Source organism: Podarcis cretensis (genome assembly GCF_951804945.1).
Source record: "Podarcis cretensis genome assembly, chromosome: 3".
NCBI lineage: Eukaryota > Metazoa > Chordata > Lepidosauria > Squamata > Lacertidae > Podarcis > Podarcis cretensis.
Genome location: NC_137172.1, coordinates 124,144,221 through 124,266,116, shown reverse-complemented (window position 1 = coordinate 124,266,116; position 121,896 = coordinate 124,144,221). Strand labels below are relative to the sequence as shown.

Below are 121,896 nucleotides of genomic sequence, written 5' to 3'. Positions count from 1 at the left end.
TGATGTCAGACTGACTGGGCGGTAATTATTTGGGTCCTCTCTTTTCCCCTTTTTGAAAATAGGGACAACATTTGCCCTCCTCCAGTCTGCCGGGACTTCGCCTGTTCTCCAGGAATTCTCAAAGATGACTGCCAGTGGTTCTGAGATCACATCTGCCAGTTCTTTTAATACTCTTGGATGTAGTTATCTGGCCCTGGAGACTTGAATACATCTAAAGTAGCCAAGTATTCTTGTGCTGTCTCCTTAGTTATTCTGGGCTGTGTTTCCTCTGCTGAATCATTTGCTCCAAATTCTTCAGGTCGGGCGTTGTTTTCTTTATCGGAGAAGACTGAGGCAAAGAAGGCATTGAGGCGTTCAGCCCTTTCTGTGTCCCCTGTTTGCATTTCACCATCTTCTCCTCTGAGTGACCCCACGGTTTCTTTGTTCTTCCTTTTGCTACGAACATACCCATAAAAGCCTTTTCTGTTGCTTTTAACCTCTCTAGCAAGCCTGAGTTCATTCTGTGCTTTAGCTTTTCTGACTTTGTGTCTACACGTGCTGGCTATTTGTTTGAATTCCTCTTTGGTGGTTTCCCCCCTTTTCCATTTTTTGTACACATCCTTTTTTAATCTTAACTCAGTTAAAAGTTCTTTAGATAGCCACCCTGGCTTCTTTAGGCACCTTCCATGTTTCTGTCTCACTGGTATTGCCTGAAGTTGTGCTTTTACTATCTCCCTCTTAACCAACTCCCAGCCATCATGAACTCCCTTTCCTTTTAGTATTACTGTCCATGGGATCTCACCCAGCACTTCCCTAAGTTTTATGAAGTCGGCTTTCTTAAAGTCAAGAAATTGAGTCCTAGTATTCTTGGCTGCTCCTTTCCGCTGTATGGTAAACTTCAGAAGAGCATGATCACTCGTGCCTAATGATCCTTCCACTTCTACCCCACTAACCAGGTCATCAACATTGGTTAGGACCAGATCTAAAATGGCTGTTCCTCTTGTTGCTTCTCCCACTTTCTGGACAATGAAGTTGTCTGCAAGGCCAGTGAGGAATCTGTTTGACCTTGTGCTCTTGGCTGAGTTTGACATCCAGCAAATATCCGGGTAATTGAAGTCCCACATTACTACTATCTCCCTTCCTTTTGCATGCTTGGCCATCTGTTCCAGGAAGGCATCATCTATGTCCTCCGTTTGGCTTGGGGATCTATAGTAAACTCCCACAATGAGGTCCCTGTTATTCATCTCTCCCTTAATTTTGACCCAAATGCTCTCACTTTGGCTTTGAGGTTCTAAATCTTGGATCTCTTCACAGGTATACACATCCCTGACATACAACGCCACTCCTCCTCCTTTCTTGTCTGCTCTGTTTCTCTGAAATAGATTGTATCCCTCCATTTTTACATTCCAGTCGTGGGACTTATCCCACCAGGTTTCAGTGATGCCTATTATGTCATATTTAGTTTGCTGTACCAAGAGCTCAAGCTCATCTTGTTTATTACCCATGCTTTGCGCATTAGTGTACAGACATTGAAGTCCATTAATCATTCCCCCGTGTCTCTTCTTTAAGGATTTTTTCCTCCCACCACTAGGTCTGCGTGCTGTTTGCTCCATTTGGTCTATGACATTTGGATGATCATGTTCATCAATTGATAGACTCCTACCTTCAGGAGCACTGTCTTCCTCCCCCACATTAGTCAGTTTAAAGCCCTCCTGATGAGGTTTCTGAGATTTTTGGCAAAAACATTCCTCCCAACCGTTGTGAGGTGCAGCCCATCGCTTGTTCAATGGTCCTCCATACCAAAATGTGCTTGCAGGGGCAGCCCATCCCATTTCCCCACCTGAGGTGAAATGGGAATGTGCCACTCCACACAAACACACCCCACACTTCTGCCACCACTGGAATGCCCCTGAGCCACACCTCTTGTATTCCCCAGGGCTGCAGAGGCAACAGGGGGGCAGGTGGAGCACTGCCTCTTGTGCTTCTGCCACCTGAAGCAGGTGCTCCACCCCACCTCATTGGTGGGCTGGCTCTGTGTGCTTGCCCGGGAGAAGTCTGGGCTATAACCCTTCTCCTTGGCATTTAATTTTCTATGTGGATGGGGTTTTTTTAATGCAAAGGAATATTCAGGCATGTTGCTGCTTCTTTGTAGTTGTAGTTGTTTTTCTTTTTTCTTTTTAAATAAATTTTTATTAGGATTTTAAAGGTTACAGAAAAAAAAGAATAAAAAGAGAACAATCGAAGAAAAAACAGAAAAAAACAGTACATATACAAAAAAGACATCATCAAAAAACTGAAAAAGAGAAGAAAAAAGAAATAAAAAAATAAAAAAACAAGTCAAACCTTTAACTCACTTACTTACATTCACTTATTTCCTTGACTTCCTCACGCCTCCCATTTTTGTATTCTAACTCAATTAGATATTCCAGCAAATCCTTCCAACTTTGTTTTAATCTCAATAATTTATCTTAGCATACTATAATTCCCCTCTTTATATTCTAATTCATATAAATATTTCAGCAAATCCTTCATCTTATTTTTATCCTTATATCTTATCTTAAAGGTAAAGGTAAAGGTACCCCTGCCCGTACGGGCCAGTCTTGACAGACTCTGGGGTTGTGCGCCCATCTCACTTAAGAGGCCGGGGGCCAGCGCAGTCCGGAGACACTTCCGGGTCACGTGGCCAGCATGACATCGCTGCTCTGGCGAGCCAGAGCCGCACACGGAAACGCCGTTTACCTTCCCGCTGGTAAGCGGTCCCTATTTATCTACTTGCACCCGGAGGTGCTCTCGAACTGCTAGGTTGGCAGGCGCTGGGACCGAGCAGCGGGAGCACACCCCGCCGCAGGGATTCGAACCGCCGACCTTTCGATCGGCAAGCCCTAGGCGCTGAGGCTTTAACCCACAGCGCCACCTGCGTCCCGGTTATATCTTATCTTATTATACTATAATTTTCCATTCTTTCTTTCACCAAATAACCATCCATTTTTACTTATCCAAAGAAACAAGAAACAAATTATATTATATACACTTTAAATTCCCAATTTTCTTCCACCAGATCCCCTCCCCGGTTTCGGCCCCTAGCAAAAGTCCATCAATCTCGGAAAACCATCAACCTGGAGATCTTAAATCTGAGGCTCTTAAGTCTCTTTCATGTCCCCTCTGCCGGTCTTTTTGATAGTCTTTGTTGTTGAAAACCAGATCTCGGGGAAGCTCCAACCCAACGGTAATCATATTCCTTCCTACCAAACTTCCATAGTTAAAAATAGGGCCTATAGGATATTCCAAATCTTGTTTCACACTCCTTTCAAATCCAAAGGCCCCCAAAACTCCAACCTCCACCTGGCTCAGATTTGTAATCCAAAGGTCATCTGATCTCCACATAAGGTGATCTCTCCATCTTTCATTTTCCAGACCAAGCCAGGCTTCCATCTCCAAAAATTTGCTTCTCCTTGTTGCCATCATGTAAGGCCTCAAATTGTAGTCCACCATTTGCCTCTGTAGGGTTGCGGCTCCCCCTTTCATCACTTTAATCACCACATAATTCTCCTTCTCAAATTTTTCAATTTGTTCAGTTGGAAGAGGTTCCTGTGCCGAGTTCTTATCGACTTCTTTACTAATACCCACTTTTGTTCCCAAAATTACAACATTAGTAGCCATAACATTTATCTGGTCTTGCAGCTTTCCCAAGAGATAAAATGTCCTGTTCAGTTCACACTCGAGTTCCTTCCCGACCGCCATCCTTAAACAGTCCAAGGTCAAAAAATGATTTCTCAAAGCTTTTATCTTTAAGAACAATTTCCCAGCTGCTCCTTACGACAATATCCCAAAGCTCCCTCTAGAGGGATTCAAGTTCCTTTTCACTCCTTCCAGCACAGACCCAAAGGTCCCATACGTTAAATTGTAACAGTTCCTTCCTTCTTTTTAAACGTAACTTGTAACAAAAACGGACAGTAGAAACAAAGTCCTTCTTTTGTATCTTGACAGCTAACTTGACAGCTGTCAAATTTATCTATTCACCGTCAGCGGGCTCTCACAGACCACTCCCGGGTTTAGGGAAGTGGTGCTTCAATTCCCGAATTTTAACCTTCTCCTGCAGGCTCCCCTGCTTCCAAAAAAAAATTATTGATGGTAATATCAATCAGTGGGATTTAAATCCTTTACATAAAACTCTCCACGACCTTAGTTAACAGGTTCTTTGCTTCAGTTTATTTACAGAAAGGGGAGGCGGACTTCCTGTTTTGACCTTCCCCGATCGGTGCGAATTTAAAAATACTTTAAAAATCCAATTTCCGTTCTACTCACGGGTTGTTGTTTGAAAACCAATTGTCCACAAGAAAAAGTCAGCGCTCTCCGGCAATGGCTACGTGGCTTCACTCCGTAAAAATAGCGGTCGATTCAAAACACCACGCCGCTCCCTCCACGTCACTTCGGAACCGCCGAAAAGGGGTTTCCCTGTGGGTAGGGGGGCGCTCCTGGTGTCAGCCGAATCCCAGGCTTCATCCGCCTGGGATTTCTAAAGGGTCTCCGCCTTCGCCGCGGCGGCACAACCCAAATTCCACGGAGCGGGTTCCTCTCAGTCAGAGGAACGCCGCCATTGCCGATGGCGCTAACCCGGAAGTTGTGTAGTTGTTTTTCATTCCAGCAATAGTGTCATCATTTTGTGATCTGACTTCCCTGAGAGTATCCTCTCATGTTGAAAAAGGATGATATTCTCCTTTTCACTCCTGCATAGTTGCACGCCCCCTGTGGCCTTAGTGACATATTATTTGGTTGGGCAAGTCAGTGGGCACGCAAACGCCACTTTTCAGCTACCCAAGTTGGGTCTGCAACAGCTACTTGCTCTTTTGAAGCCAAGCCTTGCATTCCGGCAAGGACTAAGTACTGGAGCTGAGGCCCACCAAGGAGGTAGCTGGGAAGAGGGCAGAGATGACTGGTGGTGGCTGCAGAAACATTTTAAACTGTACTTCATAGGAAAATTGTCTCACTTAGCTATCAAGTCCATGTTTTACCATATTCAGAATTCCCATGGGTCTTGAGAGGACTAGACAGTGAATGTGGGCACCCTGCTGGATTGATGGCACATATTGTCCTCCATGCAGTTGCATACCCTCCAACATTTCTCTGATGAAAACAGGGACATCCCATTTCATAATGATAATTTTCCTGTTAATTAATTAAAAAATTAATTTGAGGTTATCTCATAGGTATCTACACATTTTTAAAAATTGAAGAAAATCTGAGTCGTGAGAGAACAGTCGAGTATTAAAATCAGGTGATATGGCGTGGAATGACCCTGCTTTTACCCCACACATCTTACTGGGTTGCCCCTGCCACTCTTGAGCACCTTCCAACATATATATATAAATAATAAAACATTAATCATCTTAAAACTTCCCTATACGTCCCTATACAGGATTGCCTTCAGACGGCTCAGGGGTCGGATAACTCCATACCCTCCAACATTCCTCCAATGAAAATAGGGACATCCTATGGAAAAGCAGGACATTCTGGGATCAAATCAGAAACTGTGACGACTTCTGTAAATCAGGGGTGTCTCTGGAAACTAGGGACAGTTGGAGGGTCTGCAGTTGTGGGAAGGAGGTTTTCAGGCCTATGGAATGTTTTGCAAGTCAGAGTCATCCTAGGGAAACTCGTTCTCCTCAAAATTGCAGCCTTGTGAGAAATCCTTTCAGCACTCCAGGTTGGGTTGTGTCTCTCATATAGAGCTAACAATCATAGTCATTATCCAAAATCTACCAGGTGGTTGCAGTCCTGATCAAGGATGAGTCCACAGTGGAGTCTGGACAATGGCAGGGGCTTGGCGCGTGTGTTCTAAAAATACTTCAAAATAATGACGTAGTTCCCTTGCACATAAAAACACAGACATAAATGTGTAAATCAGTTTTAAAACACTGAAGATAAACTCAAACCAGTATTGTAAGTATTGGTTTGCATAATAAATTGAGGCTGAAATTTCAGTTTTGGGTCCCAAGGAACTATTCCTTGGCCTACATGATTTCATTGTGAGCCATCATCTTGCCTTACAAGAACTACAGTGCCAGGGGGTTGGAGACTCAGGGATGTGCCATTACCCAACCACAGTTTAATAAATAGTTCTGCCAGTGGCAAAGAATGTGTTTCATTCTTGAGTGAAATTGGCCTTTGAAGAGTGATGACACGCAATAAATATGGGCGTCATCCGCTCAACAGGTGCATTGCCTCAACTGGCTGGCTGTGTTTCACAAGGACCATTATCGAGGGTGGAGCTCAGCTTCTTGTTTCCAAGAGCTCCCTGAGCACATGTTTTGTGTATAAGTATGCATCCACACACCAGACCTTTCTTTGGCAAATTCTTTTTGTTCTATTATATTGCCTCATAAAAGAAGTTGTCAGCATACGGCCACCTACTAACTGACCAAGCAGACAAAGCAGAGGACAAGGGTGCCAATGTTATATTTGAATGTCATTGCAATCGTTGTTTGAGGAAGGGCAACTATTTTTTTAAAGGGGTGACTTCCATTATATTTCAGATGGAAGGAAGCAAGTGTTTGTTAAACTCAGTCTGGATTGAAACGAAAAAACAAAGCAAAAATGGCAGGGTCTTTCCGCTTCCACTGTAACACTATAGGAGTTTGTACTCTCTCTTGAGTAGTCTGGTTATTCTCCATGGGGATCTCCATCTATCTGGCTGGCAGGTCGCATTACTGGCCCTTTGCTTGTGTAACTGATCTGCTCACGGGCTTCTACAGTAGAAGGGCTGTTGATAAATTACTGCACATGGCAGTGAGCGTTAAGTTGCAGTGTCATTGCTTTTCATCTTGGGAGTTTTCTCAGGAACTTTCCATGATGAGATGGACAGCTAAAGAGCTTTGGGCAAGATGCAAGAGACATAACTCATTCCAACCAATAAAGCCAGAGAGAAAAAAATGGATAAAAACAAGTTCAAGATCAAATACACTGGTCGGATAAATGTGTCTGCAATTATGCTCTTTGTGAAATTCATCTTACTATAAAGATGCCGGAAAGCAGAACAGCTGACTGATATCAAAGTTTCAAGCAGTGACATGAGGCCCCAATGGCTCTTGTGTCCTTGTGGTCAGAGCCTGACATTATCCCATAGCACCTTGGCGGCAGAAGACCAGGTGTTATCTCTTTGTTTGAGCGGTGCTGTATAGAGGAGAGGTACTCTAAACCTCACCCATGTCTGAAAGAATCAGTCGCATTGCAAATCACAGTCCGATCTCTCCAAACTCACTCATACAATATAAGAAGCAGGACCTGCAGTTCTATACAACGTCAGAGAAGCTTGTCTCCCTCTCTCGTAATGCTGGAGCCCAGGGTCATCCAATGAGGCTGAACACTGGAAGACACAGGACAAACCAAAGGAAGGACTTTGTCACACAGGGCAACAATCAGACCAAGGCAGGCAGGGTCAAGCATAGGTCAGTTTCCAGTGATGCAAGATCAAATACTGCAGAAGGTAAATAGGGATGAAGCAAACAAAGGACAAACTAGGCAGCACCTAGTAGAGCTCCATGTAGAACCTAGGCTAGACTGCAAGACTAACTACGGCTTCCAACCACCTGCTCACTCCGACTGAGCCTTAACTAGGCCGGCGGCTTCTTTGAATCGCTAGCCTGTGCTGCTGAAAGAGCCTAGCCTGTTTTAGGAGCCATGAACTCCAGCGGTGCAGAGAAGGATCTATTGTAGCCATTGAGCTGGAGTCCTCTGAATCTGAGGAGGAGCATGTGTCTTCTTTGTGCCAGAGAAGTACTGACATTGTAAGCTTCTCTAGTGCATAGATGACACAGGCTGTATTGGAGGGCACCCCCCCCCAGCTGTCCCCATGGCCTCTTTCCCTGAGGATGAGGAGTCTGCGTCATGCCACAAGGACATACACTGCCTTCTAGATTCCAACACATAATCTACTCAGACAACCAAAGCTGGCTCAGTCCCAAAGTCACACCAGAAGCCACAATGAAATGGATGTAAATGATGATGATGATTTTATTTGTACACCGTCCATCTGACTGGGTTGCCCCAGCCACTCTGGACGGCTTCCAACAAATATAAAAAACATAATAAAACATTTAAAAACTTCCCTATACAGGGCTGCCTTCAGATATCTTCTAAAAATTGTATAGTTATTAGATATTTCAGTAGGTTCCACTACTGAAAAGGCCCTCTGGCTTGTACCCTGTAGCTTCACTTCTCACAGTTGAGGAAACCACCAGAAGGTGGACCTCAGAGCTGGACCTCCTTTAGGTATACAGGGCCAAGGCCATTTAGGGCTTTAAAAGTCAGCAGCAACACTTGGAATTGTGCTGGAAGCCAATGTAGATCCTTTAGGATCAGTGTTATATGGTCCTAGTGGCCTCTCCCTGTCACCAATCTAGCTGTCATATTCTGGATTAGTTGTAGTTTCCGAGTCACTTTCAAAGGTAACCCCACACAGAGCGCATTGCGGTAGTCCAAGTGGGAGATAACCAGAGCATGGACCACTCTGGCAAGACAGGGAGCAGGCAGGGAGGGTCTCAAATGGAGCTGGTAGACAGCCGCCCTGGGCAAAGAATTGACCTGCACCTCCATGGACAGCAGGGAGTCCAAAATGACCCCCAGGCTGCACACCTGGTGCTTTAGGGACACAGAGATAATGTTTCACCAACCTTTCCACACACTTCCAGGTCTTTGACTGTTTCAATACAAACATTTTTAGAGTCTAGTCCTGCACAGATAGCTGTGTGTGCTGGTGACAGGGGGTGACGTTTGAAGCTGATATGACTGACAGGAATTTGTGGTGAACCAAAAGGTGGATATCTGCGGTGAGTTAACCCCTAGTAGGGAAAGTGTATGTATGAATGCAACCTCACACTGTCATTTGCTGCTAATGACACAGTGTAGTTTCTCATGTGGGGCAAAGCCTGGATGGGAATGTAGTTTTATCTCCCCTTTGAGCCACGCCTGCCTCTTCATTCCTAGCCAAGAAGACAGGCCTTTTCAATCAAGGCTTCTTCTGTGTTTGATTTCTTTGGCTGCGTCTCTAATGAGTGTCTAGTTTTTGAGTTCTGCCTTCTCATCCGCTGCTGCTATTTTGACAGAAGTGTTGTTCAGTCTAGGTCCCTGCTCTCCCATGTGCTTCAAAGCAATCGTAGTACAATTATACACCCACTTCCAAGACTATGGAAAATCTGCTCCCCAAGCCATGACCATATTGTTAAAAGAAGGATGTCTGGCAGCAAGTTACTCACTGCTTTGTAAAACAAAACAAAACAAAACAAAACAGCACCAAGTATTGGTGGCCTTGTTAGGCCCACAGAGCAAACGATTCACAGAAGAATCCTATGCATGCTGACTGGGAAATACCTCCTAATGTGTTCATTGAGGCTTATTTCCAGCTAGGTTGGTATAGGAGTGTAGCTTGACTACTGTAAATGTCTTCTGTGGGATACTTCCTGAGCATTCCTGGGTTGGAGCCTAGCTAAGAGTAGAGAATTGTGTAAACTGATGATTTAGAACAGGGATAGGCAACCTAAGGCCCGGGGGGGCAGATGCGGCCCAATTGTCTTCTTAATCCGGCCCATGGACGGTACGGGAATCAGCGTGTTTTTACATGAGAAGAAAGTGTCCTTTTATTTAAAATGCATCTCTGAGTTATTTGTGGGGCCTGCCTGGTGTTTTAACATGAGTAGAATGTGTGTTTTTATTTAAAATCCATCTCTGGGTTATTTGTGGGGCATAGGAATTTGTTCATTTTTATTTTTTTCAAAATATAGTCTGGCCCACCACATGGTCTGAGGGACGGTGGACCAGCCCCCTGCTGAAAAGGGTTGCTGACCCCTGATCTAGGAACATACTCTGAAAAGGTCACCTGCAAGTTATGATAGGAAATATCAAGAGGAATCAATTACAATTACAGGGTCACATGTGTGAACTGGTTCTTCTTAGATATCCTTAATCAAATCAACCAGTATTTCCCGCTTCAGTGGCACTCTTGGTCAAACGAAATTGAGTATTCAAAGCTTAAAACAGCGGCATGGATCTATTTTGTGTTAGAGGGGGATTTTTCACTGGTGGCAGATGTCAGAGACTGTGACTCCATGAGACAGGTGTAAAACCAAATTAATTAAGGACTTTATTTCAAAACAACAAACAGCAAAGCTTGTGGGTGTTTTTCTTGCAGGCAGGGTTCAAACTGCAGCTTTTCTCCTTTTGTAGCCATGGCCAGCTGCAACCAATTAGCCCAGAGCTCACAAAAATTGGTGGGTTTTGCTGGCAAAAGCCACTTGGCAAAAGGTAGGTTTCAAAATGGAGAAGTTTCTTAGAAGTGCAAATGATGGAGATTTTGAAAAGAAAAATCCCTGTTGTTAAATGTAATTATGCTTGATTTTAAAAACAAACAAATGAGAAGCCACCACTATCTGCATGCCTCTTGACATTTGCCACATATGAGTGTCATAAAGAGCTGTCATAAGGCATTTTAGCTGTTATAAAGCTAAAATGGAACTCTAAAGCCTAGATACTTAATCCACTACCATCAGCCTCTGCTGGCCTTTATTGAAATTATAATTACATTTTGACTTAAGGAGTAGACAAAGAAGAGAATCTCAGGGGACTCCAAAAGGAAACAGCAAGCCAACTTGAAATATTTATCAGTATAATGGCTGTGTGCGTTTCTTTTCAAACTGTCCCTTTGGACTAGTAGAACAATGTGATTACGCTAATTCCTCAAGTGTTTTAATACAAACAGTGAGTGCATATTACCCATTCCTAAATTGTGGCCCATGGAGAAAGTAAAGTTTTGCTGTAAATAAGATTGCAACTGTTAAATTGAGAAATATGCAGTAGGCTGTTTCTTTCAGACAGCAGCTGAAGTTGCAAGCACAAATGATGGCTGTGAGTTATGATGCGACTTCCTCACGGGCAGCAATAAAATAGTCTCACAGATCGCACACAACATTCTGTATTCTCACCTGCTGTTTCCTCGCTCTGTTTTCCTTCCACTGCTGAAATATATTCAACTGGCCACATCAACAGGACAAACGGCATCAATCAATTTAATTCACCTCTTCTGCTGTGTGACATGATATCATGCTGTGGAAGGCCTCTGAGGTGGGAACAATCATTATTCCTACTCCACTAGTTTCAGAGACACGTGGCATTTTTATCACGCTGAATACACATCAAGCTCCTGATTGCCTCAAATCAGAATAATTGCCAGTGTTTGTTTAGGTCTCAGTCAGTGAAAAGGTACATGGAAAAGAACTGCCCTACTGAGTAAACGAACAGAGTGGCAGAAGCTAAGCTGGCCTAGTTTCAGTGTGCACAGTTAAAACTAGTTAAAAATTGTTCATTTACACAAGCTCTGTGCGCTATTTGGCTACATCACCACTCCCTGTGTTAGCAAACTCAGGTGCTGAGTGCCAACAAGCCTGGAGCTAAAACTAAAAAGCAAGAGGGAGGTTTCAGCCAGCCCAGGGAACACCCCCCCCCCCCCCGCACTGGTTTACAAAAGTACAAAAAGCTTTAAAAAACAAACCAAAACCTGAAGGGACACCCACTCCAAACCTAGGACTCAGCAAATAATACGTTTTAAGTGCATTCAAAGTGCAATATACAATGTGACACTAGATGGCGATGGTGAGCTTTTTGGAAAATTCAGTATTTTTAAAAACACTTTTTTAAAAAAGCATTTTCAGAACAGTTTTATATGTGTGTAGATTCCACCCTACTCCTATGGAGACTGAGCATGCTTCGTAACTATGGCATGTTGGCTCTCAGTTGGAAAAGAAAGACAGAAAATGGACTGGCCTTGAGTCTCCATGGCTGTCTGGAACTTAAAGGTGGGAAGGAGACAGCGGTTGCATTTGTTGCCCTGAGCCCAAGGCAAAGCTGAGACAGATGAAGCAGCTTGAGTTTAAAATGGGCATACATTTTTATTAATTGTAATTAAAGATCTGCGGAGAGTAGATGCTTATTTGTTTATGATCAGTGCAGTCTCCTATACATCTGAGCCCCATGGATATTACAACAACTCAGATTGCTGACTGAGCTGCCTCAAGGCCCCCACAGTAATAAACCACCAGCTCCCAGCCCTTCCTTGCCAGCACATTAACTTATTGGTTTGGGAGGCGGCCATATGCTTTTCCGTATATGGTTAGTATTTGGCTACTGTACTACATGACGAAAAAGGAACCTAGATGGGAGGTAGGATAGAACTGAGAGTCTAGAAAAGGAGACTAGAAAAAGAGAGGCATCTATAAATAGGGTGAATTGGTAGTTTCCTAGTTCACACAGAAACAATTTTTAATGCCTCCGGAGACAGTTGAAAGCTACCCATAGAAGTCAGTGAAGAAATCCAATATTTAATTACAGTGAGGACTAGACACAGATGTGTCCCCATCAGCCCCCACCCCGCAAAACCCCTACTGAATGCTATTTTGAGCCCCCATTGGGGAGCTTGTATGGAAGGTCCTTGAAAATCTGGCACATGACATATAATCCAAATCTGACTTCTAGCCTGACAATATTTGGAATGCAGGAATCTCAATCTCTGCTTAAAAACCTCCAAGGAAGGAGAGTCCACCACCTCTCATGGGCGCCTGTTCCACTGTCAAACAGCTTTCGCTGTTGGAAAGTTATTCCTGATGTTTAGTCAGAATCTCGTTTCTTGTAACTTGAAGCTATTGGTTCAAGTCCTACCCTCTGGGTAGGAGAAAACAAGCTTGCTCCATCTTTCATGGGACAGTCCTTAAAAGATGACCATCACATCTCCTCTCAAGCTCTTCCTTTCCAAGCTAAACATACCCAAATACCTCAACTGTTCCTCATAAGGCTTGGTTTCCAGACCAAGACGTCACCCTCCTCTGCATACATTCCAGCTTGTCAGTATCCTTCTGAAATTATGGCATCCAGGACTGGGCACAGTATTCCAGGTGTGGTCCGACCCGACCAAGGCAGAAAAGAGAAGTATAAAACGTTGGCAGCATTGAGATAAATTCAACAGTGTAAACAAGTTTTGATGGATGTAATAATGGAATACTGAATAGTATAGTTTTTGTAAAATATGCAGGGATTCATGATATGTAAAATGAACCATGGAGAGAGAAGAAGTGAAGCCATTCATATCTTAAGGATGTAAAATGAGTATTTTAAATTGCAAAACAGAAAACTTAATAAAAAATATATACAAAAAAAGATAAAAGAGCAGTACTCTTACTTCCCTTGATCAAAACACTACTTCTAGGTTTGTACACTCAATACATTTATTTTCTTCAGTTGTTTTGCCAGGAGTACAGCATCAGTCCTGTGTTTACCTCTAAGTAGCTGCAGGAATACTTCTCACAAGTGGCATGAAAAAAATTACAAGAGGTGAATAGCCAGTGTTCCTTTTTAGGTCTAGAGAGGTCGTGATGAGAAGCATGAAGAAGGGAATCCAGCAAGGAGCAGCAGAGCTAGCCCCCTTAGGTATGAAAGCCAGTGCTCACAAGCCAGGCAAAAACCATTGAGGCTGACTGTTGCCCAGGCAAAATCTAAACCCCTTTACACAGAAGCTTTTGTAGCCCTACTACAGATGTGAGAGATTAAGGAGTCTCTCTGTCAGTAGTTAGGGACGCGGGTGGCGCTGTGGGTAAAACCTCAGTCCCTAGGACTTGCTGATCGTAAGGTCGGCGGTTCGAATCCCCGCGGCGGGGTGAGCTCCCGTCGTTCGGTCCCAGCTCCTGCCCACCTAGCAGTTCGAAAGCACCCCTAAGTGCAAGTAGATAAATAGGTACCGCTTTATAGTGGGAAGGTAAACGGTGTTTCCATGTGCGGCACTGGTGCTGGCTCACCAGTGCAGCTTCGTCACACTGGCCACGTGACCCGGAAGTGTCTTCGGACGGCGCTGGCTCCCGGCCTCTTAAGTGAGATGAGCGCACAACCCTAGAGTCGGTCACGACTGGCCCGTACGGGCAGGGGTACCTTTACCTTTACCTTTACTGTCAGTAGTTTAAAGAGTATTTGCTGCAAAGATAGACAAGCACAAATCCAGAGGTTCCTGGTTCTAGCCTCAGCAATTCCTGACAGTAGTTCATGTGAAATAAATTAGGAGTCTTGGTGCAGTTCCTGGCATGCTAGCTAGTATTCTTGCCAAAGACACTCAGGAATGACTGGGCCGGGAGAATGAACTAATTGCAAGGTCCAAGAAGAGAGAAAGAGCCACAACTTTGCTTGATTGGAATAAAAGAGTTGTAATGGCATCATTTCTTCATTCTGATTTTTGCAGAATTCTTGGCTAGCAAAAGAGGTGTTTCAGGAACATTGAATGGAGCTCTTAACACATTTTTCTACCATTACTTGAATGAAGCTCGAAGCTCATCATTTATTTATTTTTTATCCAGCTTAGCCAAGACAGCTTCAGAGTACTTGACTAAGAAAATGCAAAGCTGAACTGTCTTTTTTCCTCCCTCTGGGACAACCACAATTTGACATTGTGGCTTCCAAAATGACCAGTAAGTGATTTCATGTGCTGGAAATGAAGAGAGAGAAAAGTGGGAGGGTTGTGTGTGGATTTTTGTTTTTTCCCTTCCTCCTCTTTAAATGGATTTCTTATAAATGTGTAAGTATGTTTCTGTTCCAAGCCACATCAAATCATTTCTAAAATCTGAACTTTAAAAAAAAACCAAAAAACCTGGAATGTGTGTGATATGTGCAGCAAAGGAAACAAAAGGCCAAAAGGATGTTTTTGCTGGATGGTCAGTTGATGGAGACAAAGTGGGCGCCTATAACACAACCTAATCCCCCTGCCCAACCCCAGGGCATGAACCAAGTCAGCTCATCATTTTGAGGAGCAAAGCTTTCTAAAAGAATCACTGCAGTGAGAAGTAAATTGAACCTCTTCACTATATAACACGAGCTCATGATTCCATAACTATGCAGTTCTGTATTATCTCCTGCTCTATAAATTTTAATGAGGTCCCTTGGAGCCTAGTGGCCATATTCTTGTGGTGTGATTATCCTGAGAGTGAAATGGATTCATGGCTGGTTTGCTTAAAAGCAGTGAGTAATTTAGGATAACATCATGCCATCATTACACATGGCAAAGAGAAATCTAGCCTTCTGCAAGGTAGGAAGAAAAAAATGGCTTAACATTATGTTAATTGTTGGGTAGACTTTTCTGTAATGTTTTATCATGGTTCAGCCAATTTGCCTTCAGCATTGGTGTATGCAAGTGTACAAAGTTTGAAACCATATTATTTGCAGATTTCAATATAGTGTCTTTGGGGATTTTCTTGCTAAGATGTTTGAAATGTTGTGCATTGTACAGATGTACAGTGGGCGGTCTCCTATCCCTATTCCACTGCTGTCATGCAGAGAAACTAGTTCTTTTTCTGCTTGTGCTGAATATTAGGGGGGGGGGTGATGTTCTTTTAAATTGTTACCAACTCTTGTAAACAAAAAGTTCTGATACCTGAGTGGCTCCTGGGTTGGAGCCCAGCTGTTTTCTCACACATCTGCAGGGAGAACGCAGAGCCAGAGCAGCAGATTCTCTTAAGTGGGTGTAAAAAAAACAGCCTTGCGCCTCTCTTTTCTTGTAAAAAACAAAAAACACCTCTGCCAAGTTGGTTGGTGGTCCTGTTAACAGGGTACACCAAACAAAGCAGAGTCATTTGGTCCTCACATTTTCTTGTTTATTTCCAACTATGGTTTTCTAAGAATAGTTGGAGTTGCAGCATTATCTGAGTCTAGGGCTGATATAAATATTCCACCAACAGCATGCTCAGTAGTTTTGGGCTGGGGGTTGGGGGGGGGAGAAGGGGGTAAGGTGGATTTTCAGGCAAGAGGGAAAACTTTAGGGTGTAGGAATACATCATAATCAATGTGGCTTTTATTCTTCCTTTTAAAATCTTAAAGAAGGGAAGCTGCTGAACCCAGCTGCCACTCATGTTAAAAACCTCTTTGGAAATGCTGCCAGGTGTATCATGACACAGTTGTGTTGTGCCTGCAGTGGTCTGTGATCACCAGAGCCCAGACTAGGATCCTGAGCCCTGTGTTTTGGTTTGATGCAAGATATCAAATCACATAGTATTGCAAGGGTTTGGGCTACTGGCCTTGGCTCTTAAGCTCTGGGTTACGATTCGCAGCTTGGGGGTTTAGATAGCAATCACGTTGAGAGTGAGAATGGTCCAGGTCTTAAGAAATACCGTATTTTTCCATGTATAAGGCAACCTCTACTGTTTTGAACCCCAAATTAAGAAATCAATATTTTAACCATCACACAGAACAACTCTGATATTTTATTAAATATTCAATGCACCATCCCTGGCGTAGCACACACACCCCCGACAGCGCCTGGGGCAGTGGGGTTGTGTGTGCCCATGTGCCTCTTTCCCTGTCTTGGGCTGGCAGCAGCTCAGGCTGTCCACTCTTCTGCTCTTCGAGATGTGTCTTCAAGCCCATGACTGAGGGGCAGATTTAACTAAATAGTCAATGCAAGGACTTTGGCTAGTGCAATGCAGCCCCCCCCGCCATCTTCTCCCTCCTAGCTCGGGGGGGCGGGTGGTCAGGAGAACCTGGGTGGCAGAGAGGGGAGATTGTTCCATTTGGCAAGCTATGGTAACATCTGGGGACACGGGTGGCACAGTGGGTTAAACCACAGAGCCTAGGACTTGCTGATCAGAAGGTCGGCGGTTCGAATCCCCGCCACGGGGTGAGCTCCCGTTGCTCGGTCCCTGCTCCTGCCCACCTAGCAGTTCAAGAGCACGTCAAAGTGCAAGTAGATAAATAGGTACCGCTCCAGCGGGAAGGTAAAAGGCGTTTCCGTGCGCTGCTCTGCTTCACCAGAAGTGGCTTAGTCATGCTGGCCACATGACTTGGAAGCTGTACGTGGGTTCCCTCGGCCAATAAAGCAAGATGAGCACTGCAACCCCAGAGTCAGTCACAACTGGACCTGATGGTCAGGGGTCCCTTTACCTTTACCTTATGGTAACATCTACAGTAGAGTACATGCTTCATGCAGGGTTGCCTTTGAAAAGTGCTTAGAAATAATAATAGTAATAACAATAATTTATTAAATTTATATAGTACCCTTCATCTGTAGATCTCAGGGCAGTTCACAACATAAAAATACAAGGTAAAACAACACAAAATGCACAATAAAAACAAGACCAAAAGAAAGCCAATAACCCTCCTCCTCCCTCCCCAAAACTGGCTCAAAATGCTGCAGGTGCACTTGTATAAAGGATGCATCTCAAATTCTTATTAAGCGTCTTTGGTAACCAGTTTGTTTCCTGGAGAAATTCAAGATGCTGGTGCTAACTTTTAAATGCACTGTATAGTTTGGGGCCCAACTATCCTTCTAGGGCTGTGCAACCCTCCACCCACCTTTGCTAGACTTGGGGTGGGGGGATTCCATGGGACCGGCCATCTTATTTTCTGCACCGTGTCCTGGTAACACTGCTACATCATCACGCACTAATGTTCCAAGAGCTTTAGCCACCCCATTTGCCAAGCATGCAGCTGCTCTACTTCGGGGGGGGGGGGAATTAGGTGCCAGGCACATTCCCCAGCATCTCGGGGGGGGGGCTGGGAGACCCTGCCTGAAACCCTGGGGAGCTGCTCCCAGTCAATGTGGATGTTACTGCGCTAGATGGACCAGTGGGCTGACTCAGTAGAAACACACCCTTTCACACACACACCATCCTTCCATCCTTGTAGCCCGTGTGCCCTGGTCAATATTTGAGGCTGTCTTTCTTCGCCTGCAGAGGCATGAGAGACCAACCTCTCCTCTTCCCCAGGGGAGGTGTTGTGAGTGGGAATTTCTTCCTGCGCTCACAGGGGGCGGGTGGCCGGGTCCCTGCGGCACTGGAGTCCTGTGCCCGCATCACACACCCTGGCCACCAATTCGGCTGGCTTGGGCGGGGGCTGGTTTAGCTGTTTAAAAACAGCTGCGGGCACACGAGCACTGCCTTGTTGGTCCTGCTTCCTCTGATCACCCGCCCCCCTCCCTCTAGGTTTTGCTTCTGCACCTGACCTTGCTATGGACCCTGGTTGTGCAACCCTCCACCCACCTTTCCTAGACTTGGGGTGGGTGTCCAAGGGGCCTTGGGTTTCCAAGGGGCCTGGTAGGAATTTTTTCCACTTGGCAGATTGGCACCAGCCACTTGGTTTTTCACCTACATCGTAGCAAATTGTAACAACTTCGTAAGGTTTGGTGGTTAGGCACTGGAAATGCGTTGTGTGTTGGAGGGGAGGTTGTGGCCAGCAGCTACCCTTCCTCTTGAAGGGCATTCCATTAAAGGAATCCGGCGGTCGTGGTTCCTGTCCAATACCCAGGTGGTGGCTAGGGCCATGGCACGACCCTCCCATGACTCTAGAGGAAAGCTTCCAGTTAATTGCATCAACAAGCTCCTCCTACAGGTTGTTAACCCTTGTGTGACTCCCTGCAGAGCGGGCAGGAGTCAAGTATAGACTGTTGATGCCAATGCCTAAGCCAATACCACTCACATTCTGTAACCAATAAAGTTGTGGCCTTTTTTAGTCCATTAACCTAAAATGCTTGTGTCCATGTGTCTTATTTCATCACAAAGCGGGGAGCCTCACAACTCCTTTTCCGTTGTGATGCCGCAGTGTATAGAATATCCCCCTCAAGGGGGCCTGCCTGACCCACCCATTGCTTGCCTTCTGTTGAGCAGAAAACCTGGTATTAAACACACAAACACAACCATTAAGAGATACCAAGGCTTTCAGAAGTTGCTTGGTTTTGCTTTCTTAATGCTGCTAGCTGTGCTTTTATATATTTTATCTGAGTTTCATTTTCATACGTAACTTCAGATGTTTTTAGTATATTTTTAAGCTGCCTTTGGTGGCTTCTGCAAGTGGACTTTTGGGTTAGTAAATGCAGTAAAGAAATAGCATCTGTTGCAGCCTCTGATTTATCTGTCTATGGGCCAGGCCCACTGCATAGAATATGTTTCATAAGAAGTTGAGAAAAAGTGGAAGTGGGACTCACCCTTTACCCAGTCCAGACTGCCATAAAGAAAATGCTTTCTGTGCCTGGATGGAGGGAAAGCAACAATATTTCTCCTTTCTTCATTTGGATGAAGGTTGCAGAAATTTCTACAAAACCAGAATAAGGGAGCCCAAGCTCCTTCGCGCCTGCTATTTTTTAGTCAGTGCATTGGAATGATCAATAAATTGGCCCTTGGGGACCCCAAGTTATGAGGACCTTGGTAAGAGAAGCTCGTTTTAGGTAAGATGGAGCAAGTGAGTAAGTCCGGTAGCACTTGAGCCAAACCTTAAAGCAGATTCAAAAGCAAAGAGAGAGCCAAGATTTGGGATTTCGGTACAAGAGTGATGTCATGATTGACTGCAGTTCAAGTAAGTAATCCAGTCATCTGTTCACAATTTTGAATTACGGCTGATGTAAAGCCTGCCTGCAAGCCAGCAATAACCGAGAGCGGGAACTGCAGGCTCTGAATCATGGCACTGGTGGTGCTGATTAGCATCTTGGCATCTGCCTCAAGGGGCAGAGATCTCTTGAAATGGCAGCTCACAGGACTCAGATTTATCTATTTCAGCTTGGAGAAGCACAGATGACATTTTAAAAACACTTTTGGAGAGGCGCTTATCATTTGGGAGCCCCTCTCCCTCTCTTTAAAAACCAGTAACTTTGCCCTAGCCTGGCAGCCACAATTTTTCTGTACTCCGAATGCCCTTGAAGCAATGCTGCCTCATGATGTACAGGCCAGGGAAGAAGTGGGGAGTAAAGGTCTCCATCGGGATCTGCTGCCTGAGGTGCTTGCCTCATCTTGCCCCACGGGTGAGCCAGCCTTGATAACACAGCATCCTGCGGAGGAGGGTTCTGCAGCCTGCCACCCCCCCCCCACACACACCTTGAATGCAATGGGGATGGTGCCCGCCAGATCGCAGCCCCCACCTGAAGCTCTGCTGCCAGTAGCCAGAGATGGTGGCAAAATGTAAAGCAAAAGAAGAGAGCAAATGCTCCCCTTTCTCACTATCCCTGCCAAAATGAAATGGGAGGCATTTTGTCTCAGCTGTAGCTCAAAGTTTCCAGAACAAAACATCTCTTTTTTTGAGACAGAAAATCATCACAATACTTGGCCCTGAGTTCAGTGTGGACCCCAAAGAAAGTGAAAATCATGGATATATTGTATATTCCCAAACATTTCTTCACTTTGAGTATATTCAGTGGATTTTATTGTAGGCCAATGGCCATCACAATACAGTATGAGCACAAATCACACAACTACAAAACGAAAGACTTTACTTTGAGTATCATTCTGAAGCTATGCTTCATGATTGTGTTGTGTGTGTTTTTTTATCTTTCACACAAAGAGGAAAGCATGTTAAATGAGGCTAAGTACCGGATGATGAGCACACGCCACTTAGACAAATATACTGTTTGAATACCACTTAAAATATGCTTGACCTCCACAAACCCACAATGGTAACCCATAAACCACAAAGTTGGAATCAGCTACACAGGAGAAAGGCATCTATCAAGTGGATGATGTTTTATTTATTTTATTTATTGGATTATATATACCCCACTTTTTCACCTCAAAATACAGAAACAGCTTGCAATGAATAAACAATTATGTGACAATAATATTAAAGAAGTACAACTTTCATAAAAATATAAGAGCTGCAGTCCTCGCCCTTCTTATTGTACTGCTGGATGAGCATTTTAGGAATTTTGTCCTGCATTTTAAATTTGGCTTTTAATTGATTATATCTGTTTGTCTTTTATTTTGTTAAGTCACTTTGAGACATTTTGTTTTGTGTAAAATGACTAAAAATGTCAGAAATTTGTTCACTGTATCCTGACCTAGTGATGGGGCTGGACCTCAGCAGTGGGGCTGGACCCTATGGTAGCCGTGGAACCTTGTGGTTAATCCAGCACTGTGCATAGTTGAAATGCTCCCTGGATATGGAATACAATCGCCTTTGGTTTTAAAGTTGCCCTATGCTATATCCCTGCTCAGGATTATAACTAGTTTTTGATAGGTAGCTATATACCACGTAGGCTCAGCCCCTCCTGCTTCCTGTATCGCTGCTCTAACACTTATTTTTCCAATGCAGCAGACAATTCCATTGTGTTTCTTGCTGTACCAAGAGTGAGAGCTTCCTTTGCTGCTCTGAACTGGCTTTCTTCTTTTCCTTCCTTCCTTTTCCATCCTGCCATTCACCACCAGTTCTAAAGTGGGGGTTTCTCTAATCCTGTCCAGATGAGCAGTGGATTCCAACCGGAATCTATTTTTGTTCTTGGGCTTTCAACTCTATGCTACTGCTGGGCTTGAGTTCATCCAGAGAAATCTCTTTGGCTGCTGTGCGGATTCCTGTACCTCCGCAGAAGAGAGGCTGCTAAGGTTTTGCTAGATGCTGCTTCTGTGTGAGGCTTCCAGGGCTGAGCGTTTTCAAACAACTGCACTGCTTTCTCAAACAACAGCTGATTTCTTTTATTAATGTTCAGGCCTGTTTTTGAAATCAGAAGCAAACTTTCTATCAGCCTCTATGGAACTATGATTAGCAATGAATGCTGGCTGTGCAGCAGCAGCCTTGCAAATCCAGCCAAGACATGGGTGCTATTGTGCTGGGTGTAGTACATGCAAGGGGGGGGGGGTCCTTCCTCCTGCTCCTCACACTCCAATGGTTTAAATCAGCCAGTGGGTTTGCTTTGGATTATTTTCAAGGTTGGAACTATCATGCAATCTGATTTATTATGATAGATTTAATCATCTTGCAGATGAGAAAACTGAGAGTAGAAGGGCAGCTTTCAGATACAAAAAAAGAACTACCTTTTTGGTGGAGCTATTAAAAATAGCTCTGTAAGATTCACTTTCTGCTGCCTGTGAAAGACTCACTTTCTGCTGCTGATCTAGAAAACTATTTCAAAGTTTTCAGAATTTATATCTGCAGATTTTATGATGTGTCAGTTAAAAAGTAATTCCCATTTCCCTTTTATTTCACAGGATTTAAAAATTATATTTTACAGTCAAAGAGCTCTTTTAAAAGTCTGCCAATGTATTATGCATAGGACCATTCCACAGATTACAAAGGAGCAAACTTGGATTTCCCACTGAGTGCAAACGCGGCTTGTCTGATGTTGGGGTCAGGCTCAAGTCTTTAAACTTGAGCCTCCTCTATTCTTTTGCAAATTGGGGGTGCAACCCAAGTGTTATATACTAAGCTTGGATCCTAGAACAATAGGCAAGTAGGATCCTAGAATGCAACAACTGATTGGCCTGCAGGAAAAGACCAATCAGGCTTTATAGAATCAGCCAATCAGACGGGACTCATTGTGTAAATAATGTATATAAAAGCCTGAGGTTTGGGGGAAAATTCAGTCACTGTTTTACAAGCTGCAATAAAGAGCATGAAATCACTACAGGACTCCGAGTATATTTCACCAAGGCACCCAATGAGTATGTGGTTGGGAAATAACTCTCCGATAAAAAGAGCTGGGGTGTGTGAAGAGGCCTTTTAACAAGGCTGTATAATTATGGACACATACAATAGGAAGTAACTCCCACTGAACTCAGATGAAGTTACTTTTGAATAAGGCACACTGATTTCCACCCAACATTGTAGGTGGCCCATTGCACATGCATGTGTGATGTCATGTGCATCAGGAGGAGGCCACAAGGCTGGTGAAACCCAGTGCCAGTGTGAGGAGGACCAATGAGGCTGGGCCCCTCAAGATTGGGGGGGGGGGCTCAGCCCCATCCCAGCTTCATTGGGGGTTGGCACCATAGAGTTGGCACCTATGTTTTGAGTTGACATTCTGGAAGGCTTTGAATAAATTTTGGAACTCATCTTGTTGTTTTTTACTTTTTGTGTTTTAAAATCTGAATATTGAGTGTGAGAAGTACAGCCTAAATTCAGTGCTTTGATTGAATCCTTTGAAATGTTGGCTCTATACTGTTGAAGGATAGATGAAGGAAGAAACAGACTGCAGACTGCAAAGTTCCTTCTGATGGCTCCCTCTCCTTCACCTCTGAGGCTGAAATGGAATAAAGGAGGCTCTTTAACCACTATTGTGGGGTCTGACTCTAAGAACCATCTTAATGATGCAGAAGCTCATCAAGGGCGGTGCAGGGGAAAATTTCCTTTCTTTGTGAAATCCTCAGATTACCCAACAATTTCTACTGAGTGGGTAACTTACTCATTCTCTCTCTGGGAGCCATGGTGACCATTTCAGTTGGGTGTTTTCTCATTGCAGCTAAGTGCCTGGAAAATGCAGTGGTCACAGAAACACACGTACTAGTGGTATGTGATTAGTGGAAATAAACTGCCACATTGACCAAATGGGGGGACACTATGTCTCACCAGCAGCAGTTTCTGTTCCTCATGGTCTAATTAGAGAAGCAAGTCTTGGATTTCTCTTTTGGGAAGCAGATTTGTCCTGTCAGAAGCACATGTTCCAGAAGGCAAAATGAGGTCTGTTTGAAATATATTCTAGAACAATGCAGCTTGACTGTGAGCAGTCTGTGGACTCCTTTCTTAGTGCCATAAAGGGCCATGACAATTGGGGGGGGGGGGGCTGATAGATAGCGGAGCTGCCTTTTTATCCCTTCCTTCCTCACTACAGTAACTTGCAAGCGACATGCCATCAACCCCAAAATATTTATATACATGTTATGGGTTATGCTGCGTTCCTCTTTTTTATTTTTCTCCTCTGTCCTGTGGCAGGTATGCTGTGGGGTTCCACAGGGTTCTGTTTCACCTCCCATGCTAATCTCCACCTCCATTGAACTGCTGGGACAGGATATCCAGGGATGCAGCTTGAGATGTCATAAATATGCTGATGGGTCTCGACTAGAGCTACGTCTCTTTTTTGTTGAGCCCAAGTGAGACAGTAGCCATTTTAAATCTCTGCTTGAGCCAGGTAATTCTCAACAAACGGAAACTGAGTATAAGAAAGAGGCAACAGGACAGGAGAATGTTATTGATAAGGGGTTTGGACATATTGAGCAGAGGAGAGATTGATGTGTGTTCATGGGATTTGGAGGGAACAGGGTTTGGTTAGGGCATGGGAAGGAAAACTCAGGCCTGGTGGCCGAATGCAAGTCTCTCCATCTGGCCTTCAAAGAATCAAATAATTGTAGAGGCAGAAGAGACACCAAGAGTCTTCAGTTCCAACCCCTTGCAATGCAGGAATCTTTTGTCCAACGTGGGGCTTGAACGCACAGCCCTGAGATTAAGAGTCTTATGCTTCACTGACTGAGCTGTTCTTCAGAAGTCACCCAGCCTCCTGCCCCCCATAGATCAGATGGCCCTTAAGGTATGTTGGGCTTAAGTTCTTTAGGGCTTGTGAATTAACACAAGAATGTTGACCCTAACCCAGTAGCCAACTGGCAACCAGTGCAGCTCTCTCAGCAGAGGAGTCACAGGTTGCCGGTAGCTTCCTCCTGTGAGACGTCTGGCTGCTGCACTCTGTGCTGTCTGCAGCTTATAGACCAGTTACAAGGGGAACCGCATAAAAAGGGTGTTACAGTAATTGAGTCTTGAGATTACCAATGCACTGGCCACTGTGGTCAGGATGTTGTGCTCCAGGAACAGTCCTGTCTGGCGTACCAGCCAGAACTGGTAAAAAGCACTTAGCCACAGAGGTCACTTGGACCTCCAGTGACAGAGATGGGTCAATGAGTCTTTAAAAAAAAAAAAAAGGTACCACAATGCAGTGCTTTGGGGGGCCATTAATGTATTTAGCTCTGAGATTCTGTCATATTCTTTTGCGTGTGCATTTGACACTTTCTGGCTATAATTATTTCAAGCTACAACATGTCTCTGAAGGACTCTACTATAGCCAATGTCAAGGCACTCTGGAGCTTCACATTCATGCTGGACTTGGCTTGAACAGCTTTGTTGCAGCCATAGTGAATGGTTGGTTGGTTGGTTGATTAAATGCATATCCCCTCCTTCCTACCAAGCTGGTTACCTAGCAGTGCTGCTGTGTGAAGGTTTGAGACCTGCTTAGTAAAGACGGATATCAAGCAATATTTTTTTTTTTAATTTATTAAAATTTTCCAGAATAAAAAGGAAAGATAGAAAGAAAGGAAAAATATAGTTTACACTTAATTTCAATAACATCTTTCCCGGACTTCCCCCTCCCCCTCTTGTATTCCATTCCCTTAAATTGATTCCACAAATTCTTACCCCAAATTTTAAAACCTTATTATAATTTTAACTAACCCATTTATTCCAAATTAATTTATCTTATTTATCTTAATTAACCATTTCTCCTTATATTTTATATAATTCCCTAAGATCGACCCCATTCCCCTTCCACGAATTCCCCTATTTTCAAACAACAGACAAGAAAAAAAAGAAAAGAAAAGAGAGAAAAAATATGTAATTTTACAGCCTTTGGGTTCCAAATCTCTCCCCCCCCCCCCCATTCCCCGGTTCCGATCCCCAAGATTCATCCATTGTCTACTGCCAGCCTGGTGCATCCACGTCTATATCTCAGCTCCACTTTGCCGTCTTTTGATAGCTTTTAATTTCAAAAAGTCCAATCTCGGAGAAACTCTCAAAAAAGATCATTCTTCTTCCATCCAGACCTCTGTGTTTCAGAATCTAACTCAAATTCTGTTTCTTGATCCTTTTAAAGTCTGGATGTTCCAAATGCTCCAACTTCGAATTTAGTCTAGCTCTTTGCTTTTTCCTGTTCTGCCGCAGAAACCTTCTAATTCAGAAACTTCTTGTTCTCCACAGAGGCTTTTGTTATTCAGGAACATAAACTTGCGTCCAGTCCCTTCCTTTCTTCAATAGATAAATCCATTGTCTCCTTTAGTATAGAAACCTCTGTAGACAAAATAATGCTTCGTTTTTGCAGCTTTCCCAAGAGATAACAAGTCCTGCTCAAATCCATAGTATTTTTCCACTTGCTGTTACTGTTGCAATGTCCCAGTCTCCCTCTAGAGGGAATATGGTAACTTAATTTCTTTCCAGATCAGACCCAAAAGTCAAATAACTTGTTGCCTTTATTTCCAGTAATTTATGTCCAAATTGTAACAAATCTAACCGGCAAAGCCATCGTAACAAAGTTCTCTTTTATTTTCCTGCTTTGACAGCTACTTTGACAGCTGTCAAAGTTTCTGTGTCTCTTCGCCAGTCTCTCATAGCGGATCGTTCCCGGTTCCCGGGGGGGTTGCACTTTAGTTCCCGCAAACCAATCTTCTCCTCCAGCACAATTATTGTAATTTCCCTTCGTGAAATTAATTTTTTTTTTCAAATAAGCAAATTCATCTCTCAATCTTAGTTGTCAAATCCTTGCGTTAAACCATCTACAACAGGGGGGGCGGACTTCCTTTTTGCACCCCCCCCCCGCTCGCTCCAAATTCGTAGATCAAATTTCCCTTTTAGGTCCAATAAATTTACTCACAGGTTATTCTTTTTAGTCCAAATCCGAAATTTCCAAAGAAGAAGTCGTTGCTCTCCGCCGAATGGCATGCGGCTTCGCTAGGCAGGGGAAGCAGTGGACTCATAGCACCACACCCCTCCCCTGTCACCCGCTCCGCAGCCTTTAAAAAGGCTCCTTTGTGGGTTGGGGGGGCGCAAACGGTGCCCGCTGAGTCACCAAGTCCATGGGCATCTCCGCCCATGGTTTTTGAGGGTCCCTGCGTCGCCGGCGCGGCAGGACCCAACCCCTACCCAGCAGACTCCCTCCGGAGCTCGGAGGGAGTCCGCCATTCGGCGATGGCGCCGACCCGGAAGTCCGGATATCAAGCAATATTGTTCAGAAGAGGAGGTATTCAGTTACTCTAGGATGTTTCTCCTATAATACCTGCTAAACCACAAATGCATACACTTAGCAAGTCTTTTTTTATTTTTATTTTTAATAAATATTTTTTATTAACTGGCCAATCACATCAAATTAAATCACATCATATAAATTCCAAATTACAAAGCCAAATTTTTAAATTTTGTTGGGGGAATCATACTTCAAGATCCAAAGGGGGATTCAGATCATCTTCTTATTACTGCGTTAATGTCCAAATCAGTCCCAATCAGTCCAAACAAAGTTCATAATTCTATCCAGTCTTATCTTGGTGTTGCCACATCATATCTTGTTTGTATAATTTCTCTTTTTCCTTTACGATCTCTTCTGTTAGTCTCCTTAAGCCGATAGCAAGTGTTATGTTCCTGTGTGGATTTCCCGTTCCTCCACTAAGTCCGGATGGTTTCCATATATCTCCTTCGTAGATAACGTCACTCTTTCCATCGTAAATTTTGGCATTTGTCGCTCTTAAGTCCCACCGAGAAGTTGATTCACGATATGTAAACAACTCTATTTCTCTCTTACTCCTCCCAGACCCAAGAGCTTCCACAATGCCTCACAAAATGGCGACGGCATTTTTTCCTGATTGCGTCACTCCAAAACTCTTAGCTTTCCAGCTTCCTCTTGAAACATTGCTTTGGATCGAAAGTTTATCTCCACACAGCCTTAAATCCACAGCTTAAGTCCTTAATTTCTGACTCATTAGGGGAGGGGGATTCTTGTTAAATCACATAAAAAGGTAGAGGCAGGTTTTTCCCCCCCTCCCCCCTCAGTCATTACCGTATCTTGACGTTCTTCTCGTATTTTATTGTTGTCTTGTTATCAGAGATCTCTTCTGTCAGCAGTATTTACTCCCCTTTTTCCTTGATGTATGTGCAATTAATCTCGTCCAAATTGTTTCTTTTAAAGATCATTGCAACCAGCGGTGCGAATCAGGGACGGCGTCAAGGAGTGCCGAAAATCCCACAGGAGGGCTTTGTGCCTAGTGCCCCCACCGCCACAAATTTGGGGGTGGTATAGGGCACAGCAGGCAAGGGCCGTCCCCACCACAATCCTGGTGGGGTTAAGGAAGCTAATTACCCCCATCATAGCCTCCAAATTACCTCGTGTGGGTCGGAGAGATGTTATTGTCAGCCATCTTCCGATGCGCCACCTAGTGGCCCCCCCATACACTTAGCAAGTCTTGCCCTGCTGTCTTAGAATAGCTTTATCATTTCATGACTAAAACCATCAGCCAAGAGCACTGACACCCAGTCACTGCTGTGCCCGTGTAGCTGAAGAGAAAAACAAAGAGGAAGGAAAAAGTTGGAGGAGAAATTGCCACGTAAATTTTCTTCGTTTTTCTTCACAGAGGTTTTGTAAACTTGCCTCTCTCACTTTCTCTCCCCTTTTTTAATGTTAGAGTGAAAGGGTTAACAGAGAGGTCATGTTGGTTTAAAAAATTATGGTTTACCCTTACAAGCTGGGTTGCCTTAGGTCATGGTGATACAATTCCTTCCCCTTGTCCTGTGAACTGGTGGTTCACAAAAATTTTACTAACACAAGGAAGGAAGGGAGGGGCGACTGCCAAGTCCCTGAGCCATGCAGAACAGACTTACCTGTTTTTATACACTGTTTAACTAATTATTTTAAAAAGAAACAGCCAAGTTGGAACAACTGCCTTTTTCTTCAAGAAGGAACTTCCCCCCTCTTCCTCCCCTCCCCCTTTTTTAAAAAAACTCTCCTCCAGTGCTTGCTTTGGCATTTGGAAAGGGTTCTCGATACCTGACACCTCTTGAAAGTGTAGTTTGGAAACAGAAATTGAGATCAGCTCCAAAAGGGTCCAGCATTGGGACTGCTTTGAAAACACCTGGGTGTCTCTTGTGCCGACAAGAACCAGACCCCCTTCTGTACAAATAATAACCCTTTTCTGCTTCCCCATCCGATGACCACCAGTCTCCTGCACTGCAATCATACAAAGAAAAATATAATAAAATGCTAGCACTGTTCCTTTAAAAGCAGGTGCCTTGCAAGACTGAAGACCATTTCAGTGGGCAAGGAAAAAAGCCACCCCCCCACAAAAAAAGGATTTTAAAAATGTCTTCAAGAAAGGGCTTTGCTTTGCAGAATTTACATCTGCAACTAGTTTGCTCAAGCCAAAATGAATTAAGAAGCGTCTCACAATTAGAAAGCTTCCAAGAGCAATCACTAGTTCTCGATGGAATGGCCTAGCCCTGGGATAACACAGTTTGCATGCTATGAGTCCCTTTCTGCCTTCACGATGTGTTTTCCAAGGCCAAACTATGTGCTGGTTTTCAAGAGCATCATATAAAATAACAAACATGTAGTCTTAGGGAAACAGTTTTCAAATCGCAGTGGAACTCACTTTAATGCATGAAATGGTTTAATGCGTCATCCCCTCACTCCATTATAGCACACTTGAGAAATGTGCAAGAAGTGTGAATGGTTAAATCAACAAAATAGTTCACACATGCAGGGCAAGAAAGAGAATGAGGAATAACAAGGCAGGAAAGTTTCCTAGCTGTAATCTGCAGCCCACTGTAGTGTTCACACTTGGTCAGAATCTGTTTTTTCCAAAATATAGCAGAAAAAGGACCATTAATTTATACGTGCTCTTTTTAAGCTATAGCAGTCCAAAGAGTAACTCAGAGAGCTGCCTGTGAATCTACTGGAGGCTGAGGCAACAGGTTTCTCTCATGGTGTAGGTAGGAGCAGGGAGAGAGAATAATAAGGAACCTAAAATTTAAAGCGAGTCTTAATTTATTGCTGAACTGTGAAAAGTGAGGTCAGGGCCACTCACACCCACATCTTCCCTGTGCTTCTTGGTTTCGAACGGATATGGCAAAACCGAAAAGTTGGAAGCTTCCCCCTCCCCCTTCAGATTCCTCTGAAGGTCTGGAGGAAAAGCCTGTTTCTAGGAGATTTCCACATCAAACGCTGATGGATGAGATTCTAAACCTGTAGCTGCACTGGCATCTGTTACTTTGGGAAAGAAGTAAATAAACTAGGGGTGGTAAAAGAATCTGCTTCAGCCAAATTCCGCCCTGGATTTGGCAGCTCCAAACATTCAGAATGATTTACAGATCAGAACTTCATCATGCTCCTCCAGGGCTCACAGCATCGCAGGTGATCTTTAGTTTCCTTAGGCTTGCTTCCCCTTAGACCCCAGACCCCTTTGTGCTTTCTCCAAAGTCTCAGTCTGGTGTGAAGCTGCTGGCTCTTTGTCCAAAGATTGCATGAGGAGGGGCTACCTAGTTGTGGGGTGATCGCCAATGCAGTTGCCAGTTGGAAAAGAACTAAATTGTTTACGATAAAAAGGTGGGCTTTGTGTTCAGGGGCTTGGAAGGAATCCCCACAAAACTCCTCACAGTGCTCCTTCACCTGCTGAGCTTTAAAAAAATAAACATCAAAAACCTTGTCAAAACTTCAGAAAGAGTGACAGATATATCTGAATGGGCTGATACATTTTGGTCCATGGTAACTGTGATTGAGCTAATATATTTATAAAAGAATACATATAAACCAGCCTAACAAATTGGTATTTTTTGTAATGTTTTAGAGCAAGTTCAGTAATAATGTCCAATAAATAAATGTCTTTATCTTTGGTTTAATAAGTACTTTTTTAATAGTAAATGAAAGAGTGGTAGATAGAGGTGAAGCCTCAGACAGGAGGGAGGAGCAGGCAGGAGACACCCTCTTCTCTTCCTTTCCCATCAGGCCATGTGCTCCTTGGAAGTTTCTTCCATTCCCCCCTGGGCTCGAAAGGACTGGGGGCTCCTTTCCAGGAGGTCCTGGGTCCTCAGAGCTCCTCCTTTCATCCCTTGAGGCAGCCTCTCGGGTCCCTTTTGCGCATCTTTACTCAGAGAGTAGGGCAGGGGGAGTTCCATGGCCTTTAGGGATCAAAAGGATAAGTTTTCAAAAGATTTTAAAAACAAATAGTGCCTTGGGCAGTTGCCAGATCTCTCGTTTCCTGACTTTTCTTCTTTCCTGCTCATTTTGGGCTGTAATGGATTTGGATAGTTAATTATTTATTTGAATGGATTTGTTCTATCCTTTCTCTATTTTGGGCTATGGGAGCTTGATTGGAGCTTTGAGTTTCACAAGGGAGTCATTTTTAGTCGAGGCTGATTGTGATGTTTGTTTTGCAGGTGGGGGCATAGGGGACATTGGCACACTTATTCTGGGCCACAGCATCATTTTCTGGGCAAGACGGGGAAATCTGGGGAGTTTGCTGAGGACCAGCTCAGCGCCAGGACTGATCAGCATGGTTCATAGAATCATAGAATCATAGAGTTGGAAGAGACCACAAGGGCCATCGAGTCCAACCCCTGCCAAGCAGGAAACACCATCAGAGCACTCCTGACATATGGTTGTCAGAGCTAAGCTGTAGAACCACATCCTACATATTTCCTGGTTCAACCCGTTTCATTGGCTCAGGTATTTTTGATTCCCCTAGGTGACAATGACTTGTATCTTAAGATGAATGGTTACGGTAATTTCTTAGTGAACAAGCAAAGCAATATTCTAAATTACTTAAGACTACAATATGTATAGTGTTGTCTGAAATGCTTGAGACACATTTGGAAGGATTGTAAGTATCCCAGGTTTACAGATGGCTCCCCATAGATGGGTAAATAAGAATTTGGGGTTTGATGGGGGCGTGTCATTCCCCACTGAGGAATACCTCACCTGATCTCTCACCTGTTTCAAGGAGATGCTGCTCACCTTTTAGTGGTGTGGCATAACGCTTGCATCAGTATTCATAAATAGATTAGGAAATTATGCTACCCATTGGGAGAAACAAGAACACTTTACAACAGACTGGAAAGGCCAATAGATTTAGACATCAGAGAGAAATTTATTCAGTTGACTTCTAAATGCAAACCTACCAAATTTGCACTTCCTGAACCAATATGTGCAACTGAAATGCAGCTACCTCAAGTTTCTACCTTCCCTGAATTTTCCAGGCAGTTCTCCAGCCTAAAAATGCATACCAAAATGTGGGGAAGGTGTGCACCGAAAAATGTATTTATTAATGAAAATAATGTTTAAAGTGCATTATATTAGGAGAAATTGCCTGCAAAAATACGTATCTTAAGAGAAACCAGCTTTGCATGCTGGTTTTAAATATATATATATTAATAATGAAATTGTGTGAATTTAAGATTGGAAGAATGAGAAACTGAAAGAAACCAAAATTGATAGATTCCTCCATCCCTAAACAGAATATAGGCTTTTAAAAATGAATTGCAGGCAAGATATATCTTTCTCTCCTTCAAGCCTGTTCTAATTTTGTATGATATCATACTCCTGGAACTGAAAATCCTATAATTATTACAGTCCTATATCCAATCATGTATTCCATATCTTTGATCTCTGCTCGTATATCAGCTTGTTGAATTCAGGAAGTGGGAGTGACATTTTCTGCTTTATTCTCATCCTGGTAATTTTGGGGGCTTTAGAGGCATATTCTAAGATCTTAGATTTACATAAAGATGTCTGTATCTATTTACAGATTATTGGCACACAATTCATATTATAGCCTGTAATAGTGCTAAATGGAATTTTGGAAGCTACAATATACCTGTGAAAAGTCTGAGGAAATTATGCCTATGTGATAGTAACAAATGTACAGGGGTTTTTTGGACATTATACAACTGATATTTTTTGTTACTAATTTCTTTAAAAGGAAATGCAGCTTTTCCCCCGTCTCCCAAGAAAAGTTAAAATGTTATTTTACTTTTGCCTTTTACATTTCCCTTTTTAGAACTTTCTGGAATTATAGGAAGGACAAAACTAAAACTGACAAAGTAGAAAGTTATTGATTACAACAGCCATCTCACATTTTTTATCAAAATCTGATGGGAGAAATTTTACCCCAAACCCAGCTTGGAAACCAGGTTCAATGTGGGCAGTTATTGGGATCAGGTATTCTTGTTCCTCATCACTCCTCTGGAAGCAGCCCTTGAACTGAAAAGGGTACCTTCAGGCTTTAAAAGGGTGTTTAGAGCAGTTTGTTTTTTATTGTATTATGAAAAGTCTTTATGAAATCTAAATAAATAAATGGATTATTTAGATACTAGAATGGCATAATCAATTGGAAGTCCTCATTTTCACCTCTGAAAATGGTGTCCTGGATTATTTTTCGTAAATCGGGCAAATGGGCTAAAACAACAATCTTGGAATGTCCTGGTTTTTAGTTTTTGCAATATGGCAACCCTAAAAACATGTTAACACTATTGTTAGAATTGGTACTTTACATCTATCAAGCGGGGACATATCAACCCAGCCCTCTCTTCTGAATGTTGGAGGGGGGCCACTGCAGGGCACATATGGTATGGGCCCAAATATAAGCCACACCCTTAAAATTCAAGGGGGGAATGGAAAAAGACCATACCCAAATATAAGCCGCTCCCTTAAAATTTGGCAGGCACTCACACCCGTTCTGTTTCTGCTTCAGCACTGATATCGTAAAAGCCTATTTTGTAAGGTCGCAAATTTAACTTTTCACGATTGGAATGTGGAAAAAAAAGTGAGGCTTATGTTCAGGCCAATATGGTATGTGATGGTTGTGCCCTGTGGTGCGGGGTTTCTGGAGCCATGTATTTCAAGAGATTATCTCATGTTTTATCCCACCTTTCCCTCAACTGGTGTTATCATCCACCTTTCCAGAAAACATGCAAGGGTTAACATGTAAGCAGCTATTATTGTTCTTGTTGGTTGCGGCTAAGTTAGAAATATCACCCCACTGGACACATGACACTCATTTTACATTTGAGGGTTAGTGGAATCAAGTTTGGTATCTGATGCTTCTAGAAAAAATATGTAATCCAGCAGAATAAGTTCAGCAGAGTTTGGCTCAAATCAGACACATTTGCAGGCATGTGATGGCCTCCTTGGACTTTCCTGAATGTTGCAGAGCACCCAGCATCCTCAAGACTCTCGACTATCATTTTGCACTGATGTTATTAGACATTAATCTTCATTCCATCTATTTTATAACTTTTGTAAATTAGATATAACTCAGCCTTTCACATTTTCTCCAGATTTGTGCGCTTACTGCTGGCCAGTGTTAGATTTCAGAGGGAAGGTTTTTTTCTGTTTTCTGCTTGTTTGTATCTGCTGTAAATTTGCATTTGATCATTGCTCATTCTGTATAGAATGCTTTTGCTTGCTATGTCCTGATATGCGTGTGTTTGTTTAAAAAAGAATAAAGCATTTTAAAAACGTATCTGACTGGAATGTACAGTACTGCTGCAGAAGCAAGTAGCTGTGACTGCAAACTGAACTGTGTGGATGTGGAGGTCCCTGATCCCATCTCTTTAGAAAGCTTCTCCCCAACAGGGAGTGGGGCTGGGATTTCTCTAGCTGCTCTTCAAATAGCTCTTCAAAAGTCTGTCCAGCTCCAAGTAAGAAAGAGTTATGTCTGGAATATTTCACTTCAGCTTTCAGAGAGCAGCTTTGTGTATCGCTTGATGTGTGAGCCCTCGATGAATAGCAATAGCAGTTTAAACTGTTTATTCCTTTCTTAGCAATAATGTTTAGGTTGGGGAAAGCCTTCCAAGATATATAGAATTTCTCATGCTGAGTAAGGGCTCCTTCACTTTTTGCTACTGCTGCTGCTGCTGCTTTCCACACTGTGGACACTATTATTATATGTCCGTTTCCATTCATACCTCGATAGTAGAAGGACTCTCAATGTTTTTATAATAATATAAGCCTCTTATTTTTCAGGGTGTATAACTCAGCTGTTAAAAAAAAGCCCTAGGCTGAAAGTTGGCATCTGAATGTCAGCAGGGAAAATTAAGTCTATGTATGTGTTTTCAGAACTTTTTAAAAAATCCATTCAGCTTATGATGATATAAAAGGGAAGTATGGGGGAGTGAAGTTTGATGTTTTCATATTCTTTTCTTAGGCTTTTAAAAATAAAATAAGAATAATAGAAGAAAGCTTTCTTTTCTAAGCTGAAAGCATTTGATATATCTTTAAATAACTTGAATTGTCTTGTTTTTCAGTATTACATGTAAAAAGAAGTAAAATAAATAATTTTAGTTAATAAGCTTGCTCCATTTCCCCCACCCTTTACTGTTCCTTCGGACATTTCTTACAGAATCAAAATAAGCCCCAAGTAAACCTCCTGTTCCCTGGATCCCAGGGTCCTCCGTCCCTGACTGCCCTTGACAGCGCCTGCACCAAAACTTTCCAAAAGGACTCTGTAATAGTAATAGCAATGGCATTTATACGGCATTTTGAGGTGTTAGTAACTTTTACATCAGCTCTGAAAGGTAGGTCATTGTGTTACCATGTTCATAGTTTTATCCAAAGTTTCAAGAGATCCTAGTAACCTTGGAAATGAAGAGCCGCCTGACACAGTCCTGTGATGCACAGACAATCATTCCTGAATTCTGCTGAAATCGAAAATGGCGCACAGACACTCAGAGCAGCCTGGACAGACTCTAACCACACGCAAACCTAGAGGGAGCTCCTAAGCTTCTTGAGAAGATGTGCTATGAAGCCATATCCTTCAGACAAATAAAAACAGCTTGCATCTGGATCTTGTGTTTTTCAATCCAGGGGTGTGGGGTTGGGGGAGAGAAGGCTGTGCTCCCAACAGACCACATTTTGTTTTGATCTGAAGCACAAAAGGAAGGTTGTTGTTGTTGTTGTTGTTGTTGTTGTTGTTGTTGTTGTTGTTGTTGTTGTTGTTATAGTAATAAGTCATTCTTTTTACAAATGCAGTTCAGCTCTTCATCGGCAAATCAGCTGAGAAGAGAATTAGGGGAATTCCTACTGATGTTTCCAGTGCAAACGGCAGCCCAGTCTGCCTATTTATTTTTAAAACATTGCTGATCCAAATTCATAGTAGATTAATGGAGACATGTATTGATTCCTGCAGAAATGGAAGATGACAGTGTGCTTGTTAGGAACCTGAAGAGATTATGACCCAAGTCTTATTTTATTTCTATGTTTGTCATTAAATGTTTGACAACATTTTTGTGAGTTTTCAAACTTCATATCCATATAAGTGGGGTCAATGTTTAGTCCATGCAGCAATAGGCTATGTGTATACTAGTGGGCTTCTGAAAATAATTTCATTGCGTAAAATAGGAAGGGTTAGGTACGTGTCCATGTGTGTCCATGATGTGATACCATCAAATATATTATTGTTATGAGTTGGGGGTGTGGGAGGCTGAATGCCCGAGACTTCTAATTCCTGGATCCAGCAAGGACTAAACTCTAAGCAAGGATTCAGATTGTTGAAATAGTTTTGCCCTATGAAGTTCTGACCTCTAGGCCTTACATAGTTCAGGACCTCCATACCTGAAGCACTGCCTCTCCCCATACGAACCGCCCCATACCTGTGCTTGTCATCCCACACGCTTCTCTGTGCCCCCCCCCCCCAGGTTCAGAGGGTGACAATGCGAGAACTGGCCTTTTCCGCGATGGCTTCCCATTTGTGGAATGCTCTCCCCAGAGAGGCTTGCCTGGTGCCTAAGAATATGTAACAGTGATGCCAGCAAAAGCATTCCTCCTTCGGCCGTTAAACAATCTATGGCCTGTTAAATGTGGAGAGACTGTCTTGTGATTTTTTCTGTGATTGTTTTATTGCCTTTGCATTATTATGCTATGTAAATTATGTAAATTGTGGGATCTTCAGATCAAGGGCGGTATATAAACTGAACGCATAGTAATAATAAATAATAATTTAATTTTAAGACTCCTGTTACATTTTTTCACAATATTCTTACAATATTCTTATCTCATTTTCTCTTCAGAACAATCTTGATTAAGCTAACAGATCTTGAATTACTGAAAGCTGGTGCATGGATTAGTGAGAATTGATTTTCAGGAGTTTGAAACATTTGCTTCTCAAATCCAAACAATTTATGAACTCCAACAATTTCCTAGGCTACCATATCACCATATCCTATGGCATCATTCACATGCTTATTGCTCAGAAGTCTGAGTGACTGCAAAATTATCACACAAACCAATGCCATAACAGATGCCAAGTCTTTTTACTTATGAAGAAAATGTATTTTGCTGGTGTTGAGTGTGTCCTTTGGTACTGTTTGTGAGTAGCAAAAATGCACCTTTGCATAGGGATATCCTTGAAAATGGAATATCAAAGAGATTTTTTTTCATCTGTCTGTTTGTCCTCCCATCGCAACAAGGAATTTTGCTATGAATGCTTTTTACTTTCCTTCTTTACAACAAAAGGTTTTTTGTTTTGATTTTAACACATACATATGATATATAAATAGATACATAATTTGCTTTCCAGTTTACATATTTATCATAGCTTCATAGCTTTCCTTTTTTCCTGAAGTGTTGTTTCTTGACTTTGTTTTTAAGGTGCTACAAAAAGCTAACAAGGGTAATTCTCTGGTAATTAACTAACTCAATTTGTAATTCTCTGTTGATGGCTTGACAAATGCATGACTGTCATGCGCCACAATAAAAAATTACACATTAGTTGACAAAAATATAGAAAAGACTTGTGCAAAATAAGCCAATTGCAGCAAAATGGAAAATATGGGAAAAGGGGAATAAATGTCCTAATGGATTGAGGCACATTCATACTTTCCTACCAGTGTTAGTGGCCTTGGGCCATCATTAAGTACCAAACTTTTGAACTTAACAGTTCTTGGTTATTCTCTTGAAAACTTAAGATAGTAATGTTTCCTTCCTTTCAAGGGCTGTATGACTGTTCCAATTTGTTAATGTTAGTTAACTTGAAAAATGAGAACTGTTACTGTTGGAGACCATGAAAAAGGCTAATATATAATATGACAGAGCTGAGGGGTTTTTTTTTGGGGGGGGGACATAAATGCCAAATGCAGAATCTTAAATTTCATCATATTGTTAGACTTGTATTCCTGTTGGCAGCTAGGACAAGCTCATTATCATACTATGTGATAAATTTGCACAGAGTAAATTGCACAGAGTTGAATTTATCCCTGGAAACCACAGGTCGGAGAGCCAGGAACGTAGCACATCACTGCTATGACTCTGCCCGTTCCTTGAGAAAAGGTCTGTACTGGGAGAGACAGTCCTCAAAATTTTTACATTAGGATACTCCCCTGAATCATGATTAGCCACCTCTTCTAGTCAGTGAGCAAAATTTATTGCTACTGATTCTCGGATTTTTTCCCCTTCCCTTTACTTTTTTTTTAAAAAGGTGATTATGATTATTGTCTGTTTAAAGCGGTCTCTTTCCTGCAACTGGACATCTTTTCAAATTGGAAATATTAGGTATAAATATAAAATAATAACTATAAATAAATGCAAAGAATGAAGACAGAAGCCCTTTACAGGCTATGTGGAAATTAAGTACACATGGAAGTCCAGAATTGTAACCCTGCAATCTTCATCCTCCCAAAACAGGCAGAGTGGCTTTGGAAGAGCAGGACTGGCACCAAGGGCCTCTTGCCACCCAAGGCGCTTGGCCAGTCTCTCATACCCTGAGAGCAGAGATGATGGTGCAGGAGTCCCACAGAGAGACCCTCCCATAGGACAAAACAACTTCAAAAGCAAACTGTCCTAAAAGGCTCTGTAAATGAAGGATGCAAATTGACTTGGAGAACAGCTGGGCTTAGCCTTAGCAACAATCCAGAACCCATTTCAAGAGATTGAAGACTCAGCGTCACATGCTGCATTTTGGTCTGGGTCTAACTGTACTCATAATGCCTCTATTTTTGTCAACACAAGCAAGTAAAATAGCTGTTTAAAAACCCTCATACCTTAAAGTGCTTTTTACCCAGCAACACTGAAATATGCAGAGTACTGTGTATATATATATATATATATGAAAGCATAGCAAGGTGAAAAGGAGAATAGCTTTTATTGCGAAGACGGCATGCCACAGGGATATCAAGTTCTCCTCAAAGTACCCAGATTCTTTGCAGCATACTGCAAGTTCTAAAGCTCTGTTGCCACCTTGTGGACTAGGCTGATGAGGCTTTATTTATGCATGTACGTAGAATCATAGAATCATAGAATCATAGAGTTGGAAGAGACCACAAGGGCCATCGAGTCCAACCACCTCCAAGCAGGAAACACCATCAGAGCACTCCTGTCATATGGTTGTCAAGCCTCTGCTTAAAGACCTCCAAAGAAGGAGACTCCACCACACTCCTTGGCAGCAAATTCCACTGTCAAACAGCTCTTACTGTCAGGAAATTCTTCCTAATGTTTAGGTGGAATCTTCTTTCTTGTAGTTTGGATCCATTGCTCCGTGTCTGCTTCTCTGGAGCAGCAGAAAACAACCTTTCTCCCTCCTCTATGTGACATCCTTTTATATATTTGAACATGGCTATCATATCACCCCTTAACCTCCTCTTCTCCAGGCTAAACATGCCCAGCTCCCTTAGCCGTTCCTCATAAGGCATCGTTTCCAGGCCTTGGACCATTTTGGTTGCCCTCCTCTGGACACGTTCCAGTTTGTCAGTGTCCTTCTTGAACTGTGGTGCCCAGAACTGGACACAGTACTCCAGGTGAGGTCTGACCAGAGCAGAATACAGTGGCACTATTACTTCCCTTGATCTAGATGCTATACTCCTATTGATGCAGCCCAGAATTGCATTGGCTTTTTTAGCTGCCGCGTCACACTGTTGGCTCATGTCAAGTTTGTGGTCAACCAAGACTCCTAGATCCTTTGCACATGTACTGCTCTCAAGCCAGGTGTCACCCATCTTGTATTTGTGCCTCTCATTTTTTTTGCCCAAGTGCAATACTTTACATTTCTCCCTGTTAAAATTCATCTTGTTTGCTTTGGCCCAGTTCTCTAATCTGTCAAGGTCGTTTTGAAGTGTGATCCTGTCCTCTGGGGTGTTAGCCACCCCTCCCAGTTTGGTGTCATCTGCAAATTTGATCAGGATGCCCTTGAGTCCATCATCCAAGTCATTGATAAAGATGTTGAATAAGACTGGGCCCAAGACAGAACCCTGTGGCACCCCACTAGTCACTCTTCTCCAGGATGAAGAGGAACCATTGATGAGCACCCTTTGGGTTCGGTCAGTCAGCCAGTTACAAATCCACTGAGTGGTAGCATAGTCAAGACCACATTTTACCAGCTTCTTTACAAGAATATCATGGGGCACCTTGTCAAATGCCTTGCTGAAATCAAGCTAGGCTACATCCACTGTGTTCCCTTCATCTACCAGGCTTGTAATTCTGTCAGAAAACGAGATCAGGTTAGTCTGACATGACTTATTTTTCAGAAATCCATGCTGACTATTGGTGATCACAGTATTCCTTTCTAGGTGCTCACAAACTGTTTGCTTAATGATCTGCTCCAGAATCTTCCCTGGTATTGATGTCAGACTGACTGGGCGGTAATTATTTGGGTCCTCTCTTTCCCCCTTTTTGAAAATAGGGACAACATTTGTGTTTGTGCATACGTCTAGTTTCATCTGCCTCAATAGCACATTTCAGTGAACTGTGTTAATCTTTTGTAAGAATCTGAAGTAAGAAACAGCTATTCCATGTGGCAGCAGAGCCCCATAAGTTTCTGTGTGGGGTTCTATGTATCTCAAAAGCTTACGTACTCAAATGTTATTTACTTGATGAATGGTCATCTTAGCGGTGGGAGCCATCAATGTGACGAATAATTTTTGACTCCAGGAGATAAGTCCAGTGAGGCAGGGAGAGGGTAAGGCCTGGCAGCTCTAAGGTGGAAGGCAGCCCCGTGTCTTATTGGCCTCAGAGCATCCTACCTGGGCACAGAGGGCTGGTCTCCAGGAGCTGTGTGGAACACTCCTGATCAGTCTGCATGCAGGCGCTTCACTAGGCTTCCTCCCCTTCCTCCAGCAGCTACTAGTGCCCCCAAGTTATGCTCAGGTATCCCACCCCACCCCACCTTCCTGGCAATGTCTCCTGAAGACAGTTGCCTTGGCTGCCAATTTGGGGGGGAAACTAAACTTACACCTGTTCAGAGTCCCTGGGGTGCTTTCGGAAAGCCACACTTTTGTGTGGAACTCTCAGACATTATCTATTATTTCAAATTTATAACCCACACTTTCTCTCCAAAGGGGTGCCCAGGGTGACTCACAAAAATATATAAAAACATTTTAATATGATGTTATAGCAACTTGCTGGGACGCAGGTGGCGCTGTGGGTTAAAGCCTCAGCGCCTAGGGCTTGCCGATCGAAAGGTCGGCGGTTCGAATCCCTGCGGTGGGGTGCGCTCCCGCTGCTCGGTCCCAGCGCCTTCCAACCTAGCAGTTCGAAAGCACCTCCGGGTGCAAGTAGATAAATAGGGACCGCTTACCAGCGGGAAGGTAAACGGCGTTTCCGTGTGCGGCTCTGGCTCTGGCCAGAGCAGCGATGTCACGCTGGCCACGTGACCCGGAAGTGTCTCCGGACAGCACTGGCCCCTGGCCTCTTAAGTGAGATGGGCGCACAACCCCAGAGTCTGTCAAGACTGGCCCGTACGGGCAGGGGTACCTTTACCTTTACCTTTATAGCAACTTGCAAAGGCCAAGCAAAACTAGCAGTGTAAAATATTCATAAAATTGTCAGCTAAAGGCCTGCGTGAATGGATGGATAGCTAAAAAGTATTGATATCATTCCTGAATGCAGGTCAAGGTGAGGACTGTCTGGTTTTCCGTAGCCAGGGTGCTGCCACTGAGATTGTCCTGCTTTTCTACCCCCAACTGATTACAACCAGCCTTTCTAAAATATGCTATCTCTGTGCATCTCCAATTCCCAGAGCCACACTTCTGGGGTTTCTTCACTGGAGCAAGGTGGGATATTGCTCATTGGCGCTTGGTTTCTAAAAAGAGAATGGCCATGGCTCACACTTTGTTGGAAGTTTCTCGTGCTGCCTAGAAAGACGGTCTCCCTCATTTCTGGAATGTGAGGGCTTTTTGTGGTAATTCAGTTTGGGGTCATGAAACGCTGACAAGAAATCAAAACAGGGCAATGCTCGATTGTAAAGGAATGAATAGGGGACTACATAATTTACTTGGCATTTGAAACATGAATTTCAGTTCAGTACTACAACATGGATAGCTCTTGATTTTAAACATGTGTAAATGAGACTGGAATTAAAACTCATACTGCACTCTTAGCAGGGGAATATAATTATGTAGACTTTTTTTTAAAAAAATCATCACAGTTTCTAATCTCTTTGCCAGGTTACTCTGACCTATAGGCAGGAACAGATCAATTTTATGTGTTGCTATTGCAAAAGCAAAGAAAAGCAAAAAAAGGAAAAGAAAAGAAAAGAAAACACATCTCCTTGTTTTCACAGCCTCTACAATAGTTCATTAAACTTCTCCAAATTCTTAGCACCTTATCTTTTCTTTTCTTTAAATTTCTGAAATGAAATCCTGAAAACAAAAATTGCAAGGAAAATGCCAATCATCATAAGAAACTGAAACAAGGGAGAACTGTTCTGAATGGCAATGCTTTCTTATTGTGCAAGTGTATCTGTGTAATACATCTGCACAGTGACTTGGTGGGAGAGTTTTGTGTGCCCACTGTCCCCATGTGTACACAAAATGTCTGCCATCCACTGACAATTGGGGTAGAAAAATCTGCATTTAATTGCTGATGTTGTGAAAATAATCAGAAGCATAAACGGACATCCGAAAAGTACATTCCTAACTTGTCTGGCTGTTGAACATTGTTCTGTTAAAAAGTTTATCAAAAACATTAAACGATAAGTAAAAGAAAATCACTACAGTATCTTTTTTTACTTACAGTAGTTTTAAATTTGAGGGTGTTTCCTACCTTTGCCAAGAAAAAGGTTTGATGAGGACCGTTGGGCCTTTTTGACAAGAGAGCTTTGTTTTTAATTATTCCTACTGCAGAAAATCCTTTTGGTGTTTGGATTCCCCCCCCCCCCCCGAACTCCATGCAGATAAAATTCACTGCATCTCAGCATTTTCCTCTGCCCCCCCCCCAGCTCCCCCCCTCATCTGAAGTGTTATTTATTGTCCCTTTGCTACCTTTTATGCAGTTAAATGACTGGCCACATTTCATTTCAAACAGAACCCAACGGAATTCCATTTTATATTTTTTATTTCAAAAGCATGAAAGATCATCACAGGACTTTCAGCATCAGCAATGGGGAATTGTTTTTGCTCCCTTCCTCTTCCCTTCACTATTTTGTATGTTGCCCTGTAAACATCCCCTCAGTCCCAACAGGGGGAAAAGGTAGTTTGCTCGTTTGAAATGGGCTTGCTGTTGCCTTTTAAGTACCTTCAGAAACCAGGAGCCAGAGCCAAAAGGAGGTCTAGAGCAGAATGTTTCCTTTCTGTGGGACCAAACACAGGAGAGGGTGCCAGTAGGTGGTCACAGTTCAGAGGCTTCAAAATGCAGATTAAGCCCAGCTGAGCCTTGCCAAACCTTTTTCAACCCTGTCGAAGTCCAAAATAAATTCACACCTCCTCATTTCTGTCCTATTAATCAATCAATTCAAGAAACTACAGTCTGTGGTGGGTATCAGTCAGAGGCTAGTCTGTTCCTTTGGGCTGATGAACAGAATGAATGTTTTCATATATTTTAAAATTAATTTTATTTCCTGCATCTATACTTTTAATTCCACCCACCCACCCAAGAATGCAACTGGGACTACCTGTTGTCAGGGAGGACATAAATTCAAAAAGTTAAAATAACGGCATATTCCACTATTTATTTATTTTTAAATCAAAATAGCAATCTAAAAAAAAAAAGAGGGAACTGTGAAGCCTGCCTGGTAGAAATGTACAATAAGAAGATTTTTTTTTTTTTTTTTTTGTTTGGTTCTGTGAAGCTTCTAAATGGTTTAGGAACACAAATTTAATTGTTTATACCACCTATTTGTGATGGATCAATAAAGTCATAAGATGAAATGACCTTAAAAATTATGTCAGTTTGATAGTCCTGATTTTTGTTTTTTGAAATCTTCCTACTCACCTAGTCAGCAAGTTGAGCTTATGAGGTGACTGATCACATTTGGCCTATTGATGTAGTATATATCCATCATAACTAGTACCCACTGGTAGCATTATCTTCCAGAAATTTGTGCTGTTGGCATCCATCTGTCTTGGGAGACAATGGAGGGGTGCGCCTTTGGGGGGTGAAGTCAAACTGTTGGAAGAGCCTGCTGTGGAGAGACATGTTTTGTTGCAGCTGGGGCAAATGAAGGCGTCCAGTTGTATTGCTGCAGATGCACCAGGGCTTTTTCTTCTCTCTGTGCTCCTCCCAGTGGTCGTTCCTCCTCTGCTCACTGCTGTGGATGTGAGACCTGACTGTCTGTGTCCAGGCACTGCAGTCCTCTGCAAGGGGTTCCCACACTGCAGGGGTGACGTTGCCAGCCCTCATGCCACATTATCTCCTGCTCTTGTGATCATAGTCCCCCCTCTGTTCACTAGGCATGAGGCGAAGGTTTAAATAATAGAATCATAGAGTTGGAAGAGACCACGAGGGTCATCTAGTCCAGGGTTTCCCAACTTTGGGTCTCCAGCTGTTTTTGGACCACAATTCCCATCATCCCTGACCACTGGTCTTGCTAGCTAGAGATGATGCAGCTGGTGACCCAAGGTTGGGAAACACTAATCTAGTCCAACCCACTGCAGTGCAGGAATCTTTTGCCCAACCTGGGGCTCAGTCCCACAACCCTGAGAATAAGATTCTCATGGTCTACTGAGTGAGCCATTTTACTGATGGGAGAATTCAGAGGGAATTCAGAGGGAAGAATGAAACAAAATTGGCCTGAAAGTAGGGCATTTATATCACCTCCCTGGCCCTTACTGGACTTTCTAGGCATGGAGGAGCTTGGTGAAAATGTCAGTGTGATTCATTCCCCCAACATCCTCACTAGCTGTTTGATAAGCAGCACAGCTTTTTAAAAAGTGTTTAAAAATATTCCGGGTGGAATGTACGATCTTTATGCCCTGGATTGAAACTAAGAAAATATACAGCCATGGAAGCTGGATGCAATGAATACTGCACTGTCCATAAAGCCAACATCAGCATTCAGATACCAAGGAGATAGGTGTTTTATAAATACTTGAGGGAAAGAGACAGACAAGCTGTTTATACAAGCAACAGCCGTTTGTTCTGACTCAAAGTTTTAGGCTAAATAGCAATTATAGATGAGTCCCTAGAAGGTCCACACACACCCCAACTGAAATATGCTTGACCGACTAAGTGGTCAAAAGGTTTGGGGAATGTGTGCTCTTGACTACTAGTGGGCTCATCCCACCTCACCCTAAAAAGGACTTTCCCCTTGGACATTAGATTTGTTTAATTTATTATTATTCATATCTCACTTTTCTGTAGAAAATAAGTAACTTACTGGGCAAAATAAAAATGCAACGATAGAAAAGCAAAATAATTTGTAACACTTATTAAAACAATCAGCTATATGTGCCCTAAATGGCCTCGGCCCCATATACCTGAAGGAGCGTCTCAACCTCCATCATCCACCCCAGACACTGAGGTCCAGCTCTGAGGGCCTTTGGGCAATTCCCTCACTGCAAGTTACAGGGAGCCAGGCACAGGGCCTCCTTGGTGGTGGTGCCCACCCTGTGGAACGCCCTCCTGTCAGATGTCAAGGAGACAAAAAACTATACAACTTTCAGAAGACATTTGAAGGCAATTTGCACAAACAAGTCATCACTTGATATTGCAGGTGTGCAACCCCTCAGGTTGCATTTAAAAAAACTGAGGCATTTGTTTATTTATTTAATATGTATATTGCCCTTCATCATAAGATCTCTCAGAATAAAATACAGGATAAAAGCAAGTAAATAAATAAAACAAAACAGGGGGGAAAGCCCCTTCCCACAGAAACATTGAAAATGCTGTAGAGTATTAATCGGCCCAAGGCTCGGTTGAAGAGGAGTGTTTTCACCTGGCCCCTAAAAATATATAATGAAGGCGCTAGGCAAATCCATGAAGGATCGGCGTATCAGTAGGTTCTTGCCATCTCTCTACCTGGGGCCTCCACTTCCAGAGGCAGCAGCCATCTGATTATGAGATGCCCAGGCAAACAGCAGGGGATGGCAGCCTCCACCGTGCCTTGCTTGTGGTATTGTTGGAAACATAATACTAGACTAGGTGGATCCAACAAAGCAATTTTATGTTTTTACACTTTTGATAGCAACAAAGGGAATAGGAAACTTGTGGTCCTCCAAGTGCAGTCAGCCCAAGCCAGAGTGGCCAAAGGTGAAGGCTGCAGAGAGGGGCCGTCTCCCAATATCTGGAGGGCCACAGATCCCGGGCGTATGGCACCTTTCCCTTGAAACGTAGTTCATGTTTACACCGACTAAACATAGTGTAGCACTGAATGGCTGCACAAACTGAACTGGATGAACAATTAATCTTTGGAAGAATTCCATTTGATTTTGATATATTTCTGTAACGGAATGTGGCCGAGCAGCCCCAGAGTTTACGCTACCTTTCCCAGAAAGTGATTATGCCTCATTGCTCACCCTCACTCTTCATAATGAAATATGGTGTCTCAGGCAGTTCCCTCAAAATGGTTACACCATACTCTCAAGGTCAAAAAGGACTGGAAAGCTTTTTTAGCTGCCGCGTCACACTGTTGGCTCATGTCAAGTTTGTGGTCAACCAAGACTCCTAGATCCTTTTCACATGTACTGCTCGCAAGCAGCACACGGAATGCCGTTTACCCGCTGGTAAGGTAATGATGGTGTTTCCTGCTTGGCAGGGGGTTGGACTCGATGGCCCTTGTGGTCTCTTCCAACTCTATGATTCTATGATTCAAGACAGTGCACAGAAAGGAGCATATCAGATCTCAAATACAAAAGGAAGTGAAGAAGGGCAGAGATGAAAAGAACCTGAACTTGACAACTGAGTCAGAGGGACCGCCAGACGGGTTGGAGCCTGGGCAGCTGCTGGAGTGGTGACCTGTCCAAACCAAAGGTCAAGTCCCAAGGCTCAGGTAGGAGCACTGAGGATGGACAGCCCTGTCAGTTTCAGTTTCTCATTTTTCTAACCTTAGGTTCACTTCTCCGTATTTCCACAGTAGTTTGCAATGTTTTTAATTATGAAAATTGGCAGCATTTTAGTGCAAATTTCTCCCAAATTTTGTATGCAGTTTTTGAAAGCCATTTCTGCTGAGGTATTTTTGTATGTTGTTTTTCACAGATATATGCATGTTTATGCACACTTTCTCCTAGTATATGCATTTTTGTGCAGGTTAGTTGCATTGCATTATGACTTCAGAAAAGAGCAAATTTCAGATAAGAATTGTGTTTTGTCTTTATTGTGGTTCAAGAAGTGTGAATTGGGAAATGGCAAAGCAAACAGCATCAAGCACAGCCCTCAAGGATACTTGTGGCCTGGAGACCACCAGGCAAGTTCTTCAGATGCAGGTAGTGTGGGGGATCCCCTTTCCCTATTTGAGCTGACCCCAATTAATCTTTCTGTAGTTGTATATAATAAAGGTTGAAACAGTATGCCTTCCATGGTGTCTGCCTCTTTCTTGCTGCCACAGGAATTTCTTTCTCATATGTTTTTAGTCTGGTTTCTGGAGGCCTGATAGAGGCTAATAATTACTTGTCCTCATTTAACCTCTGCATAGCTTCTTTTGTGGTAAAACCAAAAATGTCTTGAAATGTTTGTGAAGAACTCAGCAAGAAGCAAAAATTATAACTATGAATGGCTATTTGCATTACTGCTTGTGAGCTGCTCACTGATGTTGCACAGGAACATCATAGCCCAGTGCCCTTTTAGAACATGCCATTACATCACCATTTTACGTGAGGTTTACCTTGTCCCAGATGAAGAGCGCCAATGTGTTTCTGGTCAAATGTGGAATACTAGGCTGATGACAATGAGAGCGGAAGTGTTTCTGTCTTTCCTTCTACTAAATGAATCTCTAGCAATAAGATTCTATAATAGTGTGATTCTGTGACATGAGGATTTGACACACATGGAGCCGTAACACTGTTAAAAGCATGTTTCTTCATGGCATTCTTTAGCATAGAAGCCATTTTTGCTTGTTAATTACATATTGCTTCCATACAGACAACAACTGTGGCCTAACATATAACAGACAAAGCCCTAAACAACTTTTGGGTGTCATTTCCTGAAAGAACACCTCCACATGTATAGATCCCTTTAGATCACTAGTCTTTAGAGGAGATCCGGTTGCCCATATCACAGCCTTCAGAACTTCATCTGGCAGTAACAGGAAGAGGGAGCTTCTCCACAGTGAGCCCACTTCTGGAATGAACTCCCCTGTGCAGTACGACAGGCGCCAGCAGCTGTGTGGTTTTGGTGCCCATTGGAAACACATCTCCTTGCCCTGAAGTCCCAACATATCATTAGAGGGAGCAAATCAAAAGGGCAATTTGTCATAATGAGAAAGGTGGAGTGAAATGAGGGTCAAGGCCTGCAGGTCATTTAACTTGTCAATATTATTGCCTTCACCAGCAAAAAGGCTGAAGGGGGGGGGAGTGTTCTTTCAAGTGTCATTGCTCTATTGGGGCTTGAGGTTTCACTAAAAATAAGTTGGTGTAACTCTCATGCTTGCCCTGAAGTACGATGGGAAATGTATTTCTGTGAGGGCAGAACTACATGTTATGCCTCTCACGTGGATGCAGTGAAAAAGCAACGTTCTGTGTCAAGGTCTGCGCTGTAACATTTAAGAATACTCACCCCTGGATTGTGACATCATCGTATTGTGTGTTTACTGTTCCTTCCACTGACAAGCAGTGTGGGCAGGAAAATGCACACGGTTTTGATATCCTAGCCCAGGTAGTGTTACGTGCTGTTCTGCCCTGATGTTGCTGGAGATTTCAGAAACCATTGCCACCACGGCCTACCATAGTCTTGAACTGTTTTTACAGAAAGTAGCAAACAAGCCTCCAAGTTTCCTTGAGAGTTTTATTATAAAGTCATTTTGTAGTACTGATGAGCCTATAGGAACCAGCCTGAGAAGAGGGATTCTTTAGAATGCAGTTTCTCGGAGCAAGTGAATTTTTAACACGCCAAACTCTCTGCCTTGCAGGAGGATCATTTCTCTCTTTTTTGCAGTGTCTTGCTTTATATAAGAACAATCAGCCTTATAATCTCCAGAAAGAAATCATCTTAAAGAAAGATTGAGAGCAAGCTTTTGAACTTGGCTAGTTACTCTCAAAGCTCCAGGTCTCACAAAGAGAAGATGGAATCTATATCAGTTCAGTAAAGAAGACTTAATGGTTTATTTGAAAGAAAAGAGGTGCCAGGGGACTGGACTGAAGTAAATGCGATCCATGCCACAAGACTAGGACTGAGATGATGTCAAGGACTAGCAGATTTGCAGTAAAATTTGCTTTTGACAGTAGGCAAGGTCTTGGAGTCATTAGTAAGGGATGAGATCACAAAACATCTGGAAAAATATGAGCTGATATAAAGTAGCAAGCAAGCTTTCTGGAAAGAAAACTCTTGTTTGACAAATCTGATGGAAATTTCTGAGGACATAAAAAAAAATCAACAAAAGAATGACATGTTGAGAGTAATCTCCTTGGGTTTCACAAATGTATTCAGCAATCTAGAAGACAGTTAACCGATACATGCTATTGCATGTGCGTGGCTGGAAAGCGCAGAGGAAAGACACCTCCTTTGAATGAATCAGGGGCATATACTGTGATTAATCGCAGGCTGAAGAGTAATGGGTCACATAGAAAGGAGATTATTTAGCCCCACTAGTGTTTGGCAATGCTTTTCAAATTGAATGCATTGACCCTTCCCATCACAGTCTAAAACGATTTTACAGAATAAATAATTTTGAAATGGAATACAATATTCAAGATTTTAAATATGAATTGGATTATTTATTTGGATATTCGCTAAACCCAAGTGAAAAGCCTTCACTTTTTGCACATACTCCCAGTTAGCACTTCAAGTACAATCCCCCCCCCCCAGCAATAAGGGGGAAAGAGAACATTCTGGAGCAAGAGGAAGCTGGGCTTCACATGCTGTATTAATCCCAATCAGAAAGCAGAAATATTCTATATTTCTAAGGAAGCTAGTAAGTGTTTAAAGTAAGCATTCCTGCTATTGAGACTGTAACGAGACTTCAGAGTAAGTCCCATTTAATGCAGTGGGACTTAAAAGGTAAAGGTAAAGGTACCCCTGCCCGTACGGGCCAGTCTTGACAGACTCTGGGGTTGTGTGCCCATCTCACTTAAGAGGCCAGGGGCCAGCGCTGTCCGGAGACACTTCCGGGTCACGTGGCCAGCGTGACATCACTGCTCTGGCCAGAGCCAGAGCCAGAGCCAGAGCCGCACACGGAAACGCCGTTTACCTTCCCGCTGGTAAGCGGTCCCTATTTATCTACTTGCACCCGGAGGTGCTTTCGAACTGCTAGGTTGGCAGGCGCTGGGACCGAGCAGCAGGAGCGCACCCCGCCGCAGGGATTCGAACCGCTGACCTTTCGATCGGCAAGCCCTAGGCGCTGAGGCTTTAACCCACAGCGCCACCTGCGTCCCACCGCAGTGGGACTTACTTCTGATTAAACACACAATTTTGGGCTTTTCATACACTTCTACGTTTGTTTTAGTAAGTAACTATCTCATGTAACCTATCAGAGGTGTATTGCTCTTTGTTACAACAACTCAAATGTAGAATTAAGACCATCAGCCATTTGCTATATGTGTGTCTATACTATTAGCAGTGTGTCTATACTATTAGTTACTGTTAATATGGAAAACCCTGAACAGCTTGGGAACAGTTTACTTACAAGATGGTCTTACCCCAAATGTGCCCACCTGACTGCTTCAATCAGCAGAACTGGCACGACTGCAAGTGCCCCATGATACGTGCACCACGTCTGTCGGAACTCGGTCATTTAGTGTGGCAGCACCTGCACTTTGGAACCCCCTGCCTACTGAGATCAAGCAGGGGCCTTCACTGGACTCTTCTGTGCACCTACTAAAACACTCTTGTTTAGGCAAGTCTACCCAGATGCTTGATGGGACGCGGGTGGCGCTGTGGGTAAAACCTCAGTGCCTAGGGCTTGCCGATCGGCATGGTCGGCGGTTCGAATCCCCGCAGCGGGGTGAGCTCCCGTCTTTTGGTCCCAGCTCCTGCCCACCTAGCAGTTTGAAAGCACCCTTAAGTGCAAGTAGATAAATAGGTACCGCCTTCTAGCGGGAAGGTAAACAGCGTTTCCGTGTGCTGCGCTGGTGCTGGCTCGCCAGAGCAGCTTCGTCACGCTGGCCACGTGACCCGGAAGTGTCTCCGGACAGCGCTGGCCCCCGGCCTCTTAAGCGAGATGGGCGCACAACCCTAGAGTCGGACACGACTGACCCATACGGGCAGGGGTATCTTTACCTTTACCCAGATGCTTAGAAAGTTTAGGCAATTTTAACCCGTTTTAGCATTTTAACTTTTGTATGTTTTAAAGTAGGATTGTAAATTTTTATTAATGTTACTGTTCTATCTTTTATAAACTGCTTTGGGTTTTTTTACAATCAAGTGGTATATAAATTTTATGAAATAAATAAATAAAAGAGTTGCTTATGATCTATCTTCACAGAACAATGCTTTATATTGGATCTTCCATTTAAAGCATCCCAAGATTGCCTTCAAATGTTATGTTTTCCTGTTTGCATTTTAAACATGCATATAGGGAAGCAGCCGAAAGATGCACATCTTATGTAATGATAAATATATCTGCCATGGCTATGAGACGTGCATCTTTTAATGTCAGCGGGATCTTCAAGAGCTTCTGTGGTCTGAGCCTTGAAAAGGGGTGAGGATACACATCTTTCCGTCACTTCCTGACTTCATTTTCAAATGTGGACACGGAAATGGGAAGCTGGCTCTGGTGTTGAGATTGTCAGAGCAAAACCAAGGCAGGACTGAATGCCTACATGTTGTTACAATACAGAGACACATTGATAATCTCCCAACATTTTTAGAGAGCAGAGCCATGAAACAGTCCTTCTTAATGCCTGATAGCAACTTCTTGGTTGCCACGTAGTGAACTTTGTAGGAGAGTTCAGTGGATCATATTTTCACTGGGCAGGAAGACTCAAGGATGCCTTGGAATTCAAAGCAGCTTACCTTTCATAGCTGTCAACCTTCCCTTTTTTGCGGGAAATTCCCTTATTCCAGCGCCGTTTCCCGCTGCTATCCCGGATTGTTAGATATCCCGTAGGCTGTCCCTGGGACAGGTGAGGCTGCTGATTCCTTATTTTCAAATCTGAAAGTTGACAGGTATGTTACCTTTAGAGTGTAGGTATTGCACTGGAGAGTCAGTCAGTTTTGAGGCAGGCCACTAAGGAACTTGGACAAACATAAAAGTGATAAAAACATATGCAAGAAAGTTAACTTCTCCACAGCAACCAGAGTACAGTTCAAAGCAAAGTTAAGCACTCCTAAGAACTGCTGGTTTCAATGGGAGTGTCAAATCTTACCTGGGAATATGTTACATTGAAGCCAATAGGATTTACTTCTGAGTAAATATTGCCCTGTAAAGCACATACTGAAATAAATGATGCTTAAAAGTACTTAGCTTTGGCTGAACTGTGCCCACTGTTTTTATTGTTATGTAACTTTTACAAGGGACGTGGGTGGCGCTGTGGTCTAAACCACAGAGCCTAGGACTTGCCAATCAGAAGGTCGGCAGTTCGAATCCCCACTACGGGGTGAGCTCCCGTTGCTTGGTCCCTGCTCCTGTCAACCTAGCAGTTTGAAAGCACGTCAAAGTGCAAGTAGATAAATAGGTACCGCTCTGGCGGGAAGGTAAACGGCGTTTCTGTGCGCTGCTCTGGTTCGCCAGAAGTGGCTTAGTCCTGCTGGCCACATGACCCGGAAGCTGTATGCTGGCTCCCTCGGCCAATAAAGCGAGATGAGCGTCGCAACCCCAGAGTTGGCCACGACTGGACCAGGGGTCCTTTTACCTTTACTTTAACTTTTACAATGGCTAGATTTGATTTTCTTCAGGGAAAATTTCTCCCTAGCTAGGAATTGGGGTGGAATCTACACACATGTTTAAAACATTGTGAAAACACTTTTTTAAAAATCATTTTTTAAAAATTCATTGAATTTGCGAATGTGAGCTATATCACAGTCGCCATCTAGTGTCACAATTGTATATTACAGTTTACAACACATTCAAAATGTTTTATTTGCAGCTGTATAGCTGAGTCCCAGTTTTCAGACCTTCAGACTATTGATTTTTTTTTCAGGAAAAGTTATAAAATGTTTCATACAGGACAGTTTATATAATGAAAGTGCTAGCTGCAGCATTTCCCGATATGCAGTCAGCAGGGGTGCCAATAAATTCTTGCAAAGGGCCCAGTGTGCCATCAGGGCCCAGACTGAGCATGCTCTAGATGCTGCAGAATAGAAGTTAGGAAGCAAAATGTGCAGGCACCATCACAAGCAATTGCTATGTGAGATGTGAGCCTGCTTCCATCTTTCACTGAAACTGGAGTTAGAGAGCAAATTTAGAGTTCTACAAGTCCAAGGTGAAGAGACTTCCTGATTCACTTTGAAGCCCTTTCTGGGACATCCTTGGTGCATGAGTCATTCTAAAGAATTCTCTCTATGGAGGACTGCTGAGTTCATTTTAAAGCTCCCTACCCCCACAATCTTCCCTGGTAGAAAAAGGATGGTTCCCCAGAAAAATCAACTGAGAAATCCTGAGTCAGGTGCCCGGGCAGTAGTATGTTCATCTAACACCAAAAAGTAACAGCAAAATTAATCCTCTTTCAAACTTTGGTTTAATTTCCTGCACTACCTGTTACCATTTTATGAGTATGTAATATTAAAACAAATTAATGCAAATACAGCCCATCACCTGCTGAGAGTCTGAGGGTCCTGCTCCTGCCTGACTCCACCAGGCCTAGGGCAGGGCCTGAAAGACTACAAAAGGACAGCTGCTGCCCAGCAGAGCGTTCTGTTTGCATTCTTTTAAACTGCTTTTAAATTGTGTTTTTTATATGTATTTTAATGTTGTAAACTGCCCTGGGACCTTATGGTGAAGGGTGGGTAAATAATAACAACAACAACAACAACAACAACCTATCTATTAGGAGCTATTCACACTAAAACACGGATGAATTTCAAACAAGATTGACTCTATACCCCATAGTGAGAAATTAAGCCATACCACATGGCATAAGTTTTTGAATTCATGTACTGATTACACCTACACATCAGTTGCCCCCCCAAAAAAAACCCCACCAAGGGTTCAATTGCACATTCATCTCCAAGAGGGCAGGAGGTAATCTTTCCTTTGTTTCCTTGGTTTTAAATGGAGCTAAGCTGAAACATCTTAGTTTTCTTTTGCATATTTAATATGTTTCCTGACAGCATTAGTTTTAAAAACATGCTGTCAGAGCTGCCTCTAGGTCCCAGCTCACAGAGGACCAACGCTAGGCTGTGGTAATGTGCAAAAGTCTTTATTGAAGTTCAGTTTCCATTTCAAAGCCACAGCACGCAGCTCTACGTCTTAAAGCCTAGATCGGCGAAGTCCCGTCTGAGTCTCCTCCCCTATGACACCAGTTTAAGATCCTAGCCCTGCTCCACCTTTTACGCTGCTCTCTCCTCCTCTGGGTCCTCCTGCCCGCTGGGGCATTGCCCTTTCTGGACTCTTCCGACGCTGAGTCGCTTAGCTCCTCCCCCTCCCTCCGGCGGGCTTTAGGACCCGGTTCCCAATCCTCATTCTCTGCTGTCCCGCGCTCCTGTACATTTGAACTTGCCTCTCGCGCCAACCCAGTGACCTTTCTCCTAACCGTTACACTACTTCGGTCACTGCTTCCCTCTTCCGGGACACTGGCCGGATCTGACCTCTCCTCCGTTGTCCAACTTTCTGATGGAGGCGTGGTCAGTCCTGCCTTATCTTCTCTCCCTGGTGGGGAATGCACTGGCCCCGATCCTTGGGACTCTTCCCCCCCCCACTCTGCTCTGGTGGGGAAGCTGGTCCTGATTTCCAACTACTGCTCTGGGAGTCCCTGCTGCCCCCTTGCTCCTGGGGCGTTCCCCTTGGGAACCCCCTACCCCTGGCCACTGGCGCCCCCTTCTGTGAATCTTCCGATTCGCTGGAGAGGCTCATGGAATCCCTCGGTCCACTGTCCTCTTCTCCTACGTTCCCCTCGGATTCTTCCCCTTCGCTCTCCATCTCCTCTCTTCCCTGTGCCTCTGCTCCTGAGCCCCTGACATCCATCCCCCCCTCAAAGCCCCCCCTTCCCCCCCTCCCCCTCTTCTGGCGTGGGTTTTGGGTGCTCCAGTGTTGTGGGGGTGAGTGCAGGATACAGTTCTTCCCCCGCGGTGTGCCTCCAGCCGGTTAGATCCGGCCAGTCCTCAACGGGCTTGTCGACGTCGATCTCCTCAGCTTCCATCTCTCTGCCGGTGTGTTCGAACCCCGGATCCTCCCCCAACACGTCCATGACTCGCTCTCCCCCTGTCGCCTGGGGTGACGCTGCGTGCGCGGGCCTGCTCGGCAGTTCTCTGCGCCACCCCACCTCAGGTTGATCTTCCCACCAATAAGAGCCGCCTGTGCCAGACCCTGAGAGGGACCCCTCTGGGGAGCTAGTCTCCGGCGCCGTGTCCTCATCTGAAGAGAAACCCCGGAACGTGCTGGCTGAAAGTGTGGGTGTGAAAAGATATTCGTCGAAATAATCCGCCGGCATGGGCCTGTGTGGGAAAAATGCGTGGAACTCGTCTTTGAGGTAGTGCTCCTCCACCGCATAGTACGGTACCCAGCTATTGGCGCTGGCCGGGGTACCTTCCCTTGCGAGGAGATATTCAACCCCCTCTTCCCCCCATCTTGAGTCCAAAATCTCCGTGACCTCGTTGAGCGGCTCCGCCCTCAGCGACCCCCCTGTTGTGGGTGCGTCTCTAAGCGGGCTAGGAGCTGTCCCTGGCGCCTGAAACCTGTGAGGTGCCTTGTAGGGCGTGAGCACCGATCTATGAAAGACCGGGTGCATTCTGGATCCCTCCGGTAGTGTCAACCGGAAGGCCACTGGGTTGATCTGTGCCTCGACTAGGTAAGGGCCTAGCTGCTTGTGTCCGAGCTTCTTCTTAGCTAAGGATCTGGCCGGCACTGCCTGGGCTGCTAACCAGACCCAGTCCCCTACCCGTATGTCCTCCCCAACTCTTCTGTGTCTGCCTGCATCTTGTACACGTGTTTTGCTAGCTCTAACTGCCTTCGGAGCTGTTTGTGGACCTCCTGTAACTCCGCTGCCAATGCCTCTGCTCCCTGCGTATCCCCCTCCCCCTCTTTCTCTAAGCCCGGGAAGGTCCTGGGATGTCGCCCATTGTTAGCGAAAAACGGTGTCACCCCCGTGGACACGTGTTTCGTGTTGTGGTAGGCAAACTCGGCCAGCGGTAGGTAGTCCACCCAGGTCGAGGCCTGCTGGTTCGCGTAGCATCTCAGGTACTGCTGCATGATGGCATTGACCCTCTCCGCTTGTCCGTTGGTCTGCGGGTGTCTTGCCGACGCTAGGTTGACCTTGACGTTCAGGATTCCCATCAGCTTCTGCCAGAAACTCGAGATGAACTGGCGCCCCCGGTCGGACAGGATAGACCGTGGCAGGCCGTGCACCTTGAACACGTGGTCTATGAACAGCTTGGCTGTCTGTTCCGCTGTGGCCACCTTCGCGCAAGGAATGAAGTGCGCCATCTTGGTGAACATGTCGACTACCACGAGTACTGCTGTTTTGCCCCTCAAGCTGGGCAGGTCAGTGACAAAGTCCAAGGCCACCCTCTCCCACAGTTCGGACGGGGTCTGTAGCGGTTCCAGCAGTCCCGCCGGCGGTCTGTGTACTGGCTTGGCCCTTTGGCATGTGTCGCACCTAGTGACGTAATCCGCGACTTCTCCCCGCATCTTGGGCCACCAAAAGTCTCTGGCTACTAATTCCACCGTCTTGTCCTTGCCGAAATGCCCGGCGCTGGGCGCGTCGTGTAGCTGTTGCAGTACTCTCGCGCGGAGGTCGTCTCCCGGCACGTAGATGGCCCCTTTGCGGAGGAGCAGTCCGTCGTGTATCTGGAACTCGTCGTCCTTCGCTGTGCCGCTGCGCACCTCCTCCATCTTGGATCGTGCGAAGGAATCCGTTCGCAGCTCGCGCCGTATTGCTTCCAGGTCCACGGTGGCCGAAGCACATGCCCACGCCTTAGGTGCGAAAATGTGTTTGGCCGCTACCGGTGCTGCTTCCTCCAGATACTGCGGCTTCCTGGATAGCACATCAGCCATGATGTTGTTGTCTCCGGGGATATATTCTATCCTGAAGTCGAAATCCGCAAAGAACTCCGCCCAGCGGATGTGTCTCTGGTTCAGGAACCGCGCCGTGCGCCAGTACTCCAGGTTCTTATGGTCCGTGCGAACTTGCACTGTATGTTTGGCTCCGATGAGGAAGTGCCGCCACGCCTTGAAGGCTGCATGAATGGCCAGCAACTCTCTGTCCCAGATGGTGTAGTTCTGCTCCGACTTGCTGAGTTTCCTGGAGTAGAAAGCACACGGCCTCCAATCCCCTTGCGGGTCTTGCTGCAACAGGACTGCCCCCACGGCTCTGTCGGAGGCATCCGTCTCAACCCTCATGGGTCTGCTGGGGTTCACATGTAGCAGTTGTTCTTCGGAAGCGAAGAGACGCTTGAGTTTCTGAAAGGACTGCTCCGCCTGCTCCATCCAGATGAACTTATTCTTCTTGGAGCTGAGGGTGTCCGTGATGGCCGCCGTCTGCATAGCGAAACCCTTGATAAACTTGCGATAAAAGTTGGCAAAGCCAACAAACTTCTGGACCTCCTTCCAATTGCGCGGGCTTTTCCAGTCCAGTACTGAGCGTACCTTGGCGCTGTCCATGGCGATTCCCTTGTCGGACAGCTTGTAGCCCAGGAAATCCACCTCCGTCATGTCGAACTGGCACTTCTCCAGTTTGGCGTAAAGTCTGTGCTCCCGTAGTCTTTGCAAGACTTCCTTGACATCTCTCTCGTGAGCCTCCTGCGAATCCGAGAAGATCAGAATGTCGTCCAGGAAGCAGACGCACTTCTTGTAGAGGAGCCCCGCTAACACGTGATGCATGACGGCTTGGAAGCAGTGGGAGCCATTTTGTAAACCGAACGGCATAACCCTATATTCATAGGTGCCCAAGGGCGTAAACATGGCCGTCTTCCACTCGTCGCCCTCCCGCATGCGTATAAGATTGTACGCCCCTCGTAGATCCAACTTGGTGAAGATGCGTCCCTTCCTCACCGTCGCGAGCAAGTCGTCGATTTTGGGCATCGGGAAAGCCGTAGGCTTGGTTTTCGAGTTCAAGATTCTGAAATCAACTACCAACCTCTTTTGGGGCGTGTCTTTTTTCTTCACAAAGAACACAGGACTGCCCCCCACTGCTTTAGATTCTTGGATGAATCCCCGCTTCAAGTTGTGATCTATGAACTCCCTGAGCTCTTGCAGTTCGTCTTCAGACATGGAATACAGTTTTCCAGTCAGCAGCGTCGCCCCAGGCAGGAGGTCAATCTTGCAGTCGTAGGGTCTGTGGGGAGGCAGCTTGTCCGCTTCCTTCTCGCAGAAGACCTCCAAAAACGCCTTGTACTTGTCGGGTACCGCTTGCAGCATGCCCAGTTGTAGCTGTGGGTCATCCTCTTGCCCCTCGTCTTCCTGGTTAGTCATGATGCAGTGTTCTGCGCAGTAGGAGGAGCAGAAGGTCAATTGACGTTGGTACCATGCCAATGCCGGGCTGTGCCTGTGCAGCCAACTCATGCCCAATACTATGGGCGTGTCTGACAGGTGGGTGACATTGAAGCTGATGACTTCCCGGTGATTTCCAATTCGCATCACCATTGGCGGCGTTTGTTGTACCACCTGTCCCCCCAGCAATTCTCTTCCGTTGACTGTCACTACTTTCAGGGGCATCGTGGCAGGCAGGAGCGCTATGAAATTGCTTGATGAAATCCACTCCTATAAAGTCTGCATTGCTACCAGAGTCAATGGTAACAGGGACTTCCATGGTGAGCCCATTGGGAAGCTGGAGTGCTGCGGTGAGCTGCACCACTGGTTTGGGCGGGAGGGGGTCTGTGGGCTGTAAGATTCCTGGGGACTGCTTCACTGACTCGTCTGGCTGGGCCCCAGTGGCTCTGCTTCCAGCCAGACTTCGTCGTTTCCCTGCTGTGGTTCTCTCTGATGAACTGCTTCTGTTACTGTTGCTGAGGCTGCAGTGTGCTTGTGGAGCCTCTGGGGGCACTCTTTTGCCATGTGCTGAGCACTGTCGCAGATGTAACACTTCCTGTTCCCTCTAGGAGGCTTCGCTTTGGCTGCTCCTGGTGCTAGGGCTCTGGTTGCTGACTGAGCCTTGGCACCACCTATCTCCATCGGCTCCTCTCCCCCTCCCAGTGGAGGCGTGGATTGAGCGCGCGCTGAGTCCCTGGGAAAGAAGGGAGGTGCTCTCGCTGGCGTGCGTCCCCAACGCCCTTCGTCTTTGCTCCAAGGACGTTCTTCCAGACGCACCCCAATCGTCAGCGCTCTCTGGACAACTTCTTGAGTGCTCTGGGGTCTCTCCCCCCTTGCAATTTCGTCTTTCACAGCCCCGTGCAACCCCTCCCAGAACAGGTCCCTGATGGCCGCTGAATCTTTTTCCCATCCCAGCGCGTTGACCAATGCAAAAAAGCGGGAGTGATATTGCCTTACAGTGGCTCTGCCTTGTTGCAATCCATGTATCTCTTTTCGGGCGACATCTACATCTATCGCTGATAAAAAACAAGCATCCATTGCCTTAATGAAGGCATTCGCGTTTTGGAGGGCTGGATCATTATCTCTCCACGGATTGCGCAACCACGCTTTAGCTTCTCCATGGAGATGAGTTAGTATGAAGCCTACTTTCTCCTGCTCATCTCTAAAGTCCTTCTCCAGTAACTTTAGCGCAAAAACCACGTCTGCTCTGAAGTTAGGATAGTGCTGCAGACTCCCATCGAAATGAGACACAAGGCTGCCTCCTCTCTTTCCCAGCCCAATCCCCTCTGGTCTGGCTCCCGGTAGCCCCTGTTTAGTCAATATTTTCAACCTGGCTTGCAGATCCTTGCAGACAGCAGCTGCTTCCTCTTCTCTCTTCCTGGACGCTAGTATTTCTGCGTTAAGTTGTGTCACTGCGTTTTGCAGGGCTGCCATTTGTTCTTCGGTAGTCATCTTGTGCTGCTTTCGTGAGCTCGCGAAGCACCAATCTTCGCCCCTCGCTGCGCCCACTCACGTTGCGAGGTTTTATTGAGACGGGACTTACTGTCAGAGCTGCCTCTAGGTCCCAGCTCACAGAGGACCAACGCTAGGCTGTGGTAATGTACAAAAGTCTTTATTGAAGTTCAGTTTCCATTTCAAAGCCACAGCGTGCAGCCCTACGTCTTAAACCCTAGATCGGCGAAGTCCCGTCTGAGTCTCCTCCCCTATGACACCAGTTTAAGATCCTAGCCCTGCTCCACCTTTTACGCTGCTCTCTCCTCCTCTGGGTCCTCCTGCCCGCTGGGGCATTGCCCTTTCTGGACTCTTCCGACGCTGAGTCGCTTAGCTCCTCCCCCTCCCTCCGGCGGGCTTTAGGACCCGGTTCCCAATCCTCATTCTCTGCTGTCCCGCGCTCCTGTACATTTGAACTTGCCTCTCGCGCCAACCCAGTGACCTTTCTCCTAACCGTTACACTACTTCGGTCACTGCTTCCCTCTTCCGGGACACTGGCCGGATCTGACCTCTCCTCCGTTGTCCGACTTTCTGATGGAGGCGTGGTCAGCCCTGCCTTATCTTATCTCCCTGGTGGGGAATGCACTGGCCCCGATCCTTGGGACTCTTCCCCCCCACTCTGCTCTGGTGGGGAAGCTGGTCCTGATTTCCAGCTACTGCTCTGGGAGTCCCTGCTGCCCCCTTGCTCCTGGGGCGTTCCCCTTGGGAACCCCCTACCCCTGGCCACTGGCGCCCCCTTCTGTGAATCTTCCGATTCGCTGGAGAGGCTCATGGAATCCCTCGGTCCACTGTCCTCTTCTCCTACGCTCCCCTCGGATTCTTCCCCTTCGCTCTCCATCTCCTCTCTTCCCTGTGCCTCTGCTCCTGAGCCCCTGACACATGCTTTGTAACAGAAATTGACTTGGTAGGTGCTTCCACATGTCAGCTTTCCTAGCAATCATACCAAAAGAAGTGCCTCATTGAAGTGGTACCTGTGATCACTGGGGCTTGGAGCTTCTGCCACAAGGCCTCTTTCTCGACTAGTACAGATCCAGTGAGCAAATCTGGGCTGGCAGCAGTCAGCCCATGGATTTCCACAGACGTCTTGGGCTGTCAGGCACCAGCATCCCTGTCACCTGCAGAAGCACCTCAATGGCTGAAGAAAGCAGTTTTGATTGCAGGAGGCCCAACAATAATTTGTATGAAACAAAAGAAAGCAAAATCTAAAGCTGGAAAAAAATGTATCTTCTAAATCCTGAGAACAGCCCATTCTTCCCAATTTCACACTTTCAGCTTAAGAACTCTAGATATTTAGTCAATGTGCCTGTTTTCACAGCTGTTTTTGTTTTCCCTAATGTACTAGAATTAAAATCTTGATTGGTGTTATAGTCTCTCTCCCTTTTAAGAATTCAGAAAAGACTTTCGCTCTTTAATTAGGACAATGCATTTCATCATTTTCTTCCACTCGCTCACTACCATTCGGATTTCCAGGAGCTGACAGCTCCTTAGTCTCCCAAAGCAGAAAATGGCTTTTTCAGAGCATCAGAGGTTAATCCCCCATTCATTCTTATCTCCGGAGTGAATTCAATAGCCAAGGCTGATGTCTTGGCTATCATCAATCAATCATCATGTAATGACCTCCATCAGCAACCTGCCAACAGAAGATGTTCGGTCCACCATGTTCCTCCTCCAGAAGCTCCAATAATCAAACTTTTTTTCCAAAACATATTTTCGTTCCTATATTTTTTCCCCACTGGGGCAAGTTATCTTATTATAGTGCATTCAAAACTGTGAGCTTCATCCACACATGAGTGCTTTCAATTTTATGCCTCCAAAATCTATCTCAAAAGTAGTGGGTGGTGTTTGATGGAATGTAATCACACCGTTTAATATTGTCCCCTCCCGTCTGTTAATACTTAGCCACCCACCATAAGTTCTGAAATATTGTGTTCCATTGTAGCCATGTATGCAGGTCTTTGTTTAGCTGTACTCAGCCTGGGCCAGCATGGCCAATAGTCAGATACAGGGGGAGTTGTAGTTCAGCAACACCTGTAAGGCACAAGGTTGGGAGCTGCGGATCTAGTCCAACACTGCTATGAGCATCATCTAGCCAACCAACTGGAAGCTGGGAAGGAGAGTATGATGTTGTTTTGCCTTCCTGCTCCCCACAATTTGTTATTCAAATGTACTCGCTCTTGAGCTGGTTTTACAATAGGCATTGAAGGAGAAATCATCATGCTTCATTCACTCACAGTTTCCTGGGACTGCAATTCATTTGAAATTCTCCCATATTTTCCCAGTGTTTCCATCCAACTTCTTAACAACAGTAAACCCTCTCTTTTTTAAATGTTTGATTGGTTGTATTGGGCAGTCATGCTTAAATAAGCACTTAGCATTAAACAAATGTATATAAGGATAATTTGGAAATCCACCCTCCCAAATGGCTGCTCAGGTGAATGAGAGCATATGCACTGTAATAATAATAATAATATAAATTTAATTATAACCCACCCTCCACAGCCAAGACTGGGCTCAGGACGGCTAACAACCAATAATAAAAACAAGTTGATGTAGCCATGCCATACCTAGTGGGTGTGGATGGAACACAGCAAGGCAAATATCCATTAAAAGTGCAATGTCCCCAACAGTATGTAAAGCCAGTGCCAATTCCACTTCTAGCTTACAGGAGAAGAGCAATGATTTATTAACAGTGGGAATTGCTTGTCTGGAAGCAGCTTTGGTCCACAGAGCTGCATTTGGGTGCCCTTCTCAAGACTGGGATTCAAAGGGTGGGGTGTTATACAACTGAACTGAACTAAATTTGGCTAGTAGCTGTTTATAGACCTATTCTTCATGAACTTGCCTAACCCTTCCAGCCCTGACCTTTTCTTCACTTTTTCCTCCAGTTATAATGGTGGGAAGAGAATCCTGGTGAGACGTAGATGCTCACTGCTGGGATTAGCACCCTGCACTCATGGAATGTGGTGGCTGTTGTCAACACCCATAATTTGTTTGGTTATTTGCAGACTGTGTGGATTAGAAAGCCAGGTGATACTTAGAATGAAGATGATATAAAAGGCAAAGTGAATGATTGAAACAAGATGGAAAGCATGGCATCACATTTAAGCACCATTGTAAGATTAGAAACAACAGCAAACAAAAACCTGTTTTGCCAGAATCATTTTTTCAACAAACATGTGGCATGGCATTTGGAACATGCTGTGTTGAGGAGATTGAAGATTGATTATGGTTTCATATCTAGCATTCCTGAGTAAACTGAGAACTACAGACATCACTGACTGCTTAGGGTGGGGGATGTCTGGCTATTTTTCATTCAACTCCTGGACAAAAGCATTGCCTTAGAGAGACATGAACAGCCCTATAGGAAGCTCCAGAGGGTCGTTTTCAAGGCTTGTGGGAGCTGTGGAAATCCTGAGCTGGTCTCACAGGGGAATTCCAAGCCTTGAGAGTCAGGAGCATGAGCAGTTTGTCAGCTGGTTCTCAAGAATCCCTCCCTGGGAGCCCAGTCAGTGTCCCTTTTGTGTCACCCCTCCTCCATCCATGTGACTGCACAGTGCCAGGGATGCAGGTATAGTTGGAGGTAAACACAATCCGAAGATCGTTATCACAGGCAATATTGCCATAATGGTGGAACTTCAGCTCCTGTTTCTGATACCTGCCACCTTCAAGAAATTATTTTACTCAGGTTCAGGAGGACAAAATGAATGCCACACCAGTTTTTTAACTGATAAGAAATACATTGGAAGACAACAAGAAAAAACTCCTAGCAGGGCTTGAGTTTGAAAAGAATTCATATTCTGCAAATAATTTGATGTTATACTATACTATACTACACTGAAATGTTTAAATGTTTCTTTGGCTGTCCTTGAAATGTCCCACCACATTTGCCATCCTCTCCTGACTTTGAGAACCACTAAGTTATAGGGATGGAAAACCAAAATTCTAGTAATACTTGGTAGGCAATGAGGCTCGCTGAACTCGGTGGAAGAACTCACTTTTGCATAAATGAATTTACAACTTGGCATTTTGTACACTTTTTGCTTTCCCAAAATGCCCAGAATCATTATGCACAACAGAATCCTTGCACAAGCTTTGGATAGAGCTCTGCTGTAGAATACTCTTAAGGATTAGTGCAGAATTGTGCCATTTCCTGAAATTCTGGGTCTTTGTTTTAAACTCCAGTAAATCTGTGTCGCCTATTTTTCTTGAACTTCATGAAAACAAAGCCCCTGAGCTCCTGGCTGATATACAGCAGATGATTCCGCTCCCACCATTGATAGTATTTTTACCTGAACAAAGCCTGCTTCAGAAGGGTGAATGTGGAACAGCTGCTTCTGCCTACATGAGCTTCACATTTTCAGTTGCCTCACTGGGCAGACCTCTGCATCTGACCCCAACATCTGGCTCCCTATATTCTCAGCAGCTCAGCCCATATTCTCTACTGCTCAGCTTGCAACTTCATTTAAATCATTCCTTAAAAATGCTTCCCAAGAGCCCCAGCTTAAATGGGGTAGTGGTGATTTCTTATAGGAAAATCCCTCCTTTACTGCGCCCTAACATGGCATTTGCCTGCCAAACGGTTGTTTCGCCCAGGCTGTCATGAAACGTGCCCTCTCCTTTGTGCCAAGAAAACTTCCACGGTGGGGCTTGATCCACAATGCAGCAAAGCGACATGGAGGATGTGTTCAAGACACTATGATACTCTGCTCCCAAAAGTTGCTTTGCAAAATACCTACACTTATAGCTCTGAACAATAATGATGTAATTCCCTACTTATAGTCCATGGTGGGTGAGTGTAGCCCAGATGGGTCAAAGTCCAGGGCTTCAGTTGGAATACAGAGTTCTCAGATCCAGGCTCACCTCCGTTCCCCTCAGGATGCCATGGGGACACCTGCATGTGTGGGGGATGGGCGGATGACTTGCTTTACCCTTTGAACTGCCTGATGACCCCCCTCCCCCTAGGTACATTTCATTCCATTTATTCATTTTTATCTAAAAGCATTAACGTTTCAAAAATCTCTAATCAGTGTTTTACAATCTAAAAAGCAGAATTTCTCCAGGTGGTGTGATATTACAGTAACCTGGTCCTGAGTTGTGCAGGGCTTCATAGGTTAACAACTCGACCTTGAACATGGCTTAGGACCCGGGTGGCAGGCAGTACAGTTCCCTTGGCACAGGTGTAATATGTGTGTGTCCATGTGCTCCATTCTGCAACCTGGCTGAGGCATTCTGTGCCAGCCATAGCTTCTACTCCCAAAGGAAACCCCACATAGAACACATTACAATAGTCCAATTGCAAGGTTACCAACATGTGAATCAGAGTGGCCAAGCTATCCCTGCCCGCAAATGGGCATAGTTAGCACACCAATCTTTGCTGGTAACAGGTGCCCCTCACCATAGAGGTCAAGTGATTCTCCAGTGACAAAGATGCATCTAGGAGCAGCCCAAACAATGTGCCTTCAGAGGGAGCGCAGCTTGACTTGGGAGCCCCGTGGTAGCAGGACTCAGTTGTAGGCAGAATTCACATTCCATTTCCACGATGTTTCCCATATGGTTATTTTCCACACTGCCTCCCTCTGGACCACTCAGGGGCATAGCGGGGAAGGGGGGCTGCCAGGGTGATGGCCCCGGGTGCATTTTTCTGGGGGGTGCTGCTCACCATTACTAAAGATGCCAACTTTCACTCATAACATATAGGATGTTGTTCCCTATGGTACCTGTAATATTCTCCTCAGATTTGTGGCCAACACCAGTAATTGGGTTAAACTGCAGACACTTTTTTCAAAACTCAATATTCAAAAGATTTGTAGAATCAAATCTTGTTTGATTCCAGATTTTGTCAGGTCTTGGCATGTGTGAACATGTCTGCTTAAGAACTGATGATCTGCAGGGAAGTGGATGCTGAGGATTATAATTATTATAATTATAATTAATAATAATAATAATAATAATAATAATAATAATAATAATAATATGCCACCCATCTGACTGGGTTCCCCCAGCCACTCTGAGCTCACACACATTCAGCTGTGTGTGAAAAGAGCACATCCAGTTTCCTCATTAACAGGCTACTTTGATGGCTGCTAAAATACATATTGGATTATTTAAAGACTTCACAATCAGGGAATGTTGATATTACTTGTAGCATGTTTCACACATTAGAAAAATGAAGGATGGGGAAATTCAAGTTATAGGCTATTTTCATTGATCTACTAGTAAAATATCTGGTAATCATTAACTCCAACACCCAGTGCAGGACCCCCCTGCCGACACCTATCCATACCACAAAACACCCCCCACAAAATACTCCTGGCAACCAGCTGCACTTCGATTCTTCTGCATTATTGAGTGAGCTTCCAACTTCTAAAGGAGTAGATAAAGGTAAAGGACCCCTGGACAGTTAAGTCCAGTCAAAGGCGACTATGAGGTGAGGCACTTATCTGGCTTTCAGGCCCAGAAGCAGGTGTTTGTCCACAGACAGCTTTCCGGATCATGTGGCCATCATGACTGAACCGCTTCTGGTGCAACAGAACACCATGATGGAAGCAAGAGCATACAGAAATGCTGCTTACCTTCCCACCTATTGACCTACTTTACTGGCGCGCTTTCAAACTGCTAGGTTGGCAGGAGCTGGGACAGAACAACGGGCGCTCACCCCGTCGTGGGGATTCAAACCGCCAACCTTCTGATCAGCAAGCCCAAGAGGCTCAGCGATTTAAACCACAGCGCCACCCGCTACTCTCTAAAGGAGTAGACAAAGGCAACAGGTTTGTTGTGGCTTCAACTTTCATGAAGCAGACCTTACTTAATCAGATCAAAATAAAAGACAATGTTATAATAAGTTATTTTTAACCGGCAGCTGATGGAAACAGTTTAACAGAACAACCCTAGACAACTCAAGCCAGTGAGCCATGTTGTATGCTCCAGAACTCACTTTTGCCTTCCAATGCCAATGTAACCAGGGGAAAATTCTTTTCCCATCAATAATTCAATAAATAACCAGTAATGTTGTTCATGAAGCATTTCCAAGAGAGATCTTGCTTGAACCTCTACCAACTTCACCCCTCACCATACATCCAGTCTTCAGCCATAAGACCTTCTGAGTTCCATCCTGCTAAAGTGCAGTTCTGCTTCTGATGCTAATAACTCAATGCTCCCATAGTAAAGAAAAGCCAACAGACAAAAGTGCTGTCCTCAGCGTCAGGTAACCCTATTGTGCTCTTAAATTAGGTTGGCGGGAGTGAGGTTCAAATACGTTTGAGCCTAGCATTTCTCCGTTTCAAAATAAAAGTTTCACTAAGCAACAATGCAATCCAGCCCACTAAGCACCACAGGGAAGATCTCTGCATTATTTTAAGAAAAGGCTAGGCGCACATAAAAAAGGGTAAAGATAATGGACCCCTAACAGTTAAGCCCAGTCGCGAACGACTCTGGGGTTACAGTGCTCGTCTTGCTTTATTGGCCAAGGGAGACAACGTTTGTCCGCAGAAAGGTTTATATAGCTATGAATCTTCAAAACAGGCTCATGTTCAAATGATATCATCCCTCAGGCAAAAAATATTAGTGATGCTTGGACTCTAAAGGAACAAATCTACCTCTTGAACTGGATTGATCAGAGATCAATTTGCTGTTTGCATGTTGTGTAGGGAAGTAAGCAACCTTATTTTGCACCAATAATAGCAAATATCAGTGTTCTTGCACACAAACTGGAGTCATAGCACCACCTGTTGACAAATACAAAATGTTCCCTTAAGATGTAGCACCCATGTCAAAAGGGTTTGTGCTCCCTACCAACTGCAGAGTCCAAGCTTGTTATTCGTTTTTCTACATAAATGATTACTAGCCATTCCCACATGGGCTCATCCAGACCTCCTCTCATCCCAGGCCTAAGAAGTGGTTTTCCCCTTGCCCTGCTCCTTTCCCAGGGAAAACCAGCTCTTCAGTGCTGAGCATCCTGCAATCACACTTTGCTCCAATCCAGTGCTAAAAAGCGGTTTTCCTCAGGGAAAAGCAGTGGAACAAGAGGAAGTGTGGCTAAAATGTACATTAGCTTCTCTACCCACTTTGCCTTTGGTCCTGCTTCCCTGCTCCTCAAGGAAGACCAACACACCAGGGCCATCATGGATCTGGACCTCAGAAAGTCAAGCAGCTTCTCTTAGGTGTGACTCAGGGTGTGTTCCCACTGGTGCCTCAGAGTGCAGTTCAGTCCTCATCTCCCCAACCCAACTCATGTAGAGTGACTTTATTTTATTGGTATTGTTACTGTGTTTTTTAAAATGTAGTGTTTCTTGTCAGCCACCTTGGAAGGATTTGTATCCTGAAAGTTGGGAGGTAAATAATTGTAATAAATACAGGCAACTCCTCGTTTACACAGGGTTACGGTCAGAACCCACACGCGTGTCAGTGAAATTGCGTAAAATCAGGAGTTGCCTTTACAGTGGTACCTTGGTTGTTGAATGGCTTACGTGCCGAACACCGCAAACCCAGAAGTCAGTTTTTCAGTTTGCGAATGTTTTTGGGAAGCCGAACATCCATCGCGGCTTACGCGGCTTCTGACTGAGTGCAGGAAGCTCCTGCAGCCAGTTGGAAGCTGCACCTTGGTTTTTGAACTGTTCCGGGAGATTAAGTTTGACAACCAAGATCCCACTGCATTTCCTTTCAGGCCAAAGCTCTGCAGCCCATCCAGCTTGCAGGAGCCGGGGGGGGGGGCAGCGGGGCTTGCACAGCTGACTGATGGGGAAGCTTTTTCCTTGTGCATCAACTGAGCTGGTCAGAAGGGGAGCCAAGGGGTGGGACTTGCTTTTCCGCAAGCCAGGTGAGCAGTCTCAACAAGCCTTTGGCTCTTGAGGAGACCCTCCCCAGAACCCAAAGAGGATGTCCCCCTCTGGCTCTGGAGAGGGTCTCCTTGTGAGCCAGAGGTGCAGTGGGGCTTTGCTGAGGCCCTTCAGGACTCTCCCCCCTCTTCCAGGTTTCTGGAGCCACATGTATGCACAGTTGCACATGTATTGAATATGCCTCTGAATATTACCTCCATTATCAGAGGCCATGAATCCCAGCTGCCATGGGGTGTTAAGGGAGGGGCAGTACCTCTGGCGGGGGACAGGTCCTGCTCCTTCTGGTGTAGTTTGTTCACCTTTGGTCCCCACCCTGCACTCAGCTCTCACCTGTGGCTCCTAGAAGCTGTCAGCATGGGACAGCAGCCACACCCCAAGGGACAGCTTCAACTAGCCGTCTAAAGCAGGTGAGGGCAGCTGATGGGTCTCAAACCTTGGGTGAGTTGGGAATTTTCCTTGCATGCGGAGACAGACTACGGTGGATGGAGCGGAGGAGACCAAGAGTGTCTGTTGGTGGTAGGCACAACCTGTAAAGAGAACTGCAAATGTGCCCGGTGTAACCATAGCAGAGACAAATGCAAAGGCTTTAAAAAATACCTAGACAAGACAACTGCAGGAGTAGGTGAACTTATTTTCCCTCGTCTAGCTCTAAATTACATAAAAGCTACTCAAATCTTACCCAGCATTTTGAGAGTAAAATGTTAGAATAAACATTTGATTTTGGACAAGAGATGTGGGACATAATATAATGATGGAGGATTGGGAGAGGCTATGGAAGAAAGGGGTTAGGTTCACTGCATGTACGATGTTAAAAGAAAATATTATGAAGATGATGTATAGATGGTACTTGACCACTGTAAAATTAGCAAAGATTTATCACAATAGTGACAACCTCTGTTGGAAATGTAAAGAAGAAGAAGGTACTTTTTTCCATATGTGGTGGACTTGTCCCAAGGTGAAAGATTTCTGGGAGAAGATTTATAATGAACTGATTTTTTTATTTTATTTTTTGAAATATACATTTATTAAGAAACCAGAAGCCTTTCTTCTTGGAATAACAGGTTTGGAATTGCCCAAGAAAGATGTTAAATTATTTTTGTATGCCACAACAGCCGCCCGAATATTACTTGCTAAAAATTGGAAAACACAAGAACTACCAACAGTGGAAGATTGGCAGATGCAGATGATGGACTTTTCGGAGCTAGCTGACCTGACTGGAAGAATCCGCAACCAGAAAGAAGAGGAGTTTCAAGAGGACTGGAGGAAATTTAAGGACTATTTGAATAAATATTGTAATATAAAAAAATAGAAATTACTTGAAAGAAACAAATAGGCCAAGGATTAAACTAAGTTATAATTAAATAAATGGGATTTAGAATATTAAGAAAAGTGAATAAGATGGGCTATAATTGGAAATTGTTTTAGTTTAATAATGATATTGGAAAGCTGTTACAAGGAAACTCAGAAGGGAGGGACTAGAGGAAGTCAACCAAGATGTTTAAAAGGTTGGATTTGTAAAGAATTAAGTTTGTTGTTATTGTTTATCTGTTTATTGTTCATTTTTTCTTCTTTTGTTCATTGATGTATTTTTCTTTTTTTCTGTTTTTGTGTGTTATTCTGCTTTGTGGTTTTTGTTATAATTGTGGAAAATCTAATAAATATTTAGATAAAAATAAACATTTGATTTAATAAGGTCTTACTTCTGCTTTCTCTCTTATATTAAATAATACTTGAACGTTCCACAGGACAAAGGTGTTTTTCATGTCACTTGTCAAAATACGCTTCCTAAACAATGTGAAACTTTTCACACCTGTCCAAATTATAACATGGGTTCAGTTTCTTCTGCCACTGAAATCCCAGGGAAATGGTTCATAGAACATTTTTGGAACTCAGTGCTATAATGATCCACAAGAAAGTACCAGTACAAAACCATGAAATAGGTGGGTGGTTGTCCCTCCCCCTTTTTTTCTGTGACAGTACCGTAAGAATTTCAAGGATGAATGAGTTCTCCCAGCTACCAGGGCTCTGGAATAACATCCACACAAAGCTTTCTAGGGTGCCAATCTGGAAGGTCTGAAGGGGGATGCTGACAGGTGGATTTGTCCAGTGCCCTGTGAATCACCAGACGGGTGAGAAAATGAGACAAGGAACAGCCAGAGCGAAACATCCTGACCCTGTTGCACTGGCCAGCTGCTTCTCCTCCACGGTGCATCTCAGAGGCATGGATTATGGAAAGGCTATTATTACCTAAACTTGGGTGGACGGGTGTGGAGGGAGGAGGCTCTGCTGCCAGCTCTTCAAGCTGAGAGAGCCAGCTGAAATGACAATAAAACAGAAAACTGGGCAGTCTTGTTGCATGTTCTCCATTTCCATTCCTGACAATGCTAAGCAAGCATGTGCTCTCTCCAGGCTCTTTGGCTGTTAAATAGGAGGGTCTGTTTGCAAGGTGGCTTTCAGCCAGTTTGTGACACACACAGTGCAGAGAGAGGGAAGAGGCAAGCCCACCCCTCTCTTTGAATGCAGCACAGGAGCAACAGAGGAAGCACATAGCGTTAAATCACTGATGTCTGGCCAAGAACAAATGATCACACCTTTATTGCAATAGCAGATCAGGGAAATTTCCAAGTAACAAACTGTTATCTTTATTATTCTGCGGGAATTAGGAAAGAGTTGAAGGATGACCATGCTGCCCAAATACGCACAAAGTCAAGATGAATAGTCCCTGAAGGCTGGACAAGTTCTTGTGGCACCTGACACAGGAAATCCTCCCCCTCCCCATGGCAGTAAAAACACAACAACAATAAATTAAATAACTAACAATTTACATCCCTTTCATGACCCCAGGGTCAGTGGCCTGCTTAATGGCAGGGTCTGTCCTGCTAGAGATACTGAACACACACGGCGGCGGGGGGGGGGGGGCATAAATAGGACTGCAGAAGCAGACTGGTCCTTATGACCAAGCAAGCATGCAAGCCCAGCACCCTGTCGGAACAGACTGGATATGCAGACTGCATGCATGCTGCATGCTCACTGCGCACAGTCTGAAACCCCACCCTCCACAAAAGCAGGGGCTCTGTGCTGACAAAAAAAAAAACAAGTATATCTGTGTGTTTGTGTGTATATCAGCTGTAATAATTGTTCTTGATTTTTTAAAATTAAAAAAAAAAATTTTAGTTGTTTTAAATTGTTGGGTTACTTGTTTTTACTATATTGTAAAAAAAATACTAAGTGTGGGTTTTTTTTTTAATTTGATTGTTTCATCACTGATGTGCTTACTACCCTAGACTCCGTTGGGAGGAAGGACAGAATATAACTTTAGCAACTAGAAACCACAAAAAGGCTGGATGAGCATTGGCCAGGTCTCGCATCTGGAACCTGCTCCCCCAACCCTGCATGTCCATAGAATGACAGAATCATAGAGTTGGAAGGGACCCCAGGCCTCATCTAGCCACTTCACGAAGGCTGTTCCCCAAAAGGTGGTTCAGAAACAAGTAAATAAGTAAATGATGGTGATCTGTCTCTCATGAATTTAACAGAGGCCAGCCTCAGTCTACTTCATAAAGTTCTCAGCCCTTGGAAAAGAGGTGAGATTTTGTTAAATATGCCATCTTCTTCAAGGCGGTGGAAACGACTTGAACAATATAATTATCTCTGCCTTAAGAAGAATTACTGACCTGAGGTATGGCCGGTCAGGATTCGAATGTAGTCTTAATATCCTAACAACTGTTTCTCCCCTGAACATCTACAGTATTTGAATGTTCCCAGTGAGCATTTCCAGTATACGCAATATTGTACTCTGCTGAAGGGTTGTTGTTTTAAGAAAAAGGAAGGTAGAAAGAAAAAGAAAGAAAGAAAGAAGTAATGCCACTGCAAAAGAAAAACAAATACACAATAAAGTGCATTGCTTGGATCAGCTCCTAGTCCAGACCACCTTTCACATCTCATTAAAGGAACGTGGAGCCCTTTGGAACGGAGGTGCCTGCCTGGTGTCTGTTTTCAAAGAAAACTGCTCAGAGTTTTCTTATGGATGAAAAAAATTAGAGTGTTTTATAAAAACCAGAAAGACAAGAATTCCTCACTGCCAAGCAATTGTTTTATTTTAAATATGATATTAAAGAATCTATTTCTCCCTCTTTCCTTGCATCACTGGGGATACGTTTCAATGTACATCTTGAACTGGATTTTATAGCATTCTGATTTCCAGTGGCATTTGGTTTTGATAAAGCCATATATATATATATATATATATATATATACACACACACACATGCCTTGAAGCAGTTCATTCCTTTGGCAGGCATACAGAGGCTGGCAATTGTGAATCCTTCCTTCATTGTTGCCAGGAGCAAAGGAACGTTTGAACTCTCTTTCAGCTGTAGCAGTTTTGGAAGTTTGGAATCGGAGTAGTGAAAAGAGGTGGGGAAAAGAAGGGGGGACCCCTAAATCTGTTCTCCTCTCTACTGTAAATTACAACCCTGCTTTTTTAATTTCCGTTCTCAGCACAATGTTATTCATTCACTTCCAAAGTAAACAGGGGGCTTAGAGAGGGAACAGCTTGGGAGAACAAACTGTCCTCTTTTCACAGTCTTTACCTGTCAAGAGCCTGATTAAACACATATATCTTGATGATGGCAAATATCAAAAGGTATGGTGGCCAACCACGAGCTTTCGGGTCTCAAGGGACGCATGACACAGTGTCGATCCTTCAGCCAGATCTTAGGAGAACTGAGGAATTTTTGTTTGAATCAGACCCCAACTGAGACTAAAAATATGAAATTCTTTCCTCCGCTAAAAGGGTATGGACTTTATACACACTGACTAAAAACCCTAGATTAGAAGCTTGGTACTACTGACTTCCTAGTGCAATAAAAATTGTGAAGCCTGTAGTTTCAGTTTGTAACTGTTTTCTTTCCTAAAAGGTGTTCCAAATCTTGTATTGTAAAATTGCAATTTGATGAGTTGGACGTAAAACTCTTGCTTCCTGTCTTTCCCTTTAGGTTAAGTTTGTCCCCAGTGAAATTATTCTACTCTGATATACTTGCATTAGTAAAGGATTTTTAAAAAAAAGAAAAAAGAAAACCACAACCCTCCGTGCTCCTATTAAAAAGTTTAAACACATGCAGATTCTGGCCTCTGACTTGTGTCCATTGATCTTTTCAAACTTTACACATCCAAGCTCTTTTTTGCAGGCTCAGGGTTTTCTTCAGAAGGCACAATCCATGTACATATGCCAGCCAGGGGCCCAACTATCAAGCGATCTTGTCCCTGCTTCTCTTCTTTTTTATAAATAATTTTTATTAATTTTTCAATACAAATATACAATTTTATCAAAATTTCCACAAATTTGGTTCTTTCTGGACTTCCTTCAGCTTCTCTGGCAATCATCCATATTTACCTCTCAATTACGCATTCCTCTGTTTATATTGCCATTAAACTTCCCTCCCACTCCTGTTTCTTTTTAACAATATATCTCAACTTTCACAGTGCTTCTTGAAATCCCGCCAGTGTTGTTTGCACATCACATATTCTTTTCAGATATTCAACAAATTTCTCCCAGTCCTCGATGAACTTTTGGTCTCGAAGATATCTAATTTTTCCGGTTAGTCTGTCCAATTCTGAATAGTCAGTCAGCTTCAGTCTTCATTCTTCTATTGTCGTTATTTCCTCTTGTTTCCATTTCTGGGCCAGTAGAATTCTTGCTGCTGTGACTGCATATTGAAAAAGTTTACAGTCTTTTCTTCTTATTTCATTCCCTGTAATTCCTAAAAGAAAGCTCTCTGGTTTCTTTACAAATGTATATTTTAACATCTTTTTCATTTCATTATAGATCATCTCCCAGAAGCCCTTCACTTTCTTACACTCCCACCACATGTGATAAAACTTACCTTCTTTTTCTTTACATTTCCAACACTTATTACACGTCTTATACATTTTTGCTAATTTTACCGGTGTAATATACCATCTGTAAAACATTTTCATAACATTTTCTTTAAGTACCGCACAAGCAGTAAATCTTAAATTCTCTTTCCACAGTCTTTCCCAATCCTCAAACTGAATATTATAACCGAAATCTCTGGCCCACTGTATCATTACCAATTTAACTTCTTCATCTTTGGTATTCCATTCCAACAGAATTTTACAATTATTATTTATCACGTCTATCTGGAACTTTGAATCTTTTTCTGCATAACCACTTTCTTTAATGTCTTTTTTAAACATTTCATTAACCTGAAAATAGTGCAACCAATCATATACATATTCTTTGACTTGTTCATATGGCTTTAATTTCCATTTTCCTCCTTCTTTGGTTATCAATTCACCGTATGTAATCCAATTACCTCTCATATTTATTTTCTTTACACTCATAACCTCTAATGGAGACAACCAGTGTGGAACTTTGGGCTCTAATAGGTTTTTATACCTATCCCATATTTCAATTAATGAACTCCGGAATATGTGGTTTCCAAAACCTTTATGGATTTTCTTCTTTTCACACCATAGATACGCGTGCCATCCAAATATGTTATCAAATCCTTCTAAGTCTAATAATTCTTTATTCTCTAATTTTATCCATTCTCCCAACCAGCAAAGACATGCTGCTTCGTAGTACAGTTTCAAGTCTGGCAGGGTGAAGCCTCCTCTTTCCTTTACATCCGTTAATAACTTAAATTTAATTCTCGGCTTCTTGCCCTGCCAGATATACCTTGAAAGCACTCTTTGCCACTCTCTGAAAATTGCTACCCCCTTTAATATGGGGATAGTTTGAAATAGAAATAACATCTTTGGAAGGACACTCATTTTTATCATAGATATTCTACCCCAAAAAGATAATTTCATTCTTCCCCACACTTCTAAATCTTTCTTTGTTCCATTCCAGACCGGTGTATAGTTGTTCTGAAACAAGTCAATATTTTTGGGAGTTAACCAGATTCCTAGATATTTAACCTTTTTCACCACCTCTATCTCTGTTTGTTGCATTATTTCTATTATACTTTGATCCATATTTTTTGTAATTATTTTAGTTTTCTTCTTATTTAATCTGAACCCTGCCACACTTCCAAATTTCTCAATCTCATCCAAGACTTCTTTTACACTTTCTAATGGTTCTTCAATCGTAATTACCAGATCATCTGCAAAGGCTTTTACTTTATATTCATTCTGACCAACTGTTACCCCTTTTATTAGTTCATTTTGTCTCATTGACATCAGGAAAACCTCTAGGACCATTATAAATAGTAATGGCGAGAGTGGACATCCCTGTCTAGTTCCTTTTGTTATATTTATGTCTTCTGTAGTCACATTATTTACAATTAGCTTTGCTTTCTGCTCTGTATAAATTGCCTTTATCCCATTAAAGAACTCAGTCCCCACATCCATAAACTCTAAATTCTTCAACATAAAGTTCCAAGCAATATTGTCGAAGGCCTTTTCTGCATCAACAAACATTAATATGGCTTGTTTCTCATTCCTAGCAGTCAGATATTCCAAAATATTAATTACATTTCTTATATTATCTTTCATCTGCCTGCCTGGAAGGAAACCTGCTTGATCTTCATGGATAATTTCTTTCAACATTTTTTTCAATCTATTCGCTAAAATCCCTGCAAATATTTTATAATCTATATTGAGCAGTGAAATAGGCCTATAATTTTTCACTTGTGTTAGGTCTGAGTCTTGTTTAGGGATCAATGTAATGAATGCTTCTTTCCATGTTTCTGGGATGTCTCTTTCCTTTAAGATATTGTTCATAACTTCTTTCAATGGTTGCATTAAAACCTCTCTCATTTCTTTGTAGTAGCCTGCTGTAAATCCATCTGGTTCTGGGGCTTTCCTTCTTTTCAGTTCCTTTATAGCTTCTTTTATCTCCTCATTTCCTATTGGGGCATTCAGTTGGTCTTTCTTTTCTGTCGGGATCTTTTGCACCTTTTTTTCTTTCAAAAATCGTTATATTTTCCTCATGTTGTTTCTTTCTCTGTTTCTATATAAATGTCTATAAATATCCAAAAATCCTTTTCTGATTCCCTTTGGGTTATCAATCTCTTCTCCGTTTACAGTGATTTTATTGATCGTATTTTGCTCCTTTCTCTTTTTAATTTGCCACGCAAGCCATTTGCTAGATTTGTTCGCAAATTCAAAATTTTTTTGTCTTAGTCTTTTGATATTCAGTTCTATTTCTTTGTTTATAATCATTGCAAATTGTGTTTGCAAAGTCTTGATCTCCTGTTTTATTTTTGAGTTATTTGGTTTTTTAATAAGTTTTTGTTCATTATCCATTATCTGCTTTAAAATTTCTTTTTTCCCTTTTTCTCTATACTTGTTCTTCAGTGAATTCTGTTGAATAAAAAAACCTCTCAACACTGCCTTGCTTGCGTCCCATACTACACTCATCTTCGTGGCTTTGTTACTGTTCTCCACAAAATACTCAGTTAGTTTCTTTCGTGCTTTTTCTATATTTTTTTGATCTTGTCCCTGCTTCTCACCTCTACAGGTTGTCTGCATGGGACTAAATTATTTCTCCTCTTTCTCTCACTTTCTCTTAAGTAGCACGGGTACTTTAAGGGAGTTAGGGAGGACATGATCTTGAGTATTTGATACCCATTATGGGACTAGGCAAGATTGAACACTGGCTTATATAAAAATAATATACATTCAGGAGAGCTGAGGAGCAAGCTTGAATTAAGATTCTATCCGTTATATTATATTTCTAAACTTAAAATAGATAGCCTTTATATTTTTAGACCAAGGTACTACGGAACACTTTAATCTATTATCCAAATGGGCTATCTGGACAGGGTACTTGTTTGTGTTAGCAACAAAGTGTTCTCCAGAGCTTCAGCTTGTCTCCTTCTCAGACACACACACACACCCCAAAACTGGTCTATTTAAATTTCAAACAATGCCTTTTGCAGATTTCATCCTACCATCAGGGTAATATCCAGCATGCAACGTTTGCCTCCTGGTTGGATTTCATAGCCTGGTAACCAGTGAGTCATCTGCCTCACTTCAGGAAACCTTGACCTGCCCTGTGCCTTCACTGCCACTTCCTTCAACATCCCAGCTGACTTTCCTTCTTGGATGGATGTGATTCTAGCACCCAAAGACAAACCCTCAGGGTATCTTATAGTCTTGTCCTCACTTTATCTAGTTAAAAAACCATGGATGCAATTACCAATATTGCATTTTTCACATGTGGAAAAGTGGGGAAAGTCTTTTCACTACAAATAAACTGGATTTTAGAATGCATTTTGGTTCCTGGAAGGATTCCTGAAAGTTTTCTTGGGATATTCTTCTTTCTGGCCAACAGAAGGGGGTTTTTTTGGGGGGGGGGGTGCAAGGGAGACTTTACTGGTAAATATCAAGATTAGCCTGAGACTTATTTCCCCCAAAGCCATGGGATCAACAGAGTATTTCTTTCAATTTAGAATAGTGTACGGAGCAAAAGTTTCCCTTTCCAGTTGGAAAAGGTTTGTGATGTGAACTCCTATATTTATTTTGAGGACATAAAAAGAGAAAGTGGCTATTTTATGGTTTTCCTCATTTGTTAGCTTCACAGAAAACTGCAGACATGTTGAAGTCAGCTGACGTTTTATTTGTTACAAAAAAGAAACCAGGATCCTGGATGTCTTCGCAGACTTTGCTGTTTTATATAAATGGAGCTCTTCACCCTTCTAAGGCTGGAATACACAATAATGATTGGTTTGCTGGGGGGAGGGGAGCGGAACCGGGACAGCCAGATACTCCTTTTTAGCCAGTCCCATCAGTCAGGAACTAAAAGGGCAAAGCTCAAGTCAGTTTGACATGCAGCAAATTTTAAATGAATGTGAGGAAATACTTGTGTTTGAAGCATATAATCAACCTGAGGAGTTCCTTCCCACAGGAAGTAACTGAGGTAAAGAACACAGGGAGTTCAGGGAGATATTTTCAAAAGCTTATACGGTTATGGGGACAGCTACCATTATGTGTTGCATCACATGCCACCAGGAAGGTGGGTAAAAAGGTACATGGGAAATGGTAAGGCCCACATCATACCATGAGGCTCCAATGCATCCATGGAGCTCTGTGGGGAGAAGGAGGGCCCTATTGTCTTCAGGAATGTGGCCAGCTCACCACCTAACCTGCAAACCACCAAGCTGAACACAGTCTAACTGCCATGTATTATGGCTCTTTTGGTTCATGTTCTAGGCCTGCAGAAAAACAGGACGCCTGTGTTCATCTAGCTAGTCACATTTTTTGCAGTGCATTATCTGTGCAGTGTTTTCCTTGGTACCAAATAAAATGGCATAGCCCAACCTTTCATTAATCTTCATCGAGTATTAGCTTTCCAGTCTTCACACACACTAGAGCATGTTCATAATAACTGCCTAGTTCTAAGCAGTTATTGTTATTTATTAAATTTCTGTACTGCCCTTCATCCGAGGCTCACAGGGTGGTTTTCAACATAAAAAGACAAAAATACACACCATAGCAACAAACAAAACAATAAGCCCACCACCACATACAGAGTTTGAAAGGCAGCTTAATCAGCCAAAAGCCTGGCAGAAGAGGAATATGAATGGTAGAGATGTCAGCTGGACTAGTTGAGGTTCTAAAGGAAATGAAGCCAAGCCACCTTGTCTCTACAATAGATTTGTGGACAATATTAAATATTTAGAATTCTAAATTATAGTTATACTTAAATAAAAATAAAAACTTGCAATGCTATTATTTAATTTTGAAACTACAAACTTCCAGAATTCCCCAAATCCATCAAGGAAGAAGACAGCACCCAAGAGAAAGACAACTGTTTTCTATGGATGCATAAAGGTGTATGGCATAACTTTCAGAATTCCCAGAATAATTCTTTTCCTCTGATGGAAAGGGTCTCGCTGTCTCAGTCACAACCCCATTTGATGCAGCCAATTTCAAGGTGGCTAAAATGCCGTTCAAGTGCCGCACATGTTTTGTTTCCATCAAGGTGCTAGAAGTCTTGAATCACTGTGGGTAGGCAGTTTTGCTGTGCATAAAGGCAGAAACTCCATGCAGATGAGATCGAGGTGCTGCTGCTTAAGAGTTCTGCCAATGGAGACGGAGTCTGCATTTTGGCTGATTCCTGAAGAATGAGGTTTGCAGTTTGGGGGCTCCTCCTGGGCTATAGATCCATTACTGTATCTGTGAATGCTCAGGTGACATTTGATGACTACAAATGCCTTTTGTCCTAAAACTGTCAGGTCTTGTTCTCTGGCCAATCTCTAGTAAAGATCAGACTGGTACATATCATGGGCAGGACCTTTTCTATAGCACTTTCCCAATTTATTGAGGCCCCTAGACAGGTCTGCCAAGCCCCTTGTTCCTCCTGCTCTTATTGTATTTATTTATTTATTTATCTATTATAGATATGTATAACCCAAAGGTACCAGAGCGAGGAACACAGACTCTTAAATTCTGCATTATATTTGACCATTCAAAACAATGTAAGAGCCACTTCCAGAAATATAGCAGAATAGAGTGCAAGATGATAAACTTATTTCCATGGTGTTTGCAAACAGTTGTTTTTTTTTTCTGGAAGCAAATGACACAGAAATGGGTTGTACTATATTCCACTATATTTCTGGTTTTTATGTCTCATCTGGTCCTGATATCGCACAAATGGGAGGAAAGGGGGAAATCCATGCCAGGGGTCTCTTCCTGCAAATTTCACCAACCTCCCTGTTGCTGACTGAGATCAGACAAGGCCTCACCCTTTTGAATCTCAGGTGCTTGACAAAGACCTTGAAATACACATTTTAAGGAAGATTTGTGTTTTTCTGATGAATTTTAAATGATTTTATCCACCGAACACTTTTTTGTAATCTTTATGCACACTGCTTTTAAGAGTTATGAATCACTGAAGTTAAGCAATGCCTAAAATGACGCAGGTGGCGCTGTGGGTTAAACCACAAAGCCTAGGACTTGCCGATCAGTAGGTCGGCAGTTCAATTCCCCGCGAAGGGGTGAGCTCCCGTTGCTCGGTCCCTACTCCTGCCAACCTAGCAGTTCGAAAGCACATCAAAGTGCAAGTAGATAAATAGGTACCGCTCCGGCGGGAAGGTAAACGGCATTTCTGTGTGTTGCTCTGGTTCGCCAGAAGCGGCTTAGTCATGCTGGCCACATGACCCGGAACCTGTATGCCGGCTCCCTCGGCCAATAAAGCAAGATGAACGCTGCAACCCCAGAGTCGGCCATGACTGGACCTAATGGTCAGGGGTCCCTTTACGTTTAAAATGATGAAAAATCATCTTACCAAAGTCTGATCTCTTCCAAAGCTGAAGCAGGAGTCACAGCCAGGAACGTGTGTTTTGCAGAATTCTTTCCTCTTCTTTCGCCACCTCTAGTCCAGAGTCCCCGTTCACTCTATTTCCTTTCCTATCTCCATTTGTTTGGAATCTGCAGGCTGTTACACCTGAGGCTGCCTTTCAGTTACAACCTTGTCTGGGCCTGTCAGCATTCTCTGCGGGGCACCAGCTTCCAGCAGGGACTTGGTGGTCTCCAGGAAGTGGCCAGTAGTCCATCAGAACTTTACTTTGTCCACCTCTGTTATATATTGCTAATTTAACCAAGCAGTTGAAGAAAACATCTTGTTTCTCCAAAATGCAAGCACAGAGATGTAATGCTGAGGGAACGTTGCATTTCTGAATGTTGCCCTTCATCACATGACATTGATGCCCAGGTTCCCCCTTCAGAATCTCAGCTTTAACTTTAAGCTAAAGGTCAGCAACAGGAGGGCTCTGGGTCAGTTCTGACCCGACCCCCCCCCCCCGAGGTACCACCCAGCCATTCTGAATTCAATACATTTCCCTGTAGGCTCTTTTTCTACTCTCCAGTGCCAGGCAAAGGTGTACTCAAATTGCTTTGACAACCTTGGGGAAACTTGGGCAGAGAAAAGGTCCCAACTCTACTGAGGATCTTTAGGCTAAGAGGCTACTCGATGAGGAATGGGCTTTTGCTCCTCAGATCCATTTTTCCAAGGTCAGCTCTTCAAAGAAGTAAACTGGGACATCTTCTCGATCTTAGATTTAAATCCAAGGTACAAAAGAGGCCTTCTAATGTTGGCCTCTCTTTTGAGGCAAGCGTCACCAAGCCCCTGCAAGCTTGTTTCCAGGCCTGAGTCTGGAGAACTTCACCACCATCTCTGTCACTGAACTTTTAAAACCAGGCTGCTGGAGAGATGAGAGACGGAACAAACTGTGGTTTCAAGCTGCCTGCTTAAAATGAGAATGGGACTCAGCAAGCAGCGCTGAAAAGGATCCTCCACTTCCCCTCCTGTCTCCAATCTGTGAATACATAGATTATCGTGTAGTCTGCAGTGAGGTCTATCTGGCACTAAAAATGTACACACACTTAAAAAAAAAATAGTGGAAACCATCATTCTGTGCTTTTTTTACTTGCTGATGTGCAGCATCAGTATACTAGCTTAAACCTTCCCCATTAGTAGTCCAATATTAGAGCAAATGTGGTATTTTTCATATTTTTAATGTAAGATGCAAGTCAGGGACGTGGGTAGCACTGTGGTCTAAACCACTGAGCCCCTTGGGCTTGCTGATCAGAAGGTCAGCGGTTCAAATCCCTGCGAGAGGGTGAGCTCCCGTTGCTCATTCCTTGCTCCTGCCAACCTAGCAGTTCAAAAGCACATCAAAGTGCAAGTAGATAAATAGGTACCGCTCCGGCGTTTCTGTGCACTGCTCTGGTTCTGCCAGAAGCAGCTTAGTCATGCTGGCCACATGACCTGGAAAAACTGTCTGCAGACAAACGCCAGCTCCCTTGGCCTATAGAGTGAGATGAGCGCGCAACCCCAGGGTAGTTTGCACTGGACTTAACTGTCAGGGGTCCCATTACCTTTTAAGATTCAACTCAGTTTGAAGTACATATGTTTGGCCCGGATTCCATTCCAGCTGCAGTGTCATCATGGCTCTGGAGAAATAGAGAAAGGGAGCTTCCGCCATACTCACTTGTATCCTACATGGCCATGAGTTGGCACCAAGATATAAAAATGTGGACTGTTTGGTATTTCCATAGAAAATTAATAAATCATGACATTCAAATGATCAAGGGAGGACTAGAGATACTATATGTTGTCAAGAACGGTGATTTGTCTTTATTTGGCATGAAGCGTAACATATTCCTAACTGAAGCTTCTAAACCTTAACAATAAGCATAGCTAAGAAATTAGTGTAGACTAATTATTCCATATGGCTTTGCTCAGCCCCAGCTGTGGCAAAGTACAATTAAAGGCGTCTCCTGAGAAAAGCTGGGCTGCTTCTGTGAAACTGCTCCTCTGAGGGCCAGGCAACCTTTCTGATCAGACAGCTACATCCAAATCAAATCAATAGCTTGGTATAGGCCCAGTTGCTGGTAGTCATAGCAAGAAAATGGACAGGTCTTTTTTTGGTAGGAAAACTACAAAGTCTCAGCTAGCTGACCACTAAGCTACATATGGACACAGGAAAGGCTACTGGCATTCAGTACAATTCATGTGACCAAAGGGCACAGACTTATCTGTTGAGATGCCCCTTATATAGAGCCACCTACCCACTGGACCTTCACTGATGCTACTGCAGTGTCGTCTTCAAACTTATGTACTCAGCCTTCGCTGATGGTCAGTTCCAGAATCTGATCTATTTAATTCCTGCCCATTTCAATTGCAATTGTATTATTACAATGAGTGTTTATTAGTCTATTATATTTTTAATCTTGTGCACTCTTTAGATCTCTAATACGTCCATATGTAAATATATGAATACTGCTAGAGCTTTAGCCAGGAGTTATTGTGTCACCCATTTGCCATTTTACTGTCCCTTCATTCAGGTTGGAGAGAGCCAGTTCTTTCACATACAGTTGATGCCATTCAGATCTGATGATCTGGCAGTTTGTATTTTGTCAATTAGGTCTAGAACTTTGTTTCTTGTTGCCTCTGTTTGCCTCAGTTCTTCAGACTCCCTTCATGTGAAAGTGATTTCAGGCACAGAGATCAGCATATATTTCCGAATGAAGACAGATTCAAAAAATTCCTCCATTAGTACACCTTTTACTCCCTTGTCATCCAACAGTCCGGCTGCCTCCCTCGCATTTAAATAATTTTTTTAGCTGTAAGTCTTTATGGTTTTAGCAGCAGCTCTTCAAATTCATTTCTAGCATGCCTTATTGTCCACTAGCATTTATTTTGCCCACATTTCTGTTCCTTTTTATTCTCATTTCGACAAGACTTCCATTTTCTGAAGGAATCCTTCTTGCCTATAACAGCTTTTTTCGCTCTGCTCATTTAATCTCACAAGCATTTCCTGGCCCCGATGTTTCCTTTCCTGATCTGTCCTAAATGTTAAGGCTGTAAACTGGATTTGGCCAAAACATGAATCCTGAAAACCGAATCAGGCTGATTCAGGTGGCACCTGGTTATTGCCACATTGGGTAATTTCAGACAGCTGAAAATTGCCCTGGGTCTGGCCAGCCCCCCCCCCCCCCCGCATGATCCAGGGCTGTCACAAGGCAGAGTGTGGGGCAGGAAGAAGGAAAGGCAGGCACAGCCTCTGCAAGAAGCGGCGCAGCACAACGCTGTTTGCAAGAGGGCTTTTAAGCAGCCCCTCACTGTGCTTGGTCTGTGCACACCTGTTCCCAGCAGGGCGACACAAGCAGGTCACAAGCCACATTTGCAGGGCCCAGAACATTCTGGAATAATTGAATGGTTATTATGGGAGCCATTAAGTTTTAAACCACACCTGACAAAGGGTTCTTGGCATGAACTATGTAAAAAGCAAATCACCTTTGCTGGATCGTGCCCACATGCTACTTGAAATGAGACATCTTTTGCAGTCCTTCTGCTGGAGCCAGCATTCTGGAAAGTTTCATTTCTAACAAAAACACAGATAATATTACTGCCTCTTTGGTTTTTGAGGCAATTATGCTTAAATATACTTGTGCTTGACTTTAATTTTCCCTCTGAATCTTCAGCTATCATCTTCAATCAACAAAATCGTTCCAGAATGCTGTTGATAGCAACTGTAACTATGTGAGGGCATATATATATATATATATATATATATATATATATATATATGGAGGATATGATGGGTTTTCTATTCTAACCCTGGAAATGAGGTTAGATTGAGTTCCTCATCAAGTTGCATAAACAACACAAGGAAACATCAGAACTGTGCTGTTTAAAGACAAACAAAAAACCTTCATGTTGTATAGACTGAGTCCTAGGCATATTTATTTCTGAGTAAATCTAGTTCTGTTTCATTAGATGCATTCTTGAGTAAGTATGCTAGACAATCCCTTCACCGTGTTATCTGGCCTTATTCCATTATGCTCGTAAACGTTTCTCTTCCAGTGCGCCATGAGTCTCAACTGTGGCCGTGTCTCATGCTTCCTTTAAGTGCATCTCCTCCCATTCTTTCTCTCATGTCCCCTTATACCTGTCCTCTTGAACACCTTTGAGGAGGCTGAGCCGTTGGGGCAAATGGGGTGCTGCCCCACCCCCCTTGCTGTGCCCTCAGCCAGCCTCTGTCTGCCTGCTTTCCTGCTTACGACCAATGGGGGGCACTGCTTGCCAGCTTCCTCTTCCCAGGTCTCAATGTTTCCTTTGTAGACCTGAGCACAGAGGAGGATGAAGACAAAAACTATAACTAGATGGCTCTGCCTGTCCGTGGATCTGGCACTACCTACTATTGGGCTCCCAGCCTCCCCCCGCCCCACCAGTCCCAAGAGCTCCAGCCCCCACTACTTTCTCTGCTTTCTAATCTCTCCTGAATATTCACCTTTCCATCAAAGACTTTAGCTTAACTCACTACCCCTTGAAATGAAGTCCCACCTATTATTACTGCTACTCAGCTATTTTCTTCTTGCCTCTCCTGTGACATCCCTTGCATATTTTGATTGTAAACTCCACAGGGCAGGGATTTTTTGAAAAATGTTTTGTCGCTGTGTAAGCAGTGCCATGTGCAAGCAATCAAAGTTAGCAGCAGCTGATCCTTTTCTTACATTCCTTAAAATCAGAACTGGTTACGCTTCACGTGAAAATGCTTCAAATCAGGACTCAACATCTTCTTATCTGAGATACTCTCTGAGCCAGAGCTTCATAGCATGAAGTTGAAATCTCTGAACTGGAGTTCTTTGGTGTGCCATGAGGGTTTAGCATTGTGATCTCCTATGTCCTTTTTAAAGTCCGAAAGTGATCACATTTCCCCCCTACCAAAAACAAGGTTTCATCAGGGAAAGTGTAATATTCCATATTGATGAGATAATTATAAATGAGTACTTCACTCGCCCCTTTGCCAATATTCTAATTTTACTGTTGTTCAAATGAAGGATAAATGAGTATTTGAGAGTTTCAGGCAGAGTGTTTCATATAAACAGTGTTTTTTTCTGAGGGGTATGCAGTGGTATACAACACCAGCACGGTTTTTTTCTGAAAGAAAAGCACTGCATATAAGCAACCCATTCTTTCTGGCCCCCTGCACTCAGTGGAATTCCTTCCATTGTGGCATTTTATATGTTCTGAGAGAAACATTCACTGCAGAGCAGTAATTAGAATGGTTGTAGGGTCCTGGGGGTGGGGAGTGTCTATGCACAGTAGCCTCACATGCGTAGCCACCACTTTTCCTACTTCTGTGCAACATGCAAATATTGGGGGGTGGGATTTCACTTGTAGATACTTCATCATGGGATAATATCATGGATCACAACCACCTGGTTCAACCCACTCTGCAAAAGCTTTCATGAAGCTTATATTACTAGAAGTGCCTGCTAATCAGGCCTAGTTGTTGGGTCTCTTGAGACTTCTCCTCCTGAGTATCTGGACCGGCACCTGAAAACTCAAGGTGTGGTTCACTTCTCCTCTTCAGCCTCTTTGCTAGATTTTGATTATTTTCCACTTAACTTTTGGCATGCAGGTTTCACAGCTGGTAGTCTTATCAGTTAAACCCACAACCTTATGCAAACTTTTGGAAATGATGGGAATTAACTCACCCTAAATGCTGTGCCTGGTGCACATAGCTTTGGTATAATTTATTATATTTATTAAATTTAAATATATTAAATTTATATAATTTATTATATTATATTGCTCACAAGTGTGTTTTGTCAGTGCATCACCTCGTAAGTAATAAGCAGTTAATGCTTGCCACTACACCCATGGTGTAATTGTCAGGGGTCCCTTTACCTTTCTTTACACCCATGGTTAGCACTCGCTTTGGGCTTCTGGTGCTGAAACATCTTGAGCGCCCTGGTGAAATGCCTTCAACAAGAGATGGAAGGGGAAGAATGGTCCTCTCAGGATACAGTGGAACCTTGGTTCTCGAACTTAATCTGTTCTGGAAGTCCATTTGACTCCTGAAACAATTCGAAAACCATGGCACGGCTTCTGATTAGCTGCAGGAGCTTCCTGCACTCAAGCGGAAGCCACGTCGGACGTTCAGCTTCTGAAAAATGTTTGAAATGTTTTTCGGCATTTGGGAGCTGATTTGTTCGTCAACTAAGCCATTCAAGAACCAAGGTATATTGGTGCCATTCAATACTATCAACTAGGCAATCTTTTTGAATTTCCTTACTGGTATCGTGGTGGCTCCATTCGCCTGCAGAAGGTGATAGTGGGAACATTTCTCAATGGAAAGGGTTCAACCCACCTTCTTCCATTTTGTTTCTCTGGGGTAAACCCCCTTCCCTGTATTGTACCTGTATTCTGTGTCCTCAGCTTTAGGTACATGATTCCATCAGAGAAACAATGTTTTATTTAAAAATTTTAATACACAAAAAGCAACAATAAAGAAGAAAGAGATCAAAGCAAGAAAGAGAAAGAAAGGTCAGGGAGAGTACAGGGAGAGAAAAGAGAGTGGTACTATTCTAAAAACAGCATTTGTCCTTCATAAGCATATGATTCAAGAATGTTTCCCCAAAGGAATCTGTGAGAAAAGGACTGCCAATCATGTTCCTTCACTTTAATGTATTCAGTAAACAGTTGCCAAGCCTTAGCAAAATTGTCTTGCACTTTCAAATTGCACAGGATCCAGGTGTAGCTTGTTAAGTTTCCATTAAAATAATGGCCAAGATCTGGACGTACCAGCAGTCTCGCAAGTCACCTGAAGCTGACTTCCATTGTTTTGCCACCATGAGTCTGGCTGCTCTGTACTGACTGCTGGGTAGGTCTGTACTGGAAACCGCCATTTCTGAGTCAATAGATAAGGATTAAAGGGGGTCCATAGGTAAAGACTGGGATGGAAACTGGCCTATTCCATAAAATATTTTCTTCCAGAAAGACTGACAAACAGGGTATGACCATAACCACTGCCCCACATCCCCTCCGGCAAACAGGATTCATGGTTTTAGCAATCCTCCTCAGTGTATGTGAGGTTTGGGGAACAGGTACCACCTGTGGACAACCTGGTCTGCATTCTCTGCCAGTGCAGACTGATGTGGTGAGAAACTGGGTGTTGTTCCACAGGGAAGCCACTGCCTTGGGTTTCCCTATGGGCAAGAATGATTTCTCTTATTGGCAAGCAGCGCCCGGTGTTTTACTGTCTGCTGTGTGACTTGTGCCTGATCAGGGGACTCTCTCGTAGATGCAGATGAGGAAAAGCTTTGTTTTTTCAACTGAAAAGTAAATCATCTTCCCAACCCGCAGTTCACCAGCCACTACTGACTGGCAGGGGAAGTTCTGTTTGGGACTCTGGAGACAGCTCAGTGCAGGGTCTGTTGCTGTTTAAGTTATTCAGAAAGTGGTGTTTAGGTGAGACGCACAATACCAAATGCTGAAAGACATGCAAAATAGAAAAAAACAAAGAATTTAAACAAGCTTCTGCAAAAGGCTTTAAGTCGACAAGCGCATTTTCCAAGCAGTCGTCACTCCTTGCTGTTGTGACCACTGTTCTCTTGGATGACAGTTCCATCCCCTAACAAGACTTAGAATTACACTGCCAAAAGAAAGATACAAACCAGATCGGCAGAGTGGGAAAGAACCGACAAGCACTGAAAAGCGAGTATGGTTTTTAAATCAAAGAATAAAGCTTGTAAAATGATTTTGAGAATTAGAATCATTTGAGGCTGCTAAGAATGGGAACATGTGTGCATGTTGCTAGTAGACTGTGTTGAAAATACAGAGGAAGCAAAAAGAAGGAATCCAAGAATGGTACTGTACGAACTGCAAGTGGTGTGAGGGCTGATGGAAAAGTCCGTTTAAAAAGAATTGCCTCAATCAAACGCAGTTAATGCCTGGGTAAACAGAGCTCTGGATGGGATTGATATAGCCTATTACGTTCCAGGGTCTGCTGTTGTCCACTTTATTTCAACCAGAGACGGGAGACAATGTCAGCCTGTTCCAGAGATTTATGCTCAGCAGGATTTTGTATTTAGTTACATTTTAAATGCCAAGTTCCTTTAAACTGCAATCATTTACTTTCAAAATATATGTTTCATGACATTACTTTATGTAAATAAATGTGTGTTTAATTATTGAAAATGAGGATTAGAAATGCCTTTTTGCATGATTTTGAAGTTCCTTTTGGAGTTCATCCCCCTAGTGAAAAGGTGCTACTACCTCCCCAAACTCTGCATTAACTATTTCCTTACATTCAGACATGAAAAGCTGCAGCAGCTGCTAAGTAGAACAGGGAAAGTTGATCTAAGCTACATGCAATGACAAGAGTACTTCCAGAAAAGGTGTGTGTGTACACAGGGTGGCCCACCCATGAGACAAGGTGAGGCAACAGCCTTGGGCCCCAGGATGCCCAATGTAGAGCTTTATTCCTCCCTTGTACCTGATGTAGATCTTCACCCAGCCTTTCTTCCTGAGAGGGGGTGACGTTTTGTGGTTCACCTCAGATGCCAAAATGTATTGGGCTGGAGAGGTGCTTCCAGCAACCTGAATTTAAAGTGGGAGGGAGATGACTGGGATGGGGCATCTATTGTCCTATGTGCTATGCTTTCCTTTTTTGTTGAGGCAGCATTCAATGGGAGCTCCTGAGCATTGCTATGCTCACTGCTCTGGCACCCCAAAACATGTTTGCTTTTAATCCTGTCCTAATACTCAAGCATGAGGGAGAGGGGAGAGGGACAGAGCAGTAGATACAGGGACTAAATAAACTCACAAGCCTTTGGAACCCCCAACGCTCCCTAGCGTAAGTTCAGAGTACCTTGAGTTCTCAATGTTTTGCTGCCATTGTTTCAGAATGGCTTGACTGAAGGGAGAAAGTGAGGAGGATGGCAGAATGTTTTGTGTGATTGCAAACACCAGATCTGCCAAGGTGAGAACTTTTCCAAAGCCCCAACTCCACTAAACAAAGGCTTAAGACTTGTGCCCTCCTGTTATGTACTGAGTTGAAGAGGATCCAAAATGCAGCAGACTGATTGGTCCTTGAACAATGTAGCAGTATGATTGGTCCGCAGGAGCCACCCAATCCAGCTCCAGGTGGAAGTGAATCTGCAACCTGATTGGCCTACAGAAGAATCCCAGAATTAGCCAATCACGTGCAGCCCATTGTCTAAATAATGCATATAAAGCAGATATTTTGGGGAAACTTTCATTCCTCGCTACTATGAGCTGAATAAAGAGCATATTTCACCTCCATTGAACTACGTTATTCAAATGTGTTGTGTGAATGGAGGTCCCTGCTGATAGATTGCACTGAGTTTCTTTGTGGGAAAGGTAGGAAGGTTTTCCCAGTTTCTCATCTTCCCAATCTAAAATTCAGTTCTCCACATTCTTCAGCATTTTGCAGTTAAAAAATATATATATCCACCTATGTGCAAATAATAATGGAAGAAGAGCCTTGCTGAGTCAGGCCAGGGGCCCCATCCAGTCCAGCCTCCTGTTCTCACAGTGCCAAGCCTGGCGCCCCTGGGCCTGAGCACAGCAGCATGACTGCCACTTTTGATTCCCAGCGGCTGGCTTTCAGAAGCACACCCCCTCCCACACTGGAAGGGATCAGACAGTTTCCATAGGCAGCTGCCCCAGACAGGCTCCGCCTGATCCTCTTTAAAACCCATCAAGGTTCCTGGCCATCACTAATTTGTGTAGGAATGAATTCCCTATGTGTACCCGCCCATCTGACTGGGTTGCCCCAGTCACTCTGGGCAGCTCCCAACAAAAAATAGTAAAAACACAATACAGCATCAAACATTAAAAACTTCCCTATAGAAGACATATGAAGGGTCTTCTAAAAGTCATATACAGTAGTTGTTTATCTCCTTGACATCTGATGGGATGGGCACCACTACTGAACCCTCTGCCTGGTTGCACATCTTGCAATGAGGGAACTGCCAGAAGGCCCTCGGAGGTGGACCTCAATGTGTGGGCTGGATGATGGGGTGGAGACGTTCCTTCAGGTATTAGTCTGAAGGCAGCCCTGTTTAGGGAAGTTTTTAATGTGTGACATTTCAATGTATTTTTAATCTTTGTTGGAAGCTGCCCAGAGTGGTTGGTGAAACCCAGCCAGATGGGCAGGATACCAATAAATTATTATTATTATTATTATTATTATTATTATTATAGCTGCATGCAAAATTTTATTTATTCAGATAAATTTGAACTAAAATGTTTCATTAGGATTTTTTTTAAGATCACAGATTACTGCAGAAATGTAGAGAACTGAATTGAAAAAATGAGAAACAGAGAGAACAGAGAGAAGTTGACAGATCCTTGCATCACTAGCTGTCCCAAACATTCTGCAAATGAGGGCTAAATGAAGAACTTGTATTTTCTTCCCTGCAATGTATATAATGTGACTTGATTGGGGAAGAAGTATTAAAAGTGCAATGTACCCCCAAAATTGTAGGCATTCAAGAGTAAACATTCCATTATCATAAGTGGCTGCTGACATTATTGCATGGGCAAAGACAAATAAGCAGTTGGCCTGAGAAAATACCAATGGAAAGAAAAGTGTGTCCTTCTCTGGCTCCTGTCAGCTCCACCCCAGCTGAAAAAGCAACTGTAGCTGCATATAGGAGAAGAAAAAATCAGTAAACAAGACAAAACATACCTAATTGGAAACAGGTCCGAGATAGTGCTATGGGATGGAGGGTAACTCAAAGATTGGGACACTTTGAGAGATTCTGAAAACAGTAAAACGCAGGGTGAAATCCCAGGGGAATTGAATGAAAACATCAGTTGGCTTACAAAAGTAAATAGTGAAGGAAGAGAGAAAGAGGCAAAGGAAAAACAGATGCAAACCCAGACGGTGATCAGTAGAGTGAAGAAAAGGAAGCCCAGTATAAAAACAGGCGGGGGGGGGGGGAGTATTTTTTATGTATGTAAAATAGAAAGAAAAATCTCCACTTTGGCCAAAAGGGGAAACTCTGCTTGGCCTCCATTAGAATTCCACAAGATCTTACAGGATTCGTAGTTGGTATTTAATAACCTAACACCTGCCAATATCCCATATACTACAGAGCTACTTTAAATCTTTTTTTGTCTTGCTTTTCTTGCTGTCATCTTGAACAGTAATTTAGCTTTGACAAGGAATGCTGGGTTTCCTCAGACAGGCTTCTATGCAGGAAGCTTTGTAAAGCAAAACCCCTTTTCTCTATTATAACAAATGGCTGATAGCACAGTAATTGAAAACAGGTACAGAATATTTCTGTAGTCCACCGTTGCACTGATGGCTTCCATTTCTTTCCCTGCTAGAGAGAAGCACATAAAATCCAGGTGGCTCAGATTGGTAAACAGAACCAATCCATGTCTGAAGGAGTGGAGTTGGTTACTGCTGACCCTATTAAGACAATTGGGCTGGGAGGTGGGGATGAGTGTATTAGCTCTGGCCCTGTCACCATACGCTCCACGGCACGAGGCGGAATCCCGATTTCCCAGGGTCTGAGTAGCATGGGGAGCCTTTGTGGGAAGATCTCGGCTGCAGAAGTTGTCCTTCCAATTCATAGAAGATGGCAGGAATGCTGGCAGAGCAAAGACAGCATACTCTCCCTTGCTCTCTCCTCTCATTCATTGATTTAACTCCAAAGAAAAATACTTGAGTAGGGAGTATACTTTTAGTTATTAAAGTGGCATCAATAGGCAGGCGTCCCAAAATATGGGTACTGAAACACTAAAAGATTGATTTCTTACAAATAAAGTGAAACCCATACAGCCTGCCATTTCTAACAGTCTTAAGATGGTGTTGTGCAAACTTAACTATGCAGAACAGATTTCAGGTTGCATCAAATACAATACTGGTTTGGTGCCATGGAGGAGGCTGGAATTCCATTGCAGCCATTTGCACAGGTAATTAGAGGCTGAGATGGGAGTAATCAGTCTCCCAACTCCCCCAGGGTTGGGGGTGGCAGTCTCATCCACAGTTCGCCCAACACCTGGCCCCAAATCCGGAAGGAATCAGGGGGCAGGGGGCACTGGATGGAAAGCACTGTGCATTTCTTGGCAACTCTCCAAAGTCGCCTCTGTGAGCAGCAAACTTCCATTTCTTAAGATGCAAAATTGGATTTAAGTCATGGACATGCTGTGAGCGAGGGAGGAGAAATTACTCTGCTAATTAATTCAGCCACTGAGGTGCTAAAGGATTCGAGTGGAAGAAGGATTATCATCTGCATGGAGCTGGTGTGTCGGAACGGAAGGGAGGGGTGAGCCTTCTTTCACTTTGATTCTTCCTTTTGCTATGTTACTTGGCAAAATTTCCTCTGGAAGGACTGACTACCAGATTATTTATGCAAGCAAGCAAGACTGGAGAATATTGCATTTACCGATATAATGTGGTTCTAACAATTATCAACTGTGTGGAAATGGCTTTGCTGTAGGTGTTAATTACTTGGACGAGATAAGGTGGAGAAACCTGGTACAATTGGCAGAAAGTCAGATCTCCTCCATATTGGAATGTCGCAGGAAACTATAAAAACCGGAAAGTGGAAGTGGAATGCCATAGCCGGATTGGAAGCAGAAAGAAAGAAAGAAAGAAAGAAAGAAAGAAAGAAAGAAAGAAAGAAAGAAAGAAAGAAAGAAACAAACACATCGTTTTGATTATCTCGCTTGCCGGACAAACTGAGAGGCTACTGAAAACAATGAAGGATTAACATCAGAATAACTTATGGGAACTATTGGAAATGACTACGAAAAGCAGCAGAAATATGAGATGATTAGAACCCCCCCGGCCTCAGAGCATGGGAAGTCCGCCCAAAAATTTATAATTTGGAATAACATTTGGATTGATTATTTGATAATTTGTATAATTTGGAATGTTTAATGTGGTTTTATTGGATTGTTAAAATGGAAAATTTAATAAATATCATTTATTTCTTTAAAAATACTATTAGCACAAAAAGCAACAGCTGATAGGCCTTTGAAAATAGCCATTCTTCAGATTTTTCTCTAAAACTACTCAGAACACACAAGTTCCTTATAAAGCAGAGAGCAGAAGCAAAGAAAAAGTTACTAACTTAATTATGTATAATTATCTATTATCCTATTATCTTAATTATCTATACTTATGTATAGAGTCAACAGAAGTACAACTAAGTAGTATTATTTGGGTTTGGGGGGCATATTCCCCCTTCAGCAAAGTGTCATCAATAATTGGTAAAAAGTTATCTTCCTCCAATCCTAGAATCCCCTTCCTTGACATTTTCTCAAACAGACAAAAATGGCAAGTGGTAATGTTGGTTCATTGAGAGAAATCCAGCAGCATTGGAATATTATCTTTTATTAGGAAAAACTAAAATCTCAGAAAGCAGTGAACAAACTTTGAATTTCTGAGAACTACACAAAAATGCTATTTTTCTCTGGAGTTGCTGCACATATTGTAGGATTCCAGCCTCATATAACTCTAGTGTGTTTGAATCTAAGTATTGCATGCGGGTTAAACCGTAGAGTAAGGTGTCCTGCCATGCTTAGACTATGTCATCGTTCCCAACCTTGAGAGGGAAAGGGTCACCAACCTTTCGGTAGCTCTCTTTCTCCACGTGGACTTCAATATGTTGGACTAGATGACCCTTGTGTTCCCTTCCAACTCTATAATTGTGTACAAGGAGCTCTGAGCTGGTTGCTCCAGCCTCGTGGAGTCTGAAACTAAGGTTTTTTCTACCAGTAGTTTAGCAACTTTTATCTTTTGTAACTAAGCAGCATTTTCAACTGCATGTGCGTCTTCTCTCACTGTGGCATGGAAAAGCACATGGATCTGACCTTCGCTGAGTTTTGTAAGGAAACCATTTTATGACTTACCAAATGTGTGGTCTGTCTCTATGCTAGGGAAGTGTGATAGTTTGGAAAGAGGGGTCATTTTGGGACTTACTGGAAGGGCACATTTTAAAGGTTTTATGGCCTATATTTCCCACTTTACTTTCCCACTTTAATATGTTAAGACATTTATATGATAGAAAATGGAGAAAGATGGAAAGGAATTGCTAAAACAATTAATGGAAGTGGAATACAAAGAGGGAGGTGAGAGGAGGTCGATGGTATAAGGAAATGAAAGTTAGAATATGGAAAAGGTATGATGTATGTTTTTAAATTGTTTTTGTTTTGTGTTGGGTTCATTGTGTTGGGTGATGTGTTGAGGTTGTATTTTGTATGGTTTATATATTGTATTGTATTATTTTTTCTTGCTCCTGCTCTTTTTTTTTTCTCTTTTCTCTCTTTTTCCCTTTTAAAAAATAATAAATATTATTTTTTAAAAAATAAAACATTCTGGTTCAGACAAGCCTACCATGATGCTTAGAAAGTTGATGTAATTTTAATTTATCTTAGTATTTTAACTTCTGTATGTTTTAAAGTATAGCATTTTAAAATTGCTTTATCTATTTGTAAACTGCCTTGAGGTTTTTTTTACAATCCAGCTGTGTAAATTTTATGAAACAAATAAATACAATCAATTGTAGAGGTTTCACACACACACACCCCAATCTAATACTAGAGCTTTGGATAATTCATTAACATTGATGGGGACTTCTTCACATAATTTTTAATTGCTATGTGAAATTGGCAGTCACAAGATGCGGTGAGGACTACAAGCTTGCAAGTTTAGAAAGGAGGTCACATCTATTCACTGAGGAGGACAGTATCTATGGTTATAATCAGAAATGGCCATATAGAACTTCCAGGTTCAGAGGCAGTCAACCACTGAAGCCACCTGTGAGAGGAGAAGCCCCAGGAGTCGGCTATGACTTGTGGGCTTCCTAGAGACATCTGGTTGGCCACTGGACTAGACAGGCCTCTGGTGTGAAACCACTTTTCCTGCTGTGTTATATAGTGGTGCCTCGCAAGATGAAATTAATCCGTTCCACGAGTCTCTTCGCCTAGCGGTTTTTTCGTCTTGCGAAGCACGGCTATTAGCGGTTTAGCGGCTTTTTCCATAGGGAAATTCATTTTGCGAAGCGCCTCCAAAACGGAAAACCCTTTCGTCTAGTGGGTTTTCTGTCTTGCGAGGCGTTCGTCTTGCGGGGCACCACTGTATCCAACGCTCCACCCCAAAGAAAAGAGAAGCATTGCCTGCATTTAAAGGGCTGCTGTGCCTGGAGAGGGAGGAGACCCCTAGGAGGGTCCTCCAAGCCTCAAGGGGTCCCAGAAGAGGAGCAGAGGAAGGGAGTGGAGTCTTGCTTCTCCAGGAAGGGGGAGAATGCCTATTGCATTTGACAGTTGGAAAGATGGGAAATGGAGGCAGGGAGAGGTGCGGTGGTACAAGTGCTGCACTAGGAGGACCTGGGAGACCAGGGTTCAAATCTCCACTCAGCCATGAAGCTCCCTGCTTGACCTTGGGCCAGTCTCTTTTCTCAGCCTAGGCTACTTCGCAGGGTTGTGAGCTCCTGGGAGGAAAGAGGACCATGAATGTAACAATAAATGTAAATGATGAGGTGGAAAGAAAATCGGAAGGCAGGGAAAGAATGTGGAGAAGCTGAGCTCTTTTGAAGGGGAGTGACTGGCTGAGACGATTTCAAGAGAGCCAAGGCTGCGCAGGGGACCCCAGGGGACCCCCCCCCCCAGGAGACCAAGAGAAGGAATTCTACTCACAGTATGAGCAGTATGCTGTCCAGAAAAAGTCCCCCCTCCAATATACAGTGGTACCTCTGGTTATGAACTTAATTCGTAGATAGGTCAACACACTGACTCTGTCCAAGGCAGCTTCCTATGAATATTCCTCTGAGGTTATTTAGCTGAAGACAAGCAAATTTACTTTTCCACAAGGCCTAAACAACCTCACAGGGTTGTTGCGGGACTAAAATGGGGAGAGCTTTGTACACCTTGGAGGAATAGTGGGATATAAATGCAAAACTAAATAAAAACAAGTAGTGGAATGAACAGGCAAAGGCTGCAGTCCTGACCCCATTTACCTAGCGGCAAGCCTTATTGTATTCAAAAGGATTAACTTCTGAGTAGGCCTGGCTAGGATTGTGCTGTGAGCTAGCATACCCTCCAACATTTCTCCAATGAAAATAGGGACGTCCCATTCCATAATGATAATTTTACTCTTTATACTTCACACATCTTACTGGGTTGCCCCAGCAACTCTGGGCAGCTTCTAACATATATTAAAAACATAATTAAAAAAAACATTAAAAAAAACTTCCCTATACAGAATTGCCTTCAGACAGCTTGGAGGTTGGATAACTCCATGAAAATAGGGACATCCTAAGGAAAAGTGGGACATTCTGGGATCAAATCAGAATCTGGGACAGCTTCTCTAAATCAGGGATGTCCCTGGAAAATAGGGACCCTTGGAGGGTCTGAGCTACATAGCTGGGGGGTCCCCCGTTCCAGTCTCTGCCCTGGCGTCATTCGGTGTCTTTAGCCAAGACCCATCTCAGCCTCAGAAGTCCCCACAGCTGCAATATGGGGAACGTATAGCTCTGGCCTACTTTACAGGGTTGTTGTAACCACACAGGGATACTGAGCATCTGAAAGCACCTGACAAACGATGAGCCCTAAAAGGCCTCAGCCCAGTATACCTGAAGGAGCATCTCCACCTCCATCGTTCTGCCCAGACACTGAGGTCCAGCACTGAGAAGCGAAGTTACAGGGAACCAGGCAGAGGGCCTTCTTGGTAGTGGCTCCCACCCTTCCATCAGATGTCAAAGAAACAAACAACTATCTGATGTTTAGAAGACATCTGAAGACAGCCCTGTTTAGGAAAGTTTTTTAATGGCTGATGTTTTAATGCATTTTTAATCTCCTGTTGGAAGCCTTCCAGAGTGGCTGGGGAAAGTATTATTATTATTATTATTATTATTATTATTATTATTATTACCACCATCATCATTGTGGTTACCTGCAACTCCCTTCTGTGGCTTTCCCCCCAAAGCTAGAAAACTACAGCAATAGAAGATGAGATCAACTGCTGCTCATTCTATAAGCACATTCATTGCTTTTTCTTAATGTTTTCAGACCTCTCTAAAATACCACACCGTTCTGACATCTTAAAGCAGTAAATTTGAAAACATCGGCTCTATTCTGTCTCCATGGTCAGAGGCAGTATGCTGCTAAATATTAGCTGCTGGAAACTGTGGGAAGGGAGAAGGCTCTTGGGCTCTGCTCCTGCTCCTGTTGATGGGCCTCTGTGGGCAATTGTTGAAGGAGAAATTGTGTTAGGGCGAGGCTAAAAATGTGGCTGCGCTCCCAAGCAATCATGTTTATTCCCTACACACAAGTGACGCATAAGCATTACTGTTTACAAAACACGTGTTACTTACCTCCAGGCTATACCTATTTTGCAGGAAGAATTCAAGTACATACTGGAAATTTGGGCTTGCGCAGTTGAAGTGGATTAAAACACTCCATTGCATTAAAGCAACAAATCCACTTTAAAACAAAAACAGGCATTTTGTGTTTAGGAAAGTGATGTGGAGATGAACTGAAAAGTGTGGGGGTAAACAAATGGTTAACAGGAAGTGGTATAAATGCCACACAAAGCAAATCAGGATGGAGGTTCATTGTCATATCTTTCTGCAAACCAATCAGAACACATGCTCAACAAAGACCAGTTTTCTGCAGACAAATCAGGATGGATGGGCAGTAGGCAAATCATTCAGAGAAGCCCGTAAGTCCTCTTTGCTATGCAAGCTGAAAAGCATTGTGGGTGAAGTAATTGTAAGGAACTCAGTTTTGCTTTCTGCTTATGGGTCCATATTCCAGTTGCGGAAAGGACAAGATGCATATGGCAGAGGATAAAGACAAAGCGTTGCTTGAGCAATTTCCCAACACCAGCAGCCGATGAAGCTCCTCTGGTTTTGTGGTCTGCACTCTGGAATTTGTCTGCGGGTGCCTGCAGGGGTGTTGCAACCTGCCACGGCCAATAACCATCCAGTTCAGGAGCAGAGTCTTTCTGAGCCAGCAATATGAAAAGAAGGAGGAAGAAAATGAGCAGCAAAATGTGAAGTTAATAAAAATACTTTATCCAATCAGGCTTTCAAAGCAAAGCGAGCCCAGCCTGGGCTTGGAAGCAGCAACCAGGCACTCTGGTTTTTTACTCCACTTAGTGGTCTAATAGCTTGCAGAGCTTCTCTATTTAGCTTTATGACTTGCACATTTACTCTTTTCATTTGCAAATTCAGCTATGGTGCCTGAGCCCCAGCATTCCCAGGACACTCTTGGTTAGGCTACTGCTCTAATTGTAGGACCCGGCTCTGAACTACTATTTCTGAATTCTCAGCTTCCAGGCTTCTATTGGTCTTACCTACTGTGTAAATAATTGAGAGATAAATCTTAACACTGTCAACCCCCCAAGATGGTAAACTGGCTTCCCTTTGTACATGTTTCATCAGTTACCCCAGCAATGGCATTGGCTTTTCAGTCGGTGGCACCAACCAGGGGCCTTACTGGTGAAAACCCAGATTCAGATCTCTGGGAATGAGACTCTAGTTCCCATTTGCAGAGTATGTGAGAGGCAGCCCTGGGTCGTTTGACCCTTTGATTAGTTCACTGTCACTTTTAAAGTTTAAAGCAACATATAATTTTTGCTTAGTGTGATTGCAGTTGCAGATTAAATATGCAGTGCATATGTACTTAAGCTGGTATAGCGTCTTACATAGAATCATAGAATCATAGAGTTGGAAGAGACCACAAGGGCCATCGAGTCCAACCCCCTGCCAAGCAGGAAACACCATCAGAGCACTCCTGACATATGGTTGTCAAGCCTCTGCTTAAAGACCTCCAAAGAAGGAGACTCCACCACACTCCTTGGCAGCAAATTCCACTGTCAAACAGCTCTTACTGTCAGGAAATTCTTCCTAATGTTTAGGTGGGATCTTCTTTCTTGTAGTTTGGATCCATTGCTCCGTGTCCGCTTCTCTGGAGCAGCAGAAAACAACCTTTCTCCCTCCTCTATGTGACATCCTTTTATATATTTGAACATGGCTATCATATCACCCCTTAACCTCCTCTTCTCCAGGCTAAACATACCCAGCTCCCTTAGCCGTTCCTCATAAGGCATCATTTCCAGGCCTTTGACCATTTTGGTTGCCCTCCTCTGGACACGTTCCTGTTTGTCAGTGTCCTTCTTGAACTGTGGTGCCCAGAACTGGACACAGTACTCCAGGTGAGGTCTGACCAGAGCAGAATACAGTGGCACTATTACTCCCCTTGATCTAGATGCAATACTCCTATTGATGCAGCCCAGAATTGCATTGGCTTTTTTAGCTGCCGCGTCACACTGTTGGCTCATGTCAAGTTTGTGGTCAACCAAGACTCCTAGATCTTTTTCACATGTACTGCTCTCAAGCCAGGTGTCACCCATCTTGTATTTGTGCCTCTCATTTTTTTTGCCCAAGTGCAATACTTTACATTTCTCCCTGTTAAAATTCATCTTGTTTGTTTTGGCCCAGTTCTCTCATCTGTCAAGGTCGTTTTGAAGTGTGATCCTGTCCTCTGGGGTGTTAGCCACCCCTCCCAGTTTGGTGTCATCTGCAAATTTGATCAGGATGCCCTTGAGTCCATCATCCAAGTCGTTGATAAAGATGTTGAATAAGACCGGGCCCAAGACAGAACCCTGTGGCACCCCACTAGTCACTCTTCTCCAGGATGAAGAGGAACCATTGATGAGCACCCTTTGGGTTCGGTCAGTCAGCCAGTTACAAATCCACTGAGTGGTAGCATAGTCAAGACCGCATTTTACCAGCTTCTTTACAAGAATATCATGGGGCACCTTGTCAAATGCCTTGCTGAAATCAAAGTAGGCTACATCCACTGCGTTCCCTTCATCTACCAGGCTTGTAATTCTGTCAAAAAACGAGATCAGGTTAGTCTGACATGACTTATTTTTCAGAAATCCATGCTGACTATTGGTGATCACTGTTGGTGATTAAACTGTTACAGACTAATTAACTCTGAGGCAGACAACAGCACAGCATAACATGTACCTGCTACTCTGACCATTAAGTCTTTTCCGTAACTGCCATAACTGTACCAATTGCCACCATAACTGCCACTGACTGTGCAACACCAGCAGAATTCTACAGCTCTTGCCATTAACCCTTTGCATGTGCATTTTGAATGCTAACATCCCACAAGATCAAGTGACTCTCCTGATTACTTTAGGATCTCAAGTATAGTGGAACGAAGCAATAGCATGTGGAGCTGCCTTTAAAGGTAATTTAAAAGCAGCTGCAAACAGTGCAAAACTCAGGCTTAGGTTGCTGGAGCATGCATGCGTGTGTTTGCGTGTGTGGGAATGCAGAGACACACTCACAGCTTCCCTCATTGCCTTACGTAGATAATTACTTCCAATTTAGGTGGCAACTGTGTCTTTTATGCCTGCTTAGTTTTATGATATTGTATAGCCTGCTCAGAGCTTTCATGATTTGAATTTAAATCATTGAAAACCCTGAAGCACAACTGAATTGTTGTGAGGGCACATTAGAACATATTTTATTCAATTCTTAATGTATGGTTTATAGTCTTTGTGAACTACTTAGAAGTTTTATTTACAGTTAAGCGGTATGAGATTTGTGTTAATAAATAAATAAAGTCAACTCATGCAAAGGGAGGTAGGAAGCAGAGACTTGAGATCAGCCCATTACTTTGTACCTATAAAAGAGAAGTGGCAGCTAAAACAGATGAAATATGCCGAATTTGCAAGTTTAACTTAAAATTAGAGATCAAGATGAGGAAGAGTTTAAGGAGGATTGGAAAATGCTTGTAGATTATTTAAAAGAAATATTGCAAATATGTTAAAACACAAGTAGCTTAAAATAAGGGGGTTTGGCAAGTTGCCAGGGTAAATGGGTGTCAGGTGACAGAAAAAGGGAATCTTTAGCAAGGGTTGCTGGGAAGAAGGAGGGGGGGGAAGACTGGTATCCATCTTGGGCAGGCTGGCTGTTTGCTGGCTGGAAGAGATTCCTTGGACTCCAGGGCTGCATTGCTATGGGGTACAAGCTCATCTTGAAATGACCATACTGTAATGACCAGACTTGAAATGACCATACTGTAAGATCTGGACCCCGTCCCCATGAGAGGTGTAAATAGGTGAATAAACCATATTTCTTAAAGCTATGACAGTCTCCACCGTGTCCCATTCCTCCAAAGGATTGGTGGGGAAAGACGTTACAGAGATCTGTTTCCTCCCTGCTCACCTGGTGTCTCGTGGGGCCAAATTCCAATTCCCACAAGACTTGGATCTTTTCTGAGGCCGGGAAAATGATCACTTTCCCACTCCCTCAACAACAGTGACTTTCTCCTCAGGCTACACTGTGAGGGAGAGGATACCCCTTTTATGAATCAGATCCATATATTTACTTCACAATCTTTCCCCTGCTTTTAGCATGTGCCAATAATAAGGGCATTGGCACAGGATATTTTTCTGGCGATTAATGAGTAGTTGGAGTTAATGATTCTCAGCTGCACTGTGAGCCATTAGCCGTCCCTCCAGATGGTGGTTAATCCCCAACATTTATCCCCACATCATTATTGTTGCCATGAAAAAAGTGAGAAATGCCTTTCAGACCTCTCTCCATAGAGAGACTGCTGTTTGCAGTCAAAGCCATTGAGAAAGATAATTCCACCTACAGAACAGAACCCCCTTCCTGGCTTCGGAAAGGAAGTGTCTAGAAAGGATGGGCCCATGGAATGATTTGCAAGCACATCCCTTGATGTCTCCTTATTCTATGGCTTTCATGGAGTGGAAACTCTGACTGAGCACCCACTAAGTGATTCTTGAAACTTTTCTATGAAAATGAAAACCAACCAAGTTCTCCTCACTGACCAATGTGTGAATTTCTCTGGCATTGCTTATCAGTATGTTCAGAAAGGAAGCTTTTGGGCAGTTTATAAAGTCTCTTAAGTGAATCGATTGGCTTTAGTTGAGTAAAAGACAGTAGTCTATAGCTACAATAAAGTATTTTGATGAACAACTGTCTTGTTGTCTGGGCAGCCCAGGTTTGCCCCCCGGGGAAGCCACTTTGGTTCTGCTAATACAGCAGTTTGACTTCACCCCAGAGAAAGAATGGAGAAAAGAATGCACCATCTTAGTGATGGACTTACTCAATTACTTTCTTTGCATTTTGAGTTGTGGAACTCCTATATTCAGCTCCAACAAGCGAAACGCACTGAGACACTCACTTGTGCAAGTGGCTTGCCATGAGGAGATGCTTAAGAGCACTCATGAAGCTCTCATTTACCTCAACTGGGGCTTGCACAGGGGAATGGATTGGGCCCACAGATTTTGAAGGCCAATGAGTAGCCTTGAAGCAGAGAGAGAGATATTCAGCAGTTTCCAAACAATATTACTTTGATTTCCCCTCTGTATGGCTGGTAGTGGCTCCCTTTGCCAACTCCACACCAGGCTGTGTCTGCCTGCCAACATGCCTTGTGTGGAGCTGAAGTATTCCTGCTTCCTGAGATCTGGCTGTGCAAGGATTTCTCCAGACAGGCAAGATTTGTGGGCTCCAAGTGTATTCAGGACACCAAAAAGGGACTGTCCATCTGCCGCTAAGTGTGCACTTATATGTATACTCCCCTGTGCGGACTGCCAGTTCTTAACAGACTGATCAAAATGGCATAAAACAAGATTAGTATCCAAAGATCAGATGGAATTCCCTGGTGTTGCCCTTTAAGAGTTTCAGGTGGGGAATAAAGAAAACCTTGTAACTCTATACCCTATGATGTCCAAATTGTTATGTTGCATAGGAAATCTCTTTTCTCTCTTATAGCCCCCAGGGGACTTTCACTGAGGAGTGAATGGGCCATCTGTTGAATGTCATGATTCACATGTGTGGTGCACGGCCACAAACACTTTCCCCTCAGCGCTGTCTGGCTGCCCGTCTCTAAGTGGAGCTGATCTCCCTCCAAGCACAACAGCAGGGGACAATTAATAAGGGACTAATGTTGTGATAATGATAAGTTCCACAGTTCAGTATGTGTGGCTCCCTCAAGCTTATTATGTCTCTGCATCATGGCTAGTTTCAGGCACACATCTTAAACCTATTTACACATAAAGGAAGTTATATTAAAACTTAGCTGATACTGCAGCTCTGGGCCCTGACAGTGTCCAAGTGTCCGCAGACAACATGAAGTGGTTCCCTCAGGCAGCAACTGGGTGCCACAATAGATCAGGGTGCTATGAAAGGGTAACACATGGTCAGCTATGTACCGCAATTACCATGGCAGGTGCCGTTCCTTGGGCTTGTTTTGATAGTCACGGTGTCATATTCTGTTGTTGTCCTGTCAGCTTGTGCACTTCCATCCTATGCTGAGCACTTAGCCAGTTTTAGGATTCTGCTGCTACATGCTGATTAATTTGTGGAAACAAATAACAGCATTAGCTGTTTCAGTGGCATTTAGATTTTATCTTTCATTCAGATAGCTAAATTTGCCCTATATTGGCCATTCAGACCACAGGAGGATGTTACTTGCATTCAGTAAACACATCAGAAACAGATCCAAGGAACAGTTACAGATAGGTAGCCCTGTTGGTCTGCCATAGTCAAAACAAAATAAAAAAATTCCTTCCAGTAGCACCTTAAAGACCAACTAAGTTAGTTCTTGGTATGAGCTTTCGTGTGCATGCACACTTCTTCAGATAGAAAGATGAGTCAGAAAGATGTCTCTGAAAGTTGCATAGGAAACAACAGAGTAACAAATGCAACTTTCCACAGTTGTCCATGCTAGGTGTTTATTTATTTAAAAGCATCTATAAACTGCTTAATGTTTCAGAAATCTCCATAGTTCTTCATGTTAGCTAGCATATTGCCAAGCAACTTACAAAAGTTCAGGAATTCTGAGCAGAAAGGTGTCAGTGTTAAACAAAAACAGCTGGATTCACACTGGAAACTGGTAGTCTTTCCATTTTGCTTCCATGCTTGTGCCCGACAGGGACATCCTTCCCTATGTACCTCCTGGAGATCCACGTGGAAAGACATTCTGGAAAGTCCTTTTCAGAAAGAGACATGAAAGACACTGGCACAGTCAGGAGCGAAGTTCAACAACTGCAAGAGTCACCCGTGAGAGCCAGAGTGGGGCAATGGTTTGAGAACTGAAGCAGGACATGGGAGGCCCTGGTTTGAAACTCCCCTCAGCCACAGAGCTCACTTGGTAGCCTTGGGCCGGTCCCTGTCTCTCAGCCCAGCTGCCCTCACAGGGTCGTTGTGAGAATAAATGGGGAAGGAAGGACAACACCTGGAGTTCCTTGGAGAAAAAGCTAGGATCTAAATTAATTAATTAAATAGTAAGAGTAGCAAACGAGTGATATTGAGAGAGGGGGCTTCTGCACAAGTACTTTTCCAATTCCCTCATCCTGCACTACCCCTCTCCATTGATGGCACCCCCAATATCTACAGATATAATAATAATAATAATAATAATAATAATAATAATAATAATAATAATTTTATACCCCGCCCTCCCTGACCAGGGCTGGGCTCAGGGCGGCTAACACCAAATATGAATTACAATAAAACATAATAGAAACAACAACAACAAACAAACAAACAAACAATTAAAATATGGCTTAAAATACAGTGGTACCTCAGGTTACATACGCTGCAGGTTACATATGCTTCAGGTTACAGATTCTGTTAACCCAGAAATATTACCTCGGGTTAAGAACTTTGCTTCAGGATGAGAACAGAAATCGCGTGGTGGCGGTGCAGCAGCAGTGGGAGGCCCCATTAATTAAAGTGGTGCTTCAGGTTAAGAACAGTTTCAGGTTAAGAACGGACCTCTGGAACAAAATAAGTACTTAACCCGAAGTACCACTGTACAGCTTAAAATGCAGCCTCATTTTAATAGTAGCCCATAAATCAAGATCATAAAGGGAGGAAACATCAGATACTCACCTGAGCCAGCTATCCATGCTGGTCCTACATGGGCCAGCAAAAAAGCCAAGGGAAAATTTATATACCAAATCCCATATAAGGGGTCAGAGTGAGTCTAAGCCGAAGGCCAGGCAGAACAGCTCCGTCTTGCAGGCCCTGCGGAAAGATGTCAAGTCCCTCAGGGCCCTGGTCTCTTGTGACAGAGCGTTCCACCAAGTCGGGGCCAGTACTGAAAAGGCCCTGGCCCTAGTTGAGACCAATCTAACCACCTTGTGGCTCGGGACCTCCAAAGTGTTGTTATTTATGGACCTTGAGGTCCTCCATGGGGCCTACCAGGAGAGGCAGTCCTGTAGGTACAAGGGTCCTCCCCCATTTTCGTTTGAAATGCTGCATCACTGTAAGTTTTAAGATGTTCTTGAAAACTCTCTGCTGTTGCTTGCCTGAAATTTCAGGATTACACTTAGGCCTTGATAGTTTTGGTGTTGTTTTACCCTTGTTTATACTGTGATTTTACTATTTTACTGGAGTGAGTGCTGTTTCAGTAGTATCACTAGCTACTGCTGTCTATTACCTGTTTTGTTGTTGCCCATTTTTTCAGTTATGATGTTTTATGTATTGTTATAAATTTCCTTAACTTATATATTACTGTAGAATGACATAAGAAAGCTTTATTCTATTTTAAAATGATATAAATTCACGAATAAATGAATACATTCAGAAACCAATGTGATGGGGGAGGCAGTGTGGCTACTGAGACAATACTCATGCAGCCCACGCAGAGAAAGGCACCCGCAGGACAGAGACACAGCCCCCCCCCCCCGCCCCAGATGATCCATGCTCAGGATTATTGACTCCTCTCCTCTCGCATGACTGATCCAATGGCCAAGGAGGGAGGCACTGACATCCCCATCGGGGAACTAGTACCCTAGTACTATGGGTGCTGACTCAGACCCCTGAACTAGGGCTTAATTTGGAAAGCAGGAGGCACCTGGAGTATATGCAGAATCAAGTGAATGTTGAATTTCCAGTGGGTCTTTTCCATGTAAATGTGTTGCTTGGCATGGGGAAAATAGAATTGCCAATGAAAATTCTCCCTGTGGATTTCACCCATCCCTAACCAGTGTGCTTGAGCATACTGCACAATGCATTTAAAATACTTTCCTTGAGGTGGCATTGATGTTCAAATTATTATTAATGGGCTTTCTAAAGTGCAAAACCTGCAAAGTCCAAGGAGGAATACATTCCAGTTAGGCCATAAAAAGGAAATGCTTGTCTCCTAAGCACAAAGAAGCAGTCTATGCTTCCTGATTAGTTTCCTGGTATGCAAGCCATGGGCACACGTCATTAAGTGTTTGCAAACTGACAGCAACTAATCGCTTACAGAGCCCTCTAGTCCATCTGAAAAGAATGTGCCAAGAAAGCTCACATCCAGGGTTTCACAGACACTTTCCCGGTGCCAGAGGATGATCTCTGAACATCTGTTTCAGCTCAGCACATGAAAGAATCATAAGCGCATTAGCTTGCATATTCAGTTATCCTGTCTCCAGGGGGAATGTGCTTGTCAACTTACAATCGTATCTGTAAGATGTAATCATCTGTGCTGCAGCAGATACTTGGCACGCATACCTGCGATGATGATCTTGGCATCGTACCTGCTTTGCAGAGAATGGGAAGGGTGTGGACGGTGAAGTGAGACCTAATTGGGGCTGCACCTCATTTCCTTTTCCATAAATAGAAAGGGAAGGAAGTGAGGGAATCTGGGAATCTTCTACTCACTAGCTTTAAATACATTATAATGGATTATCACGGTTTGAACAGTGGTGTCTCTTTCCTTATTATTCTCAAATATTCCACAATCATGCTACATCAAAACATGCAGTAACACGTAAACACGATGCAGATCACTAGGAAAAATAAATGGACTGAGTAGGTCTAAAGCAAACTGCTCTCTCCCATTGCTCAATCCATGGGGCAGTCATGATCTGGAAACTTTCACAGTGATCAGAAAGCATCTCTGTTCTGATCCATGTCGGACGAGGTTACATCCTTTGGCCATGGGTTGATGACATACAGAGGTGTTGCATGAACAGATAAAACTGCCTTGTGCCGCATCAGGTCACTGGTCCACCTTGCCCTGCACTATCTCCTCTGACTGACAGGGGCTCTCTAAGGTCTCAGGGGCAAGTATTTTCCATTCCTAAAACCTGAGAACTTTTTTGGAGGAGGTGGCTGGGATTGCAGCTGGAGCCTTCTGCATGCTCTTCCACCGGGCTGTCATTCTTTGCCGCCACCCCCTCCCCCCCCCCCCGGTCACTGCTGTCCCCTTTGCCACCTGACACCCATCAGATGTAGACAATGGTGCGTCCTCATGAGCAAAGGTCACATGAGAATGGCTCTTGGCCCATCACTGAACATCATTCCTGGACTCTAATCTCTCCAACTTCACTCTAGTTTCTTGCAGGGAAAGTGCCTCCCACAATGGTGCTTGTATCCAAGATGGTGCCATCCAAGAAAGGGAAAATAGGATGCCACTCCAGGAAAACAGCATGTTATGTACAGACTTAGTGCCATCATTGAGACACTTCCCACAGTTGGAGAAGTCGGCCCACCAGATGGATGGTGGATAGGGATGGGTGAATAGATCAGTTTTGGTTTCTTTTAGTTTCTCCTGTCATTGATTCTGCTCCATATTGATCCAGAGCAGACCCCAATGTATAGTTAGCAGAGTAAACACATAAACACTTTGCAGGATTCCCAAAAAATAGACCAGAGGCAATTAGCTTCATCCAGCAGAGTTTACTACTGAAGACAAAATGAGCATAACAGTCACAATTCCATACATCTTCAGGAGTGGCACAGTCAGCAAGAAATCCAGTTGCAGCAGACTTAAATTTACTTAACACTTAAACACAATATGTACAGAACACCACATCAGAAGGAAAGAGAGACAAACAGTGAAACTCAGGTTCCTTCTGGCCTGTTCTTATAATCAGTATGACCTTGAAAGAAAGAGATAACAGAACCATCTGTTCAGCTTCTCTGAAGGAATAACCAAAACATCAGGATCCTTCTGCTTGTTTCTAGGCAGAATAGAAGCTTGCTTGCTTGCTTGTTAGCTAGAAACTTCCTGCTTGCACCAGTTTGTATCACACAGAGAAGCTTCCAGAACCCTCTTGAATTAGTTAGAATAGAAAAGATCTCTGCACTTTAAACCAATACTTTCTGTACCAAAAAATGCAAAACTGACACTACCACTTTGTGTCATTGAACTGACCACAAGGGATACAGACAGGGAAGTTGACTTGCTCTTTTCTCACCGTGGAAAAACTGGCTGTCACCCAAAGTTTGTTTCAACAGAAACATGCTTATCGCTGTAAATAAATGGTTGTGTGCCTTCTTGCATCATCTAGTGGCTTCCACTGTAGCAATATCTTCATACCATTAATACAAGCAGAATACTCATTCATAAATGGAATTTTCTTTTTCCACCACTAAACATTATTTCTCCAGTGTGACCTTTGCTCACTTTCAAAATCACTCTTTGTGTTGGTGGATTGAAAAAACAGATGAGCAGACACATTAGATATAGATCCATCAATAAGCACAGGTGCTGTTCCAAGCTCTTTCCGTCTACAAAAGTGCCCTGGACAGTCCCTTGGAAGAGGTGATACTTTAAGAGTTTTAGTACTTCCTGATCTCTTGAGTCAGAAATGTTGCAGCTTTCACACAATGAGTCCAGCCAAGAGTCCAGCCAAAAACACATGGAGCATGTATACAGCATGAAAATTGTATCTAAAGGTCTCTTCCCCCTACTTTCTTCTTCTTCTTCTTTTTAACCTCACCCCTTACTTGACATCTGGCACCTAAGCATTTCGGCACTCACTCATTCAGGGCCACCATGTCTGTGGCTGAATGCTGTATGCAGGAACCTCGGGTTACAGGCGCTTCAGGTTGCGTTTTTTCGGACTACGGACCGCCGAAACCCAGAAGTACTGGAATGGGTTACTTCCGGGTTTTGGCAGTTGCACATGTGCAGAAGCGCTGAATCGCAACCCATGCGTGCGTAGACGCGCCGCTGCGGGTTGTGGACGTTGCGGGTTGCAAACGTGCATCCTGCACAGATCACGTTCGCAACCCAAGCGTCCCCTGTATTTGCCCCCCCAGGCATGCCTAGCTGTTTCTCATGTTTACTTTGTTCCTCAGGACAAAAGATGGCATTCATCATACGCTGCACACCAAATCATCCCTGTCAGGGTTGTAATTGAATATCGCTATTGAGACACTGCTGGGCTGAATTACCAGGAGGGCCACGAGTTATGGCTGAGGGTGATGAGCCCAATGGGGTGGAGCCCTGGAGCTGCTGGTGGAACAACTGGGCCAGAACAGTCGGAAGAAAAAGTCCCGATGAGAGAAGAATGAATACAAAAACTCGTGGACTATGCAGAAATGACGAAACTTACCAGAAGAATAAAAAATCAAGATAACATTTTTTTACAAAAGAATGGAAATGGTTTGTTGACTGTTTACAAACAAATAGGAAACAGATAAATACATTGTCAGGATTATTGTAATAACCTGCAGTTTCAAAAGAATATAGAATCAAAAGAGATGAATAAAGGAATAAGTTAATTTAGAATGTTCAGGAAATGATAAAAAGAAATTTGAGGAACCGCAGAAAGAGGAGGAAGTTGAAGTTTGAAATGTTACAACTATTCTTAAGCTATTGAAATGTATATAAATGAAAACTATAAATAAAATTTTAAAAAGAACAGTCTGTGTACCTAGAAAGGCCTCAACATGGAGCGAGCAGAACAGAGGCCAACCTTAATAGCCTGGTGGAAATTTCCCCAATGATGGCCTTGGGATGGTTGGTGTGGCTGCAAGGATGCCGCAAAGGTGCTCCTGGAGGGGTTTGAATGACTCCTCCCAGGCCAAAGTTGCCCATAGAAGCTTGAGTAATGTACTGGCAGGCTTTGTGAGGGCCAAGACAACGGCCCTCTAAGAGGTAATGGCCTTCTAAGTATGGACCAAAGGTATCAAAGGAAGTGTCTTTGCACCAGATGAAAAATAGGTGAGTCCCTTTCCCTCAACTTGCTGGTAGAAGCTGTAGGAGGCAGAGAGAGCTGTAGAAGGCCATGCCTGATTTCTGCTGGAATCCAAGGCTGTGGCTATCAGAGAAGTAGCATCCCTCTTGGGATGCTAATGCTGGAAGCCCCTCCAACGTAGGCTCAGGTTATATATATTATATGTGTAAATAGACCTTATATCCTAAAGACACCACAGTCCCTGCTGCCCCTCATTCCAAGAAAAGCGAACCCTGGGCAAGCGCCCAGAACCCCTGGAATCTTGCACCCCTCGGAGTCAGGGGTGGGGTGCAATAACACGCCGTGCAATGAAACCCTTGTCTAAAACAGCTATTCTTAAAATGGTTGTTCAAACCTGGGTGCTGTTTCAAACCGCTTTTGTTTTATAACAGCTGCCCCTTCCTTTGTTCTACAGAACACTGGGAAGATTGAGCAATGATAAAAGCAAGGACACAGATCACTTTGTTGAGTTGTAGGAGACTTTAAACAGCTGGCATGATAAAATATCCACATATCCCTTGATAAATCTAGGACATACTAGTAGCTTTTAGAAAAGTGATTCATGCTGAGGTAATAAAGGACGGTTGGGAAGGGAGGGGGGAAGAGTTTTAGTGATGTGGGGGTCTTCCCACGTTTCACTTGGATAACAACATATATATTCATCCAGAAAACTATTATCACACAGGTGCAGATGCATCAGTCAACATCAAACACCTAGGAAAACTAATCAGCTCAAATATCAAGAGCAGAGTTCAGGGTAAGTTTGAAGACATTGCATCAGGCTTGGTGATTCTCAAAATACACACACAAATACAATCTGAATCCCATTTTTCTGTCCAGTAGGAGAATCTTATTTTCTGTCAAACGGAATAGTAAACATCCATCTTCATTAGCAAGCAATTTTTAATTTCCTGCAAGCTGATGAATGGAATAATTGGGCAGGTGCTTTGGTTCAAAATGACCTCAGTACAGCAATGGCAAATATGTACACAATCCCTTTTTCTTGTCATGGTTTATGTAGGCTGGCATGCAAGAGGGTTGTCATGGTCACATCTGGTATCAATATTTGTGAACTAATTCTGAACTGTTTTAATTCATAATGTGTGTTTGAGGGTGAGGATTGACCTGCAAAATGGCAGTTTTGTACAGCAGACAGTTTCATTATCCAGTCACATGGGAGTTAGTGGTATTTATTTATTTGTTTATTATTTATTTATTTATTTATTTATTTATTTATTTATTTCTAGCAGTTTCTGAACTGCCCTTCATCCAAATGGATCCCAAGGTGGTATGCAGTAATACGAAATAATAAAATCTTCCCCCAAATCAAAACATAAACCACTATAAATGCCCAAACATATGGTAAGCTACAGTGACCAAAAGGTAATGGCTAAAAACGAAAGGCAACAGTTAAAAATGTAGCCCCTTTAAAATACCAAGGCAAAGAAGAAATTATTAAAAGATTGTGATGTCAATGCCAGCTGAGACAGGACTTCCCTTGGCCCACGAACGACTATGGTTGATGCAGTGATCTAAGGCATTAGAATACTGAGATCACTCTCCCTTGCTATAATAGGGCCTTTGTTTTGTAACCTTGTCTCATTATATCTGTGGTATATATGGTTTTAGTTGCTACCTTCCCACATTCTCATACCTGCGGTTTATTTATTTTGCTTTTATTTCATGTCTGTATTTGTTCAACAGTGATCTAGAATTATGTATGGACTATGTATATTGTAATCAGATCCTGTTTGATAACACTGTTTTCTGCAGATTTTTGTATAACATTTTTAATAGAGATTATTTTTAAGAAGCACACACTACTTGAGTCTCTCTTGGGAGGCTATGGTCAGGTGCCACCACAGCAAAGTGCTTTCCTTTGGTCAAGCATAGCACACTTCCTCAAGGGTAGGACTCTAAGGAGGCATTCTGGAAAGAGGCATTCCTCCAGGAATGCCATTTAGGCTGAGATGGGACCTTGCGCTAGACTATGTCAGAGGTGAAGACTGGAGAGTTATCATTTCAGTCAATACAGTCACTGTATTTAGCCACTCTACTAGGCAATCAATAGTGGAAAAAGATGGAGGTGGCCTGAAAACACTGAGTCCAGATTCCAACCTCCACTGCCAACCACCCCCCCCCCAAAAAAAAAATAAGGATAGCAGATACCTTTGGGTTCAACTTGTGTCAAGTGGAATAAAAGGAACTGATCCTTCCCATTTCCTTTTGTCCCAAGAGAAACACACATCCCTACATTCATATACTGGTTAGAAAAGACTGCAAATGTCAGGTAAATATAATCTGAGTTGCAAGTATAAAGCAAAGGCAGCTTCACTGAAATTCACAAGGGGTAAATACTGATTCATAAGCTTTGCTGGACTAATTTGGTACAGAGAGTTCAAATGTTTCAAACAGGCTGTTAACCAAAGTGATGCATCTCTGTAAAGGAGCATGTTTTGCTCTCCCCCATGCCCCAAATCAGCACACCTCCAAGGCTTCAACCTGATTATTGTATGTTCAGATGCATAAGTCTCAACTGTATTCAATAGAGCTCATTCCCAGGTTGGTCCCTCTCACCTTGAAGTCTTCTCTGCCCCTTCGTCATAAAAAGGCTTAGGCTGCAATTTTGTACCCACTTACCTGAGAGAAAGCCCTAAACTATTGTATACAAGACTACTCTCTCTGTGTACTGGAAAGGTAAGGAGACATTACATTCTTCGCAAGTGCAATTAATTGCCTGCCTATTTTGCTTTGTAAATATTGAGCTGGGGGGGGGGGCGATTAACTAACTTAAAAACAAAAAAAATAGCAAGAGTCTGGGGGGCCCTGCTGCCTATGGTACCTGGCAGAGGGTCTTCTTGGTAGTAGCGTCCACCCTGTGGAACACCCTCCCATCAGATGTCAAGGAAAGAAACAACTATCTAACAGCAGCCTTGTTTAGGGAAGTTTTTAATGTTTGATCTTTTATCGTGTTTTTAGTATTCTCTTGGGAGCCACGCAGATGGGCGGGGTATAAATAAATGATGGCGATAATGGTGGTGGTGGTGGTATCTGTGCCCGCCATACTCCCCTGCCAGCAGTCCTGGTTGCCATTCACAATTTCATCTTGTACACCGTGTCATGTAAACATGGACTTGCAGAATTTGATTACTGATTTACTTGTGATGCTTTCCTGAAAACATATAGAATAGTAATCAACCAGAACAAGATAATATTTCACTTTACATTCACATCTCCATTCTTAGCTTCAGCCAGGATCTCTTTGGAAACTCATGAGACAGCATAAGTTCTTTTTGGGTTTGACATCTGGTATATTACTGTATAAAACTGTTAATTTAAGCATGCCTGTCTGACCAATAAACTGCTTTTTGAGCTGTTCTTTTACCTAGATCAATTCCCAGGTGACATTCTCCTTTGGCATTCAGTATTTCTTTTCTTAGGTCTTGTAGCACTATGTATGTGCCATGCATTCTTCCTGATCATTCAAATGAGAGGAAGTGAGACCTGATTAGATGAACAGATTTGTTGCTGCTGCCGCTGCTGCCATTACTGAACTGCTATTTAGTGGGTTAAGAGCATCAGAACAGTTTGTTGGATCAGGCTCATCCCCCAGCTTGTCCATCATCCTGTTCTCACAGCAGCCAGCCCGATGCCCGTGGGAAGTCTGCAAGCAGCACCTGAGCACAACAGCACGTTCCCCTCCTGCAGTTTCCAGCAACTGGTATTCAGAAGCATTATTGCCTCCAACCCTGGAGGCAGAACATAACCATCATGGTTCAAAGCCACTGAGAGCTTCATTCTTCACGAGTTTTTCTAATCTTCTTTTAAAGTCATCCAAGTTGGTGGCCATCATTGTCTCCTGGGGAGGTGCGAAAAAATACTTTCTTTTGTCTGTCCTGAATCTTCCAACATTCTGCTTCACTGGATGGCCACAAGTTTTGGATATACATAGCCTAGGACTCCCCTTCTCTCTAAACTAAGAAGCGTCAAATGCTGCAGCTTTTCCTCACAGTGTAGGTACTCCATCCCCTTGGTCATTTGGGTTGCCCTGGTCTGAATCTTGTCCAATGCCACAAGGCCCTTTTTATGGTGAGGTGACCAGAGCTACACACGGTGCTCCAAGTTCAGTCGCACCATCAAATCAGACGGAAGCTGGTTTGAGGAAAAGCGCATCCATTTCCAGTATTTCTCAAAAAAACTGCACGATAGATATGGATTGTGGCTAATGTCATGTGTGCATGTCTTCATGTGCCAGTGGTGGGAACACACCGGGGCCACTGGCCAGATTAAACAGTGATGTGCATACAGCCTTAATGTCTTGCTTTCCATTTGGATCTTGATTCAATATCCAGAAAAGGAGTTATGTGACACACACACAAAATTTAGTTGAGCAAAAGTTGTGAGTCCAATACCAACTGCTTATGGACACATTTTGGCAACACTGGACATGCTCAGGGTTGAGACCTGCTACAATCATCCAGTTAATATTCCCATCTTATTCTCAATTTCCATCTACATCCAGTAATCCAGAAAGAAAAGGTATGGTAGCTTTTTGCACTGTGTCTTTATTGACTCTGTTTGCAAATGTTTTACAACATTTTATAGCAAACAGCATCCTTGTAGCACAACCATCTGATGTTACAATAACACATTCTGCTGACTGACTCCCATGCGGCACAAAGGTGTTGTAAAAATCTTCAAGTCAACTCAAGGCAGCTGGTTGAATCATTTCCCAGTTTTTCATATGACTCATAAAATCTGTAACATGGTGAGGAAATTCCCTGAAAGCTTTTTGGCAGACGCCACCAGTAGCAAAGAATCACATAACCTTCAAGTTAGTTGGGAAAGCAGCAACATGTGCGGAGGGTTTAAATGTGGGGTCACTTTAAATTGTATTCCTGTCATGAAGGTCAGAACAGTTCTTCTGGAAGGCCAGATGATTGAGGAATACCTTTGCAGGGCTTCTGCACATAATAATGTTTCCTTCTCTGTGCTTTTACATGCACACATCCTGGTGAACACGATATGTGGCAGACATTCCGCTGATGTGGAATCATATAGCCATGGAATGGTAGAGTTGGAAGGGACCCTCAAGGTCATGTGGTCCAACCCCTTCAATGCAGGAATCTCAACTAGATCATCCATGACAGACGGCCATCCAACCTCTGCTTAAAAACCTCCAAGGAAAGAGAGTCCACCACCTCCCAAGGGTCGTCAAACAGCTCTTCCTGAGGTTTAGCCAGAATCTCCTTTCTTGTAACTCCAACCTGTAATATCTGTGGGAAATACTTCATTTTCTGTGGCCTAGTTCTTGGTTTGCTGACGAATGCTGAAGTGGTAGCCCATGCTTATGCCATCTAAAACCCGTTTGTGTGTGTTATGGATTATTTTAAAAAATCACTTCTTGGGTGGTTTTCCATATTTATTTTAAAATAGTTAAAACTAAGGAACTAAGATGAGACTCCACATTTTGCAGTAATATAAATCCTGTGAAAATAGTTGACACATATGCATATTTTTCCAATATCTGGGGTCACTTAAATATATAGATTGACTGCTTTGCTTTTTATATAAATATACAAAAATAAAAGAGCCAAGAAGTCCATCTGATTACTGTGGCATTACTTCAATACCCACATCTCTCTTAGGGATAGGGGCAGAGGACACAGTAAAAGTGGCATCTCCTACACACACACACACAAAACCTGGCTCTAGGGTGGCGCTCATGGTGCCCTAGAGTAAGTTGCAGTTGTGCAGGGTGTGCCTCCTTTAGCAGGTCGGTGCTTCTGCCCCCTGCCCTCCACTGGATAAGGCTGATAAAGGTTGTGGAGACTAGGTGTCAGCCATCCCATTAAACAGACAGCAGTGGATATGATCTATTAAATGGTGACTCTCAAAGCATTCTTGGAAGCCTGGGCTGCTGTTTCTGCCCCCAGACAGACATAATCACAAAAAGCAGTAAAAACACCAAGACAGCCTTTAATAAGTTCCTTCAACATCCATCCCAAAAGCACTGTGATTGGGAGAAAAAGGGGAGCCCTGGTAAAGTCATTCTCTGCTTGAAAGTTACAGCTGTCAGTCACAGAACTACACTCACCCACCCTTGGTGTCTCCCTCCTGCCCAGTGTTTTCTGCTTATGGAGAGCTTGGAGACATTTGTGGGAGGTTAAAAAAAAGTATCCACTTGAGATGAGGTGGGGCCTCAGAACTAGCCTGCTTAACCTTGGACCACTTCAGACCTGAATCACCTTGGATTTGGAAGCTGTCTGAATACGTCAGGAGTGGGAATATTTGCCTCGGATTCATGTCTCATCTGAGGTTTCTCACACAGAGATAATCATGTCCACATAGCAGCCTCTGTGCTGCAGGAACACACAGAAATTGTCTGCAAAACTTTTCTCTCTGTGTGTTTTGTTAATAGGGTTGTGATAAACTTGATCCAAAATAGACGTGAATGACATGTCTTTGGAAAAAGACAGGAAAACATTTCAACCAAGAGGACAGACTGCATTTCAATGACTTGGCCTCATTTGTGCCTGCAAAATTCAAAAGGATTAAGAGTGTTGGAGAACATTCGAAAGGAGGCTGCTGTGCTTTTGCCTGTGAAATGCATTTCACTAGAGGAGACAGACAGCCGACGCCTCATATAAGCTCATCAATGAGAAGGGAAGGATTTTAATGCCTCCGCCAGTACGTAGACAATTAAAGCTGATCAGGCATTGGAACTGGCTCAGAGCTGGTTTTACTAATTGCACATAACCCCATGGAAAGCTTCCTTCTGGCTGCCTTAAACTGATCGCAAACTTGGCTTTACAATGAAGTATAAAATTCTGCCCAATCAACAGGTTTAATAATAACATTCAAAAATATTCACTGTGCCCTCTGCCCCCTCCCTATTGTGTTCATTTGGCAAATGTAACAGTTCATTACAACCACATTCCAGGGGGGTCGGAGCAGTGTGTGTGTGTGTGTGTGTGTGTGTGTGTGTGTGTGTGTGTGTGTAATTTAGTAGAGGAAGCAATGGCAAATAGTTTAATCACAACCATCCCCTGGGCAATTTAGAATAATTTTCTCATTATAAACTATGAGATGCAGTATAATGAATGTTCAGTCATAAGGTAGCTACAAAACCCCATTAAGGCAGCCAAATGCTGATGTGAACTGCACTTTCCATTGCTGAGAAATGCTGCTATTAATGTACCTAACCGCTTTGTGTTTGATTGCTTAGATGTGGTAAACATTTTTTAAAAAAACTTCATGGCTATGCTCTCTTTCAGTAACAATAACCATGTACTACGTAAGAGAGAGAGAGAGAGAGAATGTAAGGCTGGAAGATTCCCAGGTGACAGTAAAATGAATAAGGGACCAAGGGAAGGAAGAGCTGGCACACACACCAGGAGGATGCTCATTGGGAACAGGAGACTCCTTCCTGCACAGAAGGTTCCAATGATTAACTTAGGTCAGGACTGGGGAATGTCAGGCTCAGGTGTTGAATGTGGCCCTTGAGACTCCTCTGTTTGGCCCTTCGGACTCCCACCAGGTTATAGCCTTCACAGGACATACTCTGTACCCTCATTGCCTGGCTAAAATAGGTCCTTGAACTATGATAGCACCTCTTGCTTGGCCTGGGGGGGGGGAGCAGAGGGGCATTAGGGCAGCACAACCAGTTCCCCCGCACAGGACACTGAGCCTGGCGGGCACAGCAAATATGTCATGGTGAATTGAGCAGAAGGTGAGAGGTGGGGGTGACAAATGTTGGGCTTGCACAGGGTGCCGCTGAAATTTAAAAGACCGAAGTCTGCCCCTGAGTGGAGAGGGGTAGAGGCATGTGTTTTGAATGGCTACTGTACAAAAGTAGGAGTCCTATCCAATTCTCTGCCCCCATTTGCCCCTTGCCTGACCATCACCAGCATACAACCCAGAAAATGTTGTCCACGTGGCCCTCAGGCTGATAAAGGTCCTCCACCGTGGCCTAGGTGAAGAAAGTCAGTCAAGAAGAGTCTTCACTGAGCAGTTCAGCAGTTGACCATGCTGGGAAGATATCCTGCTTGGGAGCCTCTGGCTCATGAATTTGAACCAGAAGGCAGCGAACTCTAACCCCATGCTCCCTGGCTGGCATTTCTTCCATCATTTCCAGTTAAGGAGAGTCTGGCAAGTCCATAGCAATCAGATGACTTTGAATCATCTCTTAGCACCAAACAAAGCAGTGTAGTGCCTATCAATCATTCCTGTCACTAAAATAAATTAGAACATTTTTGTCTTAGATTTAAAAATCAGAAGATTTGATGGGGGCATCTATTGAAATATAATGCAAGCAAAATATACAATGGTGTGGGTGTGTGGGTATGTGTGCGCGCGCGCATTTGGTGCATGCTGCTTGAAAACATTACCCAGGGAAAAATAAACTAAGAACTGTTTAACGTTTTCCATTTGCCCTATGAGGCAAAACCTACTTTCCATAAGGTCAGATATAGTTTACATACGCAGACAAGCATACACTACCCTATTGAGTTAGCAGATAGCTGTGTTGGAAGGAATACATGACACAAGCCAAAATGTGTTCAGAACTGACATATGTAGCCTGCTAACCATTTCTATCAAAGAAAAATCAGAGAAAAAATGGGGTAGTATTAAACTATGCTGCCCAATTGAAATTAATGCACCCAACTTAGTCCTGTTTGTTAATTTCAATGGGTCTACTATGTGTAAGACTTAGATGAATGCTACCCATGTGAGGCAGGGAAGAAACAATGCGTCTTCTAATTTTGTGTTGTGCCATGGATCTGATGGCAGCCATGTTGGTGCGAGTTGCACCCCCAACACTTTCTCAAAACTTGAAACGTGCCTGCTGGTACAAAACGTTGATGAGCCCTGTCCCAGTCCTTGGGATTTCTGTAGTTTCTTTTCTTTCACTGTCCAGTCAACTCACAGTCTACATTTCTACAAAGGAAGTCTCTTGGTGCTTAGCAGACTGACCCCCAAACCCACAAGCAGCCGCATTCCTCCTCTGCTCCCAAGGTGGCTCTGGGCAGGATTGTGCAGGTGTGCAGGATTGTGCAGGATTGTGCAGGATTGTGCAAGGTGGCTCTGGGCAGGATTGTGGCTCTGGGCAGAAGGGTTTGTGGCAAGGAATTTGGTATTAATGCAAAACAATTACCTTTAAATATATGTGTGTGTTCAATTCCCTTGCTTCCGTAAAACATATCATAATCAGTCTGGGTTAAGGCTGAAGACTGAAGCCTTGGAACTTCACTAATATGCCTCAAGCTGATGTCTCTGATGCAAGACCTTATTCCTCTCGGTGCAGCCGGTTTGCATCTTCTTCTGCATCTTCTCAACAGCTGTGTGAAGTAGGTTTGGCTGAGAGCTGGTGACTGACTGGCCCAAGGCAGGAAGGGAGCAAAAAAAATGATGAATGAGTTAACTGAGTTTCTAATGTGAAACTGCACAAGCTCAGAGTCTTTTCTCTTTGTTGTCAATATTAGCAAAACGCTTTTGCTACAGTAAGCTTTGTGAAACTGCACATACAGAGATTATTCTTTGCAGTCCACAGAAACTTATGTCCTAACAAATTTGTTACTCTTAAAGATACCACAAGACTTATTTTGTGGCACCTTTTTCATGTGTTCCTTTTTGTGGGGATTAGCAGAGGAGGCATACATTTAAACGAAATTATGTACAGCATCTTTAAGTATCGGTTGTTTGGCTATTTTCAGGTGGCCTTCACTGATGTACCCTGACGTATGCTTATGAGGTGCATCAAGATTTTGTTGCTCTCTCATGTTATGCCTCTGTCCTTAATTTATTCACTTTTAAAAGAAAAGACTGAGTGCATATAGAAACTTGCAATCCAAAGATAGCATTATTATAACAGTGAAAACAAAGTGAGTGTTCACTGTGCTTCTTGTTCAAATAACAAACAATGTGGAGTTCCCTGTAGAATTATCTGCAGGTTGGTATCCTTCACTGGTTTGAATATATTTTGTAAGTTTAGTAATTCCTGCAGCTTGTCAAATTCTAGTAAGACAATAATAAACTTCTGTAAGTTGTAGCATGTTTCCATTTGGTTGCCAGATTTATCTTTGCTTGTTTCAAATTCCATGTTGCAGTTTTCATCCCTCTAAGTCACACCATCAGGAGGTCATTTGATCCCAAAGCCATTCGTAAACTTTCAAGTCCTTCAGAAACCGCCCGCGCCCCCCCTGCCCCCCCACTGCTAGAAACATGGCCAGGGCTGACTTTTGACTTTCCTCCCTGTAAAAAGCACACACACCCCAACATGTCCAAAATTGCTATTGTTTCAAAAGCAGTTTGCCATCTGGCTCAAAAGGCAGCTATTACAGGGGGTGGAGGGAATAAAAAATGAAAAGCTTCCCAGTTTGGTGTGCAGAACCAGTTATGCAGTTATTTGAATCTTGGTAGTAATATGTAAAATCTTCCTTAACTTTAAAAAATGTTTTGATAAACATCTTCTGGGAGAGGGGGGAAATGGAGCATGTTGTATATAGGTCAAACTATTAAAGGGCTTTACTTTCCATCTCTATACTAATACCAAGTCAAGTCTTCCACTACAGGCTAAGTTTAGTTCTACTGGCTATGACTAGAGTGTGTTATTTATACCGTCCAACTTTTGAATGGGGCAAAATAACCTCATACCAGCTCACCCAATGTAAAAGGAATAAATTACAGTATTCCCTTTGATTTGGCCAGATGTAACTTCAGACATGAGCACTGAAAATTGCTGTCAGAGCAGAGATCCTTGTCTTGTAAAATAATATTGTTATAAAGTAAGAATGTCTAATTAAAATTCGGTCCAACTTCATAGATCCAAATCATTTCTGGGAGACCTGAGAATATGGAACATCAGAAATGTCAATACATAGAAATGTTACTTTCAATTGTGCAGTAAAGGCAGAGGGGATT

The 121,896-nt window shown here is 43.4% G+C and overlaps 2 long non-coding RNA genes across 2 annotated transcripts; one reads left to right on the top strand and one right to left on the bottom strand.

Annotated features, from left to right (window-relative positions):
• Positions 1-506: 506 nt before the first annotated feature.
• On the top strand, positions 507-110,658 carry LOC307212804. Its single transcript, XR_013837233.1, has 2 exons — positions 507-1,085; positions 110,093-110,658. It is a non-coding gene; the product is annotated as an uncharacterized lncRNA (long non-coding RNA).
• LOC307212793 lies at positions 42,942-51,935 on the bottom strand. The gene is made up of 3 exons (XR_013837222.1): positions 51,779-51,935; positions 43,670-43,798; positions 42,942-43,028 (listed from the first exon to the last, which is right to left on the bottom strand). It is a non-coding gene; the product is annotated as an uncharacterized lncRNA (long non-coding RNA).
• Positions 110,659-121,896: the final 11,238 nt, after the last annotated feature.